Source organism: Meles meles, chromosome 3 (genome assembly GCF_922984935.1).
Source record: "Meles meles chromosome 3, mMelMel3.1 paternal haplotype, whole genome shotgun sequence".
In the NCBI taxonomy this organism is placed as follows: domain Eukaryota; kingdom Metazoa; phylum Chordata; class Mammalia; order Carnivora; family Mustelidae; genus Meles; species Meles meles.
The window spans coordinates 84,457,841-84,602,019 of NC_060068.1; the positions used below are offsets into that span (position 1 = coordinate 84,457,841).

Genomic DNA, 144,179 nt, shown 5'->3' on the forward strand with positions numbered 1-144,179 from the left:
AGTATTTTAAATTTTATCTAATTTTTAAATTCCACAAGACACTTCTATTGTTTTTTTTTTTCCTCTTCATTTTTTCTTGCATCTCAGACTTGCCATCTGGATCATTTTACTTTATCCTGAAATACCTCTTTTAGAATTTCCCAAACTCTCTCATTTAAAATAAGTCTTCATTCATCTTTGAATGAAGATATACATATACATATACATACATACACACACATATACATTTACTGGGAATAGAATTCTAAGTAGACACTTAACTTTCTTTCAGCATGTTGACATACCATTTTACTGTCTTCCAACTTCCATTATTGATCTCAGAAGTCAGCTGTCAATTTAACTTTGTCTTTGAAGACAATACATCTTTTCCCTTATGGTTGCTTTATATATATGGTATATAGACAGTTCAGGGGTTATTTGGCTTCCTATGGTTTTACTATAATGTGCGTGAGAGTGCTGCGTAAAATACTAGGCAGACTCTTTTAGGCTTCTTGAATCTATGGAAAGATGTCTTTCATTAGTTCTAAATATTCTCAGCTACTATATCTTAAGATAGTACCTTTCGCTTTCCCTCTTCTTCAAACATAGGGTCTTCTAACAAGACTTTAGCTCTCTCTTCTTTAAACAAAGCAACATGGTTTTTATATTTTATGGTTAATAATTCCAACAGACATTATTGCCAATGCTTATGGGCCTATTTGAGTTGTCGTTTCTGCTGTTTCCTGCTCATTGTGTTTTATTTCCCTGTAATGACGTGATTTTTGAGAGTGTGCTGGGCCCTGTATTTTAAAAAATGATCTGCAAGAATAATCTGAGACTTAGCATGATAACATCTTCAGAAAGGATTTTCATTTGTCTTTGCCAGACACCTGGGGTGCTATCAGTCTAGCTCCAACTCAAACCAAGTTCAATGTTCAAGGTTGCCTGGACCATCCACCTAACAGAAAGGGAAAAGGAAACTGTGTGCAGGGATTGGTTTATTCATGATTCACCTTACCGGAAGGTGCAACTCTTCGGGATCTCAGTTTAAAGAGAAGGTGATTGGCTAGAATCTCCACCTCTGGTGGATTGCAGGTCTTTCCTATTATCCCCCATACCAGGAATTTATCAGAAGTACAGTTCAGTTTTACAGCTATTTCTTTAGGATTGGCAAAAGCCCACAGGGCAAAATCAGATTTGAATATCAGTCCTATTCTATGGGTTCTCCTCTTCTGGATTTTGGCTTTTAAACTCCTCACTCTCTTGTTGACATTTTGAGGCCTTTAAGATGTTTTTCATATTTCATCTAACTCTTTAGGTTTTTTTTAGTGGAGCCTTGGTCCAAATTTCCCAGTCATCAGTTACTGGGAGTAGAAGTTACAATTTAGTCATTAGAGGAGAGGAAATTTTTCACAGTCCTTTATTTCTACTTTGTGTTTATCAATTTGTTAGTCCCTATAAAGTACTTTGATTATGCCAAGAATGTAATTTATCTAACAGAACCAATATTGTTATTGAGCACTTATCAAATCCATCCTTTCAAAGAACCCTATCTGCTATGATACAAAATAGATCATAAGTCATTTTTAAGTCATGACTACTTCTGGCCTTTGGACTTTAGTATGATAAACTGATGGCCCATGAACTTATAAAAACATAATGGAAGATCCAGGGATCATATATAACATACATACATAATATATCCTACTAAGAGCACTTGCTCTTCCCACTGAATCAAAGCCTCTAACCCTTCCCTTGCCTCTTTCAGATGTTTTCTCTGTTCTCACCTTCTCACTGAGGCCTTCCCCAGACATCCTACTTGAAACTATAAACTCTACCTCATTCCCACACTTTTTAATTTCCCTTGTTCTTTTCTCCATCTTCCTCCATCATTTTATATACTATATATTATATACCTTGGCTCTATTTATGGCTGCCTCTCCAATCTTGATATATCTGTTTAACTTCTAGGTTCCTGGGTTATAAAATAGGACTAAGAAAACTATCCCACTATTCTTCGTATAGCTGTTTCACATATAAGCATAGTAATAGATCAGGAAGAGAGTCTAAAAAATGATTTTTTGAAAAAAAGAACCAAATGAAAATTCTAGAACTGAAAATGACAACATCAAAAAGAATCTACTGGGGCACCTGAGTGGCTCAGTTGATTAAGTCTCTGCCTTCAGCTCAGGTCATGATCTCAGGGTCCTGGGATCGAGCCCCGCATCGGGCTCTCTGCTCCGCGGGGAGCCTGCTTCCTCCTCTCTCTCTGCCTGCCTCTCTGCCTACTTGTTACCTCTCTCTGTCAAATAAATAAATAAAATCTTTAAAAAAAATAATCTACTGGTTGGGCTTAACAGTAAAATAGAGAGAACAGAACAAAAATCAGTATAAAATAGTTCAAACAATGGTAGAAATGAAGAACAGAGAGAAGAGAGATTTTTTTAAAAAAATGAGCAAATCCCCAGAGACCTGTGGACACTATCAAAAGGTCTAATATATGTGCAATTGGAGTCACTGAAGGAGAAAAGAGAAAAAAGGGGGCAGCAAACACTATTCGATAAAAGAATAGATGAAAAACATCACAATTCGGAGAACGATTAAATTTACAGATTTGGAAAGGAGAGCAAACCCACACAAAATAGATTTAAACACACATACAAGCATAGGCATATGAGTGTCAAACTGCCAAAAATGAAATTTGATGAGAAAAACTTGAAGAAAAAAGAACAAAAGGACTTCTACAAACTCATTCCGCATCAAGTAAAATATTGCAACCAAAGTTTAGTGAGCTTGGAGTACTGGGGAAAATTTTTCACTGGAAACACTGCTGCTTTTCACTATGTAGCACAACAGGTATGCTAGGAGTTCACTGACAAGGAGCATCAGATAAAACAGAGATGGTTGGCTGGCGAGGACATTAACAGCCCTTCATTTCCCTTTTGGTTGGGTAAGTCTCCCTTGGGAAACAGGATGATACAGGCTCACTGAAGGCAGAGAGATTTTGACACAAATAATTCTAAAATCAGGGAAAGAGGGAAGTGAGATCCTCATGGTAAGCTTGCGAATGGTCTGACCAGAAAGTCTAGTGCTTCTTGGAGCCAGGGGAATTTCTGAAGTAGAATTAGAGGAAAGAAATTTGGGGGACATGGGGAAGTCCCAGAAGATTTTGATTATTTGCCTGCATTTGTTTCCTCCGTGTGATTTTCTTCCCTCACACTGTGATCTAACCCTTCTCAGGGTAGGTAAGTCTCATGAACAAATGTTTTGAAAAATAAGAAGGCAGATCATTCTTTCCCTTCCCTTTCATGAATACATCACAGAGTCCTAGAGGTAGCTGTAGACAGATCAGTTTTCCAGGGAAGGGTTCTTAACACTTTTTGGCAGATGTGGTGTCTTTAGTTCGTGGAGGAAGATTTTAATGACTGAAAAACAAATAAATAAGACTCTCAAATGTAAACCCAAAGTTTGTTGCTTATAATTATATTTTCCATGCTAGACTAGAAATGAGGTTATGGCTTATTTGTGATATAAACCTCTTATCCTCTTTTTGTTCCCTCTTCCTCTCCACCCACCCATGATTCCCTCACCATCTTTATGCTTTAGGATCAATATGCCTGAGGGAAGGGAGGAGTATAGCAGTCCAAGCAATCGGTACAGTTTGGTTGCCTGATGTGGAGGCAAGTGCCCAGGGTCAGGTCTGACGGCTGCGCACTGATGGGAAAGGTGCAACCTCCCAGCATCGCGGCAAGTCTTCCAGGCCTGTCTGCAGCCCTTCCTGTGAGCAGAGGCCTTTTCCTGTGTTTGAACTTACCACCAATGGCTGTCCTACCAAAGGTAAACAGCAGCAGTCTAAGCAAACTACTCTTTTTGCAAAAGAAAGCTTTTAACTTTTCTTTTAGAGGAGGCAGAAGGGGGTTGTTTGAGGACTGGGTGGAGGAGGACAGGGAGGAGGTGAGACCAGAGGAAACACAAGTGACCCCAAGCCTTGCCTTGCATGTTTGTCCTCTCCTCTCCTCTCCTCTCCTCTCTTCTCTTCTCTTTCCTTTTCTTTTCACCTCCCTCATTATTTTTGGCTGGCTCCTTTGTGCAGGCTGCCTTCTATTAACTGACAGCTGCTTTGAACGTCAGTCGTATCAGGTCATTTGCTAGCTATGCGCCTCTGCTCACATCACTCTGAGGCCTCCGGTTTGTCGACTTCAAAGCGCCTCACAAGTGGTGACTTGCCTCCATTGGGGTGAGTGTTAAAAGAAGGGGAAGCCTGGAAAAACTCATGACACTTCTGGAATTAAGCCTGGAAGATTCTATCCCATTTTGCAGGAGAACAAATCAGGACCAGGGCACCTGGGTGGCTCAGTTGGTTGAGCATCGGACTCTTGGTTTCCACTCAGGTCAGGATTTTGGGTCCTGTAACAGAGCCCGTGTTGGGCTTCTCACTCAGTAGGCTCAGCACCAGGTCCAAGTGGCTTGAGAAATTCTCCCTTCCTCTTCCTCCCCCCGCTTGTGTACTCTCCCTGAAATAAATAAAATCTTCAAAAAGAGAAAGAGTGAAGAAATCAGGACCAAAGAAGAGCAGTGAAGCCTACTGCCAGGACTTGTGGTCAGTAAGTGGAGGGATGGGGAACCAGATCTCCTCATGTCTAATTCCAAAGGGGTTCTTCCTGGTTGTTTATTTATTTATTTATTTATTTATAAATAGATACATGTATTTATTTATTTATAAATACTACATTTTTTAGCATATTTTACTTATTTAAGAGAGAGAGCAAGAGAGAATGAGGGCACACAGGCGGCGGGGGGGGGGGGGCGAGGAGTAGAAAGTGAGGGAGAAGCAGACTCCCTGCTGAGCAGAGACCCTGATGCAGAACTCAATCTCAGGACCCTGGGATCATAACCTGAGCCTCAGGACACTTAACCAACTGAGCTGCGCAGGTGCCCCTGGACCTTGCATTTAAAACCATGTTTCTCAAGGAATCTTAGCTTCCTCCTGTCTTGGGGATGATGACATTCGAGAGGGGATGGGGGAAGGGAGAATGCCTAATGGCCCCTTCAATGGAGCCCTTCTCTTTGATCTCATTCATTCATTCAACAAATGTGTATGGAGTGATTTCGATGTTCCAGGTGACTTCTAGACACTTAGAGATACAACAAAGAACTCAGAAAGTTTGGGTTCCCCCCAAATTTGTAATCTGTTGTTTATATTCGTCTCTAAATACGATTGTGTTTTTGGTAAACTGGTTCTGTTAATTTTTTTTTAAATAAAATATTTCCCCCCCAAAATAAAATATTTCCTGTATCTAGCTTTCAAAGCCTCAACTGATATTCATCAAACACTCACAGTCTCAAGCGGAGATTTTGCCATTACATAACAAATTAGCTGCTGATCTTCCAACTCCTGGCAATTCGAAATCTATTTAAAAAAAGAAGAAACACACCTAAAAAGAGATTTGCCCCAGACAGCATCATCTCCGCTCACTGACAAATGTAGGAGAGAAATAAAGAAACATATCAATGGTACAGATGGCCAGCTGAACTCTTAGTCTGTTATATCCACCCCAGGGTCACTCTCCAGTATTCCAGGCAGAATGCAGAAAAGTATGAATACTTTAAAGCCGACCCCCTTTGTTTGGTGATGGGGTGTATATGGATGTGGCAGCTAATAGCCTTGTTGAGTTTCAGAGTCAAACCGTGATTGCCGTCAGCAAATATTCCCACCTGGGATTTGGGATTTGAAAATTTAAGGCCAAAAGTAAACTAACGGCCTCTTTGGTGTTAATGTATTTATTACCTTTCAGGGTGTGACAAATTTCCCCCAAACCTAGTGGCTTCAAAAGCACAAATATTAATTATTTCACAGATTCTATGTGCGGGACATCAGGAAGAACTTAGCCGGGTGATTTGGCTCAGGAGCTCTCACGAGTCCGCCGTCAGAATGGGGCATCAGAAGGCTTGACAGGGCTGGATGAGTCACTGTCAGAATGGGGCATGCACAGGACTGTTAGAGGAGGCCTCAGTTTCTCTTCGTGTGCCCCTTTCCACAGGTTACTTAAGTGTCCTTATGACACAGCAGCTAGACTGCTTTCCCCCGAGAGAGCAATCTAAGAGAGTGAATGGAGAGGAAACCTTAATGCTTTTTTTTTTTAATTAATTTATTTATTTTTATTTGCTTATTTACAGCATAACAGTGTTCATTGTTTTGGCATCACACTCAGTGCTCCATGCAGTACGTGCCCACCCTATTACCCACCACCTGGCAGGAGGGGGGGGGGGGTGGGAGGTTGAGGAACCTTAATGCTTTTTATGATGGGTCTTCTACGTCCTTCCCCAGCACATCTGCCTTATTCTGTTTTTAGAAACAAATCACTAAGTCCAAGTGATTAGATCTCCAAGGGTGGAAAATTGGGCTCCATCTTCTCTTAAAAAGAGGCGTATCATAGACGTATTTTAAGACCATCAAATTTAGGTTCCTTTCTCATATAAAATTTATTTTTTTTTTTTGTAGAATCTTAAAACAAATCAGCAGTTTCATCTAATACTTCCCTATAAGTTTTAAAATCAAAACCACCATATCATTATCATCCCTCTCAAATTAATAATTCCTTACTATCTTTTAAAAACAATGTTTTCAGTTCTAAAATCTTAAAACCAAGAGATTCCACATCAAAATTTAGATTTTTTTTTTAAAGATTTTATTTATTTATTTGACAGACAGAGATCACAAGTAGGCAGAGAGGCAGGCAGAGGGAGAAGGAGAAGCAGGCTCCCTGGTGAGCAGAGAGCCCGATGCGGGGCTCGATCCCAGGACCCTGGGATCATGACCTGAGCTGAAGGCAGGGGCTTAACCCACTGAGCCACCCAGGCGCCCCTAGATTTTTTTCTTTTTTTAAATAAGATGATCCAGTCCCATTAGGCTTACATTCTCACATGGTCACAAAACACTTTAGATGGGACGTGGACCCTTCAATTTCCCATGCTCCCTACCACACCCTCTTGTATTATTCAGGGGACACTGATCTGTGGTTCATTTAGTACTTGGGTTTATCACTGGTCTGGGTCCAAGGAGGCTGAAAAGTGCGGCAATGGCATTGAGGGAGAGAAAAGCCTGACCACCAGTACAAGCTGGGTCCCAGAAGATCAGGCAATGAGTCAGGGTGTAGGTTTTCATAGAATAGCAGCAACCCTTGGATCTTACCTATGTAGGGTGTAGAGATGACAAGGGTAACCAGAGATCTGGGCTTTAGTCAATGCGGTCTTGGAGTATTTGGTTGCTGTTCCTGCACAGAATTTGGTCCTGAGGACCTAGAGCCCCAAGCACAATCAGCCACCACTGAAGGGACCATGAATCAGCCAACATATATCAAGTTTCAGTGCTTTTCCTAGGACTGTGGAAGTTACAACCTAAAGAAGGGTCTGAGAGCCATGAAAATAGATACAGAATTGTTAAGCCAGCTTTATCATATTTAATTAAATTTATAAATATAGAGAGAGTTATTTCTTGTCCCTTGAGTTCCACAGCCATGTACAATTTTAGGATGCCTGAAGAGAACCTGTATGTGGAGAAAGGTCTCTGTGACCCCTCTGGAGGAAAGCTGAAAGGATGAACTTTACGGAATTGTGGAAATGAATACTGGAGAAGGCTTGTCTATCTCTAGCAAAATAATGAACCCACAGTTTCTTTTTAACACAACTACTGCCATTCCTTAAATTAACAATGCCTATTTTCTTGTATCAGACTTCTGGAGCTCAGAATGCACTTTCCCATAGATAGCACATATTCCTTGGTGTTAAGTCCACAGGCCAGACCATAAGACCCATTATATGCCAGAAATAAATCCTAATGCTACCAATCTGTCACCTATGACAGACTTCCTTAGAAAACTTCAGCCTGGATTCTAACATGGAATACCTAGAGCACATTTTCCCCAACCCTAGCAGTTCAAACACTGAGTTCTTCTACTCCGTCCCTCAAACTCATTCCCTCTTGGCCAGGTCTCTAGCCAATAGTTTTCAGTGACAGCACTGGGTATATGCTAGAGGAGAAGGAACTTTTTTGGGTGAATATTAAGAAATTGAGGCATGGGGATTTCTCTTAGGCCAGTGACAGCAAGACAAGCAGACCAGGAGGTTGGGCTGGAGCAAGGCAGGTAGGTACTCAGCTTTGGAGGCTCCCGGAAATTGAGGATGAGGGTGGGGACATGGTAGAAGGTGTTGCCATTCAGGAGTATGCATCTTTCATAAGTCAGCTGTCTGTGTGCCAGGTACTGTCAATATTCATTTTCCAACATCCTCTTGTCACACAACATATCATACAACATACAACATACAACATACAACAACATATCACACACCATAGCTCTCACATCTTATCATCCCATGACCGCTCCAGGCATTGCCAAGCCCACCGACATCTCTGGATAGGCTCTCAATGGCACGATCACATTTAGACAAGACTTCACAACTGTTCATCTGCTCCCACTCTTGCCCCTCTAAAATCCATCCTCTGCACAGTGACCACAATAGGCTTTCTGAACTGCAAGTCTGATGATGTCATTCCTTTCTGTAAAATCTCCAATGATTTCCCATCCATCTTAGCATCAGGTCCAGAATCCAAATGCAGACCTATTGGGTTGCCCCCCTGTGTAAGCTGCCGCCCCATCTCTGGCACACACCTGCTCAATCTTCAGGTCTTAATTTACATGTCATTTTCTTTTTTTTTTTTAAGATTTTATTTATTTGACAGACAGAGATCAAAAGTAGGTGGAGACAGGCAGAGAGGCAGGCGGAAGCAGGCTCCCCGCTGAGCAGAGAGCCGGATGCGGGGCTCGATCCCAAGACCCTGGGATCATGACCTGAGCCAAAGGCAGAGGCTTAACCCACTGAGCCACCCAGGCGCCCCTACATGTCATTTTCTTACGAGAACCTTCCCTGACCATTTGTCCAGATTCAGGACCAGACTTCAAGCTCTCTTAACTCCTCTACTTCTTCTTCAGAGAACTGACCACACTGTAATTATTTACACATTTAGGTACAACCTGTTCAGTTTGTTTGCCATGTCTCTCCTCTGCCAGGACGTGAAATCCAGAAGCACATGAACCACATCTAGCATGGGGTTTTCTGGTCTGTAAGACACGCTCACCAAATGATTGCAGAAGGAACCTCTGTGCCACGCATTTTTACCTTTTATGTCATAAAGCATGTTACTCTCCAGTCTGAAGGGCCATTCACTGAGATTTTATGATGTGATAGGAACTGTTTTGTAAGAGGGCAGGGCAATTAGATTTGGGGTTCGAGGTCCGAATTCCCTGGATTTGAAATATTACTCATCATGTGATGTTGGGGGAGTAGGAGAACTTCTCCATGCCTGTTTCCTCATCTATCAAAAAAGACAAGGGAAAAGACAGTAAGAGCACCTACTTCATAGGGCAGTGTGATGACTGAGTTATGACGTGTAGTGTGTTTATTAGAACAGGGCCTGGCCCTTGGTGAGTATGTGAAAGATGTTAACTACTCTTCTTCTTTACACCTAATACTATGAAAACTAGGTATTATGTTATTATCTCCCCTTTGTCAAGTGAGGAAACTAGAAGCATAAAAAAGACTTTAACTTCAATAACTTGTTTAAATAAATCCCTCGTATCATTTTTATATGCAGGAAATAAAAACTAAAAAGAAAGAAAGAAATGAATGTTTTTGGGTTTTGAGACTTGAGTCTTGGAGGATGTTGGGGCTTGGCAAGATGAAGAAAATGAATCAAAGATACAAAGGAAGCATGAAGGCAGTTTCAGGCCCAGGACTAAGCCCTCTCCTCTATGCACTGATATGATGAAATTAGCATGTCCATAAAAAGCCCGAGATGGGGAATGTGGAAGGGAGGGGGGAGTCAATGGAACCTGACTCAGAGCAGCATCTCCATGCTGCAGGAGGAAATCAGAGCTCTGGCTTGCAAGCCCTTCCAGAGCTGCTCAGGAACTCTGCCAGTATCTCCAAGGGCATCACCTCCCCAAACTGAATCAATTTGAATTAAAAAAACAAAACAAACAAACAAAAAAACCCACGAAAAAACTATGCCATGCATCTCATGTGAGAGCAAGCAAATGCCAAAAACCAAAACCAACCAAACAAAAGAAAACAAAACAAAAGCAAGCAAAAACGTTGTGAATCGCTTATGGACAATTGTCCTAGAGAGAGGTTATTCGTGTATCAGACATTTTAAAAGACACCTGGCAAGGAAAGGAATTCCTGGCAGTCCACTTGTAATGGTACCAACCTAGAAACAACCCAGATGTCCATCTGCGGTAGAGTGGATGTATTAATTGTGGTACTGTCACAAAATAAAATACTCTCTAAAAACATGAACGAATGAGCCATACCTGCACTCTAAAATAGGGGTGAAAGTCACAAATACTGGGGGAGGGAACCCAAAACAGAACTACAATCTGATATCATCTGTTATGTAAATTCAAAACCAGGTAATTCACATCTATACCAGGCATGAGATGTCAGGACCATGTGACCCCTGAAGGGAGATAGTGGCTGGAATGCCAAAGGGCGGGGGAGTGGGAGATTTCCTTTCGTTTCTATTACTCAGATATGTTCATTTTGTGAAAGTTTAGTGACATACACTTATTTTTTGTGCACTGTTCTGACCATATGCTATATTTCAATCCACCCTTCATTTTCTCACCTTCCATGATTGGGGTCAAGTTAGTCCTGGGGTCAATAGATAGCCTCAGAGTTCTGGATAACCAGAAGCTTGGAGGAGTACCAAAGAGGACGCTTGGCAATTGGGAAGCCATTTAGTGTAGAGCTCATGTTTCTGTTGTGCTGGTTCTGAGTCTTGGGTCACTGCCTTGACCGCACTGAATTTTACATCTTGGTTTTTCTTCTTGTCCTCTGATCTTGTCATAGGGTCTTGCAGTCCTCTTTCTACTCAAACAATCTCCACAGTAACCAGTGTCATGTGAGGCTTACCAGAGAGGTGAGTAGCCAAGCCATATTCCATTTCTACACATGTGTTCCCTCAGTTGTCTGGGTGCGCGCATCCATTCCCTTCACTTTCAGTCAAAACCCGAAGAAGCCATGAGACAGCAGGGCAGGAAGCTTCACCAGCCTGAGCTACCTGGTTAGAAATCTCTCCTGTGAGACCTGATGGGAGGGACTCAGGAGTTTCAGCTTCTAGACACATGGTGGGAGATGTTCCAAGTACCACAGGAGGACTCTTGATGTGCCTGGCAGGGAAGGAGGGAGAAGCATTTCTTTGAGCCTCCCAGGCTGGGTTACAACGAGGCCTGTGCGGGATGGGCTCGGCACAGGCAAGATTGAGAATTCTTTTTCAGAAACTGTGGCTGGCATATTCAGACATTTTGAAAACACAAGACATGGGCTTCCAGGTTTTCCAGAGGTGACGTGGCAGGTCTGGACTGGACGCCGCTCCGTTACAGCAAGGCCGCGCGGCTGGGATGGCACATGGCCCCGGCCAGGCCAGCCTGTCTCTGGGCGGGTCAGCTGGCCTGCAGAAAACAACAGGCCTCAACGTGACAGTTCCCACGTTCTGCAGACTTGAAAGGGAAATCCTCTGGCCTCTGACTGGGCTCCTGGGGCTCAGCCCTGGCCTTGCCTGAGGCCACAGGAGGAAGAACAATAAGGAAAGGGGGCCTGTTGCTGTCCCTGGCTCTTCAGGTGATCAGATACATCTTCACTCCTGCCAGGGCTCTGTAGCCCGAGCTTCCTCGTTCCTCCAAGTGCCCTCACTGCCTCTGCTGACCGATGCCACAGAAACCCAGCCCAGCCTCTGCCTACTTCTCCCCACTCACCCTCACCTCACCCCACCTATTTCCACTTTCTAGTGCACATCCCGGCACGGGGCTTCCTGACGCTCACAAGCGCTCCAGCGTCTGCCCCCAAGGCTGCCAGTCCTGTAAAAAATCTCCGTACCTATCCTTCTCCGATCCATGCTCATGCTCCTCTTTTGCTTTCTCAGACTCTCACTGAGATTTTTTCCCCTTTCTGCAAAGGCAGGGTGCAGAGGAAGGCCAGCAGGGGGCCCAGGGCCCTAGAGCTGACTCAGGAGACAGAGGAGCGTTTTGGGTTTTGCCCCTGATGTGCGTGACCTCAGGCAAGTGGGACAGACTCTTCTCTGGGTGTGAGTTTTCTCATGTGCGGATGGGGCTGGGGGACCCAGGCCAGAAATCCCTATGCTGTGCCAGGAGGGGTGCCATCGACGTTATAAGAAAGAAGACTGTTCTGACTCGAATAAACCTACTGAGTAACACACATATTCAGATAGATGGAAGGATGGATGGATAGACAGATAAATTAATGGGGGAAGAAAACTGTAAAAGAGTAACCTTATTCACCACTGAACCCAGTAAGTCTTTCGGAGACACTGAATCAGAATCCCCCTTTCCCTAAATTCACCTCAATTGGTCCTTGTGATCAGGTATGACTCTCCACCCTATTTTTTTCACAACTGAGTGAAATAAGGAAGTTCCTTGAAGCTGGTTTTTCTTCTGCTGCCACGAAGGTCCACATAACTGCCGGTTCCCGTTTGTGGTGAAAATGGTCTTAACCAGATGAATGAAAGGTACAAGATACACGACACAATCAGAGCACCACTCCTCTAACCGGAGCTCACGCTGACCCACTGAACTACCACGCACCTCTCGCTTGTTAAAGGATATTCCCTCCATGTCCTCACTCCTTCTAGTCAGCCTCCCCTTCCCTTTTTAACAACTGGCCAGCTTATCCAAGACCTAGGCTGCTTCACTGTCTTTTGAACACAAATGAGAAAATCGCCTTTCAGTTTTTCCAGAGGTGACAAAATCCAACACGAGCTAACTATGTCTAGTGGCAGTATGGGTGGGGTGGCTTTTTGGTTTTGTTTAGTTTTCTTTTTGAACATATCAACAAAGATGGAAGCTTGACTTGGTGTTGGCTGCAGAGAGCTCAGGGATTAGTGCATGAATCTGCTCTGTTCCTGGACGAAGTCTAAGAATCTACAGTTGGGCTACAAAATGGCAGCAGTGCCGGTGTTTTAAAAAGCCCCAGAAGAGCCAGATGTCCTGACTGACCGGCACCCTGCCCAGCCTCACCGGCTGTAGGTTTGCGTTGGGTAACACAACCGACCAACAGTGCCTTTGCTCAGAGGCAACGTGAAATGATTTGTTCCCTTTTGGCTGTGTCAGTTCTGCAAACCAGATAGCAGAGGCTACAAGCTCAGGAGAGCCTGCCTTTCTGGAACACCATTTGTTTGGACAGGACAGGCCAGTAAGGCTTTTCATCTCTTTAAACCTCTTGGGGTTGAGGGGGCGGGGTGAGGTAGAGGGGAACATATTTGAGGAATTCCTTTTTTCAAAGATTTTTTTTTTTTGCCCCTTCCAACATTTTGTTTAAGAGAAAATGAGATGTCTATCTTCTGTTTCCTTATTTTTTTTCAGGAAAGCAAAGGGTTGTTGACTTCCTCCCTCTCCCCTCCCTTCCTTCCTTCTTCCCGAAGGTACTCATCTGAGAAAAAGAGAACGAAGTATTGTTCCTGTTCTCTTTCTTAAGTCATTTGAAACATTGTCCCTGCGAGTTCTTTAAGTTCCCTGAAATCTGTACACAAGAGAAAGAGGGAGAGAGAGAGGGAGAGAGACAGAGAGAGCAAGGGATCAGGTAAAGCACTGGGGCTGCTGCAGCCATTCAGACTCAGGAGCTGGTAAGTTACCCATGCAATCATTTCTACTTCCATTTCAATGTCCTTGGGATGGATACTGCTGTGGGCACCTCCAACAGAAAATACCTTGCTGGGTATAATCCTTAATCAAAAGGTATGACTGATGGGTGGCCCCGGATTTAAGCTTATACTTTTTTTTTTTTTTTTTTTAAGAGGATACTGATGTTCTGCAGAGCTGAGGCCGGCAGAACTAGAAATAAAATTGCACTGGGGCTGAGGAGGACAGTGTGTTAAATCTGATTTGGGGTACAGATAGCATGGCTGGGTTAGCCTGGAGCCACTGGAGTGTGTGATCTGTCTTACTGGAGGGTTCAGTGTTCCTCGGTGCTATGTCCTGGGAAACTTCGGAGGGTGTCTGCTAAGGACTGTGGTTTGCGCTAGGGCTTTTGTTACTTTTTGTCTGGATTGAGGGTGGCCTTCTCTTGTTCTTTTCTTTCCATTCAAGACCACCCTTCCCCACAAAAGAATGTTAAGTTGTAAGTGTTATTCTGCATCACTGAGGCTGGAGGAAAAAGAAACGAATGTCACTTTGAATTTTACTGCATGCTTATGTGTTCAGTTCCCACATGTGGACTGAGTGTAAATTTATTACCCCTGTCAATGGAAGATGTCACCCGCCACATGAAAGAAGGCAAAGATTTTGGGGCATATAGCTTTAGTTTTGGAAAACAACATGTGGCTAGAATAGGATAAAGACTGATCTCTTCTGACAGGAGGAGCGAAAAACTAAGCTACAGACGCGATCGAAAAATACTCACCCAGCTCCTGGTTTTCCAAGCACCAGATAGAACAGAGCAAACTGGTCAAGCTTAGGCAGACAACTAGTTTTTAAAAGTCTAACTTGCTTCACTTAAACTTGTCAGAAAGGATAATGTTACCAAGAACTCATCATGGCAAGCCATGAGGGAGTCAAGAGCACACTGTCAAAAATAGGCCAGCAAGGTCACTCGGAAAGACTATATATAATTACTAATATTAGCCATTTAATTCAGAGAGGTGTTGAGTGGGTGAAATGCAAAGATCATGCAGTTTTTTAAATATTCATTTCTATAAAACTTAGGGAAAGAAGTAACCTAGAAAGTGAAGAGTATGCTAAAAACAACCAATCTCTCATTTATAGATTAATTTGGTCAGACTGCATATGAACCACAACCCAGTAATTAATCTTTACTCAAAACTGAGCCATCATCTTAATGAGACTGAGAAAATGTGCTGCCACCAGGCTGTAATGGACATTTTGTTCCATTAGTCAGATTTCTTTTTTCTTCTCCTTTTTTCAAGAGGCTTTCCTTATGAGTACTGTAAAATGAGCAATGTAAGACAAGCATGATTAGCATTTGTGTGCTTCAGGATGCAAAATTATTCTAATAACACTTGAAAGGGGCTTCCAGCCACCCCATTTCATAGATCTTTGGGTCAAAGGCTAGCTAGGATTGACTGACTTGGGCATTTTGCACCTTTTGTCAGCAACTGTGACCCCAGGAGAAAACTCTGGGTTGTGATCTCGACTCGCTTCTTTCGGTTTCATTTTTTCTTGATAACATACTCAATTTTGTGCTTAATTAGAACAACATAGAATGTTCTACAGTTTGGTTATTGAATAAAAGCCTCAGATGCAATACAGTATGACAAAAAATGATGGCAGGGTCACCCTGTCTGAAGACAAGTAAGGTAAAATGTGGGTATGATGCCAATGGCGCAGAAAACATGCTAGAAAATTACTTCTAGCATGCGTCTTCACTGTGGCCCGAGGTTAAGGAGCTCGGGATATGTTCTCTTCTTTAGAAGAAAAAATACGGATTATTTCCATTTAAGTTGTTAAGCCAGTGCAATGAGAATATTAGTTTGATGCTGGGACAAAATATTCATCTACCTAAAGAGAAAAGCCATTTAGTCTAGTTGCTACCAATCTGTCTCCTCTCAACTCCAAGGAGTTGGCACTTATGGAAACTTCCACTATGTGATTCTTCTTTGGGGTCATCAGAGGCTCTTTCGTGATATCATCAGGGGAACTCCTGCTCGGAATGATTCAGAATTTGATGCAAAGAAGATTTTGTTAATTTATTTGGGTCAAAACTATGCATCTAATTACAAATTTGTCAAATAAGTGTTAAATTATGTTAGGATGTGTCCTGTAGGTTTTCGTGCTGCAATGTGAATCAAATTAGAGCATCAAAAGCACGGACTTTGTTGTCCTACAAATTTGGGTTTGAATTCCAGCTTTGTCACTTGCTGACTATGGGCCGGACTTAGGACAGGTTGTTCACCCCCCTAAGCCTCAGTTTCCTTAAGTATAAACCTGCATCCATGTAATAGACTTGTGAGGATAAAATAAGATTATGTATATAATGCAATCAACCTTGGCAATTATGGACAATTCATGGCAAGTAGCGGGAGTCAATCAATACCAGCTGTAATTTTTTAAATTTTCATATGTTACTTAAGGATACTGTATTTTTTTAATGTGGTGAATAGAACACTTATTCTGTAATTTGTCATCATTATCTTTGGTCAATACGTGACAGGGGTCTATCAGAACAAAATTCCTCTTCGTAGCTTTAGAGTTGGGCCCACATTTAGTGAAGGTATCCTGAACCCCAAATTCTTGTAAGATAAAGGAAGACAGAGCTGAATGTTTTGATGTTCATTTCCACTCATGGCAGAAACACCAGATTTAACCTCATTAAAATGCCGGCTGTGTTCAACAGAGCTCGATGCAGGGGAAAGGTTGCCCTAGAATAAAAGTTTTCAGCTTAGATGAGTGTTTGAAGAGACTGCAATTATACTGTAGATGTTCCATTCTCCCTTTCACCTACTTCCCCAAACCGCTGAGCTCTGTGTCGTTGGTGACCTTTTCCCTGGCCATGGAGGGCTGGAGACACGTTTTTTTGGAGACCATCGTGGCAGTACCATGACTCAGCCACAGAGAAAGGACTTGAAATGACATGTTGTCTCCCTAGTGAGGGCGGCACCCTTGGTGATCTCTCTCCCTAAACATTTTCGTAAAAAGCTACTTAACTTCACGTGGATAATAAGAACACCATTATCACCATAGTGTGTGTAGGTGGCTGGAGGTGGGTGGGGGGTGTGGTTCATCCAACTGCTGTTTTTCTCTCACTTTAAACTTTAAAACATACATGCTGATTAATTTGTCAAGTAATAACGATACTTTAGCTTAGGTCTTGGTTAAACTTCCCTCTCTACTTTCCCGAAGAAAACGTACAACCACAACAACAACCAGAAATCTGTCACTTACAACGTGAAACTCTGAGATTCTTTTGTTGGATTTCTGATACAGTAAAGACTTGTTTGAACAACTTAATCTTTGGAGAGCCACCTGAGGTTGGGTTGTTGCGCAGTTCATACTGCGCAAAAGGTACCTTCAAATGTGACTTCAGCATAATAGAACAAGGAGCAGACTGGAGTCACAGCACTTGGGTTCTGTTCTCGTCTGACCTCCACCATTCCCTGAATGTGTCACCTGGAAGGTTTCTTTACTTGCTTGGACCTCAGTTTTCTTGTCTCCAATATGATGAATCAAACAAAATTGGTGATTCTCAGGGTGGTCTGTGTGGGTTCAGTGTGCATCAGAATTTACCTGGGTGCTTGTTTACATACACTCTTCTCCCCTGCCCACTGCAGTGGGTGATCTGTGAGATATGATACTGACATCCTATGATTTTCTAAACAAATGGTTTCTTGTTCTGTTTTCTTCAGGATTGCACTGACATTAAATAAAAATGTATGTTTTAAGTGGAATTCCTATTTGGCATCACATATTTTCTCCAGAAATTAGTTTTCAATTGATCAATTGTAATTCTAGAAGCTGTTAGTCTTATAAAGTAAGAAATATGCTAGCCAAACAATTTGTTGAGACTAATCAGAATTCTATAACCATATATAAATCACAAAAAGAGCAATTGCTTAGGTGTATAAATATTGTAATATTGCCTGCATAGCATTTTTTGATTTATGCATTTCTATAATATTTTCCTCTTACAGTGAGCATGCATTGTTTATTTAGTCAAGAAAAACAGACACTAAATTTTTCTATTCAAGTTTTAAAAATTATTTCTAGTTTCAATCTCATAGACTTTTTGATTTGTTTTTACATTTTGACAGTGTGTGTTGCCAAGCTTATTTCAGACATCAGATTCTCGTCCCTAAGTTAGTGGTGACACGGAGAGGCAAAAGAATGATACTGGTGTTTGAAAAACCAGCGCACGCAAGCCATGTTAAATCTGCTTTAATTATAAGGAAAACCTGCAACTTAAAGAAGAAATCGTTCTGATTTTCTTGATTTTGTTTCTACCTAAATCACTCAGTTTTTTTTCTCAAAGTTTATACCTAATTAAGTGGAGTAGCAAGGGACGCAGCTCTCCATCTGATTGGAACAGAGAGACAAGAGAGACGCAACAGCGCTCTTAAAAGCAGCTAGCCTAATAATGGCTGTTCGCTTTTGACCATTCAAATAACAAACATTTGGGGGGAGAAACAAAGACATTCAGATAAAGGAATAAGAACATGTCATCATCAGGAGATACGTGTCAGATAGGAGTTCACCAGAAAATAGGCATGATGAGGATAGGGACCTCATCTGTTCACTGCAATGCGCTCAGGGCCTAGAAAAGCACATGGCATCTAACAGCTGCACAATAAATATCTGTTGAACAGATAACTTCATACTTAAATGGGCTGTAGAGTGAAATATGCTATGTTTATGTAAAGCCAAATGCAGTAGCTAGTAAGTAAAAAAAGTTCATCAAACTTTTTTAGGGTCTAGGCGATGGCAAACTGCCAGCCTGACATATTTCTTCCCCGCCTCAATTGACTGCAATTGTGGCTTGTTCCACCATTATGTGCGTGGCGCTGCTATACTTATGTGTATTAATGTGTCATCTCGGCAAGGGCCCCACCTGCTCGCTCGTGGGAGATCAACATTTCTCAGATCCACAAAGAAGACTGTTGGCCGCATTTTATTTTCCATTTGTTTTCTGGGCAGATGATGGGTTAGCAAATTGTTTTTGGAGAAAGAAAGAGAGAGAGAGAGAGATGGTTTGTTTTTCCTTGGCTGGAAGAGCCGGGGGCCAGAATTCAGCCTTGTAGGAAATGCTCAGGGCTCTCTGTTTTTTTATAGGCAGGGTTGTAAATTCAAGTAAAGGGATGTCACTTGGGCTGAGTTTACACAAACATGAAGGGGTGAATTCAGGGAGGGAAATGTGATCTCCTTGTGGTACACAACACCCTTTCCTTTATATAAGCAGGCAGTAGAGATGATCAAATGGACAAACACAGGACAGAGGCAGATCTGTACTTCTTTGGCCAATTTAAAGTATAAATATAAATATAACAACAAGGCGCTCATGGGGTCCAAGGTTTCTGTCATTGGCAGAAGAAACTGAAAAAGCTCTTTCTGTTCACACTGATAAAGCCAAGGACCAGAGCACACAAAGGCAATTTTGATCCATGCTATTTTCCTGTAATATGTTACAGCCTCACTTAGACCTCATTCTATGATGGCCACAGATCTAAAATGGCAGAATGAGCACCACCACCACCACCACCACCACCGGCAACATTTAGAGAGGAGTCATTCCCAAGTTTGGAGCCTGCTAAGAACTGTATATACATCATTTCACCTTGCCTTCCCATTCTAAGAAGTTAGTGCTTTCTTGCTCTCAATTCGGAAATGACGAAGGACAATCACCTTGTTTAAGAGATAAACTAGAGAAAGTAAGTGATTTACTCAAGGTCACTAAATTGACGTTGCTTGTGTCAGGTTTCTCATTAAGGAGAAAAAGTTATCTGCAGCTAATAATATTTTTAAAAAATTACGTATCCCTGAAGGTAGTGCTCCTCAGATGTAGTCCAAGGGTCAATAGCGTGGCATCGCCCAGGAGTCTGTTAGAAAAGCACAACCCCCAGTTCCGTCGCAGACCTCCTGAATCAGAATCAGTATCTCAACATGACCTCCATGGGATTAAGATACACATTCAAGTTTGAGCAGCACTATATTAGGGGTTTGGCCTGTTGTATACGGAGTGATTTCAGAATGTAGGTCCCTGTTCAAAAAAGTTACAAAGCCATTTGTTAACCTTGACTTTATCTGAGACAACAGAACTCCTTCCTGGAGAGTGATTACAGTAGTTATTGGACAAGTCTTGAGTCTATGCAGCTCTCAGCTACATTAGGCATGATTTTTATGGTCTCACCAAGCAGGTCAACTCCACACCAAGGGACCCTGATAATCTCAGAGAGATAGGTCTGGGGTATTGTTTTTCAAGTGGGTTCTGAGCACCAAACATCAGAATCACCTGGCACAGATTTCTAGGCCTTCCCCAGATCTAATGAACCTGGGGAGGGGGCCAAGTGTCTGCCCACTCCATAAGCTACTAGCTCAGGATAAGGAAGTCCCATGAGAGGTAGTAACAAGCATTTGGGGTGACATCAGCCCCCGAAGACATACAGCTTTTGAAAAAAAATTGAAAAAAACTTTTAAAGAAACCATACCAGAGAGAGTAAGCTTAGAGTCCTTCCAGGAAGAAGAGGTGTTCTACCAGCTTCTTCCATTAACTGCTAGGGAATGGGGACAAGAAACCCTGCTACCTGCCTTGAGTCTGCCTCAGGGAAAAGGATGGGAGCCTCTGGGGTCTCCAGCATCACTGCCAAGGAGCAGATGCCAACACACACACCTCACTCTGCCCAGTTAGAAAACTTCATGGAAAGAATCCTTAAAGTTTCCTTTTCATTGGGACTCACCGTTCTGTCTTGGAACAGAAATCAAGAGGAGGTATTGTTGGAGGGGTGGGGAAAGGAAGCAGGGCCGGAAGAGAGTGAGGGAGAGGACCGGAATAGCCTCTGGTTTGCTTCGTCCAGGCCTCTGCCTGGATGGAGATGGTGGCTTCTCCCCCTTAATCAAGGCCCTCTGGCCTTCTTCCACAGGAAGTGCAGGGAGACGGAGAACTTCACGTTTTCAGCTCTGTTTTATGGAACACCCACCGCAGTACACCACCACTTTGTTTCTGGCTGTTTTTCTAGTTCAGGCAGTTTTCTTCCCCACAGCACAGTGGATCCTCCCACCCCCAGCAAACCCTCCCTCCACTGGAGGATTTTTTCAGTCAAGAAAGAAAGATAAAGATCTTCCAGCATTATCATATATATATACACACACATATATATGTATATATATCTTTTACTAAATATATATTTTACTAAATATATACATATAGGGAAAATATAGAAATACATATAATATACTAAATATATATATCCAGGTGCTAATGAGAACAATTTTAAGGTGCTAATGAGAACAATACTTAATCCATCAAGATGGACCTCCTGAAATACTAGACCTTGAACTTTTAGGGTGAGGAACATTCAAAAAGTTCCACACAGTTACTCCTAGGTATGTGCAGAATCTCTCCTTCTGCCAGGTTTTTTTCAGAGAGGTTAGTAAGGAGGGACTATTCCAAGCACCATCTTTTCTGATGCTCAGGAGACATCTAGCAATGCAGCAAGCAAGTCAGTGGTTCCTCCAACTTCGTCCACAGTGTTCCTGTCACCCAGTCCCAACTCGGCACAATGACCCATCTCTGGCTCTATTTAGGTCCCCAGGGAGAGTTCTTATCTCCTGACAGCAGCCCAGGCCCCAGGTTTAAGCAGCCATGCTGGAGAGGAGTGGAAAGCCCTGTTTGGAGACAAGACGGTACAGCCTAGTACTATGTCATTTTGAAGAAGGAAATCCTATCTAGTGCATCTTTACAACCTCTAAGGGCTCAGACCCCCCCACTCTTTACAATGGCTTACACTGGCTCCTTTGTGTTCCTTCTGACCCTTCTAGGAGAGCAATTTTGGCATCACATATTAATCCATGAAGCTGGGAAGGACCTTAAACCATGAGCATATCCCACCACAGAATGATTAGGACATAAAGTGACAGACTTGTTTTCTCGACCACTATGGATTTTGGAGTGGGCGGATGGGGGGTTTGGTTTACTTAATAAAGAGCGACTTCTTCTGTTTATGGCACAGAGGATTACACACATGTATATAAACATACACACAGAGAGACGCAGCCTATCCCAAATCATTGGTTGTTCTAGAAAGAAACCATAGATTAGTACCAATTTATTTATTTGACTCAAAAATGTAGTTATCTGATTATTAATCACCTAGACTTCCAAACAGACCTTCCATCCCAATTATATTTTCCTTATAGGGATATTAAAAAGAGTTTGAATTTTGTTAGCTAGTAACAGCAGGAGAGAAGGTGAGAAAGGACGTTAAGTGTTATTGCAAGCAATTCTTAAAGGCTTTCATTCACTAATTGTCATTTTGAAGACACAAGGAACACAGGACAGAAGTAGTCAGAGAATAGAGGACTGAGTGTGCTTATTAACACATGAATAGATGACAGATCAGTATGCCCAAATGCATATGGGAATTTAGTATATGACAAAAACAGCATTGCATATCAGAGGGGAATGCTGAATTAAAAATTAGAACATTAAAAATAAGAAAAAATGAGAGATTCATTTTTTGAATCTCAGAGTAGGGAAAATCTGGTTTTACCAAGAAGCCTTAACATTTATTTTATCACTTAAAACATTTTATCACTTTAAATAAAGGGCTTCTATAGGGCTAAAACTCAGTTAATAAGGTCAAAAGACAAATACAAAACTGGGGGAAACTTATAATGTGTATCACAAGGAACATAATATCACAAGAAATGGGCAAATGACATGAACTACATTTCACATAAAATGAAATATAGTTGTCTCTAAAATTTATGAACAAAAGATACTTATCCTTCTTCCTAATAAGAAAATACAAATTAAAACTATGAGATACTATTTTCTACCTGCTTGATGAAACATTTGTTAGCATATTTGTTTCTGGGGATTTGGCAAGTATTGTCATGCATCTGATGCAATAGTGAGCTAGCAAAACTTAACTGTAGGGAGCAATTTGGTAATGTCTACCAAAATGTAAAACCGACTTCTCTTGGAATTAACCCTACAATATATGTATAAGATGCAAAAAGACATTCCTACAATGGAACATATTTGCCAGGGTAATATTTGAAATAGGGAGAAAGGAGTTTAAGAAGCATAACTGTCCATTAATAAGGCACTGATTAAATTAAGCACAGTATGGCTACAGAATGGAGTATTATGCAGTCCTAAAAAAGAATGAATAGAATAAAGTCCAGGAATGGATTCTGGGTATATACTCAACTGTGACAAATGTGTAAAGGTAATGCAATGAGGGAAAGACAATCTTTGAAACAAATGGCACTGGAAAAACTGCATATCTGTATGCAAAAGTAAGCCTGATCTTAGGCTCTTACTTCAAACCATACACATACATTAACTAAGAGTAGATCATAGACTTAAATGTAAGAGTTAAAATTATAAAAAATTTTAAAAGAAAATGTAGGAGAAAATCTTTGTAACCATGGTTAGTCAATGATTTCTTAGTTATGACATAAAATGCACAAACAATACATGAAAAAAGTAATAAATTGGACTTTGTCAAAATCAAAAACTTTTGCTGTTTAAAAAAAAAAGGACACCATTAGAAAAATAAAACAAGTGAGGAGAAAATAAACAGAGCTGATAAAGCCCTTGTTTCCAGAATATATAAAGAACTCTTAACAACTCAAGAATAGGACAAACAACCCAATTAAAAGCTGGGCAAATATTTTGAATAGATACTTAAACCCAGAAGATATATAAACAGCAAATAAGCACATGAAAAGATATGTAATAGCAATAAAGAAAATACAAATTAAAACCATGATGAGCTATAACTACACATCCAGTAAAATGTCCCAAACCAAAACGACCGAAAATACCAAATGTTCTTGAGGATGTGCAGAAACTAGGCTCTTATCCACTGTGGGATAAGACAGGTGGGAATGTGACAGGGTACTGCCAGTTTGGGAAACAGTTTGGCAGTTTCTCAAATAGTTAAATCTATACTTACCATGCAACCCAGCAATTCTACTTCTGGGCAACTACCCACTAATAATGAAATCACATGTCCATATAAAAGACTCGCACACAAATGTTCACAGCATCCTTATTCATTTACCCCAAACTGGAAACAATTCAAAGGTCAATCAGTGGGTGAGTAGAGAAACAAAAGGTGGTAGATCTGTGCAGTGGGTACCTCCCAGCCATGAAAAGGGACTACTGCTTTGTGCAATGACGTGGTGAATGTCAAAAAACTGCTTGCTAAGGAAAAGAAGCCAGACACAACAGTATTCAAGGAGCCAGATGTAGAACAAACATGGAATGATTTCATTTATTTGAAATTTTGAAAAACAAAAGAATCTAGAGAGAGGAGAAAGTAGCTGAGTATCTGACAGGGGCTAGAAGTGGAAGCTGGAAGTGACTGCAAATGAACATCATGGAACTTTCTGGAAGTAATGAAATTATTCCAAAAGTGGGGTTTGGTAATGATTGTACAACTACATAAATCTTCTAAAACTCATCACATTGACACTTAGAAATGTATGTATTTTAGATTATGTAAATTACATCTCAATAAAGCTGTCAAATTTGTGAAAGAAAAAAAGTGAGGAAGTTCTGTACATTGTAATAACGGAGCAACCTCCAACCTGTACACCTGCCAGTGTACATAATGCTACCACTTTTATTTAAAAAAAAAAACAACAAAAAAACAAAAGTATATTTTTGGTATGCAGAGAATATCTCTAAAAGGATACAGTACTCCAGCTAATAGAATTTGCCTTTGGGAACAAAACAGATGAACATAGGGGAAGGGAGGGAAAACTAAAGTAAGAGGAAAACAGAGAGGGAGGCAAACCATAAGAGGCTCTGAACTCTAGGAAACAAACTGAGGGTTGCTGGAGGGGATGGGGGCAGGGTAGAAGGATGGGATAGCAGGGGGATGGGCATGAAGGAGGGCACTTGAAGTAATGAGCACTGGGTGTTATAGGCAACTGATGAATCACTGACCTTTACCACTGAAACTAATGATACAGTATATATTAATTAAATTTAAATAAATCAGTTAACTAATTAATTATAATTTTTTAAAAAGAATTTACCTTTGGGCAGGTGAGTGTGATGGCTGGGGTAGGGGAAGGAATGTAAAGGAAACATTTTCACTGAATATCCTTTTGTACTCAATCAAAACAAATGAGAAGAGAGAGGAAGAGGGAGAGAGAGGGGAGCTGTGAGTCCCACACCAGCTCCATGACTGTGGGCAACTGTCTGAACCTCTGTTTCCTTATCTGTAAGATGAAGGGGTTGGACCAGTTGGCTCTTCTGAGGATGCTTCTGACTTTTCAAGTTCTGTATTTGGAGAATTTCTTTAGGGATGATCATCTCACATCTGTCTACATTCTTGCTGCCAGCTTGTCACGGACTATCACACAAAGAGCCACGACCCAAGGCTTTGTTCTTTCTTGCTCAGGTGCATCTCAGTGTATCAGGTCCCCATAGTCTTGGCAACATGGAAAATATGGTTGTTAACCAGGGTGACAAGGCATCCCACCAAGCACATACGTGGGGAAGGAGTGACAAGACAAAACAGAGGAGTGCTCACAACTCATGTTGTAGGGTGACTGCTTGAAGTCAAGTCCCAGCCCTCTTGCCTGCCAGCGGTGTGGTAATAAACACATTGATAGTTCTAATTTCTTCATCTGCATGGCAGATATAAAACAGCTCCCCCCCTTAAGGTTTACTGTGGAGAGTAAGAGTGATAATTCATGTAATTGCTTAGTATAGTGCCTGCCTAATGGTAATATTTAATAAATATTAGCCCTTCTAATTATTAATCTGAATTCCCCTACTCATGGGACCCACTTTCCTGGCAGTGGAGGGAGGATTATCAAGCTGCATACTCACTAATATCATGAGCTGGGAGTTTGGGGGTGATGGAATGGCTTGTTTTTTTTTTAAATCCAAGAACCCAAATGGAGATACAAGAGCCATTTCTGCTGCCCCCAAGCCAGTATCACTGGGGGAAACTTCTAAGGTTACATCCCTGGAGTCGATTATATCCATGTGATGAAGGCAAGCTGCAAAGAGACTGACATCGGGCTGGGGGGTCGAGCCTCATAAGTTAGAGAGCAAGTTTCCATATGCATGATAAAAGTGCCTTAATTACACTTGGACCAGAAGATCATCAAATATTAATATCTGGGCCATCACATAACCTCCTTGCCATGGTAGCCATTCAATAAATGTGAGTTGCGGCTTCCAAGCAAATCAAACCAAACATCTTCCGTCACCGTGATGTGCACAGGCTCATGGTCCCCAACTTCAGTCTCAGTGCCACACAGCAAGGGCGGTATCTAAACCCGGACAACTTGGGGTCCCTGTAACTTTGTCTCAGCCACAGATAGTGGCTTGAACCTCACAACAACAAACTGATAGCTTTCAAGTGAACTAAATGTCTCCTGTTTATAATCATGTGATCGTGAATTGTGATCGTGAACCCCTTTTGTGTACACTCCCTGCCTCATACATTACCATGTCACATTCTAGAACTAGGTTCCAGAAGGCATACTTTACTTTAGGGGGTTGCCCAGCTCATATGTATCTGTTCTGCTTAACTACATCGGAACCATATTGGTTAGGGACTGTGGTTTTAAGCATTTTGGTCCCCTCCAGAACAAGGGCCCTCCAAATTTCTGCTGGCCTCACATTAGTTCTCTCTGAGATCCCCCAGGAAAGCTCTTATTATTCCCACTTTAGAGATCGGAAAACTGAGGCTCAGGGAAGAGGAACAACTGGCTGGAGTGCTACAGCTCTGTGGACTCCAGGGGGTCTGGGGACTGAAGGAGGCAAGGAATCTGTATTTAGATGTCAAGGCTTAATGTTTGCATGCAGACTAAACAATGTTGCGAGTGTGTATGTAACTCTGCTTTTCCAATCTAATTGTATTAGGGTAATTAATAAAATATAAATTAATTTGAAGAGGTTACTGAACTCTTTGGGTTATTTCATATTTTTTTCTAACTTATTGGGGATATGAGTTTATTTTTATGATTTGCAATGAGAATCCTCATGCTGAGATGCCTAGGAATCACTGCAGGAGACCAAAACCAGGATTCACTAATAAAATGAAGGGAGGTACTTGGAATAATTTAGGTCTCTGGTGGCAATGAGTTTTCATTCTTAAACTACTACCTAGAACCAGTTTGTGTATTTGAAATAAGTCTAGAAAGTGTTTGGAAGTATGTGTCATTACTGTTTAATTTCTTCATCTAACAGCTGTCTTAAAAACAAAACAAATCAAAACCCTGGGATGCCTGGTGGCTCAGTCAGTTAAGCAGCTGCCTTTAGCTCAGGTCATGATCCCAGGGTCCTGGGATCAAGTCCAGCATTGGGCTCCCTGCTCTGTGGGGAGCCTGCATCTCCCTCTGCCTGCCATTTCCCCTGCTTGTGCTCGCTCACACTCTCTCTCTGACAAATAAATAAATAATATTAAAAAAGAAAAAAAAAGTCCTGGTTCCTTTCCTTTCTATCTGTGTGACCTTGGGCAATTTGCTTAACCTGTTTGTGTCCTAGTTTCCTCATTGGTAAAATGGAGAATTTTACCAATTTTACCTCACACAATGCTGGGAGAGTCACATGAGCTAATGCATGTGACATCTTTCACGCATTCTTGACACACAGCAAACACTCGACAAATATTATGGTTGTGTTAGGCACCACTTGCCACTGTTTTGGACACATAGTTGGGACTTGGACATTTTTGGAATGAACAATGAGTAACTGAAAATGTGAAATTGGAAGAGAGGGCAATTCTAGATATGTGATTCCTCATCTACATTTCCTTCATCCCAGGACAGCTGCTTTTGTGCAGATGACCTGTTGAGGGGTTTTTGCTTCAGGGAGCTCCAGCCAGCCCACCTGGTTCCTCAGACTTCACAAGTCTCTTGAATTTAGATGCCCCAAGACATGTGTGGAAGGGATCGGGCAGAGAGAGCCGGCCTTAGAACCCAAGTGCAGGCTATATTCCTCTTGAAAGACTGTAAGAGGAAACAAGACCAGTAGACCTTCTAGATAGGAGAGAAGCAATGCTTTCTTACCACAAACCAAAATGCTGAGGACCACAGTTAGAAGAGGGTCAAAGGAAGTTAAAATGAACTTTCATAGCAGGCTCAGTGTTTATCTAGCTTAAAATTTCACTTCCAGATTGTCCCATGGACAGTTATTTGGCTTCTTTACATAAATAATCTTGGAGCCTAACAGAAAGAGGGTTTTTGGTTTTGTTTTGGTGTTTGCAAAGGGAAGTGTTGAACGAAGGTAGAGGTAAAACACCTGTTGCTAGACTTTAAAAGATGGGCTGCTCTGAGTTTCAGTGCTGGCTGACATGGCTTTCTCTCTCTCTCTCTCTTTTTTTTTCTTTTCTTTTTTTAGAGCGGGTGGGGAAGGGCAGAGGGAGAGAGAGAATCTTAGCCAGTAAGCCCAGTAAGCCCAGTGTGGAGCCCACAGTGGGACTCAATCTCACAACCCTGAGATCACGTCCTGAGCTGAAATCAAGAGTTGGACGCTTAACTGACTGAGCCACCCAAGGCCCCTGACATAGTGCTTTTTACCATAAGTCTCAGGCAGATGGGCCAATGAAGAGACTACCAGCTTTTCAAAATTGGCTGCTTTTTTTTTTTTTTTAAGACCAGCCAGTAATAATCCTAGCAGTTACCGCTCCGTGGCTGTCCCATGTGGGCGAGGATCTGTGCTGGTGCTGTGGACACTAAGGTGAATGAAAGCCAGCTGGATTCTTTCAGAAGTTGCCAGGAAACTAACGGCTCTATGAAATGGAGATGAAGTCTTCCCCATCACCTCCATCCACTGGCCCTGTTTCTGCTCACATAGCAGACCACATAGGGACCACACAGAACAATCATTCTTCCACGTATCAGCTGTTTGAAATATGTAAACCTACGTTACCCAGCCCCAGGCCTCCAGCGTACCTCCTTCATAACCCACAGGTCTCTTCAGCCACCTCAATAAGGTGTGGCTCCAGGACTCCCCAGCAGCAGGCTGCACACTTCAGCAATCTCTAGTTTGTCCCCATCTCTCGTGTTTGACCCAGAATGTTCCCTTCCCCCATCCCAGGGGTCTGGCCAATGACCATAGACTGGGCTCCAGGAGACCCATTTTTAGGCCAAAGCAACTGCTGGGATTCTCTCTCAGAGGGTCCAGATGAAGGATCCTGGAGTAAAAATCAAGGAACTTGAACTGAGAATTACTTGTCTTATTATTTTTCTAGCTCCCAGCCCTTATCTTGTCTTAGGTCTTTTTCCTTCCTCTTTATAACTATGAGAATATCTTCTTACCAGCATTGTTAAGAAGCCCAAATACCGGTAAAGGGTAATTACTATTTATTTAGTGCCTTTTTCTATGTCAAGTGGGTTTATTTCATATTTTATGAAATCTCTTAATAACCCTGTGAGGTGGGTTATGTATTTTTCTTAATTGCCATTTTTCCCACTGAGGAAAACTGGGACTCAATGATGAAGTACCTTGTCACAGACGGTTAAGTGGAAGACCTAGAATTCAAGCCCTGGGCTTCCTGACTTCCAAGTGTATGCTGCTTGTCACATATCGCTCAGCCTTTCTGTGATATAACACACTCGAACATTTGTAGTTCATTACCTGGCCACATTGGGTGCTTGGTAAGTCAGTTTCCCTTTCTCCTACCATCCTTTGTCTTCCTTGGGGAAATACGTAGACAGCAAGTGCCATCTCAGGGAGAGGAAAGGGGGTCTCAGGGTGGACTTCTCTCTCACTCCTACGCTCACTGGGATCCCTTATGCACCTCTGAGTGCTTGGTTCTGTCCGCTGGAGCAACAACCATTACTCAAGTTCAGGAGTTCTCAGCTGGAGGCAGTCCAGTCCCCCCACTGAGACATTTGAAAATAGGGAGGACACCTTTTGGTTATCAGAACGAGTAGGGACCACCTATGACCTCTAGTGTTTGGGATGGGCTGGGATGGTAAAGTTCTGCAATGAACCCACCCAAAGTAGCAATAATATCTATTCCCTTAGAAAAGGTCAGGGCCTTGACTGTCTTCTTGCCACCGTCCCTCCATACCCACCCAGCTCAGTACCTGTCCCTCGGTAGATGCTTAATACAAATCTTTGTTTTCCTTTGTCACCTGTCCTATTTTCTGCATCTCTCTTCTCCCATGGAGGTTCTGAAAGAGAGTTGTCCAGCTTGCCTCTAATTCTAATTTCTGGAGGCCTTTTATAGCTCTGTCTCATCTATATTCCAATCCTCTCTCCTTCCCTTACTTTCCAAATTTTCAACTATTTGGAGGCACACAGCCCTTATGAATTCCTTCTATCTTTATCAGTTATGATTTACCCTTTTAGTAAAGGTCAAAGACATGGTTTTCTAGAGCAATTTTAGGTAGAAACCTTTTTTTCTTTTCAAGTGGATTTAAACACCCTAAAGAGGTATTAGGTCGATGGCCTCAATGAATGGATTGTGATGTGATTAATTCTAAGTGATCTGGCTTTGGCCCAGCCAGCAGCAGTGGCCCTGGCTGGCATGCCCCCTCAGACCCATGAAGTTACCGTCTCGATGGGGTACAGGGAGGGAGAGGCCCCTTAAGAAACCAATGAGGAAAACGCAAAAACTTGAGGTCTGACCAGTTTCATCATTCTTGCTGACATGCCCGGAAAGCTGGTACCATGTAGCTCAAGGACTCTTACCTCACTCCGGGACAGATAACCTGGTAAAGGGGAATCAAAACTGGAATCCCAGACCATGTGTGTGTCCTGATTCTGGCTCCAGAATCACAGCACGGTGCTGCAGGGGCAAAGCATATCTGTGGTTGGATATTTCCAGAGTTCACTGCTTCTACTTTCTGGCTGATTTCTTTGGTAAGACCCTTAGCTCCTTTCTCCTTTATACATTTCAGACAGGAGGTTCTCTTCCCATGCTGGGAATTCTCCACTCTAATCCACTTGGGCTCTCTTGCTTTAGGGAATTGTTTAGTCTTAAATTCATTTTCATTCTTTTTTTTTTTTTAAAGATTTTATTTATTTATTTGACAGAGAGAGATCACAAGGAGGCAGAGAGGCAGGCAGAGAGAGAGGAGGAAGCAGGCTCCCCACGGAGCAGAGAGCCTGATGTGGGGCTCGATCCCAGGACCCTGAGATCATGACCTGAGCCGAAGGCAGCGGCTTAATCCACTGAGCCACCCAGGCGCCCCTCATTTTCATTCTTTCTTAATGGAAAATCACTCTACAGAGTAGCAAAGCTCAGGACTGATAAGGAAGGGCTGAGAAGGATCACAAAGCAGAGAAATGTGGTGAAGGCGGAAAGAACTAGCATTTACTTAGCACCAGTTCTGTGCCAAGTGCACTACCTATCACGTATCACGTTTGAATCTTTTTCGAGATCCACGAAGGAGTATATTAGTCAGGGTATACTCGCTTAGACTTTAAAGACAAATAACTTTCAAATTGCCATGGATATTAAAAAAAAAAAGAAAGAAAAAGGAAAAAAGGAAGAAAAAGGATTTTTATCTTGCTTCCGCTACATGGCTCCAACTTTAGCTTTGTTCCAGGTCATCCTTACTTTAGGCTTAAGGCTAACAGAATAGCTATTATTGGAAATATTTCAGGTTGCTATGGCAGGGGGATAGAAGATTATGCAAAATCATGAACTACTTTGCAAAGATTCCACAAGGAAATGACACATGTCACATATGCTCACATTTTGTTGGCCAAAGCAAGTCTCAAGGCCATGCCTACCTATAAAGGGAATAGAGGAATGCAATCCAACTCTATGTGCAGAAGGAGAGCTAGAAACATTTGGTGGATAAAGTGTTATTATAGCTGAGAAAACGGATGCTTACAAAAGTGAGTGGGTAGTAGAGTTGGAACTCCAAGCCAGGTCTTGTGACTTGCTCTCCTGGGTTCTCTACTCTCCTATGGCAGGTATGTTCTATGAGCATGTTGTCACATACGTGGCATCATATCTTCTCTCCAAATAAAGTGTCCTTGGGGCTTAAGAAGGAGGTGTGCACAGGCACCTGGGTATGAATAGGTTAGAGTCAAATCAAAGTTAATGTGGCTCAGCCTTTCCTTTATTGTACCAATTTCTACTCTCTATAAAGGTCTTTAACACGCTTGGTGTGATATCATTATGTAATAGAAGTTTCATCTTTGAACACAAGCCAGATTTTTGTTTTTAATCATAGTTTCAAGTACAACAGGTTTCCTTGCTTATTGCTTTTATTTGTTGTATAATGAGAAAAGGATCACTGTGCCATTAGTCTGGTAAGGATGTTGCCTGGTGGATGTTCAAGGTACAGGGGAAAGGATGTCCCAGATTCCCTCTATTATTTTCAAGATAATCTCTAGAAAAAAAAAATCTTATTCAAAGAAACAAAATAATAAGACTAATTCTACCAGCCCTTAGAAAGTCATTCCTAATGACTTTCATTTCATTCCAGAGGAAAGGCTATGCTATGTTAGTTCTTCTCAGACTTTTCTAATCTAAGTACCCTTAACGGAAGAGAAAAGAAATCCTAAGTGGTCTGCCACAGGTGCAGTTTCAGATTTTAACCAGTCCTAGGTACATGCGTGTATGTTTGCATTCTGCTCCATAACATATCCACATTTGTCTGCATGTAAAATATTTTAAATCACTGACCACTACATAAAATTGATACTCCAGAAAAATACACTTATTCTTGACTTTCTTTTTTTTTTTTTTTTAACAATGCGAACAAGAGAATTTGAAATGGCTGAATTATTCGTAAGGGCTAGATAAGTCAGTAGAGGGCTAACATCGCTTAGTTTCATTAACTCTATGCCGTTGCCATGCGTGACTTCCCAAGTAACAGCCATGTTTGCTTGCCTGCATTTCTTTTTTTTTTTTTTAAAGATCCTATTTATTTATTTGACAGAGAGAGATCGCAAGTAGGCAGAGAGGCAGGCAGAGAGAGGAGGAAGCAGGCTCCCTGCGGAGCAGAGAGCCCGATGCGGGGGCTCGATCCCAGGACCCTGAGACCATGACCTGAGCCGAACAGTGGCCTAATCCACTGAGCCACCCAGGTGCCCCTATTCTTGACTTTCACCACTCCCTAGGAACCTGACCTCAAGCCTTCCCTATCCACGAATAACAATATGCCTATCACCTGAAAATGCCACTCCCCCCCCCCATAGGGATAAGGATTACTCTTAGGTTGGGGATATGCGGGGTTTCCCTTGGCAACTAGAGTACCCCCCCCCAAAACCAGGAGAGGATAAAGGTGAAAACAAAGGGGAAGTGGAGGGGGTTGCCTGGGTGGCTCAGTCTTATTAAGTATTTGCCTTTGGTTCAGGTCAGGATCCCAGAGTCCTGGGATTGAGTCCCGCATAGGGCTCCCTGCTCAGTGGAAAATCTGCTTCTCCTTCTCCCTCCCCTCTGGGTTCTCTCTCTCTCTCTTTCAAATAAATAAATAAATTTTTAAAAAGAAGAAGAGCAAAAACCAGGGGCTTCCAAGGCTATCCATGATGCAGTTATCCCCCTCCCCACATACCCTACCACAACCTCCATTGCTTACTCTACTCCAACCCCACTGGCGTCTGGTTGTTTCCCACACACAGAAAGCAGTCTCCCACCTCCAGACCTCAGCACTTGCTTCTCTTTCTGCCTGGAGAGCTCTACCCCAGATATCTACATGGATCTCTCTTTTGCTTCCTTCAAGTTTTTGTGCAGAACCACCTTTTCATTGAGGCTACCCTAACCCTGTTCCCCCACCCCCCAGCCCTCGTACTCCCTGTTCACTCTCTTTTCCTGCTTTGTAATTCTCCAAACCTTTTAACACAACTTAGAGATTTTATTCAGTGTCCATTTCCACCCGCTAGAACACAAGCTCCATAAGCACAGAGATGTTTGTCTTTTGTTTCCTGAAATATCCCCAGTGCCTAAAACTGTCTGCTGGAATCGGTTGATACATATTTGCTGAATGAAAAACCAAGAACCCGCCCATGCTGACAAACAGGCAGGCCTGAAATCAGCCATCTAGTGTGAACGTGCAGCAGTGGCCTTTGTTGTCAGCAGGCTGACCTGGCCCTACCTTGGGGGCTGGTTCAGGAATCTTGGAGGTTCCCTAAGGCAGGATCATCTGCCCAGTTTCCCAGCATCGTTCTGGTAACTGTCTATGAGGCCCAAGGAAAAGGTCTGGTTCCAGAGAGCATCTAAATGTCTCCTCCCAACATCCTCTGCTCCTCCCCCTCCTTCATCACACACAAATACACCACACAACCCTCTCATTTTCCAAGGACACAACTCAGGCTATTTCCAAAACTGAGATTCTGATCCAAAACAGTAGCACGGTGCGTCTCCATGTGCACAGGAAGAGACAGAAGACCTCTGAGCAATTTCCTGGCCCTATATTTTTCCATTCCAGTAAATGAGGCCTTCTTTAGCTCAGGAATCTCTCTCTGAACCAAGCCAATGCCTTATTGCTGCCTGCCATTTGTCACCGCCTGGGCGTGCTTCTTTGTTCTTTTATTTTCTATTTTAAGTGATCAGCGCCAGGGTCCCTTATGTCAAAAAATTTTGACTTCCCACTCTACCAGGTGTTGACTACTAGTTAAGGCACACACAATGCTAATGGAGAGTTCCCTTCCTAAATAGGCATTTTATTTTAATAATACGTAATACTTCAACTGCACTCTGTCTTCAAAGAGTTCTGCAAACTGCATATGCCGTTAGGCTGAACAGCACTTGAGTTCATGTTTTATGGCTCAGAAACCAGCCAGGTTAAATAATTGCTTAGACTCTTGCTAGCTGTGCTTCAGACAAGGCACTTTGCTTTTTTTAATGGATAAGGAAATATAATCCATAAAAATGTTATTCTTTAGCCACTGACTTAATAAACTAGTTTTCAGTTCTCCACATGTGCTTTTTTAAAAGCCATATTTGTAACCTGCTGCCTTGGCTGTGCTGGTTTCTCTTTGTTTCCAGAGACTGTTTCATGGTCCTCTTCTCTCTTATCCCCATCCCTCCTCTTCTTCTTCCTTTTTTTTTTTTTTTTAAGATTTTATTTACTTATTTGAGAGAGAGAGGGAGAGCAGTAGCAAGGGGGAGAGGCTGAGGGGAGGGAGAGAAGCAGATTCCCTGCTGAGCAGGGAGCTGGATGTGGGACTCAATCCCAGGTCCCTGGGATTTCTCTCTCCTTCTGCCCCTTCCCCTGCCCTCACTCTCTAAAAATAAATAAATAAATCTTTACCCAAAAAATAAGCCAGTGTTCCTGGAAGAAGGCCGTTGTGGCATGGGCCATGGTAGGGGCAGGCCAGGTGGTGAGAAATGGCTGGAATCTGCATGGACATTGAAAACAGAACCCACAGAATTTGGTAATCCATATACCTGGGCACTCAGGAGGTCTGTCCAGGACTATGTCAGTGAGCTGTGAAGAAATGGTTATGAATGATGTGCCCTCTTCCCTTCCAGTAAAGGAAGAAGAGGCAGGATTGTTGTTGGTTCAACCACCTTGCCTTTTGTCCTTTTTCCTTCACGTTAATTGAGGGCCTATTTATGTGCTAAGCATTGTGTTGGGATATAGCAGTAAATGTGAACAGGGTGACTGCCCTACAGAGCAAACAGTTTACAAAGGGAGTCAGATGTTAAGTGAATAATCACACACACACACACACACACACACACACACGTAAATGTAAAATGAACACTCTAATATACACTAGGTGTCAAAATTAGTTTATCTGGGGGCATCTGGGTGGTTCAGTTGTTAGGCATCTGCCTTCTGCTCAGATCGCTCAGATCGTGATCATGGGGTCCTCAGATCAAGCCCTGCATTGGGCTGTCTGCTCCATGGGGAGCCTGCTTCGCCCTCTCACACTCCCCCTGCTTGTGTTCCCTCTCCCGCTGTCTCTCTGTGTTAAAGGAATAAATAACATCTTAAAAAAAAATTGGTTTATCTGCCCTGGTCAGGAAGTGCTAAAGAAAGAACACTTTCCTGGGATCTGAATAGACAAGTGCCAACCAGACAAAGATGGCAGAGGGAGGGGAAGAGTGTCCCAGGCCACGGGAATGGCATGCACAGTGGTTCTGGAGGGAGGGGGAGCACAGTATGGATGAGGAACTGAGAGAAGGTCAAAGTGAGTAAAATGCAGAGAGCTTGGGGAACGTGAGCAAAATGCAGCTGGAGAAATGGACAGGGTCAGACTGTTGGGCTTGTGGGCCATGTTCAGATTTTGATCCTCATCCTGAAATCAATGGGAAATAGCTGGAAGCCTTCAAGTAGGGTAATGATGGTCCTACGTGCTTGCTGAGTGGAGTGAGAGTGATGCGGAAGGCCAAGTACGAGACAAATGCAGCAGCTCAGGTGAGTCTGTGCTTGGTGCTCCTGTGGATCTGGGAGAGAGCTGGGAGGTCCTGTTGAGAAGAAAGATCAAGATCCGAGAGCTACTTAGAAAGCAGACCGGGGTTTGGTTGGGACAAGAGACATGTTCCCAGTTCTTTGTTTTAAATACTTGTACCAGTGGGGGTAAGACTCTCCTATTTGTAGAAGTCACCTACTTATATTAGACCAAGTCCCAAGGCAAGCTGAAAAATCTATTTTTCTTTAAATACTACAAAAAAAGGGCTTACTGCAGGATGGTTTAGTGTCTAGGCTTACCAGAAAGAGAGGATGAGACAGATGATTGTCCCTAGCCCTGTCCTGGCCTGCTTGTATAATGAATTAATATAGTCCTACACCAACAACAAGGTCTCTAAGCCAGCATTGTCCAAAAGAAACATAATATGATACAAGCCCTAAATGTGATCTTATATTTGTGAGTAGCTATATTTAAGGAGGAAAAACTCAGATGAAATTAATTCAAATAACCTATTTTATTTAACCCAGTAAATAAATAAAAAAAAATACTGAGACAGGTAACCAACAGAATAATCATTAGTGAGGTACTTTTTTTTTTTTAACTAAATTTTTAAAATCCCGTGTGCTTCTACACATATAGCATGTCTGCACTTGGATTAGCCATATTTCATGTGCTCAAAAGCCACATCACACATGGCTGGTGAGCACTGAACTGGACCACATAGCTCTAAACCACTGAAAAGGCCACACAGATCTTAAAACCACATACAAAACACTGAAAATATAAGTCCTTCTATAGTAATTTTTAAAGGCAAGTAGGGGCACCTGGGTGGCTCAGTCGGTTAAGCATCTGCCTTTGGCTCAGGTCAGAATCCCAGGGTCCTGGGATCGAGCCCCACGTTGGGCTTCCCGCTCAGTGAGGGGCCTGACTCTTCCTCTGCCTTCTGCTTGCCTCTCACTCTGTTTGGTTGCTGTGTGTGTGCACACGTGTGTGTGTGTCATATAAATAAGTGAAATCTTTAAAAAAAAAAGGCAAGTAATATTTTAAGTAGAGCTTCTTCAATTTCAAAATCAAATAATTTGCGATTAACTAACTATATGAATTCAAGGAAGCTGGTTTTCTTTTCCATGCCTCAGTGTACAGAAAGGACTGGATAGTATGTATCAGCCTTTCCGGTCTTACTTAACAATCACTGATCCCTGTGAAGGAAGTCCAAATAGTTTTTCCTCCTCTTTATTTTAATTCTCATTTCCCACAGAAATCTTTCCTTCCAAACTTCTAAATTCTTCTACGATAGCTGAAGGTGGGAAATTAGCTAGTTCAATAGTAAGCAGACAAAACTCCAATAATAGTTTTCATTCTAAGGCAAAAAAAAGTTGGATTTTCTTGGGAAATTTGAATACTAACTGGATATTTAATGATTAAGGAAACTTATGATGTTTTAGATGTTATATCTAGCACTGTGGCTGTATTTTAAGAAAAAAATCCTTACGTTTAAGAGATACATCCTAAAATACATTTATAGAGGAAATAATATGTTGTCGTGGATCTACTTCAAAATCATCCTAATTAGGAGGCAGGGGAGAAGGTGGGGTTTAGATGAAATAAGATTTGTCGTAACTGAAATTTGGTGTGAGATTCACATGGGATTCATTGTACTATTCTCTCTACTTTTATAGCGTGCTTTTTCTTTTCCTAAAGATTTCCAGACTTTCTGAGGTCCTACTTGAGGTAGGATTTTCAAACATCCCCCTTAAATACTGTGTATGCCTCATGGTATGGATGCAAAAGCTTACCTAAGCACTGAGAATACACGATTCTTATTTAATACTGCAATGGAATAAAGCCATATGTTTAAGGGCCCCAAATTCCCATCGTAGTTTAAATCTCTGATATTTTCAGTGGTAACAAGACTTCACCATTTCATCCTACCCTTTGGTACAGATTTAGGATCAACATTGATAAGCAAAGCCTTATCTGTGTCAAGGAGAGCTCCAGACTCTGCCTGAGCCACACAGGGGCTCAGGGAGCATAGTGATAAATCATATAGACAAAGGACACTGCAAACCCAGAATGGTACAGACGCTTGGCCCATAGGCATAAAGACTATCACCTGTTCCTGGCATCATGGAAGCTGCATGTGACAGGGATAGGTAGGATCAGAGTAAGGAACTCAGAGTACATGGAGCCTCAGAGGCCAGAAGACATATAACACCTAAGACCCACAAAGGGGGATGTATGAGTATAGGTCACTTGTCACAAAAATGTCTGGGCATTTTGTAAAGTTCTGGTGTAACATTCTCTCTAAATTCCATGCAAGATTTCTGGCTACCTCCTGTCCACTCAGCCCTCTTGAACATCGTGATGGGAGATGAGGAGGCTGGAATCTACTTCCAAGTTCTTGCCCAAGACAGTGTGAGAAGCTGAATAATAAACTGAGAACATAGGACTACCTTGCAGATATGCTGCCTTCAGGCACCCTTGCTTGCTATGCTCGGGTCTTCCTGCCTCCAAGCCTTTGGGTGCTTGACCTCTCACCAAGAACTACAGAGCAGGTGCTCATTTTCACGCCCAAAGGAATATCACTGCTAGTGTCTACGTAAAAGGATATACAAAGGAAGAGAACAGGACTCAATCTGAGAATGTTTTCCTTTCGCATTTTCGTCAGCCAAAGGAGTATTGAGTTTAGGGTACCAACATATGGCACAAATGTTAATTTTAAGGAAAATTTGGCACCCATAATACGCTCAGCCATGCTACTCTCCACACATGTGATACTTGGCTTCAGTGGGGCAGTACTGTGCCAGATTTTCTTAAATGTCAAGCATTTTAAGAAATGGTTTCGTTGAATTAAAATTACACACCCCCCAAAATGGAAATACTACTGAGATGTTTCTAAATAAAATAAGGCAACAGCCGACCAGAGGCCATGGTAGACTGCTGGAGAGCCAAACATCATTAGAATGGTGTTTTAACTTCTAAGCAATTTATTACAGTCTGTAGTGTATTAACCAGATGATAATCTGCAAAGAGTATCCAAGTCTTTGGGGTAAAAGAAGGCCTGACAGGTTTCACTGAAGATTTGTCCTGTATGTTGACAGAATTCACCTGTGCTGCCTAAGTCACATGAGCAGGTAGGACTTATCCATGGACATGATTCCCCCTGGGTGAGCACACTCTGACATTCCACAGTCCTCTCGGTCAGAACAGTCTGGTGGTGAAATATGTCAAGCCTGGAGCCCTAGACTTGTTTTTAATGAAGCTTCCCTTGACCACTTTGGTTTATCAAGTTCACTGACTACCTCAACTCCACTGGCTCATTTTCATCCATATGCTTCTTTTCTAAGTCATCATACACATCACAGATAAAATGCTCATTTTCAGATTGCTCTCTCTCTCTCTGCTTAGGAGTCTGAGTCTAGATTTCCAGTTATTCCCAAATCCCTAATACAGGGAGAGACTGAGTGGTATACTTCCCAACGGATTGACAAAAAAGTAGAGGAGGGGAGGAAGTTGGGAATGACAAAGGCTTACAGGAGCCAGTAGAGAGTCAAGGTCATCCAGTAGGAAGTCATATATGAACTGAGATTTATAGACACTTGGGCTCTAGAGCTTTAAGACTCATATTCTCCCTTTTCCTCTATCACATGAGAACATTAATATAATCTGAACAAGATGATGCCTGAAATCCTCTCCTATGCTTAAAACATTCTACAATGAATTCTCTTCATCTCATGGGGTTTTTGTGGGAACTAAATGTAATAATGGGTATGAAAGGTTGTTTTTGTTTGTTTTTTGTTTTTGTTTTTTTGCAACTTGAGAACCATCTTGGTGTAAGTTACCACAATATCACAAAAATAATTCTCTCAATAAACCTGGAATTATTTTTCATTTCTATTACAAAAATGTTGGGTCAAGTTTAGCATCTTATTTAATTTCAGGTGGAAAATGAAAGGATCCATAGCAGGTAAAAAGATGCATTGAAGGAAATGAATAGTTTTTGTATAAATTTGAGTGACCTTTCTGGAAATCAATTTAGCAATATGTACTAAGACCTGAAAATTCATATCCTTTGACCAGTAATTCTATTTATAGAGATGCTAATCTAAGGAAATGGTAGTCAAATAAGATTTATGTATAAAGTTATCTACTGCAGTGTTATTTGTATACTGCATAGAGACGTACAGTAAATAGTGTTGGAAAAGAAAACATTCATTCATATAAAAGACTTTCAAGAAACAAATCAGAATAGTAATAGTTATTCTTGGTGGTGGTATCATTATTTTCCTGTTCTTCTTTATGCATGTCAGTATTAAATTTTATGATGTTAATGAATTCATATTATATAAAGGTCATTAAAAATATATTGTGTAGAGTTACTCACCATCTAATTGTGGTGTTAACACATTTTGTCTCTTAATTCATCTTGATCAATAGCGAGCTTAACTCAACTGTTCCCATGACTTTCTTCTTATTCTTCTGCTAACAACAACGTTCTTTGGGCCTTATATTATGCCTGTCGTTTGCCTGCAGGTGAGACAGCACCCAGAGAGCTGACTCACCCATCAGATTGAGACTATCCACATATAGTGTATATCCCATATATTCTTTCTTCTCATGAAGTTCACAAGATGTGAATTGGCCCAGGATTCATTTCTTCTAGAATAGGACCTACCAAATAACACTCTTGAAGTGTGGCTTGCTTGATTCTCCCTAAAAAGCCCCCAGGCAGAGGGGTACGTGGGTGGCTCAGTTGTTTGAGTGTCTGGCTCTTGATCTCAGCTTGTCATGATCTCAGGGTAGTGACATGGACCGCCCCTGTCAGGCTCTGTGCTGGGCATGGACCCCAGCTTGAGATTTTCTTTCTCTTCCTCCCTCTCTTAAAAAAAAAAAAAAGAAAAGAAAAAGAAAGTTCTCAGGCAGAGGCATTCTCCACTCATGTTGAATTTCCCATCAATCCCTACAAAAATAGTCTTTTATTCTAAAAAACCAAAGGTTTCAGAAATTATAGGCAATTCCCTAAACTCTAGATCGAATTTACTCCTATTGTGTTATTAAATGGAGTTCACATGAGTTATCTCTTACCAGATGGTAAGCAGAAAGTTGTTTTGTTATTTACTCACTACATTATTCACTCAACCAAAGAGTTCCATGTTAAGTTAGCTCCAGCATTTCTTCAGTCAGCATGAATGGAGATGAAGGAGATGAAGGAATTATTTCCCAAATACTCCATTAAATGATGCTATCTATCAAATGTACCCTTTTCATTAGAAAGCCAGAGAAGGTTAATAATCTAACAGAATCAGCCTGCCTGTTGCTGGTAATGGAGAGTGAGGGAGAGGGGGAGAGAGACAGAGACAGACTGATTAACTAAAACCAAAGTTATTCCTAACCACTCAAAGTCAGAAAGCTCCAAAAAAAACAGACAACAATCTATGGCAAAGCCCATCAAAGGATTCTTTCTTTGGCTAAGCCTTCCAAGGAAACAGTCTTTAGCCAGAATCTTCCTGATTCAGTCTTGTAGCATTCAGACTCTCAGAGTAAGCCTGTCAGTTTCTTAACTGGCTTTTCTTCACCACCTCATCAATTCGTTGCACAATTCTTGCTCAGTTTAGATTCAGCTATTTCTTCACAATTTTACGCTGATTTGGAAAATGTCCTTCATACTTTGATTGTTGTCTCTCCTCATGAAATGCCATTTACATTAGGATGATTCAGTTTCATGAATGGATTTTCTTCCTGTGTGACTGCAGCCTTAGATGAGCCTAGGGCCTTGTACACTTCATTCCAGATATCGTTGCAAAACAAGAGTTGTGAGGCTGCTTCCATCTTCCTCCCTAAATAGACACCTATTTCTTTCTCCTTTTGTCCAAATTCTCAGTCTTGAAATCTTAGTTGTATTTGTATATGGTGTTTTCATAAATTTTAAATCTGAAACTCAGTCTAATCCTTGTTTCTGGTACTATTCTCTTCTGTCATCTAAACTGCCTCAGGCTGGTGTGGCTTACACAGAGATTACACACTTGTGCACACACACACAACTTACGAATGGCAGATATGATCCTGTATGTTTTGTCAAAACAATTCCATTACTGGCGATTCCATGAGAATTGGAGGTCTAGTGTTACTTGAAACTAGCAAAAAAAAAAAAATTTTTTTTTTTTTTTAGATCTGTCTTTTGAACTGTTCATGTGCATTCCCTTTGAATGGCTTTTCCCTATTTTCTACTTTAACTAGTCACATTTCTGACTCATCTGTGGAGGCTCTTAGATATCAAATGATACTGTTTCTCTATCATATGCTGCAATTATTTTTCTAGTCTGCCATTGTCTTTTTAATTTTTTTAAATAAGATTTTATTTATTTGAGAGAGAGTATGGGTGGTGGGGTGGGGAGAGGGAGAAGCAGGCTCCCCGCTGAGCAGGGAGCCTGATGCAAGGCTTGATCCCAGGATTCTGGGATCATGACATGAGTTATCCAGGTGCGCCCATTTTATGTGATTTTTGACATACTGGATTTTTTTTCCTTATATAATCAAACTATTCAAAAAAAATTTTTTTTTAAACCAAGAGCTCTAAAAGGTTACAGGTTTAAGGCAAGGACACATGAAAGCCCTCTTTCCCATAAGTTGGAGCTTCAGGATTTGAATGAAACTGGTACAATCCTTCCCTACTATGTTCTTGAAACAACTGGGCAGGGGATCAGTCTGGAAGATATGGCTGGATTTACCCCCATCCTGAGGAGAAAAAAGCCATTGTGAAAATAAAGGAGTAGAAGTAGGGTGAATGCAGGGTGAGGAGGGACAGCAATGACACTCATGTGTCATGTATGCTCAAAAGAATCACTTATGTGACCAGAAACTGGATGACTACTTCTGTAACCTTTTCCTGGTTCCTGAGCTTTGGGTTGATTTCAGGGGACTTTTTTAGGGGCCAATTCCTTCCCAGACTTGAGCAATCTGAATGATTCTGTGGCCAGGGTCCCCTGGGTGCAGGGGAATACTTTCAGTGGCCAGCAATGCGGTGAGGAGGTGAAGGGACCCGCCTCACCACAGCTGTGACCAGGTCCCTGACAGATGCCACTGCTGCACATCCAATGGGCGTTCCACCCTTTGCAAGTATCCTTCAGATGCTCTACCTTATTTGGTTATGGCAACGAGTATGTGAAGCAGGTAGGGCACACTGAGGTTTCCTCTTCCTCTTCTACAGACTAGAAGTAAACAGACTACCAAATATAACTGACTTTCCAAACTTACGTGAGTGTAAGTTTGAGAGTAGGAGTAGGAGTGAGAGTAGGAGTTGAGTTCTGAAACAAGGTGAGGTGTGTGGTCCGCTATAAACGGGCAGCGCGGCCAACAGGTATACAGGCAAAGAGAGGGGGTACATCTAGGAGGAAATGCCAACTCGGCCAGTTATTTGCTCTTTAGCCTCAGGCAAGTGGCTTCCCTCCAAGCTTCTAGTTCTCATCTCTGGAACGGAATGGTCTGGCAGGATGGATGTGAGGATGAAGTTACATAATGCTCCATCTCCTTCAGTCTCCTGTCTTGTTGGGGCTGTGTGGTTTTGAGGGCCACCTTGAAACTTACATGGAAGGAGTAGTATATAAAGACCCTCTCAGGAAAGGCAGAGCATGAAGGACCCCTGCACCGTGCCTGGCAGAGAGTGGGTGCCGCAAGAACCTAATGTCTCCTCTACCATACCAGCTTCCAGTCTCCTGAGAGCTAAGATGCACTTGGAGGCTTTCCTCTGAAGAGTCCGTGTGTGGTTTATAACCCTGCTCATCTAAAAGCCCTCCTGTATCTTAACACTTACAGTGCTGCTGGCATTGAGGACTATGATTCATCAAAAAGCTCAATTATTCGCCCACTGGCCATTATATAAGTAGGCTTGATTAGCGTTTGCAATAGCCCATATGTAAATGTAAAGGATCTTGAAAGAGGTTTGTTAGAAAGAGAATTCAGCAACAGCTCTCAAGAGAGAGCGCAGTGTCATGGTTAAGAGTAGGAGTTGGCAGGGGCACCTGGGTGGCTCAGTGGATTAAGCCGCTGCCTTCGGCTCAGGTCATGATCTCAGGGTCCTGGGGCTCAGGTCATGATCTCAGGGTCCTGGGATCGAGCCCCGTGTCGGGCTCTCTGCTCTGCAGGGAGCCTGCTTCCTCCTCTCTCTCTGCCTGCCTCTCTGCCTATTTGTGATCTCTCTCTCTGTCAAATAAATAAAATAAAGTCTTTAAAAAAAAAAAAAAAAGAGTAGGAGTTGGCAAACTACAGCCCCCAGGCCAAGTCTAGCCCATCACCTGTTTTTGTATACAAAGTCTTACTGGAACACAGCCCCGCTCCTGTTTTGTTGACGCGGCTATGATGGCTGCTTTCATTAGAAGGACAGGGCTAAATAGTTGCAACAGAGACTGTAGGCTTCACAAAGCCAATGATATTTGCTCTTTGACCCTCGAAGTAAAAGATTACCAATACCTGGCTAAGAGCTGCTACTTTCAGGCTATGTGACCTTAACAAATAATTTACCCTTATCGTGCCTTAAATTCCTCTTCTGTAAAATAAGGATAGTAATAATAGTGATTGAACGAGATAATCCATGTCAAAACCTTGCATGTGCTGAGTCCTTGGTTAATGACAGCTATTATTTTACTAATAACACCATTGATTTATAGCAAAGTCCCTTGAGTAAAGCATCCTGACCACGGACAAAAAACCTGTTTGTTCAACCTCAGTTGCGAAGCCCCCAGGCCCACTGCAGATATCAACAGCACCTAAAATAGTCACCTCTTTGTGCCACAATGGCTTTCTTAAGAGCAGCCATTTCAATGCCAATAGCTCAGCTTCTGGGATATTAAATGCATACTCTACCTTTCCTTCACGCTTAATACAGACATTTGGATTAGTGTCATTGAATATTTTCCGATAGATAGTCTGCATATCCTACCTGGGAGGGGGGGAACTGGATGAGGCCTTTTGATGGAATTAAATGTCAGTAGTATCAGCTGTTTTTTTTCTACAAACATGAGCAAGATATTCTAAAAGATGTGAACAATCAACCAATGTACAGGGAAGAACTTGCCTTTAGTCACTCAATGTTTGAAAATGAAAAGATTTTTTTTTCTTCCAAAGACAATCAAGCTTGACAAATGGCATAAAAGCAACTAAGGAAGCTGAAAAAACAGCAACTCACTTTGCTTCCTAAATATAATGGGAAATGCTTTCTCAATGTAAAGAAGAAGTCTTATCCTACAGTCCAATGAGCATATGGAGGTGATTTCCAAGAGAGAAGTGAGAAAGAAAAAAATCCCACAGCTCAACCTTTCACAATTATCAGTCATGCAGGGAGAAAACCTTCTTGTACTCTCTTCCGCATTGTCAAGTTTTGCAGGTTAGAAGAGCCAAGATGAGCCATCCCTATAAGGGACCAAATCTGCAGCCCAGCTTCCCAGCAGGTGGCTAGGCAGAGCCTTGGGGTAGGTTGGGGTTTGGGAGGAGAAAAAAAGGTGGGGAAGGTTCTCAAGTTTGAGACTCATATGCCCTCAAATGATGCATGGGTGGTACCCCACCAGCACCAGGTACAGCATGACCTGCCCAGATGCTTCCCTTTGTGGATTACCTGGACCCCACAATGGCCATTGCCTGAGATGTGCCTCATCAATTCAGCCTTGTCATAGAGAAGAATCTCATCACACCTGTATCCCACCCCTAGTAGCCTGATTGTGTGGAAGAAAGGGAAGGATGACTGCATGTCACAGGGCTTCTTCCATCAGAATCCTTCTTCTACCACCCTTGGCCCCATCACCTTTCCTTTATCATAGAGTTTCTGCCATTGATAGATAACACTGTTTTATGGCACGCTTCCCTGCAGTAGTTTTTCATCTTGGATAGCTGTGAGAATCCCCTATAGAGCTCTTAAAATACACCAGTGCCTGGTTCCCACCCCCAGATCCTGATATAATTTAGATCTGGAGAGGGGTCTAGGCATGACATTGTGTTCAGGCATGGGGGTGGGTGGGTTCTGTGCATTTAAAAGTTCTCAAGTGATTCCCATGTACTAACCAACTATGTGCAGGGTACTCTTCTTGGTGGGTACGACTGTGAATAGAACAGGCAAAGACCTGGTCTTATGGAACCTATGATCTAGCAGAGTAAGACAGAGAACAAATAAATGAATGGCAAAGATTTCTTCTGACTGCCACTGGGAAAATAAAGCATGGCGCCGTGCAAGAGTTGGAGGATGGGAGATGATGCAACTTTAAAATGATCAGGGCATCATCCCTGTGGGGTTCTACTCTGCTGTTTTCCTTGTGGTAAGCTCTGCTAGCACTCGGGGCTAGTGACAGGGTTGTGGTTAGATGCCTGCTTCTTGTTCAGGAAGTGACAGTTAGTGTCCCTGTGTCTCCTGAGCCCAGTTTCCATAGACTGATGCACCATGCGAGACCCTCACTGGACAGCCCAGATCAATCACTGTAACCAGAAGCAGCCCCACAGGGCGTGCTGTCTCCTCAGTATGCCAGCATGCCCCCTCCCTCTTTCCCTTTCACCCACTATTAATTGGGTGATATCTTATCACCAGCATCATTACTGAACATAATTTGCTGACTTGTAATAATGGTAATACTAAAAACAGACTGAATGACATTTACTATGTGCTGGCACTCTACAGATATATTATCTTATTCAATTCATTACTAAGGTAGGCAGTATCAGCTCTGGTTCATAAAGGTGGAAAACAAGACCCTGAACGGTTAAGAAACTTATAACGTGGCTGACATTGTAGACCTTTTAGGTCCCCCCCAACTCAGACAGTCTGTGATCCTACAATCTCTAGCTCGTTTCCTCAGCTAGGTGGCAAGCTTCCGGAGGAAAGGCACTGTGTCATATACATCTTTGCAGGAGAATCCCTTCTCTCCTCACCCCCATGTGGCCTAGCCTGAAGTGGGCAACAAATACATCAGAGGTCAATTTGTGGAGGTAACCTGGCAAACACTCCTGAGCCTCTGAGGCCCCCAAAGTATCCTTTGAGTCCTGCAAGCCTGAGTGTCCCTGCTCATAAGCTTGGACTCTCTCTTTTTCCATCAAGACTGCCCAGTGGAGTTTCTACCAAGCAACACTGAGACTCCTCAGAGTGTCCCAAAGCAACTCACAGACACTTATAAATGAGTCCTGTGGGCATTTTCCCCAAGGTCTTTCCCAAAAGAGATGATTATTTCATGTTCCCCATCATTTTTGTTTGTTTTGCTAATTAATATTTAAAAAAAAAAGAGATTAATATACGAAATAACAAAGTCATTGCAACTTAGGCTAGAGATTGCTATTCAACAAGACACACTTCTGCTGATGTTTTAAGGTATTTGGAGGATGTATCTTTAAAGAGACTTCCTCATTTTCCCCCAGCTTTTCTGAGGTATAATTGGCAAATAAAATTGTAAGATCTTTAAACAACGTGATGACTTGATACGCCTATACACTGTGAAAGGATCCCCTCCAACTAGTTAAGTAACACATGCATCACCCCATTATTTACCACTTTTTTGGGGGAGGAGGACTTTTAACTTCTACCCTTTTAACAAATTTCAAGTATATAGTATGGTGTTATCAACTAGAGTCACCATGTTTTACATTTGATCCTCGGATTTTTCATCATATAACTGAAATTATATACCGTTTTACCAGCCTCCATTTCCCTCACACCTAAGCCTCTGGCACCTACTTCTCAACATCCTGTTTCTAGGGGTTCGACTTTTTTTTTTTTTTTTTTTTTTGGATTCCACATATAAGGGATGCCAGGCAGTATTTATCTTTCTCTGTCTAGTTTATTGCACTTAGTAGAATGCCCTCCAGCTCCATTCATACTGTCACAAATGCCAGGATTCCTTCCTTTTTAAGGCTGAATAATATTCCAGTACACACACTTTCCTTGATTTATTCATCCATTGACAGACACTTGGGTTGTTTCCACCTCTTGGCTATTGTGAATATTGTGAATAATGCTGCAGTAAACATGGGAATGCAGGTATCTCTTCCAAGATGGAAATACAACCTAAATTCACATGTCCTTGTAAAGCCACAAACAAATGTATTTCAAAAAGCAGCTATAGCAGTGCATAGTAAGAGAATCCTACCCGGGCAACAGTTCTCTACCAAGTAACTACATGGCAATTAGTACCATGCAAGGCACAACGGGAGACAGAAGGGTATGAATCCCAGGCTGAAAGGAGCTTATGGGAAAACAAAAACTAAGTGTGAAGGAACCAGAGTGAAGTAAAAAAAAAAAGAAACAAACAAACAAACAAAAAAACAAAAAACGCCTAAACAAACACTGTATTTAACCCAGGGTTCAGTGGGGTGATATAGTAAGATTTGAAAGAACGGAGGGCCACCTGGGTGGCTCAGACGGCTAAGCATCTGATTCTTGTTTTCGGCTCAGGTTATGATCTCAGGGTCCTGAGATAGAGTCTGAGTGGGCTCCATGCCCACTGGAGTCTGCTTGAGATTCTCCCTCTCTCCTTCTCCCCTTGCCCCATACCCCTCCACTCACAGGCACTCTCTCTCAAATTAATTTTAAAAACTAAAAAAAAAGAGAGAGAGAGAGAGAGAAAGGAGGAAAAGATAACTGGGCATAAGGGTTAGGGTGGAAAAGTTTCCGGGAGGAAGCCTGGAACAATGGGATGGATCAATGGAAAGAATATTCCTGGATGGCTGACCAGTCTAAACAAAGGCCAGGAGGTAGAAATCAGTTTGCTCCATGTAGAAAGAGGAGTGAAAGCCTGGTCTCATTGGTGCTGAGAGGATTTTAGTGAGAAGGAGAACTCAGTTGGATCTGTTTTAAAGGACCTGAAAGTCAGGGAGAGGAGTTCACATTTGCTTTGAATGTCAGGGAGCAAAGTTTACATTGCCCTGTGTATCAGGTAGGGATTTTGTTTAGTTGTAGCCACAGAACTCTGCATACATTGTCTTAATGAAGTAAAGGATTTGTTTTGTTAAATAACCAGAAGACCAGCACCAAGAGGGTCACTGCAGTTTCATACTGATAAGTGCTCTCTTCCCCTCTACTATACTTTGTGGGAAGCATTGTCATTAACTTTGTTTCATGGTTGTGATTTGACTGCTGCACTTCCAACCTCATATCCACATTCCAGAAAGAAGGAATTAAAATAGGAAAAGATAAAGCAGGTGGTTTCTGTGTTAGGAACGCAAGAGCTTTCTCAGAAATCCCTAGCCCCCGCTGCTTACATCTCATTGGCCAGAACTGCGGCACCAGACAACCCCTACCTGAAGGGATGTTGAAAAGGCTAGCACTTCGGAGGGGCACATAGTCACCACAAGCAAAATCCGGGTTCAGATCCTAAAGGTAGAAGGAGGAATGGATATAGGAGCAGAAATTAGCAAGCTCTACAAACTATGTGTAGCAATATCTATACACTATTGTTGTTGTTCCTTATTAGAGAGCTGTCTTAAGAAAAAGAGACGAATTTTCCTGATGTCCTCCGTGCTATTCCTTATGTTCCACAAATAAGTAAAACCATATGATAACTGACTTTCTCTGCTTGACTTAATTCACTCAGCATAATTTCGTCCAGTTCCATCCATGCTGATGCAAAAGTTGGGTATTCAGCAGCATGGAGGACATTAGGAGAAGGAAGGGAAAAACAAAGGGAAGGAAGTCAGATGGGGAGACGAACCACAAGAGATTACAGACTCCAGGAAACAAACTGAGGGTTTTAGAGGGGAAGGGGATAGAGGATGGGTTGGCCCATTGATGGGTATTAAGGAGGGCACATATTGCATGGAGCACTGGCTGTTATACGCAAACAATGAATCATGGAACACTGCATCAAAAACTAATGATGTACTGTATGGTGACTAACATAATAAAAAAAAATACAAATTGTATTTAAGAGTTTTAAAAAAAAGAAAAAGGGCCAAATTTTTAGGAGATTAATTTGACTCTGGTATTTAAGAAATCTTTAAAAAAGGAGAAAAATGGTCTGGAAGAGTGGATTGAAACTGTTGAAAGAAACCTAGGAGTGAAGTGGGCAACCAGACTACAGTCCTTGCTCTGGGAATGGAAACAAAGAGAGAGGCTAACAGCCATTTCTAAGAAACAGTGAACAAGATTTTCTAGCAACCACCCAACAATGCATGGCCAATGTAAAAGGTGTTGGCAAGTTGACTTCTTGGTTCCCTCCCTCCTTCCCTTTCTTCCTTATCTTTTACATAAAATTAGTATTGGGGATTTGTGGGAGAGAACATATTAAAGGGAGAAACTGTCAAAGAAGAATGCTAGAATGAGACACGTTGAGGTAATTACAAATCTTGGAGTATTATTACATTTTAATGTCATAAGTACTTGAGGTATGGAAAAGAGATGAGTTAGATTCAAAGTTATGGATTCTGATATGAATGTGCTCCTTTTTGGGAATGTGAGCATTGCTTTTTAGGGCCATTCTCTAAACACAACACTTAATAAGCAAGATGAACCACATCTGAAAATAAATTATGTTCCTTTTGATGACTAATCCTAAACAACAACAGAAAAGCATTGTCTATTTGTTAGGTGGGAAGTAGAAAGAAAAGAATACAAGGAAAGAACTCCACAGATTTTTTTTGTAGTTTTATCTACTAGTGCTAATGAACAGAATAAGACCATTTTATGACTAGAAAGTTATTGCAATTTGAAAATGTCTCACTTAAAACTGTTCATAAGTACCAGTCATTTTACAAGGCCGTGAAGACTCAGAGAGTTTAGGCATCAGTCCAGCCCTCAAGGGGATCCCAGTGACGTGGGCAAGCAGGTTGTTGCAGTGCTTGGGGAGGAATCAGTGTGACGGGTGTGGGCACAGACTGTGGGAGCTGAGACGAAGGAGGGACTAATTCTGTCTGAGGGCTGGAGTAGGCTTGTGCAGTGTCATAAATAGGATTGGACTTTTGCCCTGGAAGAAGCTTTTAAGCACCCTAATTACTTTAGTGCCCTGGGAGAGGACCTAATAATCCAAGGGCCTCATCCTTAGCATCCCAAATTTCCTTCTCAGCACTGGGGAGGAGCCCAGGAAAAACTCAGGGATGGGTAGCTTGAAGAAACTGGATTAGTCATATTTGCCTTTACAAATTAATTAATTAATTAATTAATTCTTTACAGAATTAATTCTATAATTACTATGAATATTTACATCAAACTCATTTAATCTGAACTTCCAAGGTTGAATGTATTTTTGTCTTATATACTCCTGGTTTTCTTAATGCAGCTCATCAAAGGTCAGCCCAATTTTCAAGTCACCGATATCTTCCTCTGGTCTGCAGGATACATGGCTAGTGGAAACTGGAGCACTAGTTGGGGAAAAGGGTAGTTTCATCTCTCTCACATTCACAGATACTCTTCCATCTGTTTTTTGTTATTCTAATGGAAGTTTTAATAATAAAAAAAAGGAAATAAAGGAATATCTTGAAAGAAATTATTTTATGTCAAAGAAATGCCATTCTGCTTCTTGTTCCCTCATATCCAGCAAATCAACCTGCCAGTTCAAGAATTCTCTATTGTAGCTCCTAGAATTTTTTTTCTCCACATCTGTTTGTCAGTTTCTTCTCCCAGACCATGAATTCCTTGAAGTTAGCTTTTGGCAAATTAGACATTATCCTCTGGCTCCCACACAGCGCAGGCACAGCGAAAGCACTTGAAGGAATTTCCTGAGTGAATGCCTTTGGGGAGGTTTCTCCATGTCTGACTCTTTGCGGTTGCTTACAGTTAACTTCCCTGGGTCCCAAAGCTGCAAACCCAAAGTCTAAACCAGGATTAACGTTGCCAGGGGCATCAAAAGACCTTGGGCAGAAAACTTGAGAAGTCCAAAGAAATGCTTCCAGAGAATTCTTAACCACTCAAAAGGAAGGGGATCCCAAGTCTAATTTTGTCTGAATGCTTGCTGTTTGAAAGCCAATATGAATTTTTCTTTTTTAGTGCAGTATTTGAGCAGCTAAGTCAGTCACGTCTGCTAAAGTATAAGTTGAAAGGGTACACAATTAAAAGTTTCTTTCCACCCAGGGAACTCCACACCCACAGGGCACTTTCCCATCTCTGTAGACTATGATGGCAACAGTCCATCCTGAATGGGTAACTTGAGTGCTGGACTCCCAAGCCTTCCTCCACCAGCCATATAGTCTACCTCCTCAGACGTAACCAGTCTTACTAGATTCTTGTATTTCCTTCCAGAGACAGGCTAAGGGTATGAGTACATGAGGAAATAAATACATTTATATATTTTCCAAGAAGGCTTTTAGTGAGTAAATCAGTAGAAAAATCAACACGAAACAGAAGACCTTAAACTTAAAAGTGTGAGGTGAAAACTGGTATCCAGGATAAAAAGTGATCATGTGTCAGAAGATAGAAATAAAGCAGGAATCTTCTCTACATAAAAATAAAAAGAAAGGGTGAGGTCACAGATCCCTTTGCCCATTAGGGTGGGCAGGCAGCTGAGATAGTGGAGCAGAGAGAGTGTTAGACTGAAGATCCTTTAGGGTGGGCATTTCCACAAAACTAATGGACATTCGCCAAGCAGATCATGGGGGAACTTGCAATTATGGGGTGACTGAGAGAAATTGTGGTGGCCTGCCTTATTGGGATATTGTTTGCTAGAACGTGGGCATGTTCTACTTCCCTTAGAGGCTCGGTGGCATTTTGATCACTGGGCATTTCCAGAGCCTTCCCATATTCACTCAAATTATTTCAGTGTAACAGAACTGGAATTCCACCTTTCAGGTCAAAGGAATAAGGCCTACACTGGCTAAGGATTCTGCATCCACAGGAAGCAAAGAGGGCCGTGCTTTCTGAAAAGCAAAACCCTAGCCATTGCTATACCTTAGCTAAACCACCTTCCTCACCAGAGTTGTTCCTGGCAGTGTATTGATGTGAAGTTGGCCTGGGATGAACTGGGACAGGGCAGGACAACCAGTTATTCCTTCTTTCAGGTAAGAACAGGGACCAGGGAACAAGAACAAGCTAAAACATGGGACTTATTAAATCAATTTCTACACAATTACTGGATCCCAACAACAGTTAATGCAGTAGGCAAGTTTCTGACTTTCTAACCAGATTGTTAGAAATATAAGATACCTACCCACAGGGAAGGTGACTAGCAACACAGGAACTAGTCAATGAGTCAGACAGACAAATGTGATAAATGTCAGAGAAGTGATGCATTTTATTCCAGCTTTGATAGAAAGGAGAGTTTCACCTGTCCATCTCCAAAAAGCCTCCAGTAAGAGAGGTTCTCTCTACCTCCTGTCCTGTACAATCTTGGGACAGTCTGGCTCATATCCAGTGTAAGGTATAAAAGACAGATGGCAGAGACTGCTCAGGTAGACCTCATGGGATAGTAGCATCTGATGGGGCTGCCATGACTCAGGATTGGGTCTGTGGGTTTGGACATTCATGTGTTCCATTTCATAAAATCACTCCATTAATCACTCTTAGAGGAAATGATTCATTCACAAGAGTTATCTGTGGACCTACATGTCAATACCAATCTATTGACTTACAAGGGGGAGAAATATCTTTCCTGATGACCAGAATTATCTATCCACTGATGGTAGACAAACATTTCAAAAATGTTGGAGGAGTAATGGAAGATTATTTACTGAATATGCAATTGGGGCCAAAAATTAGACCTTGAGGGGCGCCTGGGTGGCTCAGTGGGTTAAAGCCTCTGCCTTTCGCTCAGGTCATGATCCCAGGGTCCTGAGATCGGGCCCCGCATTGGGCTCTCTGCTTGGCAGGGAGCCTGCTTCCTCCTCTCTCTCTCTCTCTCTCTGCCTGCCTCTCTGCCTACTTGTGATCTCTGTCTGTCAAATGTATAAATAAAAAAAATCTAAAAAAAAAAAATTAGACCTTGAAGTGTAATTTAAAGCACCATCCCTGCCCCCATAATATTCACACGGAATAGAAAACATACAAAGCAAAACAAACAAACAAAAAAGCTGGTATATCTGCCACATTCAAAGTCTTCCCTTTGGAAAGATCAATATTAAGATCATCAAATACTTGTAACTGAGTTCCCCTCTTCATATATCATATGCATATTATTGGATGCATTCCAAAGATAAGACTTGATTAGAGGGTGGAGTCTGCTAGCCCTGACTAGTATTTTCCAAATATCCTCAGTTACTTTTTTTATACTAATGTGCAGAGTAGCATTTTGGGGGTATGTTTCTTTTATATTTTTAAACTTATTTTTAATTTACATACTGTAAAATTCATTTGAGTTCTAGGAGCTTTGACAAATAGAGTTGTGTAACCACCACTAGAATTAAGATACAAAACAGTTCTTCACACCCCTCTCCCAAAAATACAGCCTTGAGTTATGCTGTTAAGATAGGTTTCTTCCATAGATGGCTATCCTCATTTATTATGTGTTAATTCTTACCACCCTTGCTTGCCAGAGGGTCATATTTTCTGGCATTAGCTATCTATTCTAAGGCCTACCTAACAGAATATGCTGTCATTCCCAGAGATAGACAAAACTAAGCTTTATAAAATGCATGTGTATATTTGCTTAGCTAGAAGGGGTTATATCAAATGTACTTCATCTATGAAAATAAAACCAAAAAACAAACAAAAAACCCTGACATATATTCTAAGGATAATTCCCCCAAAAGAAAGTAGGAAAAAATTTTAACATTCCAGTTACAGCTCCATCCACAAGAAATATGTTAGCTCTGAGGGTTGGGAAGGAAAACTGCTAAGTCACATCTCCAATTCATTTCCTTCCTTTAAATGGGTCACGAGGGCAGAGATAACCCCAACACCCTAGCAGCTGTTCCAGGGCTCAAGTAATTCTATTCACTCCTGCTTTCCAGAAACTTGATCTAGGCATTAACACTTTCCTAAATGAAACCCACATCTCTTTATTTTTTCCCACATCTACTTAATTTATGCACGTTAATAGCTGAATTTGTCACTGTTTTAATAAGACCTTTTTAGTGTACATGTCAATATATATGGTATATATGCATACTCAGCATGGACAATCTAAACAATGAAAAACTAAACGACTTTAACTATGTAATGTCCTGGTGATTTCTAGAAACTTAAGAAAATAAATTATGTGAGTTCAATTAACTGTTTTACATGTAAATAGGTCTTGTCACCAATTAATATCTTCTGACCACCATGCTGTAGGCTGACAGATTACTTTATAACAAAATGGGAGGAATTTGGGTTTATAAATTAAATAAGGGCCAGAAGGCCATCCAGAAGGGCCCTACCTGGGATCTTGCTAGCAGGTAGCTGGTTATCTCTTCTTAGGTATACCACTAATCCAGGGTGTGACAAGGCAGACAATTCCTTTCTTTAGAACATATTGCCTTATTTGCCAGCTGCATACAGAGACCCTTCTATTCCTGCCAATCACAGGAATACAAGACTGAATCCTTATTTGCCAAATATACACAGATGAGGAACTCAGCAATACAACTACATATATATAAAGACAATATTGTTCCATCATTACAATGTTTAATTCTAAGATTCAAAGTTCTTTTATTATCAAAATCACAAAGAACCAGGTGATCCAATAACACCTTGCTTTGGAGGAATGTTACAAAACCTTCTTGCATGAACAGAATCCATGTATCTCCCATCCTGCCTTCCTGATTCCTTCCCCCTCAACTCCCTACCCTTTGCTTCTCTTAGCACTGTTGCTTTTTCTTAAATGTCTCCTCAATGCCCACCTCCTCCCTGCTTCCATCTTTGTTGAGAGCAGTGCTCCAGGTAGACCACATAAGAAAGTGCCACTCTCTCAAATCAAAAAGGAAGCCAATGTCTCCAATAGCAAGATGTAACATTTTCCAATGAAATGTGGAAAGCTTCAAGGAATAAAGAATGTGAGAGAATATTTTTCCATGAATTTCAAGATGAACAAAAATCAGTGTTATGGAGTTAAGGTAAGCATATCTGCCTCCGGCATGCTGACTCACCATGACTCTTCTGATACCATTTACTGGAATGACCTTAGATTCGAGTGAGAACCACAAAATACCAGTAATTTTATCTGGGGAATATTTATATTTTAGTGCAGTAGGTGAATTCCTGATTAAAGGGCATTATTAGAAGAATTTTTTTTTTCCCAAACTAAATGTGGTTTCATCTTAGGCCTTGCGTTTCTAATTGGTCCTTATGGCTCAGAAGGAGATTTTATTTTTGTTTTTAAAATCCTTTCATTCCCCATTTCCTCATCCCTAACTCTTGTGGATAATACCCATGAAAGAAGACATCTTAAGTCCCAGATTCTTCTAACACAGATCAACCCAGTATTTTCCTCCTGAAATTATTTGCTTCCTGATTTACAGCCCATTTGCCTTGGTGATTGAGTATACAAAGAAGAAAGTCAGGGACATTCTCGGATAGTAGCAATGAAAATCTGTGATTGTTTTTAAACCTCCACACTCACCTCACAGTGCAAAATGTGGACTGCTACTACCGTTTCAAATATCTCCTTTGGGTGGAAGAGCACAGGATGACTACTTAGTCTTGGTCTAGGTTTCACATTCTTGATCCACGCCCCCCCCCCTTTCTAAAGTAGGCTCCATACAGGGCTTGACTCACACCCCTGAGATCAAGGCCTGAGCTGAGATTAAGAGGCAGATGCTTGACTGACTGAGTCACCCAGGCGCCCGTGCCCCCAAAGGTTTGTCTTTCTAGTCACTCTTGCCTGTTGGCCTTTTGGGACATCTGTTTTCCGACTGGGTTGCAGACCCTTATAAAGCACTTTGAGGATGGCTCCCCAGCATTAGCTTCCATATACTTTGTATCCTGGAAATAGCCAGGATGTAGGGCTTATCCTGATTTGAGGATCAGGTCAGGGAAGGCAGCCTTGGAAACTGAGGAGGGTAAGCAATAGCACACACAAGGTATATATTTCAAGTTCCTCCCACAATAACTACCTGAGGGTTTATGAGTGTGCTCATGCTCTGATTAGGGATGTCTCAAAAAGTCATCTGAATGCTAAATAAAGATAAAATTATACATCGAAAAGTTCCATATGGAGACTAAAAACAAGAGCTTTCCGCCCTTCTCGCAACCCACAGCAATTTTTTGAGCATTTCCTTGGCATTCGGCACTGTGCTGGGTGAACAAAACAGACCCAGTTCCTGCCCTCACAGTCTAGCAGGAATTGTGAGAGCCACTGTTGGCTCAGCACTGTCCTAAATACCTGAGACTTGGGGTTTGACAAACAGATCCTCCTGTCTCTGGGAAGGTGACCTCTGATATTAGACTGGGGGCAATCCTTCAGCTTCCCACAGACTGGCTGAAGACCTTACAAGCCCACCACATCCCTTTGGTCCCCACTCACCAAACCCATCTGTTCTTTTTTTTTTTTTCCTCTTAAGAGATGTACAATGTATAATTTCACTTTTTATTTTGAAAAAAAGTTCAATTTACAGAAAACTGTAAGATTACATCTGCAAATGAAAGAGACTTTCATTTCTCTTAAGAGATGTACAATGTATGCATGTATAAGTATTTATTGAACAAATCATTTGACAGTAAGTTGCCATCTGTTCTTAATGTAGGCCCAGAGCCATCACCATAAAAGGAAAGACAGCCAGAGAGAAGGGCTGGGGGAGTAGTCTCAAACCAGAAGTTTGATCCCCACACTGAATGAATACCCATGTCCTGACCTCACCCACTGGCCTGTTGTAGTGTGGTTCACATCCACTGCTGTGACAAGATCAACTCAGGGCTAATGAGTCCAGTCTATGTTCTGACCTGCAAAGCAGAGACCCAGAGGCTGACCAAGAGCTTCAGCATGGAAGAGAGATGCTGTCAGCCAGCATCTGTCTACTGATCACAACAGCAATCATTCCCTCCTGTCCACTCTTTCTTACCCCTCGAGAGTACCATGCTGTCTAGTGTTTAACACACTTTCACATACATGCTCTATTTTAAGTTTCTAACAACCTAGTGGGGATATCCCAACTCCCAAGGAAACCAAGCCCCAAAGTTAACTTGCTCAGTTCCTCACAGCTGCTAACACAAAGAATTCAAATCTAGATCCTCAGCCTCCAAAGCAAAGCTCCAAACTATCCCACAGGTGGCTATTCTACAATTTCAGTTCTTCTTTTTTGCATATGGTCTTGCTCATCCTAGTTGGGAACGGTCTTACGATATGCCAGTTTTCTGGGGGAAGCCACGGGTTACTGGCCAGAGGAGGACCTGCCATTCCCCAGTCCTCTGCCTTTGACCAAGAAGATGACTGTGTCACTCAGATCTCTGTTGCTGCCTGAATGGGAATCCATTCTTGCCGCCTGAATGGGAATCCCTATCTGCCATGGATGCCTGTGGACATATTTTTAGAAATAGAGAGGAGTCTGTGGGTGGCCCACATTGAGGATTTCTAGGAGTTTGTTAATATTTTTGTAGAGGCCAGAGTTGTAAGTTGACTGATTTCAAGATAAATTACCTCCTGGGGAAAACATCCTTTCCCTGTTCTTCCCTTCAACATTCCCCACCCCCAGTGAGTTTGCTTTTTGTGGTTTTCTTTCACCCCTTAGGGCTTCTCCTTAGCACCCTGTGCTCAGAAGACAGGGATATTAATAACTAGCAGCAGCTACGGCTGATTTCTCTCTCAAGAGGGCTGAGAGGAAGCAGATCCAGTTCTCCTTGACCTCTGTAGGGACTGGTAGTATCCCTTAAGATCTTTATGCAGAGGGGATTACTGTTTTAAAGTTCTGGGAAAATGCCCGTGGATGGATCTCAATGCCTTTTTAAAGCTCCTGAATTAATTATCTTATTCTAGAATAGGCACACTACTGTTTCAGGGGGAGGGTATGTATACACACAAGTCAGAAACTGGGGAAAATTTTAATCATATTAAAATAGGGAGGAAATTAAAATGCATATACAGAAAATCTCTGCATTTGGGGGCCACAACTCTGCTGTTGATGTTTAAAAACACAATATCTCTGTTCAACAATGTTTCTTTGCCATACTAGGTTGATGGTGATAAAATGCAAATGCTGAAAATAAGTATGCTTTTGAAATTAGTATTGTATTAAAAATGCCACCTCTAATACAGTAAAGTGACTCAATTAGTAGACTACACCACAACTAAAAACAAAGATACTAAACAAAGATACTAAAAAAAGGCAATAATAATGTGTATATACCAAAACACCTTCTGTTTCAAAATTAGTGGTAACATCCATTTTCATGTAAGTAGCTTTCTAGTAGAAGATATAACACATGGTATAGAGATACCAGACATCATTAGCCATGCATTATTTAATACCTTCTTAACAAGAAAATACACGCACAAAAAATTAAAATCAGTGCTAAATAAGCAAGCTCTTGCTCTTAATTACTAAGTTCCAAACCCATGGAAAGAAGACAAAGCACCACATAAATACAAAGCAAAGATTAATGCCATTATTTTTTCATTTTCTGATGATTTTATGTAGCAGTTTTAAGTAATGCCCAAATATTCATATAATAAAAACATATTTTTTCTCTCAGTTGGCTCATCTGTATATGGAATTGGTAATCCAATGTAAAAAGACCCATTCTGTTTTAATTGTGCTTCAGTTTTCAAACCTCCCATGAAGACACATGTGCAATTTTGGGAATATCTAGGTCCTTGTGAATCTACATTTGGTCCATCAAGGACTGAAGAAAATCAGTAGAAGCTGTTGGTTCCCTCACCCTGGGACCCTCACCCTACATTGCTCAGCATGTAGCCATTCTCACAGGGCCAGGGCCCTAGGTATCCTATTCAAGTTCAGAGGACTTCTGTACAAAGGGCCTCCCTGGAAACATGGAGTCAGAACCACTTGGTTCTTTCTACCACTTATCCACATGAGGAGTGTAGAAAAATGGCAAGGAGACACGTGAAAGGAAGCAGAGTCCTTGGTTTACACTCCAGCTCACAGGCTCTCCCCCACATACCTGATGTAGTCACCAGGATGCAGTCAGTAACCGGCTCAGCAAGGAAATGTCACACACCTCAGGAATCACTGAAAGTCAGGCTTTACCCGGACACCTGTGTGAAGGAGGAGAGGCAAGCACAGTTTTAGAGATCCATAATCTTGGAAATTTGCACCTGAGGTTGCTCCAGGTGGAAGCTAAAAATGCAAAAGTTGCCAAGATGACTCTGTGACATTGGCTTATAGGCTTTTCTGGATCCCATTGACCTCGTCCACTTGATGTACCCCGGCAGCATATCTTGCTTGGAATGGGTAACTCAGAGAATCTGAGATCCCAGTTAAGCAGGCAAATCTCTTCACCTGTGTGGACCTGCATACTCCCCACCCTCCAGTAGCCAAGGCCCCCAAGACAGAGAGGGGCAGGGGAAAATTGGTTCCTTCAGAACACAAACAACCCCAAAGACAAATATAAGTCAATACTAACAGATGACAGTTCCATCTCAGGCTATCAGAATGGGTCCCAGTTCTGACTCCTGCCCAGACCAGCTGGGGCTTCAGCATGTCCCTTCATCTGTCTGGGTCTTGCTTTCTTCTTCTTCTTTTTTTTTTTTTTTTTGGTAATTTCATCTTAAGGCACAATGGCTGGTTGAACTCTCAGGTTTCTTCCCAGTTCAGTGTACTCTCATGCCCTCCCCGCCAAACCCGAGCTAGGATTCTGTGGCTATGGATTTAGACTGAACCTCTAGGGTCCCAATCCAGGAGGCCAGGGCTCTCCAGGAAATGGGTCTGTAAGGGGTAAAAAAAAAAATACTTCAAACAGCCCTAGGACAAGTGAGGGTGAGTAGTAAAGAAGCATCACTCTTCATAAATTAGTACTGATACATAGCCAGAACCCTTCAGGGGAAAAAAGGGACTCTTTTTTGGGACTCTTTTTTTAAACAGCAAGTTTCTTTCTCTTTAAAGGAAAATTGCCAAGGATGCAGAAGGAAATGAAGATGATCAAAGATGAGGATGTGCATTTCAGTTTGGGTGTGAAGAGAGCCCCCTCCTTTCCCCACTGCCTGCAGCCAGTGGTTTCCCGAGGGAAAGCTCCCCAAAGGCACCCCTTCCCAGAAGCTCTCCGGGGACCTTTTTCCCAATTTCGGTATGAGCCTCCTCCGGGACACCTAGATGGATTCCCGGGCGTCTTTGAAGGAGGAGGGTCCCGGAAACGGAAGAGCATGCCCACTAAGATGCCGTACAACCACCCCGCGGAAGAGGCCCCGCTCTCCCTCCACGCTGAGGAGAGCAAAAACCAAGGCCCTCCCAGCCTCCCTCTGCTCTTTCCGCAGCCCCCGCGCCCCAAGTATGACTCGCAAATGATCGACCTGTGCAACGTGGGCTTCCAATTCTACCGCACCCTGGAACACTTGGGAGGCAAGCCCGTCAAGCAGGAGCCCGTGAAGCCCAGCGCCCTGTGGCCCCAGCCGGCCCCCGCCCCGTTCCTGCCCACGCCCTACCCCTACTACCCCAAAGTGCCCCCTGGGCTCATGTTCCCCTTCTTCATGCCCTCGGCCTCCCCCTTCCCCTTCGGCCGCCACACCTTCCTGCCCAAGCAGCCCCCGGAAGTGCTGCTGCCGCGCAAAGCCGAACCTCCGGAGAGCGAGGAGACCAAGCAGAAGGTGGAGCGGGTGGACGTGAACGTGCGCATCGACGACAGCTACTACGTGGACGTGGGCGGGGCGCAGAAGCGCTGGCAGTGCCCCACCTGCGAGAAGTCCTACACCTCCAAGTACAACCTGGTCACCCACATCCTGGGCCACAGCGGGATTAAGCCGCACGCGTGCACGCGCTGCGGGAAGCTCTTCAAGCAGCTCAGTCACCTGCACACCCACATGCTGACCCACCAGGGCACGCGGCCCCACAAATGCCAGGTGTGCCACAAGGCCTTCACGCAGACCAGCCACCTGAAGCGCCACATGATGCAGCACAGCGAGGTGAAGCCGCACAACTGCCGCGTGTGCGGCCGCGGCTTCGCCTACCCCAGCGAGCTCAAGGCCCACGAGGCCAAGCACGCCAGCGGGCGCGATAATATCTGCGTCGAGTGCGGCCTCGACTTCCCCACATTGGCCCAGCTCAAGAGGCACCTCACCACGCACCGCGGCCCCATCCAGTACAGCTGCTCCGAGTGCGACAAGACCTTCCAGTACCCGAGCCAGCTGCAGAACCACATGATGAAGCACAAGGACATCCGGCCCTACATCTGCTCCGAGTGCGGCATGGAGTTCGTGCAGCCCCACCACCTCAAGCAGCACTCCCTCACCCACAAGGTACCGTGGGTTCTGCCGGCCCCAGGGGCGGGCACTTGGGGAGCAGGCGCAGAGCCCTGGTTAGGGGCGGGGTGGAGGGGGCCAGGGCCCCTTCGCTGCCCCCGCTTAGGACTGGAGGGGCAAGGGGCTGCTTCCCTGAGTCCTCACCTCCTTCCTCCCCTTGGTCGAGACACCAGAAGTAAGTCGTTTCCCATCCAGCCTTCTAGAGTCTAAGATGGGCCTCGAAATAAATAATGTGGCCAGTTTGGAAAGGAGAGTGAGGAAGGCCAAAGGAAACAACAGGTCCTTGTTCTGTTGCTTCTTAGCCTCCTACAAACCCTAAAATTCGGTGTCTGGAAACCTCATCCAGGGCACTAGCCTGGGTTCTTAGGCCTCATTTACCCAAGACCAGCTCTGTGCCTGGGATATACTCATCAGAGCCTTCTTCTAGATATTTCTCTTGGTGCCTTTGCTGCTGGAGCAGTGGCTACATTTTGGGTTGTTTTCTCCCTTCACTGTGAGAACTGCTTCATATGTACATGGCTCTGGGTCCAGCAAGGCCTGTGCTTCCCGTAGCAGAGCCCCCGGCTGGTTGCCTGCAGTGCCCTGTGGTGTCTTTTGTGGGAGGCATGAGATAGCATCCTTCTGTTTGCTTTGGTTTTATCTTCCCTGGGCTCAGGTCTTTAAGGGGGAAATACAGGCCCAGGATCTAAGCTCAACCTAGTCTGCAAGCAGAGCTCTGGAGTGAGGCAGGATGAACTAATGCCAGGTCCCAGTCGTATCCCAGAAATCTTACCCTGCTAAGCTGACTTGGGTTGGCTTCGAGCTTCCAGAGAGGAACTTTGCCCCACTGACCTCTACCCTCACGCTTTTGACCTCAAGTGGTTTTCTTGGCAGAAGAGACTTCTAGTAAGCCAGCATTTCTAAAGCACTCTTTAATTCAGAAAGGTCATTGGAGGACTTTGCCCAGCCAAGATAGTATCTCTACTCTGCCATAATGAGTTTCATTTGCTAGGCTAGGACACAACATGGGCATGTTTTGGCTCTGCAGCAGAGATGAAATGGGTGGCTGCCTTGTGGGTAATGTACCACCAGCTCCTGCCCTATTAAAGGCACCATCCGGACAGGAGGCACCTGCCTAATGCAGGAGCCATCAACAAAGAACCTGTGCTGAGATTCAGCCACAAAGGGGGACCATATGCTGCTTTCAGGGGCTCCTACATGCATGGAAAAGGAGCCAAAGATGCATTTTGGAACACAAAAAAATTCTGTAAGATAGTAGAAAATGAAGTAAAAATGGATGAAACAGCCTGGTATCTGAAATGTCTCATTTGAATTAGGAAGCTAAACACATTTTAATCCACAGTGTCAGCAAACAATGAGAGGTAGTATTTACTGAACACTTCCTGTGTCACAGGCGCTTTACTTCTCATTTGATCCTCGTCAACAACTCTAAGAGCTACCTGTGGGTATCTTTTTGTTTTTTTAAGATTTTATTTTATTTATTTGACAGACAGAGATCACAAGTAGGCAGAGAGGCAGGCAGAGGCGGGGGGGGGGGGGCGGGGAGAAGGCTCCCTGCTGAGCAGAGACCCTGATGCGGGAGCTCGATCCCAGGACCCTGAGATCATGACCTGAGCCAAAGGCAGAGGCTTTAACCCACTGAGCCACCCTGGCGCCCCTACCTGTGGTTATCTTTGCTCCAGATTTGCAGATGAAGACATTGAGGCATGGGACAGTCACCCAGAATTCGGGACTCCAGCTCTTGAATGCTACTGTCAAGTGTCCCCCTTCTCCTCATTTCCCTCCTTCACTTCTGACAACTCCCATGGGCTCTCTTTCTGTGCTATCATCACTGATCCTCTTAGTGACACAGTCACTTCCTTTGTTCCCCAAGTTGTGTCCAGCCTTCTATTCACTGGAGTTGTAGGCCAGACTACATGTGAATTTTACTTGGGACACCGAATTCTCTTTAGAGAATTCCAAAAACAGTGATAAGTAGATTCTTCTCCTTGGTTGCAGGATAACAGAATCACAGACAAGAGTAGAGACAATCTTGAGAAGAAAGATGCTGAAGTAATGTTTAAAACCCATCAAGAACATAATTTTTATTAATTTTAAAATTTTAAACTCATGGCTTGAATATGCAACACATTGTTAAAATTCATCTTCTTAGGAGGCCATTAAAATTTAGGTCTCTTCCTTACCATAGATTCATACTCACCTACAGTCATCTAGACTCAAGAGTATTCCAGCTGGAAAGAGTTCCTGATTCTCATGACCCACCACCACATCTTGAGATGAGGGAGAGCTATCACCAGGAAAGGCCATGAAACTTGTCTGAAGTTACACAGCCAATACATGACTGGGCAGAGACCTGGACTCACCCTTGCGTGCCATAGGCTCACCAGAACTGAGGATTGATATTTTCTTATCATGGCCCACATTAAAGAAATGGACATATAGGCAAAGAGACTCAGAACTAAACTTGGAACGCCTCTCTCCCCAGGTCACTAAGGATACCAGATAATATGTGTTTTATAAGGTACAGTTATTAGCTAAGTAATTTGTTATAATCCTGTAACAACCTTAGTTTTAATGCCATCATTCTCTAAGTTTTCCTTCTGAAAAGTCCTTTTGTGTTAAGATGGCTTGCAAATGTCTTCTCAGGAAAGCACTGGTGAGTCAGGAATAGACAATATAATGCTATGAGTCCCTGGGAGTGCTTTCAGTTGAGGGCGTTGATGCTTAAGTATTCGAACACTTCTCCATAAACAGCAAGGAAAGTAGAAAATCTTCTTCTGTCCTGTTTCTAATTCAGAAAGCTGTCCTCTGCCAAATTTCCCTATAGGACAGAAGCTAGCTGAGCTGAGGCTCCATAGCCAAATCACGCAGAGGTCACCGTGACCTGTAGGAGCCCAGGAGACTATTTCAAGAGATGATTATCAAATTGTAATTTATTCCAGTGTGCACATGAATTGTTCTTCTGGGATTTTCAAGTCCATTAATGAGAAGGCAAGGAAACATTGGTTTTCATATGAGAAATGACGTTATCACTTGAGGAGGTTTTATTTTTCCATTATCAGGAAAGGTGGATTATAGACTCATTTCACATATCATTCCATAGCGCTCTCACCAAAATCCTATTAATCCCCAGAACTGTTACTGTAGAATTAACCCCTGTAGCAGCAGGAACAAGAGTTGTAGCTTTCTTTTCCTCTAAAGTTCTGGCTTAGTTCCTGGTTTTCAGAAAACAAAAAAAGAGTATGTAAGCAACACTTTTCAAGAAAACAGCCATTCACAAGGCTAATGCCCCACCATTTGGGACTCATCATCTGTCAGCAAGCTTTTCATGGACTTGTGTGGCAAAGAGAAAAATGAAGACAATAATTCTGACGAAAGAAAGCATGTTACCTGCTAACCACAGCATGTTTGGCATCTTGCTTCCCTCCAGGGCGTGAAGGAGCACAAATGTGGGATTTGCGGGCGGGAGTTCACTCTGTTGGCCAACATGAAGAGACACGTGCTGATCCACACCAACATTCGCGCCTACCAGTGTCACCTCTGCTACAAGAGTTTTGTGCAGAAACAGACCCTCAAGGCACACATGATCGTCCACTCTGATGTAAAGCCTTTCAAATGCAAGGTGGGCAGTGGGCCCCAGGAGGGATATGGGTGGGGAGGACTCAGAAGGTTGTGCTAATGCCCTGTGGGGGAGAATCTCTGGGAAACTTTCTACTTGCTCCATCCGTGGGATCACCCAGGCTCAGAGTAGGTCTGTGGCCAGCCCCAGGCCCATCTGCCGCTTTGTTCCTCCTGGCACCACCTATGCTCACACCAGGCCTTAGCTGGTCCCTGAGAAGCCTGCCCTGTTTGTCTCACTGTGGAAGTAGACTGTGCAGGGGAGGAGGGAGCTAGTAGGGGAGGTCTGAGGATGGAAGGCCCATTTGGGGAATGAGGTTGTTAGAGGACGAAGGTGATGCAGAGAGTTCCCATTCCAGAAAGGAACCGTTGGGTATAGTCCTCTTCTCCTTACAAGCCAATGAGTAGAATAGAGAAAGGAGTCAGAGAGGCTTCTAGGACTGCCCCTCCCTTCTCATAGCTCCCCTCTTGCCCTCCTGACGCTTGGACTGAGCCATGTAATTTGAGGGCAGGTCTCCCAGGCAAGATGAATGAGATTCTGAGGTTAGCCCCTCTGATGACCTTAGAAATACTTGTTTGGGTCATGGTGAGCACAGTCATCTGAAGTGTTTCCCATTTGTTCCTAAGTGCCATGGAGTGTAAGGACTGAGCATCTTCATTAAAATGTCTGTATCACGTTAACTTGTTGGATTTTTATTTTATCAGCAGAAATAACATGGGAGCTGGAGATTTGTAAAACTCAAGACAATGACTGATATTACTTAGAAATGCTTGGGTTTTCCAGACTCTTCACCACTCTTCCCATCCCCTCCTCACATTGTTCCCCTTCTCCACCTCCAGAGTGAGAAGGAATCTTGCTGAGGATTGGGTAGTTTAATTCAAGGAATGCACAGACACGTGTCATCCCCATGGTGAAGAGAGAGCTGAGGGGGAAGGAGGGGGAATCACAACTTCAGTTAGAGCCTCTCTGTTTGAAATGGAAGTTTTCGTTCTTGGTTATGTAGGTCTGATGGGGTCCCCATGATATGCTCCATCCACCCAAGGGGCTGTTCCTGCTTTAATCCCTCTATAGCATGTCCCCTGCCCCCCCCCCCCCACTTGAAGGAACCCCCTGTGAAGCTAACCGCTTTCCTGTGTTGGCGGCTTCTGGACAGGGTGAGAAGGGTCAGGAACCAGAGCTTCCCTAGACCTGTATGAGCATTCTCTGGAGGTGGGGGAGGGAGGTTTCTCCCTCCAGCCCTTTCCTGCCACCCACTTGTGTTTCCCCTCTTTTCCTTCAAGTTCCCAGTGGTTTGAAAGTCAATTTATGTCCATCTTGAGTCATCTGAGCTCAAGGGGGAGGAAGCTGCCTGCAGACGGGGCTACATGATTCATAGTGCCTGGGGCAAAAATGAAAATGTGAGGCCCCTTGTTCAAACATTATGGAGAATTTCAAGGTGGTAAACTCAGGACTCTTCTGAGTTGGGGCCTGTGTGATTGCATTGGTCACATGTCCATGGAGCCAGCCCTGGCAGCACGAGCCTGGGGATTCCACCCACCTCTTTGCTCTCTTATTAGGCACCTTGATTTCCCTCCCACTTCCCACTTGAGCCCTTTGCTTTTAACAGAGCTGTTCCTGCCTGCTAGGGGTTTGCTATCTCCTATAGTGGGGGTGCAAACAGGCACTGTCTGTCACTCCTCATGCGTTACGCTGAGTTTACTCTTGGGTTTTAAGCACGAACTGGGTTTTCTATCTTACCAACCGGTGGCTGAACGTGTACCTTGTTAAAACATGAAGAGAGTCATGCTTGCTCTCCCTTGCATACGTGTTCAGTCCAACCAGCTCCCACTTCTACCTCATCAATTCAGGTCCAGCAGTAGTGGTTAAACCAGGTGGAAAATATCTCTGAGACAAGGGATATGTCAGGGAGCACAGTAGCAACAGGAAAAGGGCTTGCAGGCTGGGTTCGACCTGGGGACACAGAGGCAGTTCTGTGTGCCTACCTCAAGGGCCTCAGAGGGGCCTGGAGGATTTCTTGAACCAGGTGGTATCTGAGGGTTTAGAAGGTTCTCCTGGTACCAGTGTACAGAAGATTGCACATGGTAGTGCAAACTGGGCCCAATGATCAATGAGCCAGTCCTACTCAATGCTTTATGCCTCCCCTCATCCTCCAACCACCCCAGTGATGGTGCACTATACAGGGCTCAACGGGCACCTGAAGTTCTATTCCATGGTTTAGAAACTCAGTGTGACCTCTCCTTGAGCGTGCATTGGGCTCTGGATGTATGCTCACGCCACCAGCTTCCACAAAAGAGTCCTGCGGGATGAAATGCCAGCTCTGAGATGATGTACAGTTTATATTCTTCAGTGGAAGATGGGCCTGTTGTGGGAATTAGATGAGTCGTCTGCAGAAGCCATCCTGGTTTTCTCAGGAGACAAAACTATGTGTCAGGAGGCTGCCTAGGAGAGTGTATCTATCTGTAGAAAAAAATAAGTTGCTGTTGTAGGGTATTTTGTCAAACAGGTGGCCCTTCTCCATTCTTAGATGTCTCTGAAACAAGAACAGGTGTCAGTCACCTCACTGAAGAGCCTTCTACCTCCGGGAAGGTGTCAGAAGCATCTCCCTGTCCCCATCTCCCTGCCCCCATGTTCCTGCCAAGTGCTCCACTGGTTGGTATCCTCTTTGTGTCATCATCTTTCTTCATTTCAAAGGAATTTCAGCACATGTCTCAGTTTCCAGAGTATGTGACAGGGCTCTGTGTGTTTGTAAACTAGCTCCAGATCCCACCGTAGGACTGGGCCATCTCGAGATCGTGTCCTGCCATGTGCTGGAGGGCCATGTGCTCATCGCTACAAAATTCACAGCCAGTCAGAGATGAGTGGCTGGCTGTCTGAAGAGTGATGTTGGAGAAGAGGCCCAGAAAACGAAACCCAAGGTTTCTCATGGGTAACAAGGAGGAGATAGTCCCTTTTCATGATTGGCATGGCTGGAAAAAGAGGCAGACCTTGCTCCAATCATGCTCCAAGAGTTAGCTTTGTCTCTTTGACAAACTAACTGTAAAAAGGGGAGATAGTTTAAGTCACAGATTCTACTCTCTCGGGTTTCTCACCACTAAAAATCCTGGCTAACCTAGAAGTCCGGCCCCTGTTGTGACCTGGCCTGGCTCTCTCTGGTCCCATGCTCAGTGGACACAGCTGTCCATGGCAAGCAGAACATTTGCTCACTGTGAGATTAAGCATTAACAATGGGATGGAAAATCAGAGGAGAGGAAAGATTTTCCATTCTATATTTCTTTTTTTTTTTTCCTTAAAAAAAAATTACTGCCCTTCTGAGCTCTTTTGCTATTGGCTTCACTTTTGGACTCCCTGCTTTTTGGCGCCAGCTGGAGTAGCTCCAAAGACCTGCGCCTGTAGACGTGAGCCATGTTTCACAAATATGCTTCCCAGATTCTGCGTAAGCACGCAGGGGTTGATCGGGATGCTATCCTTGTAGCAGCCACACTCCATAATAGCAAAGAACCAGCTGCCGTCTTTGGGAAACCTGTCCAGGAAAAGCAGCCATCCAGAGTTTCCGGGACAAATTCTCCTCTGAGATGGGTGAAGCCGGGAGCTGCCTAAGTTATGAGTCACCAGGTCATCTGCAGCCTCGTCTGAGGCAGAGGCCTGAAGGCGGAGGGCAGAGTTGATAGAAGAGGAGGAGGTCTCCTTGGAAAGGGTCCCCACCGCCTTTGCCACCATGGCTCTGCTTCCCGTTCCAGCTCTTGGAGGCCCCGTGGGGGACAAACCAGCAGGGGACTTTTAGGGGCCCAGAACTTTGGGTCAGGGCTCTCAGACTGGCATGGAGAGGGTTAAGGCAGTGACCAGATAGCAGCCTTTTGGCAGCACAGCCCTCCTCAGCAGAAGGAAGGATATAGCTGTATGAACTGCCTGCTTCACAATGCCTCACATGTCCCCAGGGGCCCGCCTGCAAATAGATTTCATCTTGCTTTCTCTTGTACTTTTCAAAGCTTCCTGTTTTCTCACGGTCCTTTTGGACAGTTTACAGTCTCTCTCTCCCTCCCTCCCTCTCTCTCCCTTTGAGGAAAGGAACACCCTTCTTATTAAAAGAGAGAGAGAGAGAAGAATGTAAGGGAAGGGCAGCTGAGCAGAGGCCATTCTCCTTGGCTGCAGGCTTCGGCTCTTTGACCTTTTCTCTTAGAATAGGGAAACACAGGCTTCCTGGTGCATCTCAGTCCTCAGGCTCAGAGTAGCTGGTTGGCACGAAGTGGCGTGCCTCTTCTCGGCTCTGTGGGCCTCTGGCCCAGGGCGGCCTGCTGCCATCACCTTGTCTCCACACACAGCCGGCTTCTTGGTGTCGCTGGCTGTCCACATTGTCACTGTAGCTCACGGGAAGTGGCCTGAGGTGCCTCCAGGCCCTGGACAGGGAGGGAAGGGGCATGAGGAGGCCAGAATCTGGATGAATGAACTTGGGCATTGGCCAGTTATTAAAAGGGCTGAGGATTGGGGAGCCACGGAAAGGGCTCCCCAAAGGCTGCAATTCAGGATGAATCTTCTCTTTCCAACCACATTTCTCAGTGCTGGGTCAGACACAGCTCCTTCCATTTCTGTATGCCTCAAGTGACCTGGAGATTATTTACTCAAAGGACTCCTTACTTGGTCTTCCTATTAATATTTCTTCCAAATAATTGGTTTAAAAAACCCTCTTCTCTCTACAGATCTATTTCTAGAATGTGAGAGACTACTATGTACATGATAATGATGCTAATATTTACTCTTTAGCAAGCCTTTACATGAATTATCTCATTTGATCATTACAACAACCTTCATAAGAAACTATTATGGTCATTGACACTTTACAGAAGAGAAAATGGTCCATCTCTTTCTGTGGTCTCACCATCACCTCTCTGCTCTGCTATCTCCAAACCTAATGATTCATGCAACCCACTTTTAAAGGATGGTTCAAAACATTTGTTCCAATTTTCTATTAAATGTTGAGGTCCCCCTCCATTTAAAAAGTAAACATAAAAGTGGGTCTTTGATGAAAAAGCTGAGATTTGAGGTAAGAGGCACATGGATACCCCTCATTAGAGCAACCGAGAGTTCAAGAGGGGCAGACCCATTGAGATGACCACCTGCACCATGAAATCTGCAACTTCACCATTCCAGGAGCTTCCTGTATTGACAGCCGCCCTAATTTAATCCCCCACAGACCTTGGCAGGAGATGATTCAGCAAGTCTTGACGTGGGTAAGCTCTTAGCCGCATATCTCATGATTATAAGGGGCCTAGACATAGACTGACTGCATTTCCCAGGAGAAGAAACTAGCATTTTGGTGATCCTCCTCGACTCTTCTTCTTTCTTCCCGTCTACTTCCCGTTCTCTACTGTAATGACTCTTCTTGGAGCTCACATCTCAAACCCCACCCCAGGGTGCCATCTTTAATTCATCCAGTTCATTTTCTCTGGCCTCTTTTCACTAATAGGGAATGAGGGGACTCTGAATTTCACAGACATAAAGTACCTTCTACAATCACCTATTGTCATGTGAGGATGGTCTTCTGAGAAAGAAAAAGAGGCCAGATATTCTGGACAAGGACCAAAGGGTTTTGTGGAAAGGTCAGAAGTTGAAAGGAAGAAGCTAAGGGTTTCTACCACAGAGATGTGAATAGTGTCTAGTATCTCAGGTCCTGAGTAATCATCCCTATCTATCCTTCTGCCACTAGGGATTCTGGTTTACGAACTAGTGTATATAGGGCTTATATGCATTATAGTGGGAGGAAGGAAGAGATTTGGTGATGGCTGCTTTTTGGAATTTTTGTATGGGGTAGTGATATTTTCCTGACTTGTTTGCTTCTTCCTGCAACTAAATACTTAGGTATTTATTAAGTGTTACTGTGTGGATAACTCTGTGCTTGATCCTGAGGCTGACCACAAAGAAAAGGAAGGTGCCCCTTGCATTTCAGAAAATAACCTAGGGCTCCTTTAGTGCCCCAAGACATCTTTCTGAGTTGACACACCTTCCTTCAACCCTGCAAAAGCTTTCCATTGGTGGGCCCGATAGGCTACCATAAACCATGAAGGGTAACTCTGATATGTCAACAATTAATTTTACCAACAGCGCAGAGATAAGTCTCCCCTACCAGTCACTCTCAGATAATATAGCTGACCAGTCATCCCATCCCCCACTGTGGACCTTCCCCAATGCCATATGCTTTGAGTTCAGGGGACAATATCACTTTAATGTCCTGATATACTCTTGTACCACTACAAATGTCCCACGATGTTTAGGAGTGAATGAATTGAGTCAGAAAAACATTATGGTAGAAAAACACACCGGGCTATGTTAAAGGATCATGAAATGTGGCTTGTCTAAAGCTAAGAAAGAATGTGGAAATTTCTTATTGGTAATTAGTAATTAGTAGCCATTCTGGTGTGTGCACACCTCTCTGTGTGTTGGGGAGGGAGTGGGTTGGGTTGGGGAATGGGAAAGGGAAGTGGGACCTCAGAGCAGGTGAACTGCATTATTCCTCTGACCTTCAAGTCACAGTAGCTGTGGCAACAACAAATAGTTGGTCATTATCACAGCGGTGATCACTATGTTGCCTGTAGTTTAAGGTTGAATAAAGTCTCTGAAAATAATGAAGAGATTTTATTCTGTATGAACACAAAAACAAACAGCACCCTATACATTCTTCAAGGTTAGGCTAAAATTCCATCTCCTTTATAAATACCCTTTCAGACAAGTCCAGCTTCTAATACCTTAGCAACTAGAGATAATAACTAAAAGCAGAATCTCCCCTTTATAGGAACCAAGTCCAGAAGCACCCATCTCTTCAATTTTGTCTGGATTAAACTACCATGAGACCCATTCAAGCTTGGACTAGTGTAGTAGTCTAATCTTGTAGCCTCCTGCTCCTTTCCTCCTAGGTGTCTTATGCTTAACCACTCAGGACTTGTGCCGTTTTCAGATCTTTTGCTGCAACCTCACTCCAAATAATCAGGAACCATCCCACAAACCAAAGGAGATAAACTTTTTCTAAAAAGACTCATGAGTGGAAATACCTAATATAGAATCTCTAGACTTAAAGCTTGCTTTCCTCCCTAGCCAGGAGGGAGAACTGGATAAACTAAGCTAAGCTAATAAATAGTACTGTACCAGAACTTCCACACACGTGCAAAGCTGAGTCACAGATTGATTCATCTTACCAAATCGTCTCTATTGAGAATAAAAGAAAGCAAGTGTCCATCCCAGATGTAGGGCTTCTCCTCAGGACATTAAAATTAGACCAACACTCCCAGCCTTTTCCTTCTTGGGTCACCTTTTCCCTGTGAATGTGGTGTGCAGATGCTCTGAATACCGAGCGTGGGACGCCAGTATGCCAAATTCATTCTTGCCAGTAAGGAAGTTAAAAGGGAAAAAAGTACTTAAAACCCCGAAATATGAATCATTTACAAATACAGAACCAATTATTCATTATCCATGCGAGGGTTGCCTGTGACAAAGTTGTAACCCCAGCTGGCTGTCTCTTACCACCCAGCATTCTTTTCAGCTGGCCTCCCAAGGTCACTGTTAGGTCTACCCATTCTTCCAGGGCCAGCTTCACTCTCACTTCCAAGGCCGCCTGAACGAAACAGTGCCTTCATTAATAAACATTCCATCCAGAATCCACAACACTGTCCCTGAAAATATCTCTCCGTGAGAAAGGAAAACTGGCGTCAGCCTCAGGGGACACTGTCCCCCAAGACCTCTCTCCAAGCCATCTCTCCCCTCATCTCAGTGCCCTCACAGCATGGGCCACCGAGGTTGGAGAGGGAAGGAAATTGTTCCTCCCTTAACTCTGGCCTTAGCACAGACAGAAAACCTTCTTTCTCTTTTTCCCAGCACAGCCAAGGAAGGGCTGGCTTCTCCAAACCCTTCTTACAAAAGAAGTTGGAGAACCACTGTTCTAGTCCATCACACATCTGCACTTTGTTGGAAAAAGAAATGACAAAAGGACAAAAAGAAAGAAACAAAACACATTTACTTTTTGTATAGCTGAGATAATATTTTCAGTACTTCAAATCTCTGCCCACAGACAAGACACATTCTTTCCTTTAGGTCTCTCTTTATTTCTTCTAATTTTGACATCCATCTCCACAAGAAGCCAATTAAAAAATTAGAAAGACATTGCACGATACAGTCTAACAAAAAAGTTACGTTGAGGGGACACAGGATGGTGTGGTGTTTGACCATATGGCCTCTGGTGGCTAGTGGCCTTAGTTCATTTTCCCAGCTCCAGCAGGGAATTAGATGTGATACCCCACAGCAGACTTAGGACAGTATCTTCCATGCTATAATGCTCCATAAGCATTAAACGAGTGATCATATACTTACTCTGAAAGTGAAGCATACTTGGAGCCCTTGCTTTTCAGATCAGCCTTTCTCCTTTTCTACAGCTTACATTAAAATGAAGTTGTAATAGGTTTGCGAGTTTTGCCTTATGTTTAATGTAATAGGGACACAATCTCAGGAGTCCATCCCTACTGGCTTCCCCTCTGAGCCTAGGCACCATCCAGGCCCTCCCTAATGTCACTGGGGACCTTTCACTTGGAGGTCACTTCAAATGCCAGGATCCCCACAAAGTCAAAGCGCATCCGTTCTTACTCAGGCCCGGGTGTGGGATCATCTGGCAGGGTCCACCGCCGCAACTGACCTGTCTTCCCCTCATCATTGTTTCTGACAGCTGTGTGGAAAGGAATTCAACCGGATGCACAACCTCATGGGTCACATGCACCTGCACTCCGACAGCAAACCCTTCAAGTGTCTTTACTGTCCGAGCAAATTCACCCTAAAGGGGAACCTGACACGCCACATGAAAGTCAAGCATGGGGTCATGGAGCGGGGCCTCCATTCTCAAGGTAATCGCTCCTCCGGGAAGCACCCAAGGCTGCTGAGACCAGTGGATAACAAAAGGGAGCTGAATTTGTTTTTAGGGGGCTTTACTTTGGGGGGGCTATTCCTATCGTTGAAAAGGGATCATAATTGTCAAGACCACAGCAGAGAAGGAAGAGGCTTACAACATTACTATAACAAATACAATGCCACTATCTGAAGGTAGTATGTAGAAGTGAATTATAGAGGAGAAACTGGGATATCAGAATGATGCCAGTCAGTACCATTATTAGTTTTGGCTCCTGACACCACATCAGGTGTCTGGGCTTCTCCCATCTTTCAACAGCTCAGGGCGAGAGGAACTTCTATTACCCCCATTTTACAGATGGGAGTAACTGAGGCTTCAAGATACTGATTTTCTCAAAGCTGCTCAACTCAAAAGGGGCAGAGTCAACATTTGAACACAGACCTTTCCAACCCTAAAGCCTTTAGTGGGTCCTTTTCATCACTGTGCAGTTAAAGAACATGTGATTTTCCTTTCTAAGAAACAGGTCTGTAAGCTCCTCATGGGCAGAAGTGTGTGTGTAGCAGGCCAGGTCTCCTGTGTTCACAACCAGAGGAACCCAGGGACAGTTTTCCTGCTTGGTGGGGCTAACTGGCCCGTATGCAGAGCAAGGGCCGCCACCTCCCACACTGAGGCCTCACTGAACTGATAAAACGTTCTTGCCTCTTTCATTTTCTCACTCCCAGGCCCTTAGCCGCCAAGAGTCTATGTTCCTGATCCGCTAAATTCAGCAGGTTGCTCTCTAGTTCCTTAATCAACTGGTCCTTCAACAGACAGGCAAGAAATGCACCTCTATCCCAAACAGCACACTACGTGCTGACGAAGAGACTGGGGAAGTGAGACCATCTTTGCTCCGTGGAAGGTCCATGTGCGGGAGAGCAGACACACAGTGATGTAACCTACAAAATCCTATGACCTGCTGTTTTCTGATACAGCTGTGATTACAGCACAGACTGTGCCCACAATTTCACAGACTAGCCCATGTTAGTCCCGTTTTATATGAGGAGACCAAGACCAAGAGGCACTATAAAGCGTTGGATGTCCAACACCAAGTCTGAAGTAGAACTGGGATTCCAACTGCCAAATTTCTGAATGAAGCCGGTGCTCACTACACTAGGTGAACACGCGGGGTGATCCGTTCATGTTAGCTGCTTCTCCTACCCCTTCTCAGAGGTGGTCAAATAGGCACACGTATTCATAAATATGATACTCACATATACCCACAGCATGAAACAGAATGATTATAGTTTTTCTGTTTTTCATGGCACCCACTGAGCTTACACTGCTCCTGACTGACAGGGAGCTGTGGCCACAGCAAAACAAAGCCTAGAGTTTATGCAAAAGCCCTGAAAAAATTCTGGTTAAAAAACAAAAGCCATTTTCTTTCTCCGAATTGGTTTTCTTCTGAATTATTCTTTGCATCTCTAGTTGTCTGAGCCAATTTCCAACATAGGCCTGGATTTTTCCAGAAGGTAAAGTTTGTTCAATCACCGGGGCTGGGGACAGAAGGCAATGAGGAGACAGACCTCCATCTGAGAGCCTAACCTGGTCACTATATCTTACCCCAATTGGGGGCTTAAATCCTAAAAGGCACCTAATGACTCTGTCATTCTTCTGTAAAAATAAAGAGCATCACTATATATCAGAGAGATGCTTTGAAAGTTAACAGACTTTCAACAATTTTAATGTTTTCATCTACAAAAGGTGTTAGCACTTTTTCACTCTAGTGTTTGAAATGGCTCAAAAATCATGAATCAGATTAAAAAGATCCTCCCTGTGCCTCTTATATGATCAAAGCTATAGACATCTCCATTGCCTGACAATATCATAAGGCAGGCTGAGTTGGACATCTGTCTCCTTTCTGTGCCCCCACCCTGGAAGCCTGATTGTCCCCACCTCCTCCTCAGGGCCTGGCTGCTGGCTTATCAGGAGCAGAGACCTTCAAGATCAAATCAGGCGGAGCCTTACCATGTGTTTGTTGGCTCCTGAAAAATCCCTCCCTGCAGGGCCCTCAAAATGAAACTCAAAGTGAGAGCCTTTCACATGGCTGTGCCCAACAGCAGGGATACTCGTGGTTGGACACGGGGGCTTTGGATTGCTCTGTGCCCTCTCTATCCTATTTCTGCTCAGGGGCCTGGTTATCGAGTGGCCTCCTTGGCCCCAAATGGTATATATATATTTTTCAAGATGAAAATATCTTTCTTATGGTTTTATTTTTTTCTCATGGCAAAATATATGCTCATGGAAAATAATGAAAAATGTGTTAGAAGTGAAAAGAAAAAAATGTCAGAATCACCTAATGTTTGAGATTTTGACATAAATCCTTCCACTATTTTATGATGAAGATAGATAAAATTGGGACTACACTATAAATATATATGTATATGATAAATATGTTTTTTACTTAAAATACATAGAATACCTTTTCATCACTACTAGTAGGGCTCTACATCTTCTACACATGGTTCATGTTATTGTTTATCTAAATAAACCTCTATCATTTCAGTTTCACTGTAAAAAAAAAATGTGATGAACATCCTTATGCATTTTGTGCACCTGTCTGACTATTTTCATAGTTTAAATCCTCAATGGTATAATTGCTAAGTCAAGCTATGCTTATTTTAAGCTTTGGCACGTGTCGCCCAATTTACCTTAAAGGAGTTATACTAATGTAAACTACATCTATAACAAGGCCCATCTGTCCACAGTCTTACTGGGAATTTACTTTTATTTATTTTTATTTTATTTTAATCTAGTTTAATTTTTTTTTTAAGATTTTATTTATTTATTTGACAGACAGAGATCACAAGTAGGTAGGGAGACAGGCAGAGAGAGAGGAGGAAGCCGGCTCTCCGCAGAGCAGAGAGCCCAATGCGGGGCCCGATCCTAGGAACCTGGGATCATGACCTGAGCCGAAGGCAGAGGCTTTAGCCCACTGTGCCACCCAGGTGCCCCTAGTTTAATTTTTTTAAGTAGGCTCCACACCCAGTATGGAGCCCAGTGTGCGGCTTGAACTCATGACCCTGAGATTATGACCTGAGCTGAAATCAAGAGTGGGACGTTTAACCGGCTGAGCCTCCCAGGCACCCCTGGGAATTTGTTTTTAAAATGTAAAATCAAACTATACTAAATGGCCCTGGGTACCACCCAATGACCCATTTTCACAGCTTTACCTGGGGCCTGAATATTACTTTGCTCTCACAGGTTTTGGAAGGGGGAGAATTGCCCTGGCCCAGACGGCAGGAGTGCTCAGGAGTCTGGAGCAGGAGGAGCCCTTTGACCTTTCCCAGAAGCGTGGGCCCAAGGGGCCAATGTTCCAGTCAGATGGGGAGAGCGCCCGGGGCAGCTCCTGCCATGAGGAAGAGGAGGAGGACACCGGCTGTGAGGTGGGGGGAGACAGCCCGGGCCTGGCCCCCCAGAGCAGGCAGCCCTGCACACCCCACAATCTACCCACGCAGCCCGAGCAGGCTCCCAGGGCACTGGAGGACACCTGCGAGGAGGAGGAGGACGAGGACGAGGCAGAGGCGGAGGAGGACAAGCCAAAAGGAGAGCACCAGGAGAGGAGCAAGGACAGCCTCGGGGCAGAGGGCAGCCAGGAGAGAGAATTGGCCCGCCGAGAAGAGTGTCTCCGCCTCAGAGCTCTGCAGAGTGCCCGGCGGGGGCCCTCCTTTTCTGATTACTTGTACTTCAAGCACCGAGATGAGAGTTTAAAGGAATTACTGGAGAGGAAAATGGAAAAACAAGCAGTGCTTTTAGGTATCTAAGTGGACAGTTTTAAAATTGCATTTGGAAAATGAGAACTAGGCAGTTCAAATATAACTTTCTGCATGAGCTGTCATTTGCTGGAGACCGGTGAACGGTGCAAATCTTTACAAATGGCTCAAGATTACATGACTGGGGGTTTATCCTCAGTCATGTAAATGCTTCTCAGGTCTTTCCCTGGGCCCTTGGTTTCTAACACCCATACAGGGTCCTCTTCAGTGCTATTTTACACAACTCCACTATAATAGACTGTCCATATTCTAGATACCTAATTGCAAGCTGACGCTGAGGTGCTTTTCAGAAATTCTGTTTTCCTTTGACTAATATGCAATACATGGTAAATTTCCTTTTAGTTGCAAAAATATGGTGCTTGACATGTTACCTTATTAATGATGATTTAGTTGAATGTGTGGAAGTAATAATCTTTTTCTAGATAGATGAAAATGTTAGTAGTTGTATATATGAAAATCACCTTTATTAAATAAGCCAACATACCAGAGACGACAAGGAGAGTGAGGTATTGAAGAGGATATTCTCAAGTAGTTGGTACAAATATGAGAGAAAGTTCAAGAAAATACGAATTTTAGCTAATGAAAAACCAGCAGTACTTAGATTCCTGTGTGGGTCTGCCTCGTTTGGCATCAGCTCACTTCATTAGATGTGGCATTTGGAGCATATTTTCAGAGGCCCCCAAAGTGGTCAGCACCTGCAGGCTAATCCCTTGTGTCCTGAGTAGAGCTCCCTCCTGGAAATCTTGCTCTGAGGCCCTAGGCCCCATAAAGTAACTGGCGAAGTTGTCGCCTTAGGAGCAGTGGATTTCTCCTCAGCACTGGAACTAGGGGCCTGGGGAGGAAGCCTGGCCATCTACGTGCTGCTTATTTAGAATAGCCGTCAGCTAATTACTGCTAAGGGAGATGCTGGATTGTGTTCTCAATGCTGCCAGCACGTTAGAATCATCTAGGGGAACTTAAAAAATATATATCAATGCTGAGGCCTCAACCTCTGAGATTCTGATTTAGTTTGGTCTAGAGTGGATCCCCAGCTATAGTCTTTTCTAAAAGGCTTCCCCAGATGATTCTTCTGTGCAGGAAGATCAAGAAAGACCAACTGGGCTAATAGTGTGGGTCCCAAGACCCCTCCTTTGGACTCCATAAATATGTGTTTCTGGCTTCAGACTCATTAAAATATAGAGCAGGAGACCTTGAAATCATACTGCTCACTTAGGGCTTCTTACCTGATCTGAAAGAGCCTCACAAGGACACAGACACACATATGTGTGCATGCACGTACGTGCGCGTACACACACACACACACACACACACACACACACACTGTATAAACACACACTCTTTGTATTAGAAGATGATGCCTGTGATGTTTATGGTCACTTAATATGTTTAAAAATACATAGCCAGCCTACAGTGACTCATTATCTCTCCCTAGATGCTTGAATCATGATTCTAGTGGGTGGCGATGACTGTCATGGGTGGGTCGAACCCCGCTGTAGGCTTTCCTTAGGCACAGGTGCCAAGTAAAGCAGGGCTCAAGGGACATCGCAGACTGACCATAAGCAGTAACCCTCTGGTACTGTGTCTGTGTTTATGTAAAAACTGCCTCTTGGTTAGTAGTTTCAACTCTTACTGGTAGAGCTAGGTACTGTTTCTTGTGTTGCTTTCTCTCCTCCTAAAGTTCCAGTACATTTCTTGAGAAGACCCGACCCATCTCTGATGGCTGGTTGCCAGGTTTTCTTTTGGCCAAGGCTTCCACCTTAGCCTCATTCACTTCTAATCATCCCCACCCCCGACCCCCACCCTCACTGTGCGCTGTCAATCCCTGACACATTTCTCCTGCCCCCTTGCCTAAAGCTCTTTCTTTCAACCTCACCACTACCACAAAGTGCCAAAGCTGTTTGGGTTTCCTACCCACTCATCTCCTGAGGTCAGGCTCCCACAAAGGGGATGCTAAAGGAAATGATGTGGGTTTCTGTGGGTACAAACCCAATTCTGTGCCGGGAAAATGTCCCAAGTCCTCAGAGGCATGGCTTGCCTTCTGTTCATTATTAATATAGCTCATTAGTGCCTCTGGTAAAATCACGCAGGAGGCTGGCAACATGGTTTGTGAGGCCTCCAACTCTCAGGGTTCTGTCACAAGTTCATTCTCTCAGTAGGCTATAGTAATTGAAGACAGACTTCCATTGTGTTCTGGGTATGCCTTGCCAGAACCGGGAAATCTAGATTACCAAACTCTACTCTTTTCCAACCAAATGAATCATGTGAGAATGTTTGAGGATCAAGTTTATGTTGAGATGGAGAGAGTATGGTCTAGAATGGTGGTTTCCAAATTGTGGATTGAGGAGCCAGAGGTCCCTCTTAGGCCCCTCTGAAGCTGGTAGGGGAGAAGGAGAAACTCTCAGCCCTCACACCCACTGTACTCAAAGCGGCTCACATTTCATCTGTTTCTCATGTTAGCCTTCCAAATAAAATTTCATTTTGAGGGAGAAAAAAGATGTCTAAGAAAAGTAATTTAAAAAGTGTGAGGAAGTATATTATAAAGCCTGTTTTTAGTTCTTCACTCTGGGTATGAGAGACTTAATTAGATCTAGCCCGATGGTAAATATACACTGACTTTGTAAGAATTAAGGCTAAATCTTGGTTTTGTATGCTATTGAGTGATGACAACATCCTGATTTGCCTGGACCGACCCTGGTTTATAACTCTGCACCAGGATAATTACTAAGAGCATCACCTCGACTCTCAAAAGTATCCCAGTTGGGGTGCTGACTTCTGTGAACACCCATGCACAAGTGCAGAGCGAAGGGAAGGGCTGGCCAACCTTGCCTACTGGGCTAATGAATAAGAATGCAAACCTGAAGGACAGCACCTGGGGATCGCCCCGAGAGAATTCAGTAAAACCATCCAAGGTTATCAGCTCTCTAAGGGCTAAGTCAGCATAACATTCGCCTTCTTGTGACACTCTGAAAATAGGTCACTATGGAACGCTCTCCAGGATTTTGACCGCTGTCACTCTGAAACAGCCAAGTGGCATATTTTTCTTTTATCCTTTTTTTGGGGCCTATGATTACCTCCCTGTTTTGGCCTTCTAATTCCTCTTTCATTCTTTCTTTAAAAAAAAAAAATTTGACTCCCCATTGGCCATTAGACTGAGGCTGATCTTTCATAACCCTGCAAGGGTAACTGGAATATTTGTATATGAGTAGCTGCATGAGAAAGTCCAATGTGCATATTGTATTTATTAAGCCCGAAAGGCATTTAATAAAATATTAACATTGCATTTTGAATCTTGATCTTTGCTTTGCTAGAACAAAATGTAACAGAGCTAACATTTAAAAATCCTTCGCATGTTTGGACAACATTACACCAAATGTTGATTTTGTACAGAACTCTGGCTTGCTATTTAAATACTAAAACTCCAAGTATGTAGTACCCCAAGTTGTGAATATCGCTTTCTGCTTCAGTGAAAAGGCAGTTTACCTGAAAATAGCATGTAACCTATATTTTGTTAATTTAAGCAAATAAAGACATGTTGAAAAGGCCGAGTCAATTATTTGCACATACCTGAAATTTTGCAAGGAAGCTACGATTATCAGTGTCTCACTCCTGCCCTTATCCCTTTTGCCAGGGTGGTTCCCTTTGGAGCTTCAACCCCAGGGATATACAGATGTTGGATTCTCCCTGTCTCAAGGCTTCAGAAAGGATTCATGAACCCCAGACAATCCTCAGCAGGGATGACACCTTCCTCATCCTCTTTTTCTTTCTCATTTAGAAAAACTAGTTCTGGAAGGGTGTTATGAGGAAGTAGGAAGTGAGCAGCAAGATGGCCTTCCTCTGTGTCACGCTCTTTGTAGGATAAAATTGAACCTAGAGGCCATGTACCATACCGGACATGAGCACCAATTCTGGTGTCAGCTTCCTGTGTTCAAAGCCCAGCTCTTTTACTTGCAATCTTTGGGACCTATGACCAGTTTGTGAACCTCTCTGTGCCTCCGTTTCCTCACCTGTAAAATGGGATTAGGAACCTTCCTCACCAAGTTGTTTGTAGGTTAACTGAGTCAATTGTGCAAGACACCTGAAAAGTGCCTGGCTCATAGTGCATGCTGTGTAAGAATTCGCCGTCATCAGCGAAGTGGCCAGAAGACAGAACACTCAGCTGTTCTTCTCAGCCCACAAAGCTGTGTTGGCTAAGAAAGTCCCCAATTCTAAGAGGGCTTCACTTTTAAACATCATACACTGTTCTATGCCACGCATGGTGCCAGGTGACCACACACTTGATTTTATTCAAACCTCACACAACCCTGAGAGGCAAATGTTGTTATTTCCATTTTACTGATGAAGAAATGGAGGTTCAACAGAGTGAAATAAGTTGCTCCAAACAACCTCGATAGCAAGTTCTTCGTTTGCCGCCAAAGCATGTACCAGGTTGGTTTCTTTGGAAGTAGATGATGAGACAAATCTGGGTGCAAGATGTTTACCAGGGATTAGCCCCAGTGAAAAGAAAGGGGAGGAGAGAAGGCTGAGTAAAGAGAGAGGACGAACTGTGATACAGGCCTGACAAAGGCTCACTCAACACAGCAGATGGCTCACGGCCATGATTGCCCATCAGAGTTGTGCCATGTTGGGTGGAGATGCTCAGGGCTTTGCACAGCCTCCTTGCTCAGTTACCAGGTATGGGCTGCCCTGGAAAGGGCACGACCTCAGACGGTGTGACTTCAGGGACAGACCCTGAAGGAGCCAGCGGCTGGAGGCTGTCTACTGACTGACAGCTCCATACAAGCCCTTCCTTGGAGACACACTGCTTGCCTCATCCCTGTGTCTACTACAGTCTACCCCTTGCATTACTCCAGTAAACTTGTCCATGCGCATTCATGGAACATCTCCTCAAGGATACCAGTGAGCCTCTCTTTCTGAAGGAAAACTTAGAAGAGGAAGATGAGTGAGATAAACTTTAGCCCTCACTGTTGTCATTACTCTAGGAAACACAGCTGATCCTCCTTCTTCCTTCATTACCTGTCTGGATCATTGTCACCATCAGATACCACCTCTGCTAGTTTCAGTGGCTTTTTAATTACTGTGGCCCAGAGTCTCATTCCCAAGGGGTCTGAGCCTTGACCACCAGGTTGCTATAGACTACAAGTTTGTGTCCTCCCTCCCCAAATTTATATGTTGAAGCCCTGATCGCTAGTGTGATGGTATCTGGAGGTAAGCCTTTGGGAGGTAATTAGATTTAGAAGAAGTCATAAACTTGGAAGCTGCTCCTGATGGGATTAGTGCCTTTACAAGGAGAGGAGGAAACCAGAGTTCTTTCTCAACCACGTGAGGACATGGCAAGAAGGCAAACCAGAAAGCTGGCCCTTAACCAGATACAGAACCTGCCAACACCTTACAATTCCCAACCTCCAGAACTCTGAGAAATAAGTGTTTATTGCTTAAACTACCTAGTCTGTGATATTGTGTTATAGCAGTCCAATTGGATGAAGACACATGGCCTTTTCAGAATGAGGCTGCTCTTCTTGTTCATCTGTAGTCACAAGGAGGAAAGGAAGTACCAAAAGAAACCCGAATGGGTGACCTGGGTTCCACATGTATTCCTCCATGACCCATTTTGTAATCACAGCCTTCTCCCTCCTGATGATTGGGTTGATTACCTCTGCCAGAATGGTGACTCCATTCCTTGTTTGCTGGTCCCTGGAAACAAGGAACAAAAAATGCCTAGACAGCAGCTGTAGCTTCTAATGCAAAGGTACCCTTGCTAAATCCACAGGTGAAAGCGTATTCCTTTTTGAGGATGAGAATTTATAACCCTGCAGAACCCAGAGTTACAGGAATGAGAAGTCTAATGGTGTTACTATCAGTATTGACCGGGGATGGGGGGTTGGGGGGGCGTGGGTTCCTGTCTCTACCCTTGGAAGTATGGGTCTGTTCCTATGATGAAGAAACCACTGACTCTTCAAGATGGAAAGGCCTCAATACAGTCAATGTCTCACTAATTGATTAATTGATCTTCCTGAGCAATGCGCCATATTGGAAGATCAGCATCAGTCTTTGTGGCTGGCGTGTTGGATATTCAGTAGTGATAAGGGTTAGATCAGACTTGGTAAATGTACTTTATGTTGTTAGGTGCATGTGTAGCCTCCATATCTATCACCGTGGCTACTTCATTCGTATGTGGGGGTTTTTTTGTTTATTTTAGCACTGGAGTGGTTATTGAGAAGAGCTGAATTCAACTGGCAACATCATTGTCTGTCTGGCTTTTTAATGTCTCCTCCATAGTGCATGCTACCTGGTGAATGTTACCATGTGATACAAAGATTTTCATTCTTCTGTTTACTCTCCTATGTCCATCCACCCTAAATAATAGTGAATACCTACTTTAATTAAAATGGTCAGGAATTATCTCTCTGAAAAAGTGATATTTAATTTGGGAACTTTAGAATATAAGGAGGCTGGAGCACCTGGGTGGCTCAGTGGGTTAAGCCCCTGCCTTCGGCTCAGGTCATGATCTCAGGGTCCTGGGATGGAGCCCCACATGGGGCTCTCTGCTCAGCAGGGAGCCTGCTTCCCCCACCCCCCACCCGCCTTCCTCTCTGTCTACTTGTGATCTCTGTCTCTCTGTCAAATAAATAAAATCTTTGAAAAAAAAAAAAAAAAGAATATAAGGAGCCAGCCGTGGGGAAAGCCAGGGGAAGGGCATTTCAAACAGAGCAGACAGCATGTGCAAAGGGCTGTGGTATAGGGAACATGGCCAAGGAGAGAAGACAGTGTGGTCGCACATAGCAGGAGCAAGAGAGTGATGTAAGGAGAGACTGGCATGGAAAGGCACTGAGCAAGGGGGCTGAAATGATGAGATTCACGTGTTCTAAAGCTCATTCTGGCTGTAGTGTGGAGGATGGATTGGAAGGAAGCCAGGATGATGTTGGGAGACGACTAAGAAGCAGTTTTAATAGCCTGTTAGAGATAACATCGGCCTTGATTAAGGAGGTAGCAAGGAAGAGTTACAAGTGAATGGTTCAAAAGCTCTTTTGGGAGTCCAATTGATTTGTTCTATTGAAGACCAATTGTCATAATAACAAAAATGTATATTTTTCTAAATACAAAATAAAATGCCACTTAATACAAAGTCCATCTCCTCACATAATGATAGAAAGGATGAATCAGAGTCTCAGAGCTATCCTAAAACCCATGCTCTTTACTCAGTTGGCAAGAGAGCATACTTACCAAGTAATGTAGGTAGAATTAAGCCCATCTGGTTTCTTGGGGTTTGTTCTGGGTTACAGTTCTGATGAAATAAATAGTCAGGACCAAAGAAATCAATGAAGCTTTTCAGACGCAGAGCCTGGGAAGGAATGGTGGAAGTGAGGACAAATGAGCACACGGTCAGAAATCCGAAAACCAAGGAAAGACCCTAGAACTCCAAGACCGTAAGTGAGGCTGCAAAGAGTCCTTTTGGTCTCTGTAGGCCCTGAAGACATCTCTGATGCAGCCAGTAAAATAATGCATGTTAATAACAATGAACTTGCCTGTTTATTAACTAGATGCCCTCCAAATAACATTTTCCTTTGAAGCTCTTCAAAGGGCAACAGTACCGTCATCCGGAAATTTTTACCCAGTGTACATATTCTTCGGCAACAATGCAGAACAAATGAGATGTTGTCATATTTTAAGTCCCCAACTGAATTGGCCCACAGCACCACAGTCAACACCTGAAGAAAAAGTAAAACACAAAAACGTGTGAAGGGATTGGTTCCTATCCTTAAGGAATGCACAGTTCTTAGCAAGGCCTATGGAGGCTGGCAGGAGCATGGCTAATGGTTTTTTCAAATCCCCGCAAAGCCTTCAAACTGAAAACCGTCTTCCCTGTGAAAACCCAGGTGTGAACACAGCCTGAATCGTGAAACGCTGCGGCATTTCATAGTTTTGCACAGCAGAGCTGAGCCAAAAGTAACTTCCAAGCCCGTTACAAACTTGCTGTGCAAGCGGAGGAAGACACGTTCATTTGAGAGCTGGGGAGTGACCCTTATAGGGTCCCAGGGGACCCAGTATCAGTGGCGCTCACTGCTTCCTCTTCCCTGGATGCAACAATATATTAAGAGAGAAAAAAAAAGAGGAGGCTGGTTCTTTTCATGATTTTCCTTTTTAATTTTTGTTGAAAATGGAACTGTGTTCTCTTGATCCTTCAAACAAATGGAAGGGAAGTGGAAGCCCAAAAGTTTCTCTTAGGCTCCCCAGAGAGGGGGGCTATGTTTGTAGTGCGATGTGGGAAAAGTCCTTGTGTATCTGCCACATTGTCACGTCGTACCAGAGTGATTTGCAGTAGGAAGTGTGGGATGAATACAATTTTTATGTAAGAGAAAGTGAAGGAGCCCCAGTCTTTGAATCCAAAGATCTGTTTGCCCTTCCTCCCTAAGACGTGCTTCTCCTGACCACAGCACACCCTGCCCCCCATCCTCATTAGATGATGAAAGAAACACAAGAACACTCTCTGAACTTGACCCAAACATTGTCCAGCCAGAAATCTTTGTTATTCAGAATGCCCTTGGGCAGGGAACGGGGGACAGGAGGGAGCTTGGAAGGGCAAGCCTGAGAATACAGAAGCATTGCGAAGGGGGTCATTAAAGTTTCTGGCATCCCACCTGAAGAATCATTTTAAACTGATGTTTGCAATAAGCATTGCAAGCCTTCACTGGGTACATCTTAATAAACACATGGTCTTTGGAAGGAAAATGAAGAGATGCATTAAGAGAAATCTAAAAGGATTATAAAGATACTCTTCTAATTTCAGCAATTCATCATTTCAAGCAAACTGGCAAATGATTTTGTTTCTTCTTCCAGAAAGTAGTAATAATGAACTGTTCTCCAACCTGTGTCAGAAGAGGGGATGGATGAGGTAAAATCTATTAATCATTCTGGACTTGCAATGATAGCTGTGTCATTTGCCTTTGTTGAAGGACAGCTTCCCTTCCAACCTGTCGCAAGCCTAGCGAAGAAAATAGCTTTGCTTCTCCAATCAGGCTAATGTTTAAAATCCTCAGCCATGGTTTTTTTTTCAAGACTGTAGACCCAGAGCATTGATAGTCAACTGCCTCTTCTCCTGAAAAACCAGCTGAAAATAAAAGGAATATGAAATCCCCAGTGATAGTGGAGTCTTTCAAGGAAGAAAAAGCAAAAATCAAAGCAAGGTTAGGCAGAGACTTAGAAAGAGATAATTACAATGCCAGCCTCTCAGGGACCTTTCATAAACATCATTGAGAATAATGCTGCACCTCTAGGAAGTAGGCACCACCGACAGGGTCTAATCCCCTCAGAAGTCACTCTAAGCCCCGATTTGAGACACAGATGATTTTGTGGATTTCAAAGCACTTGTCTTTCCGAAAGCTCTGCATGCCTCCACGCTGTTAATCCCCTTACCTTCCTACAGGACACTTTACTTTTGATCTCAGGTTTATCTAATCAAATCCTTTGCCTTATTTGGACTGGGCTTTCCAGCCACCACATCATCTCCTAGTTTTTAGGCCAACCAGAGACTGGATGTGACTGCTATCTCTGCTTCTCCTTGGGGTACTGTAAGAAGGGTATGAGATCGATACATGAGCTTACAAGAAAGATCCTGCAAAGGGACCTGCACAAAATGATGCTGTTCAGAAATATACATCTTTCCATGAAGGTTAAACTCTACAGAGAAGGAGGAGCTTCCAGAATGGTCCTGTGAGGATCCCACTGAAACCTCAAGCCCAGAGAGACATCTATTAAACTATTAAAAATAGCAGAGACAATCATACAAAAATCTCCGGAGATGGACCTGAAAGGGCTTACAATAATTTAAGTAGTATTTATTCAACCACACCCAAAGAAACTCAGTAGGGAGAGTGAAAGACGTGGCTGCACCCATCGCATCTACCTAGTATCCGTGTGGTGGAAGATCAGCTCAGTGAGGTTGACAGCCAAATGGCAAGTCCCATGTCCTTAGCTCTGTGCAGACCTCTGGGTGGGGGGCCAGGCTGGGGTGCCAGTTTCCCCACCCCAGACCCCTGCTCCGTAAGGAGGAGCTGAATGGGGCAGCTGGTGAGTGCAGAAACTCCTTCCCCCACCTCCCTGTGTTGTGGAAGAGCTACTGAGGCAACTCGGAAACGCAGTGGCCGCTCCCATCTCCTCCCATTCCTGTGGAGGAAGGCTACTCAAGACCACCCTGCCCCTGGGCTATGTAAACCCTCTTCTGAGGGAGGTGGTGGCAGCTGGTGGTATGTTTTTACAACACCAAGAATGTAATTAATATATTCACAGGTTTTATAGTATATTCTTTTCTATGGTGATAAAATATACAACATACACATGACCATTTAAACCATTTTCAGGTGTGCCCTGCAGTGACCTTAGATACATTTATAATGTCATATAACTGTCACTACTCTCCATTCCCAGAGCTGTTGCATTGTCCCAAACAGAAACTCTGGACCTACTAAACACCAACTCTCCGCTCTCCCACCCCCTAGCCCCTGGTAACCTGTATTTTCCTTTCTGGCCCTATGAATGTGACTACTCTAGATTCCTTCATCTGCTCAGCTGTTAATGCTGAGATCCATATTTTTGTTTTATAATCTTGTGTTTTTTCATGAATATAAAAAGAAAATAAAGGATGAAACTGGAGTTTTTTCCTTGTAAATAATCTAAATGGAATTATACAATAGCTCTCCTTTGTGTCTGGCTTAGTTTACTCGGTGTCAATATTTTCAAGGTCCATCCATGTTGTAGCATATGTCAAAATCACATTCTTTTTTAAGTCTGAATAATATTTCATGGAATGCATAGAGCACATTTCCATTTATCCATTCACCTGTTCTATCATGAACAGTCAGTTGTATTGTTTCTACATTTTGGCTATTGTGAACAAGGTTGCTGGGAATAGTAGTGGAGAAAGATCTGTTTGAGTCCCTATTTTTAGTTCTTTGCAGTATATACCTAAAAGTGGAATTGCTGGGTCGTGCGGTAACTCTATGTGTAACTTTTTGAGGAACCACCAGGCAGTCTTCCCAAGCAGCTGTACCATTTTACATTCCCACCAGCAATGCACAAAGGTTCCAATTTCTCTGCATCCTCTTCAAAACTTGAAATTTTCCATTTTTTGCATAACTGCCATTCTAATGGGTCTGAAATGGCATCTCATTGTGATCTTAATTTTTAGATTAACACATTTAAATTCCTTCATCTGTTCAGCTGTTAGTGCTGAGATCCGTAGTTAGTTTTATCATCTCCTTGTGTTTTTCTCATGAATATAAACAGAAAAGAAAGGATGAACTGCAGTTTTTTCCTTGTAAATAGAAACAGAATAGCCCAGTAATTTATGTGGCTTTTATTCCTGTTGTTTTGCCATTGTTTTGTACCTCCTATTCTTCAAAGGGCAAGGACTCTGCTTGAATTTTGAAAAGAAGTCTTCAGTTGTTTTACTAGTCTATTTACTTTTTGGGCCTCTGATGCTATTTTCCCTTGACCCTGAATAGTCAGGTGCCCCTCACAGCTAAAGCAAGCTGACTGTACCCTTGGGTGGCCCTTGTAACACTTGTACTGAAAAGATTGAGGGCCGTCTTCCCTGGGACTTTTCGCTAAACAGTCTGGAGAAACGCATTTTCCACGTGAGTGGGGTGGGGGCGGGAGGGTGGAGAAACGCCAGCAGGGAGACGCCGGGTAGGGGATGGAGTGGGCAGGAGTAGAAGAGAACATGCATTCACCAGGACTCAAGTCACCAGGAACAGTATCTTCTTGACCAAAGTCACCAATTTTAAACTGTACAAGCTTCCCAAAATGAAAAAAAACCTCTATGTAACATTTGTGTGTCTGAAGAGAATGAACCAATGTGGCTAATTTTGTACTATTATGAGTTGTTTAGGGTAGAAAGCCTCTATTTAGCCTCTAAAACTATGGAACAGAATTCATTCTCCAAAACCTTGACACTTACTCTTAAGCTAAAAACATGTCTGCAGTATTTGCCAACCATTATTTTCCCATTTGAACTAAAAAAGGGGGAGGATATTAACAGCTCCACTCATCCAATGAATGTTTATTGAGCACCTGCTATGTGACAGGCAGTGGGCTGAGCGGCCCTGGAGAGACCAGAATGAGCATTACAGACACAGTCACTGTCCTAAAGAAACTTGTGAGGGGGGCCCCTTGGTGACTCAGTCGGTTAAGGGTCTGCCTTCCGCTCAGGTCATGAGCCTAGGTCCTCAGATGGAGCCCAGGATTGGGCTCCCTGCTCATTGGGGAGTCTGCTTCTCCCTCTCCCTCTGCCTCTAGCCTGGCTTGTACTCTCTCTCAAATAAATAAATAAAATCTTAAAAAAAAAAAAAACCAACTTGTGAGGCCATTATATATAATGGCCATTGATATGAGTACCTTAATAAACAAAAATATATCAGTTGTAGAAAAAAATGTCCAAATTATAAGCAGAATAATTGCATTCTTATTGAGAGAATGATTCTAGAATTCTACTTATGTTAATTAACTGTAACACTAACACCTATTACAACTATTGGTTAAATGTCTACAGTGGTATTAGCAGGGGTTGCCCCTCCCCCTTCCTCCAACTTGTAAATATCTTCCCTGGCACTGAAAATTCCTTTTCTGGGACTTTAGTAGGTAACAGGGGAGAAGGTCTTGAGGGCTAAGTATTCTAAGTGCCATGAAGCATGGTTCCTGCCCTCCAGGAATTTGTTTCTATTTTTCTAAGCAATGAAGTATATAACATTTCTCTTGGCCTCTCATAAGATGCACGTTTAAGAAGGAATTTTAAGAGTCTAGTCTTTCTACTGAGCTAAACAATTTTCAAAGCCCTCAGACCTTTAGGTCTGATCCTTAGGGAGCTCAGAAATGTCCATGAGCTTGCAGTGTTACTGTTTTTGTTTGAAGATATAGGATGATTTATCTGAGACATCCCTCTCCTTACCCTCCACTCCTAGCAAGTTTGTGGGGAATCACACCAGAGTCCCTGTTTCTCAGTAGCAGCCGTGGGATTGTTTCTTCCTAGCCTATTCAAGCTGACATTCCTGGAAGAACCACATTTCCCCTTAAATTATTCCAGGTCGCCATGGTCTTGGGATACAGCAGTGTTGAGAGGTTCCAGGAAAAGGACATGATGTCTGTACGGACTCTCCGTGAATCCCAGCTCTGCTACCTGTTAGCTGTGTGACCTTGGACACAACATTTCTGAGCCAGTTTCCTATCTGCCAAAGAGAGATGATGCAGGGCGGTGTTGACACACGCAAGCTCTGGGCTCAGGCAGATCTGGGCTCAGGTCCTGGCTCCCTCTTATACTGGCAATGTAACCTAGAGGAAATTATTCTTCCCCCCAAGCTTCAGTTTTCTCTGCAAAATTGAGAGCCATATAGCATCCACCTCAGAGAACTGTGAGATTTAAATGGGATAATGCATATAAATGCCTCAAGTAAAATAAGCCCTAAGTACATGTTAACTCCTTCTTACAGTGACCACATGAAAATGTGCTTAGAGAAGGGCTTGATGCACAGGTGACTTACCGACCCTTTTGGTCTCTCTCCCATCCTCCTAGACTGACTTGAACACAAATGTGGCATCATTAATACCACTTTGGGCAGAATGGCATAAGGTCAGGGAGACTTCTCCCATACCTGTACTCCTTTCCTTGCCTCCTCATTGCACTCGATCCCCTTGGTTTCCCCGTACAACACATCGCTCTTCCCAGTGACAGACACACATGCCTCTCTGCCATGTAATCCAATCAGCAACAGGGAGATGGATTCTTGGCCAGAGCCTACTAGCATTTGCATTCTCTTCCTGCTAGCTCCATCAAAGGGCATCTGGAGGGAAAGTACCTCCCCAACTGTGACAGACAATCAAGCAGAATGACAGAGCCAGGTGCACTTACTGATATTCCCAGCGCTGGCACCAAATTATAGCACATTAGTGCCAACTTCTGAGAAAGTCTCAGATTTATGCAGCTTCCAGTACATTTAGTGAGGATAACATTTAACTTTTAAAGGAAGAACAATTTAGCAAGTGGACAGCACTGGCTTTTAAGGTTTTTATTATACAAGGCAAACACCTGAAATTTACCCCAGGCCTGTGGTGTGGCACACAGACAGCTGTGGTTTTCAAACTACAGGTCACGACCCATTAATTGTTCATGAAATCGAGTGGGTTAAGACCAGCATTTTTACAAAAAAATAGACTAGAATAGGAAATACCTATTCTAGAGTACTATGCATATAAGGCTACGTGCTTTGGGTGATACTATCTTTAAAAGACATATACAGGGGCGCCTGGGTGGCTCAGTGGGTTAAAGCCTCTGTCTTCGGCTGAGGTCATGATCCCAGGGTCCTGGGATCGAGCCCCGCATCAGGCTCTCTGCTCAGAGGGGCGGGGAGCTTGCTTCCTCCTCTCTCTTTGCCTGCCTCTCTGCCTGCTTGTAATCTCTGTCTGTCAAATAAATAAATAAAATCTTTTTTTTAAGATTTTATTTATTTATTTCACAGACAGATATAGGCAGAGAGGCAGGCAGAGAGAGAGAGAGGGAAACAGGCTCCGTGCTGAGCAGAGAGCCTGATGCGCGGCTCAATACCAGGACCCTGGGATCAGGACCCTGGGATCATGACCCAAGCTGAAGGCAGAGGCTTTAACCCACTAAGCTACCCAGGTGCCCCAATAAATAAAATCTTTAAAAAAAAAAAAAAGACATATACAGAGAGGTGGATAATTGGATAAATTGCAAGGTAAATGGTTTTGTTACTGTTGGCTATGGTCAAAATAGTTTGAAAGTCCTTGAAATACTAGATGTGCAGAAATACACGTGCATTTTCATAAAATAAATGAAAACACCCACTCTGGATTAAAGAATTATATGAAGATAATGGGAAACCCAAGTCATTCAGCCAGTACCTTCTGTTCGTAATGGTACAATTTTATCATGAAAAGTGGGGCAGGAGGGAAGGGGAGAAAGGGAAGGAAAGAGGAAGGGCAGTGGTGGGAGGGAGGGAAGGACTAGTACCGAGTGCCTTCACACCTTCAGTGACCTCAGGGCAGTTCCTACCCCTGGTAACTGGACCTGTATCAGTGAGGAAGAATGACTGGCTGATTGGATTCAGCTCCTCTGGGTCCCAGCTAAAGGGGTAGACTTAATTTTCAGTTTCTGAAGAGTAAAGACCAAGTCTTTAACTTCTTTTGACTCTCTTACAGGGTCTTATCACAATAAGGGCTTAAGAACTTAGCGTTAACCTAAAATTCTGTGCGAGACACAGTGGTGGACTTGTTGAGATAGTTCTCTGTTAATGTCTTGATAGAACTCACCCACAAGGTTTTCAGGAATTTTGTCTGTGTTCACATAAAGTGCCCTTTGTGTGATGAGTGCAGTAGGATCTCCAGGCAATTCACAGAAAAGAAAGGTTCCAGCACTTAGGCAAGAACCAGGGGTAGGTAGATGAAGCATGAAGCGCCCAGCAACTCCTACAAATCAGTGCTGAACAATGAGTGAAAAGCCCGAGTATCAGCGGTCCCACCTCCAGGGGTTCGTTCTGTGCTTTCCTCTGTGAGTGTGTACAAAAAGGATGGATACATTTTGATACAAAAATGTATCCTTTTGATACAAAAAGGATGGATACGTAGGTATCTTTAAGCATGTTTTGAAATAGCAAGGCTATCTAAATGTCCACCAAGAAGAGATTGTCTCAATAAATTATATCTATCTCCACACAGTGGATACTAGGTACTTGTGGAAAAGAATAAGGAAGTTATATATGAAATGATAGGGAATGATCTCCAATAGGCAGAAAAAATAAAATTGCTATAGTTTTTTTTTTTTTAAAGGATCATGAGAACTTCAGAAACTGTCATAGGGTCGGCTGAGATGATCACACCTCTAACTGCTCCCTCTGCCCAAATCTAGCTCTGTCCCTTCTGTTCCACAGGGGGTTAAATTGGTTATTTACTGTAATGAATCACCAAAAAACTTAGCAGCTTAAAACAACAGTAAGCATGATTATCCCGTAGGTCAAGAATTCAGGAGAAGCTGATCTGGTGGTCCTGGCTGATGGTCTGTCATGGGTTTGTGGTCCTCATGTCAGTTGCGGTCAACATGTCAGGCAGAGTCTGGGGCAGGGTGCTTCTGGTTAAGTAGACTGGCTGCGCTTACCATGACTGAGGTAGGGAGAACAGTGCTGAGGGTTGGGGGTGACCACTAAACCCTACCAGAACAAGGGCATCTCTTCTGTTCCAGAGAACTCCTGAGGAGGAAATTCTCTTAGCCAGATCAATGTCCCCTCTTGCTGCAGTCTATTTTCTTTTATTATGTCTACCCTGGGCATGGAATATATGATCATTGTTACCCGAGTATCCCTTTTACACTTAGTGATGAATTTCTTTTGCTCCCTTTTTCTTGATAGGATTAAATAATCTTATTCTTATTTTATCTTTTTCTTTCACCTTCTTTTCATTATTTCCCTGTTTGCAATGATGAAAATGTGAATACAGCCTGGAAATATGAACTGTATTCCTTTGCATCACTGGTTATAACTTGGTGGCATCAGGCAGTATCTTTGTGTGTCTTGTCCCCCACGCCATTACAGCCTCCTCAAAACATCTTTTTCACAGTTCTCTGCATCTTTCACAATATCAGTGAACTAAACTAATTTGATTGTGAAAGGAAGTGGTGCCAAGAAGTGGTTTGAGGACTCTGGGCTTTCTGTAGCCACCAGCTCCCATCCCCATCAACCTTAGAGGTGCCCCAAAATAAATGCACAATCTAACTGAATCTAGCTTCCTCCTAGCCCCTTCTACCAACAACGTTTTCATCCCCAAGATCATCCTCATCCTACAAAGACATTCAGGAGTGGCTCCTTGTTTAGGTACACTGTAAGACAAACCATCCCTTTCACGTTTCAGCTTCTACTCACTGAGGGGAACATTCTAGAAGGAGATCTCTAGATTTTTCCTTTGCTGTTAGGTTAAGAGAATGAAGGATGTGTCTTTAAAACCAGTGGCTCTTATTCAGCATGTCCAGTGCCTTCAGCCCAGGCTGCCCTACCCCCACCCCGGAGAGTCAGTCATATGAAAGAGAGTGCTCCATTCTCCCAGCCCTACTCAGGGCAAAATGGTCTTTCCTTCTTCTGGCCACTTCTCCTCTTTTCTTGTGTTGTTCTTGAATCCGTGGGCCATGAACTTGGCTTCCCTGTTTGACTCTTAGCATTCTCTCAGATGTTATTTTACCCTCAGCTTCCCTCACATGTAAATACCCCAGGAAACTACTTTGTCTAGTAAGTGCCAGAACCAGAGCACTCTCCATGGCTGCTTGCTTGGCCATTGTCAAATCTCATGAATTCATTAAAGACAGTTGAAATGCAAGGAAACAGAGTCATGGGCAAGTTTCAAATTTCCAGATTAGTATGTCTCTGAAACTAAGAAAGCACCCCAATGACAGGTTCCAATATAAACAACTACTACTTCTCCTCCTCCTCCTCTTCCTCTTCTTCCTCCTCCTCCTTCTCCTCCTTCTCCTCCTCCTCCTCCTCCTCCTCCTTCTTCTTCTTCTTTTTAGAGAAAGAGAAAGAGAACACACACATGAGTTGGAGGGGAGGGGCCGAGGAAGAAGGAGAGAGAGAATCTTAAGCAGGCTTCACACTCAGCATGGAGCCTGATGTGGAGCTTAGTCTCAAGACCCTGAGATCATGACCTGAGCCAAAATCAATGGGGGAGCAAATGGTAAAATTGGAAGAAATGTTCAATTATCTGATTCTAGATAGGAAGTTAAAGAACTAGACATCACAATAATTTTTTATCCCTTCTTGTTGCAGATTCTGTCTTTAAAGGAAGATGGTCATGAGAAATGATCAGCTAGCTACATGGCTGGCATAAGTTCCTGGCAAAAATTGAGGACCACTTATGGAGGCTTGAAGGAATGCATTTAATAGGATAGCAATAAATGACATTCCTGAAATGGTGAGGTGGGAGAAAAAGTCCAAGAAAAACTATAATATAAAAGATTATAAATGGTACTAAGCACGAATAAGAAAGATGAAATGGAGTATCAGGAAGTCCAGAGTCAACACTGTCACCGAGTGGTTATTAATGTTATTGAGGGGATGGCTCATAATTTTCAGGAAGAAATAATGGGAAATATTCAGGAACGGTATTTATGATTCCCAATGTCTGATAAGCTCAAAACAGATTGTTAGAGTCATTCAATATCTTAATAGAAGATAAACGGATTTTTTGGTGAATATTTCTCTCTAAAAGATTTGGGAGCACAAGGGAAATAGAATCTTAAAGGTATTGTCAAATTGGCACGGACATTACTGGTATTCCTGGGACTTCCACTATTCAGATAGCAGTGGGAAGTCTCCTGGTAAAAGCAGAACATCTCATAAATTCCTACTACCCCTTGCTAACAACACCTTTTTTCAGAAGTAGATGAATCAATAAAGCAATACTGACCAATGCTTAGTTCCAAGAAAAAAAATGTAGAACTTACTGGTAAAGTAGAAGTGAGGTCAACCTTTGGCGACAGTAGCTAGTGGACATTTGTTGTTCTTCAGAGTTCCATTCATCTCACTACAGGCGATTGCACCCCAGTTCCTTGTGGAGTGATTATATCCCCACATTGAGGGCAGTCTTATTGGGTCTGTTAAGCAGTGTTCCCTGCCTCCCCTAGCCAAGAGATAGGGGACCTACACGTCAGTCAGATGCACTACCTCTCTTAGAAATTTTGATCTTAAGTAGCTTGACACAAGGAGAGAATAATTCCTGCTAAATGAACCCTTGGAGCTGCCTTTGTTGTATCTACTTCAAAGCCTGGTCCCAAAACTACTCATCAGTCTTGAGCTTCGACTCTCCCAACAAATGCCATTTCTGTATAACTTAGCCATTGTCTGTTTTGACTGCTGCTAACCTAATAACTGTGCTGAACATGACATCCATATACTCCTTATTGAATACGACACTCCATATCATCTTTTTGAAAACCCAGAGTAGAACAGGGAGAATAGTGAGGTATCTATCTGATATCTCAAAAACTCAAAGGAAAGGTGGGTATGTTGATACAGCTCAGAGCCTATCTAAGGGTAAGTGGCTTATGACTCTACACAAAAAATAAATCTGAAAATAGGATTTTCAAAAATGATCTTTGTGTAAAAGAAAAGAGAAAGGAATGTAAGGAAGCAAATGAGTGCATAATGGGCCACTTCAATGAAATCAGATTGTGAGAGATCATACACACACAGGGTCAGAGAACAGTATATTGCTAAGAGGCAAAAGAACGGTTGGTATAAAAGAACTAAAATTAATAGCTTGAAGGCTTGAGCCTAGAAAAAAATGAATCAAAGCACATGGAAAAAAATCGAGAGCCATCAAAATGGTTTTTTGTTGGATATGACCAGAGCAAAGCGGCCAGAACAATGTACTGAGTCTGATGTTCTAAGGCTAAGAGATGACAGTGTCCGGGGGGTGGGGGGAGTGGAGAAGTTCCTCACAACTCTTGCTTCCATCTTCTCTATGAAAGTGAAAGACTTCAAAGCTGAAAGTGTGGAACAAACATGGTTAAGAGATAATTGAAGTCCAAGATAGGACCCAAGATAGTAATGGAACAGGAAGCCTCTGTTAAAGACTTCATTCTTCAGACCTGGCTGAATTCTATCCCAAGGTGTTGAGAGACCCAACCAAGAAATTATAGAATTGCTGCCAGTAATTTTTGGAAAATTGAAAAGAATGGAAAAGATGCCTGAAAATTGGAAGTGTTCAAATGACTGTATTTCTGAAAGGAGGTAAAGTAGTATAATCTGGGTTTTGGAAACTACAAATAGTCAACCTAATGTGAAGCCTGGTTACTTCAGAATTACAAGACTGGGATCACACTTGCAGGCGGCAGAGTGATCATCACAACTTAAACAGGTGAAGCCTCTTGTGTAAACTATCAGAATAAGATGGAAAACTGGACTAAAGTACTACTGTGTGGATTTCTAACTGGTTGAAAGCTGCTAGCCAGTGAATGTTGAATGATGAATCAGTCAGTAGTCTTCTGGAGGGCACGATCTTGGGCGATGCTTCAGGATGCTGTCCTTGCCCATCCCATACAATATTTTATTAACAAAACACAGAAACCACTTTGTGGCTGGCAGAGCTAGAAGGAATATAAAATATGTTGGATTTATAATGAGCCTAAGAATAATCCCTGGATCATTTATGTACAGAAATGTGTGGTCATTTTAGAAGGATGTTTATCAAAGTTGTAGGAAGACATGCACTAAGGTATTCATAATGATTAACTTTGGGTGGGTGGCATAATAAAATTTTTAATGTTCTTCTTTTTGTTTATCTATATTTTATGACTTTGTGGTAATGAAGAAGCATTCCCATCATAATAAGAAAAAAATAATAGAGACTTATTTCAAAAAGAAAAAAATCCGTTGGCTGGAAAAATATAAAAACATACGAGGTGCAGGTTAACATGAGTAACTGTAGAGTCCTCTGTCAAGATGAAAACGATTTTACAGAAGCATAAAATGGAGGAAAGATAGGGGTGAGAATGGTTTATTTGAAAAATATTTGGAAGCCTTGGGTCAAAATTCAATATGTGCTAAAAGGGTAAACGGATGCAACCATGGGCAATGTTAACAGGATATAAAAGTCTGGAAGAAAGGAAGTGATGGTTGCAGTGAATTGGGGTCAGATCCCATACGGAGTGCTGTGTCTAGTTCTGAGCTCCATACACCAAGTGAGTATAGACGGCCTAGAGAGAGGTCGGAAGAGGTTCAGCTGAACAGTGACAGGTTTGAAGATCTGGAACCTGTGAACTTGAGACCTCCATTAATTGTTTTAGGTCAGAGACGATTTAAGGGATGATAGCTCTCACAGCTACAGCCCAGCCAGTACTCAGACAGGACAGAGCAGAGTAAACAGATGAGATAAACCCATTGTGAAATGGCTGTGATTGGGGAGATTTCTAGCATCTGAAAGTGCAAGAAGAAAGAGCACAGGAACACCTTGCAGATGACAATAGGCAGAGATTCAGGAAAACAAGTAATATCAAGGTTATCTCAGAGCAGAGTGGGAGCCTAGTCATACTCTGGGACTGAGAAAGAGTTGTCCAGTTCCTGAGGAGTTGGGGTGCCAGGCAGGCAACAAAAGAGAGAACTCAAAAAGGATTTAATTAGCACCAACTAGTGGTTCTCAAAATGTGGTTCATACTACCAGCCCCAACATAATCTAGGAACCAGTTACAAATGCAATTCTTGGGATGAGTCCAGGCTTACTGAATCAATTGGAAACATCTAGCAATCTGTGTTTGAACAGAGCCTCTGTGATTCTAAAGCATGCTCGAGTTTGGGAACCACTTGGCTTAGTGATGAAGTATGTGAACTCTAGAGCCAGAATGCTTCGATTTAAATCTCAGCTCTGCCAGTAGCTAGCGATGTGATCTCGATTCCCTCATCTATAAAATGGGGATAAAAATAGTACCTACCCCATAGAGTAGTTCCCAGTATTAAATGGAATACATGCTTGTGTAGTGTGTGTATGTGTGTGTATCACCCTAACTGACCTGCAAAGAGGGACAAGAAGCTCCAACTGTGGACACTGGGGGAGCTCAGAGAACCAGATGGGAGAGTATGATAACTGACTTGAAATTGTATTTAAATATTTAATATTTAATATTACCCCTCAAAAAACAAAAACAAACAAACAAAAAAACCGCAAAGAAACAAAAAGACCTATGGTTAAAGGACGAAATATAGAGTGGATTTTTTTTTTAAAGATTTTATTTATTTATTTGACAGAGAGAGAGTGCAAACAGAGGGAGCAGCAGAGGGAAAAGGAGAAGCAGGCTCCCTACTGAGCAGGGAGCCTGATGCGGGACTAGATCACTGGACTCTGGGATGATGACCTGAGCTGAAGGCAGACACTTAATCAACTGAGCCACCAAGATGTCCCAGAACAGTTTTTATTTAAGATAAGGAAGAAGTTTAAAAACTGTTAGAATTGTCCAGGGATAGAAGGAGCCATCTCCAAAAGAAGCAGGCTCTTTCCCACCATACATAGGTAGTCTGAGGCAAAGTCATTATCTGCAAGAGAAATCCTGAAACAGATGTCTTAATTTGAAAGGAAGTTAGCGTCTCAATGATTCCTTCCACTCTTTAGTATCTAGGAGTCTAGACCATTGAGCATTTAGACATGCAATAAGCCCCTGCTTCCCCCCTCCCATGAATGTAGTTGTTATTAGCATGCATGCTCCCACCCCTACCCCCAACTGTTTTCTTTTGGTTCATATTTATTTCAGCTTTGGAATCCAGATGTGACCTAATTTTGAATCTGGAATGATTTAATATGTAACAAGAGAAGTTATTGTTATATTCATTGCTGCCTTTTTGTTTGTTTTTTCCTCCTTACTTTAGACTTTTGGAAAGAAACAAAAGGGGATTTTTATCCCCTTCTCCCCACAAATAAAGGCTAGGCATTTATGTCTTTATTCATACTTTCAAAGAGGACTTAACATGGGTCTTATATGTCTCAGTGATGCGACACACACACACACACACACACACACACACACACACGCACGCACACAGAGAGAGAGAGAAGGAAATCTTTAGATACTAGGAAGACAGCCCCAAAGAGGCCTTATTGTCAAAGGCCTGAGTATCATCCAGCATGGAGAAAGCCTTTTGTGTTACACAGATAGAAGAGAAGAGTATTTCTTATTGAGTTCCTTAGTTTCCAGAATACTGGGAGAGAAGTAGGGCTGTGGGTTATCATGGGGCAGAGTTCGACCTGTAGGACCTATGTGATGCCTGCAGAGGCCAGATGCCAAATGACTCTGCGGGTTTTCAGAACAGAGCTGGGACCTTTTGTCCAGATCTCTAGTGAGGACCAAGATCTGCTGCAACCTCTAAAGTGGCCTCCCCAGCAAACAGGGAGCCAGTCCATGAGCGAGGTATGCAGGAAAAGCCACAGTGACATTGAAGGTAACCAGAGGAAAATGATAACCAGATGATTTTCTTGTCTCCCCCACCCCACCATTCACACACACCTTTGGAGACACATCTGTAAGAAGCCACGGTCCAGGTCCAAGCCAAAAGAAATGACAGACATTAGAATCTTCTACGTGATACAAAAGGGGGAAGGATTTCTTATTTCTAGGAGAATCAGAAAAAGTTCTATTCTGACTGGGTTTATTAAAACAAGGTCCATCATCTGAAGTCATACTCAGTGGCTTAAAAGTTACAAGGTAGCTGAAAAAACTAAAAACTAATTTCTTTTAATAAAAGCACAAGTCAATAAAATTTCCTGCAAAAATAAACAAATAAGAAATAAGGTTATATAACCAGAAGCAACAGCCGTTAGCAGCTCAGAGAAGTTTCCTATAAATTCAGGACTGAATTTTATGATGACAAGACACAGAATAAGAGTTTATTTGATAATTTTTAATAAAACTTTGCTCAAAGTTTTATTTTCTCAGAATCTTCAAATATCTGAACTGAATATATTCTTTTTTTTTTAATGGAAATTTTTTTTTTATTTGTTTATTTACAGCATAACAGTGTTCATTGTTTTGGCATCACACCCAGTGCCCTCCCTATTACCCATTCTTTTATCTTCATTTGTCTAAAAGTTTTATTCTCAAAGCCTTATGCCAATACATCAAAGTTCCTCCTTTCCTCAAGGTTCCTACTATTAAAACTTTGTGACTTTTAGTTTCACTTTAGTTTCTGAATTTAAAAACTTGGGGAGTTTTGAATTTTCAATTCTACAGTGGCCTTGGAGAACACGTTATCACACTACTGTTGATACTGTTGGAAAATATAGGACATTACAGTTAGGATATTAGAATTATCTACCATATATTAAATATCTTTTAAAGATGCTTGTAGACCTACCAGTTCTCAGGAAATTATTGGACAGGAACATAAAGATGTAGGTACAAATTATTTTCAGTAGTTAAAGGAAGAAAACAATTTAGATACTTAATAAGAGATTGGCTAAGAAAATCTAGGTATATTCAATTAAACGTAATGTTATGCAGACAATAAAGTTGATATTAATGTACACTGACATAAAAAGGTATTCAGATTATATTATGAAGTTTAAAAAATAGGTTACTAAATAGTTTGCAGAGCATGGAAAAAAGTCCAGAAGGTTACACACCAAAATGTTTACAGGAGTCGCAGGTCTTCATGGTAGGATACATTCATTCTTCCTGTTTTCCTTTCTATATTTTCTAACGGGGCTACAGTAAACACATCTTCCTTGTGTAATTAAGAATTAAAGGAACACTACATGAAAGAAAAAGAAATACTTCTACTTCTCGTTATGAAGAAACACTCCTTTAGCCCTATATTGCTTCCAGCTTCTGTCCCATCTCCTGTTTCCATTGATAGTGAGTCTTTGCCCATTTTTTCTGCATCACTCTCTCTCTTTTCTCTTGAGTTCCCTCCCTACACTCCACCAAGGCCACCTGTCACATCCATGCTGCTCCTTCCTCTGGCCTCCTCCAACTCCTTCTTGCTTGGCTCCAGCAGACCCTTCCCTCTCCTCTCTTGTCCCCTTCACTGACGGCTCCTCCTCCCTGTCCCCTGATGAGGCCTCCTCATCTCCCTGACCTCAGATAACCACATTAGTATCTCCCCTAAATCCCCGACCTTTAGAGTCAGCTGCTTTTTCTACTTGAATATCTAAAAGGTATCTCAAACGAAAACATCTAAAACAAACTCTGGATTTCCTTCCACTGCTTCCAAGCTATTCATCCTCTACCCTCATATCTAGTAGCACATATTGAAAGCTCTGCTTTCACAATATCTCACGGATCTGACCATGTCACAACCATGTCTACCCCCACTGCCTCAATCCAAGCCGCAACGTCGGTCTCTGGATAGATGTCTGGCAAAAGCCTCCAGTGTTCAGCGTGTCCCAGGCACCCTGACCTTCTTGTTGCTTCTTGAATAAGCCACCTTCACTCTGGACTCCCACCTTTGGATTGCTAGTTCCTCTGCCTAGAATGTTCTTTCTCCATACCTCTCCTGGCTCCTTTTTCCCACTATCTTTTGCTCAAATATCCTTTATCGGAGAGGTCTTTCCTGGCCACCCTATTTAAAATAGCACAGCTCTATCCCACCTCCATCTCCTTGTGTCTTGCCTCATTCTGCCCTGCTTGGTCCACAGTTCTTACTGGCCATCGAACATCCTTGACGTGTATCTGTCGGTCTCTCCTCACAGATCATAAGCCCCATGAGTGCAGGGATTTGTCTGGTTTGCTGCTGTAGTACCAGCACCAAGATGAACAAAACCCAAGCCAGGATAAGTACTCAATAAATATTTGTAGAAAGAATGACATGCCTGAGCTAAGACTATTTTTTTTCCTTTGTAAAAGGGAACACGTCTACATTCTCAGAAATCTTCAATGTCTTTGGGGTGGAGGGATGAAGCAGTGAGCGAGCAAGACAGATCAAGGGGAAGGAGTTGTAGGCCCTTCTTCTGGGAGTCTCAGCCACCTGCAGAGAGCCTAGAGTGACAGGAGGAGGAGCACAAAGCAATGGAAACTGCTAGAAATGTTCCAGAACTTCTAGTCTGTATGGGGACCTTTTGGCCTTGGCCTTGATCCCCGATGTTTCCCATTGAACCCCTCAGCTTAAAAATGGAAGGAAGGAAAAATTACTTTTGAGCAGCAGCTAGATCATAAAGGAAAATGAGCTCACTGCCATGAAAACTCCAGACAAGAAGAGCCAAGGATGTCTCGTCCTCCTTCCTCTCCTCCTCTTTGGGGGCACCTACACTTCCGCAACCACTGTGTTCTGATTCTAGGTTGTTCACCTGAATCCCCTACTCAATACTTGGTTTAACCCTAACAAAAGAAAGCACACTTCTGCCTCCTTCCTTGGTAGCTCACAACCTTGTCTGACACGACACAAAGACTTTGGCAGACTTTGTCTGTCTCTTTTGGAAAACAAATGTCTGGAAATTATTTCAAGGGCTCAACAAAGTTGCAAAATGCCTCATATCCCTTACAGGGCCCATGGGGGCTCTCTGTCATCACTTCAGTAATGTGGGGAAATAAAATACAAAGCAGAGTCCAGTGACGGGGACTTAAAGGCAGGCTCTGCCTTTGATTTGCCTGAGTCTCTAATATTGTGAGTGGAGGGCCAAGGGCCAGGAACATGGTGCTGTCTCTGCCTCAGTTATCTGTAAATGAACATGAACGAATGGCTTCCTCTCTTTCCGCAGATCCTGCAGGCTTTTATTTACTCAAGGCAGCATTGTCTTTTAGTCTGAGTCTTGGATGTGTTCATATAATGCTTCCTTTGATAATCTGTTTGGGCACAGACCTAGGGAAGAAGCTGCTCTACCTGAGGAATAGTAAACTCTAGCACTTCAGGCATATTCCAGAGCCTGAGAGGAGCCTCCTCCATTTCCAAAGATACTGCCAGGGGTGGTGACTGTATTATGCTCTTCTGTGAGAAAATGACTCCCTGTCTTACTTTGAGTTTATGTAACGCTGAGGGTGCTGATGTGGTTAATTTCCAAGAGAGTACTCACGTACTCGTTCTGTTATTGGTAAATACACACACACACACACACACACACACACTTACATACAGAACACCTACTATAAGCCTTGCACTGGGCTGGATTTGGGGATAGAAAGCTGAGAAGAAAAGGCCTTGTGAATGATTGCCATCCAGTGAGAGATCAACTATTAAACTGGGGGACCAGAAGGCAGAATCGGTGGGATTTCTGGCTGGATTTTTTTAGTTGCATAATGCTGGTCTACAAGTTCAAGAATTCAGGAGAGCAAATATTCAGAAAAATGCTTCCCACAGCAGCAAGCCAAGGAACGCCAAGGATTACTGGCCACCACTGGAAGCTACAGGAGGTGAAGAAGGATTCTTTCCCAGAGCCTTCAGAGGACATATGTGCCTGCCAACACAAGCATTTGGGACCTGGGGCTTCAGAACAGTGAGAGAATACATTTCTGCCATTTTAAGCTACCCAGTTTGTGGTAATTTGTTTAGTATTCCAAGAATAAATGTTTAAAAAGACCTAAGTGCCATAAATATATAACATAAAACAATATACATACATATATGTACACACACACACACACACAAATACTATAAATAACAAAAAAAAAATCACAAAAAATTTGATGAGGGAACTTATTTAAAATGCATGTTTCTGGGTCCTAGATAGTCTGATGCAGTAAGTCTGGCTTAGCAGCCAGTAATATGTTCTAGAAACCTTAGCCATCGTCAGCTGATGGGCTGCTCAGCAACTCCTGACTGGAGTCAATTGTAGTTGGTCCTTAATCTTGTTCCCTGAGATTTAATTCAAATTTTTGAGAGACAGAGAGAGGCCACTTTTCTTGGTTTCCACTCTGAAGTCGTCTCAAACTTCAATGGAGCCTTAATTTCCAACTAATTAACCTGTCAGTCTTACTTAGAAGAAGTTAGTTTCCTTCTATCAGAATTGGGAAGATGGCATTGAAGCCTAGAGAGGTGTTTGCCAGCTTTCTGGAAGTCTTAGATTAGCCCCTTCTGATTCCAAATTATAGAAATGAAGCCTAGCTAACCTAAACATCAGTAAGTAACAAATAAATAAGGAAATCCCAGGGAGAGCTGAACAACCAGCCTGCAGGACCCAAGGCAGATCCAGTCATTAGCATTAGCAGCAGTTCCAAACCATTCCCCTCACTCAACACCAGGAACTCCTGATACTTCTCAGTTCAAACTTCCAAATCCTTCAGAGAGAAATCTTTTTGGCTCCATTTTGCTTAGAGGTGCCCTGTACCAATCAACTTTGCCTAACAAAGGAAAGATCATGCAGTTCAAACACAGGGGTTGGGAGCCCAACCACGTGATAGAGGCCAGTTCCCTGAGAAGGGAGACAAGAGAGTAAAAACTGCCCCCCAAGAAGCTGATACTCTCCTGATTCCCTTTTCCAGCTCCTGCCCTGAGTTCCTCTGTGAGAACAGAACTCAAACCTTCTCCTAGGATAGACCATTCCTATCTTCCTTCCTTAATCACACTCCATTCCAAACCAACCTATTTCTGAAATGTCTCTCAGGTCCTCTTCCTCACAGTCCTCATCCATGTTAAATTTGGATTCTTGTTCATCTAGCACACTTAGGCCCCTCTCTGGAGGAGATTCCTATAGGATCAATGAGATGATACCGCTCTTCAGATAAATGACACCAGGAAATCAGAGCCCATAAATCTTGGTTTGGGATATTTTTCTAGTGGCAGTGATGGGTCGTGTTGAGTCATCTACACTTATCTCCCATGTGACCACTCTCACACACTGGAAAGCAAACCAACTAACTAACGGCAAAATGGGGCTTCTCCCAGTGGAAACGCTGGGTGGCAGGGAGTGAAAAGTTAATCTAAGCACAACAGCACTAAATGAAATGAGTTATCAGTTTTGAAAATGACATGTCTAAACTAAATTAACTCTCTTCTGCCCAGTATTGCGTTCAAGGATGAGCCAACCACACTGTTAAAGATGAAAGCAGCTTCCTCAGGCACTTCATACTTTGTTCTTTCCCCGTAGACAATACCCTAGCTATCATATACTTTCGAAACAGTAGCTGTAACAAACAGCTTCTCAGACTCATGTAAAGTTGGCGTGCCGGGATGGCTCAATTGGTAAAGCATCTGACTCTTGATTTCAGCTCTGGTCATGAGGTTGGGGTCATGGGATCGAGCCCTGCATAGCATCAGACTCCATGCTCCATGGGGAGTCGGCTTGGGATTCTCTCTCCTGCTCCCTCTGCTCCTCCCCCCACTCATGTTCTCTCTCTCTCTCTCTCTAAAATAAATAAATTAGGGGTGCCTAAGTGGTTCAGTTGATTAAGTGTCAGCCTTCTGCTCAGGTCATGATCCCAGGGTCCTGGGATCAAGCCCCACGTCAGGCTATTTGCTCAGCAGGGAGCCGCCTTCTCCCTTTCCCTCTGCCCATGCCTGGTTGTGCTTGCTCTCTCACTCTTGCTCTCTCTGTCTCTCTTAAATAAATAAATAAAATCTTTTTAGAAATTTAATTAACTAATTTTTTTTAAAGCATGTCAAGGTGCCACAAAACTGAATTTTTAGAAAAAACATAATGGAAATGCTTAGCTTACATTGACTGTGGGCCTTGGGGGGGGCAGTTATATAACCTCTCTGTGACTGTTTTCTCATCAGTGAGATGGTATAATAATAGTCCCTCCCTCAGGGGATTGTTGAGATGATTAAATAAGTATAAAAAAAAAATTAGAGCAGTTCCTGGCGTGTAGTAAGTGCTCAATAAATGTTAGCCATTATAACCATTTCCTGACATCCTCAGGTAAAGTTTGATATGCCTAGACTCTCTGAAAGCATCCTGCACAGTAAATATTAGCTTGTATCTTTTTTCACCCATCGATGAGGACATCAGGTGGGAGCCCCTTCATGCTCGCATGTCTAGCATCCAAGGAACCAATGATGTTGGGTGGATGTGTGAATGGCTGCTGGAGAATCAGGGTGAGATCATCAGAACTGGGATGCAATAAGAAGAATTGTGACCCCCAAGTTTCTTCAGCCTATGAGAAGAGTGAATGTGTTCATTGGAGGGTTTATCTAAAGGTCATAAAAAGAGAGTAGAGAGGACTAGTTGGAGTTTTGTGTGACCTTGGGCATGTTGTGTAACCATGCTCAGGCTCAGTTTCTGATCCAGAAGTGTGGAATGGGGCCCAAGCATTCACATTTCTAACAAGTTCACAGGATGATGCTAAAGATATTGTTCTGGAAGTCACACTTTGAGGACCTTTTATTTGTACCTTTCCTCTTCTAAAATCCTAGTCTTCACTTACGGTCACTTAGAAAAGGATCCATATCTATTAGTGAATTAATTTTGCTATAGTGGGATGAGCCTGGACTTTGGAGGCAGACCCACAGACCCTGCCCCTTGATGCTGAACCAGAATCTTCCCTTCTCTCAGCTTCCATTCCTCATCTGTAAAAGGGGAATCATAATCCCTATCTCATATAATTAAATACTGTGGGTAATAGGCCTAGACCATATTGGATATTCAATGGATATCAATTTCTTTTACTCCATTCCCTTTCCTGATGCGTAATAGGCTGATTACCATTCAAAGTGTTAACCCTTCCAGGAATGCCCAGGATGACAAGAACAATTGCTAACTTTTATACACGTCTTTACATTTATAAAAATAAGTAAATGAACATTATCTTCTGAAGGAAGACCAAAATCTACATTTTTAACCAAAACACAAGATAATTTCCTTATGCACCAATGTGACAACAGCTAATATCTCACTTAATCTTCACAGCCTAAAAGACAGCATTATTGATCCAACTGTATAGATGAGAAATGGGATCCAAGAGGTTAAGTGACTTGCCACAATAACCCAATGACACAATCCCAAACTTCTGGCTTATAAACCCAGTTCTTTAATACAGCAATAAAAATCTTTACTGGTGGTATTTTAGGCATCAGGGACTGGAAAGTGGGGCAGATGTTTTTGCCTAGAAAAAGTATTTTTGGCCTCACCTGATGCCTGATGTATGATTTGCAGGGAGATTTGGGAGGCCGCTTGGTCATTTCATGTTTGATATTGTCCAAGTATGTGGCAACTGTACCCTTAAGATAAGGAAGGAAACACCTGACCCAGGTGTTCTGTGGCCTTTCAACTCTGAATGGCTGAGCAAGTGCCAGTTGGCTTTCTGGAATGAACTATTTAGTGACCTTGTTAACAGAGAAGCTTCCTCCTTTTCCATTCCTCCTTTGATTGCTCAAGCCTTCATAAGGGAAGAATGCAATTGCTCCTAAATGTGGAAAAATCTTTAAAAATCTGGGAAAATCTCAACCCAGGAAAGAACAAATCTTGGCTTGGAGCTTCATGAACGGGTATGGCCATCAGCCAACATATCACCAGTTGGGTTATTTATACAGCAGAAGGAAATCATTTACTTGTAAGCTACCTCCTTTCAGCTTCTCCTAATCCAAAATGTCCCAGAACCAAAAAGTGGAGTTGAAATTAATGAAACAAAATATTTAGTAGACATCTACATGGCTTCATAAAAGCAAAATTCCTTGCACTTGCCCCTATTAGAGTCTTACTGTTTAAGTGCCTATTTTTAACTGAGACTGACCTGCTTCTCTCTTGACCTTCCCATCCCAGAACATCACTTGCTGCTTGGAAACTCCTCTTATGCTTATCTGTAAGGAATGTCCCTCAGGCTACTATGGAGATTTTTTTGGGTACTTATTTATATTGAGTAAAGGATGCTTGAGAGTGAAACCTAACTATGGACAAGGGCACTGAAACTAGCTGTGACAGAAATTAATACTCAAGCACAGAGTTCGAAACAGTTTCTTATTCTTAAGGACATTCTGACCTCTGTGGTTGTGGCAGCAAAATCAAGTAAGCCAAAAATTTCCCCATGAGCTTTGGGAGGGAAATCCCACTTTCTCATTTAAAAAAAATGCAGTTTATCTCTTTTTGCTTCTAATTAGAAACAGAACATGATTTTTCTTGATGTTGAAATCCCAAGAATTCACAATGAGCCCTACTGGGACTATGACACCTGTAAGTCAGCAGTACAATCTGCTGCTTACGGAAAAGAGCTTGAATAATGTTATTTATACTAGGCTGTGAAATACTTTAGGGTTCAAATCAACTTTATACCCTCTTTTCACAGGTGAGTATGAACCTTGATTATGGGCAGTAACGACTCCCAGGGCAGCCAGGAACTGTAAAAGAGACCTTTTTTTGCATTAAAGACCAGGCTAATGTGTAGTGTTCACAGACTATGCTGCAGTCAAATCAGAAGTATTAAAACCAATTTCTGCAATCTAGCGAAAGAACCAAAACAAGAGTTTTTATAAGCCTGGTGAGAAAATGAACACAGAGGTGCCTCCAGGGAATAATCTTAAAATCACAAAAATACAAATCACAAGCCATTATTTTCTTTACACACCATGAATTTCTCTGGTTGGGAATGGAAGTTTCGAGAGGACTACCAACCAGTTCAGTCATTTGATATCCAAAGTAAACCTTGGCTCCTGGATGTGGACAAAGCCACTGGTCTTGAGCCATCTCCCTACACGTGTGCTCTTTCTTTGACAGCTGGAATTCTGAGTCAGGGAATCCAAGAGGTGAGTCAGTGTCTTTCTCTATTTATTTCTCTATTCTCAATTTCACGTAGTGCTAGACCTGTCCTGAATTGCACTATAAAATTACACAAGTGGATCTTACGCATGCCATGATGAGGAAGACAATGGTGGGACAATTGATGTATAATCCTGAAGTGGGAGCAACAGATTGACTTATCCACCCATTCATCTATTCAAGGAGTACTTACTGAGCTTCTGGTTAGAGGGGCACTGTATAACCCCAGGGCATGCCATTCACAGAGGTTTCCAGAGGGTAAAGCTCTAGGGGAACAAGGGACAGTCTCTGCCTTCAAGGAGCTCTCAGTGCAGTGGAAGAAAGGCAAAGTGGTCAGAGAAATACAATACAGAGTAGAAAGTGTAAAACAGAACAGTTAGCATGGGTGGATCCCCTGAGGCTGGGTAAATGCCCAGCCTAGGGCGGGGGGGGGGGGGGGGGGGGGGATCAAAGGCAGCTGCTTGGAGAAGGCTGCACCTGAGAACACTCTGAGGAGGCAGACAGGATCCAACCAGGCTACGAAGAGAAGGGACAACTGTCCAGGGTGAAGACGCAGCACATGCAAAAAGTGAAGGGATGAGTGAAAGAAGGTGGGCTATCCAGACAAAGTAATTTTGGGTCAGCTGAGTAGATAGAGGAAAGAATAAAGTTGCCAAGAAAAGAAGAGGAGAGAAGGGGAAAGGAAAGGGGGAAAGAAGGAGGAGGGAAAGGATGAGGAGAACAGGAGAGGAGAGGGGACAACATAGCCAGTGTCCAAAGCTGCCTTGGTTCTCACCTTTCCTATGGCTGGCTGATCAGCTTCCCTGGATCTTGGCATGTGGAATTTTTTTTTTCATTAGCACATGACCACATTGTGCCTTACAATTAAAGGAATTCTAACCATATCGGGGGTTCTTGATATTCAACTTACTTAAATGCAATTAGGGTCTTCTTTCTTTTTTAAAATCATGTGGCTAAGTATGTGATTTCTAAGGGGTAAATCAGTGACTGCCATTTTGCGGCTCTGGGTTTGGACAGCTACTCAGGACTGGAGTTAGAAACAGTTAGTGTTACTCCTTTATTCACTGCCACGCTATTAAACAGTCCCTCTGCTACTCACTGGCTGGGGGTCTGCTCCCTTGAAGAAATGCTTGCTCTACAGTCCTCCGTTCTGGTCTTGAGGCTCAACAGTTAGGCATCCATCTACTCGATAATTAGGAGAAATTATCAATATCAACCTAATGATCAACATACTCTACTGGGAAAAGTGCTACAAAGGAGGTTTTAAAAAATAAGTAATGAGGCAAACCTAATGCCTTCCTGGACAACAACTCTCTTATCTTCCTAACTCCTATACCTAAAAAATCTAGCTCAATGAATAATAAGTGTTTAATAATAATAATAATAATAATAACAAACATAGTTTAACCCTACATTGGAGAATTCATTCATTTCCCTCCACTTTATAACTTCCTGTTCAATCATTGTCTATTAATTTTTTTCATACCACACTCAGAAACCGATAACACAAAGTTACCAAGCATAAACATCTTTAGCCTACCTCTTTCTTGCAGTTTTGTTCCTCATTTTTCTTCCCACTTCCCCTTAGGGAGGATTTTTCTCTCTTTCCTAAATGGGCTCAAGCCCACAATTAGCCCTCTGAAAGCTTGTGCGGGATCTTATTTTCTAACGTTTTCTCACGCAAAAATGCCTTTAGGGGTCTAATCTCAATACAGTGATCTCCAAAAATATGGTGGCTATTTTTGGGAGAAAAAAGAAATTCTAAGAAGTCTGGTTACAAATCAGCAGTGGGCTCTATAAACAGTCATAGCCATAAACTAAAAACAGAAAGATTTTCACTTGTACCCTACTTGGTACTAAATATCACTCTTTAGTTTCTTAGCCACACTTCTTAATTATAAATCTTCTGTTAAAAATTTCAATATACCACTGGGGTCATTAATGTCAGACTGTTGTCTGCTTAATATTTTCTTATTACCAGTCCTTTTTTGTCCATTCCATCATCCCTTTGCCTCTATGCCAAATGGGTTGTGCCCAAGGCCTTAAAACTGAGTATCTAGCAATCAGATGTTGTCTCCTCTGTTCATCTACTGACAGCCCTGAGGGACCCTGTCATGCTTCTGCCAGAGCCCTCCACATTCCCTTGAGTGAGCTGTTTCCCATGCTCTGTGAACCACACTCTCTCTCTACTTCTCCCTGGAAGTTTCAATTCTTAAAACTTGGTAAAACTGAATCTCTTCTTCATTTCCCTCCAACAAACTGAATTCCTCTCTAGAGGTACATTTTTCTCCCAGAATGTTGTGGGGTTTTGTTTTAGCCTTGTCTCTTAGTCTTTTTGCTTCCCCCTTTGTAGGCTTCATTCTCACCTTGAGCCCATTTTGTGTATGGACAAGATACAGGCTAATTCTCTTTCTCTGACTTTTTTTTTTCCATATCTTAAAAACATTTAAGATAATGTGTTCTGCTTATTCAGGTATTTTCAAAATATGTTTAAGCAATGGTCATCCCTGAGTATGGAATGGAGGTGGTTTGGGGGTAAGGATTAGGAGGGGGAATGCAGCACATTTACGTTTTTACTTGTTTTTGCTTAAGGTGTTCATAGTGATGTACTACTTTTTTTAAGATTTTATTTGTTTATTTGACACACACAGAGCGAGAGAGCACAAAGAGGGGGAGGGGCAGAGGGAGAGCAAGAAGCAGGTTCCCCTCTGAGCAGGAAGCCTGATGCATGTGGGGCTTGATCCCAGAAGGCAGATGATTAACTGACTGAGCCACCCAGGCGTCCCAGTGATGTACTATTTTTGAAATTAAAAAATATTTCTTTTACTCAAAAATACCTTTACATTGTTCAAAAGGAAAAAATACCATAAGATTATGGTTAGCAAGGTTGTCATAATTAAATGGTTATTCATTGAAAAGAGGAGAATAGAGATAATGAGAGAGGGCGTACCTCAGGGACAATATTGTTCAAAGTCAGCATTCCCTTCGCTTGTGTTTCAGCTGTGAGCATAAGACCAAGTTCTGTGAGTACCACAGTATAAAGGCTGAGCATAGAGACAGTGCAGAAAATTATGAAATAAAACTACATAGGTTATTTGGATGTACTTTTAGGAACTTCTGATTTAAAAGGAAAAATGCCTCTCAATTTTTCCTCTACGTAGTTTGATATATACAGAAATTTTTCAAAATCAGCATATGTTGCTATTGTAGTTAAACACATACACACACGCGCACACACACACTCACTCACACAAAATCCCCATTTTTCTGAGGTTGATAAACTTAATCGGGTTTCTTCCCCAATACCTGTAGGTATTTGCCAGGGTCCCTAGACCTAGGGGGCAAAGGGCCCTGTGAGGCAGTCCAAACAGGGCAGACTCCTGGGGTAGAGAGCAGAGCAGTAAAGAGTGAAGAAAAGACACAGAGGAAAGACTAAGAACTCTTCAGCACAGGTGTGAGGACTAGGTTATTTTAGTAGTTATATTTTTACAGAACATCATATTTAAGTGTTGAAGCATATATTTTAAAACCCTGTCACAGCCATTATATATGACACAAATAAATCTGCCTGGTGGGTCTAAGTGGCTGGGTGCTGGCAACCAGATTTGCCCACCTAGAGAATTAGGGGCAAATTGCCAGTCTCTGGAAATGCTCTTTTCAGTGTTGATCTATTTAATTGTGACATATGTGGGCCACGGTATTCCTTCAAGCCCAGGTGCAGGTCTAGGCCCTTTAAATGAGCTGTCTCTCAATTGTCTTCCTGATTCACATAACCCATTTGCAAATCTCCAGGCCTTTCCAAATTTAATTGCTATGTCTAACATTGCAATCTGGAAGTTACCCCTCCCCAGAGTCACATTCCAAAATACCAACTTTTCCTAAATTTTTATACAAAAAAGATTCTACATATGGAATTAAGTTTGGCCTCAGTGTTTTCTATATAGTAATTTTTAAATGTTGGCATGTGTCTTAAGGTAGATATTCTTTATTTCTACTTTCTTGTTTTACTCAGAATCCATTCCCTCTTTAGGGAATTTTTTGAGCAACTCTATCTTATCACCACCTTAAAATCTCTCTGGAAACTTTCCTTCGGTAAGTACAGTCTTGCTTCTTTGCAAAGCTTTTCCTCATGATAGAATCATAAACAAAAAATGGTTTCAGAGGTTAGCTACACCAACCCCTTCATTTAACTGATGAGAAAATTTCTTCCTGCTTTTTTTCTTTTTCAATGACAGTGCTTAGATTTCAACTAATCTCTTCCCCTCCCATTTGTTCTCCAGTATCATTTATCTTTCAATTAGAGTCTAAGATCTGCTATACCTCTAATAACTTGAGATAAAAGCAACAAAAACTACAGGGTTTCTTTCTCCCAGCGAACCTTTTCTATATTCCACTCCTCGAATCAGATTACTGAAGACACCGGAATTCTTGTTCTTAGTGTCTCGGTAGGTTGATAGCAGGAATGTAGACTTTTGCTTCGAATGGTTGTTTTCTTCTCTGACCTTCCAGGACCTAATGCCAGCACACTTCCCACACCTAAGTATGCTTTGTCCCAGAACTTCTCTGGGCCCTTGTGGTAGAGTCTACTGGGGTTCTACTGTGCTGCACGCACATTCAGAAGCATCCCCCCAACCCCCCAACACATACCCTTGATCCTCACACCCCGCTGTGATGTGGAATTATTGTTCCCATTTTACAGGGGAAGAAACTAACACTCTGAGATCAATGGCCTGATGTGACTTAGATAGCTGAGGGCAAAGCCAGGATATAAGCCCGAGTTTTCCAACTCCAACATTTCCACATCATTATTTTCTATGTATGTTACTGGTTGAGTGCACTGTTCTCTCTCCTCTCTGACACTCCCTAATTCACTCAGTCTACATCACCAGAAGAAAGATAAGAGAATGATGGAGAGGAAGCCATCACCAGCCCCTCCCATGGTCTACCTTGAGTCAAGGTCCCCCCAGAGGCCTCTGCTTTTCCTTTTATAATCGCAATAGTGTTAAATGGTAGCCACTTCTTCCCTCCTGTTTTCCACCCTATTGTGAATATTAATTTAATGTTGGGTTTACTGCACCATTTGTCTAATTGTAACTCCCATGCTGTGTTTTAGGTTCTGTTCCCACTTCATCTCATGCAGGCTCATTTTTCTCCATTCTTTATACAATCTTTTAGAGATTATAACAATCTGAAAACTTTTCCCTATCGTTATTTTCCTACAGTAGACTACTCCTGCACAACTTTAGAGATATAGCAAAGGGAAGAGAGGAGAATATATGTTCCCATGAAGCTGTTTATAGTAGAATGCTGCCCCCCAAAGAAAGAAAGAAAAGGAAGAAAAAGCCAATCACACCAAAAGATGATCCATAAAATAAAACTACAGGTACATTGGACTTTATCAAAATTAAAAACTTTTGTTCTTCAAAAGACCCTACCAAGGAAACAAAAAACAAGTCACAGGCTAGGAGAAAATAATTGCAAATCATATCTCTAATAAAAGACTTATATCCAAAATATATAAAGAACTCTCACAACTCAATAATAAGACAAATAACCCAATAAAATATAAGCAAAATATTTAAATGAATATTTCACCAAAGAAAATATAGCAATATTTAAAAGCATATGAAAATGTGTTCATGTCATTACTCATTAGAGAAATGCAAATTAAAAGAACAATGACTTACCTCTTCACGCTCACCAGAATGGCTAGAATCAAGACAGACAATAAGAAGTGTTGGAGGGGACATGGAGAAATAACCTTCATACTTCGCTCATGGGCATGTAAAGAGGCAAAGCCACTTTGGAAAATGGTTTGGTAGCTTCTTAAAAAGTTAAACATAACCTTACCACATAATTAGCAATCCTACTCTGAAGCATCTACCCAAGAGAGAGAAAAATCAAATATCTATGGAGATTTGTATGGAATGTTCATCACAGTGTTGCTCCTAACAGCCAAACATCAGGCCGACTGAAAGAAGGCAAATGTACAAGAGAGTACATATTGTATTCCATTTATAAAAAATCTATAAAGACAGAAATTAGGTTAGTGTCTTTGCCTGAGGCTAGAGTGAAGATTTACTGCAAATGGGCCTAAGAGAACTTTCTGAGGCAATAGAAAAGTTCTAAAACTGGGTATGATAATGCTTGTACAACTGCCATTTGGTGAAAAATAATTGAACACTCCCAATGGGTAAATTTTATGGTATGTAAATTAGAGAATTGTTTTTTATTTCCACTTTGCTAAGTTTCTATCTTTAGGTTTATTGACTTTTAAACGTATAAACCCACCCTACTTTGCTATGCATTTGTTCATTTCTGGTAAAATTCTAGAATCACATAGGAGAGGGGGTCCAAACACATTACATTGTCACTTGCTCGGCAACTGAGCAGTCTAAACCACAATTAGACTTTAAAAAGTGGGTTGATTTCCTTTAGGGGGTATACCAAATTTTGATAAAGTAGTCAACATCTTCAAAAATCTAACATTAAACAAACAGACTTCTCTGAAACACTGACTCTTATGCCTGAAAGAATGGTTTCATTTTGTTTAGTCAATTAAACGATTTACAGACAAGTGGTGAAAAGAGGCCACATTTTTTGCTTTTATCAGGGTCAACTTTTCTCATCAAAATCTGGATTCTCTGTGACCCATCAGATTTGGTTTCTTCCTGCAAAGAGAGCATTAACCTACTCTGGTTTCACATTGGTAGAAGGTCAGGAATGTTTGCCACGGGTCCTCACCCCATCTAAACATCATGTGGCCTGCTTGCTTTAGAGTGGTGCTATTTTAGTAATGAGAATTATCCTGCTTGGGAAAAGGGCCAGAGTGGCTGAAGAAGCCAGACAAGGGGTGGCTAATGGATATACTCTCCTTGATGTGGCTTTCAGTACCTGGTAAGAAAGTACATTTCCTTGTCAGACTATTTACACAATTGTTATTTCCACCTCGATTATAGCTGGTCTCTGTGCTGAACACTTGAGGCAGTTTACCTATCATATGCCAAATGCTTGAATACATTAAAGTAAGAAGTTGTAAGACTTTGCTTGGCAAACATTTTCAGCAACAAAACAGTCATGAACAGTAGAGGAAATTAGATTGTGATTCATTAAACAACTCCAGCTTAAATGCCATGATCTTTATGGATTCCTGGAGGGCTCACAAGCTTGAGTTCTTCCTCTGTTTATGTAGACCTTTGGTACATTTGAAAATGGAAAAGCAGTTGACAATGCATGTTTCCAGAAGTACAGCAGGCTAGCTGCCAAGAGATGCACAATAAAGTATTTACCTTGATAATTTACTAGTATGTGGGTATCAGATTTAAAACTAGAAAGTTTATTAATCTATTGCTTGACCAGTTGATTGATATTTGGCAGACACTGAGAAAAAACTCCTCCTGCAGGGACAGACTCACATTAACCAAACTCACTGGAACTGATATACACAAACCAGAATGACAGTCCATGAATTTACCATGAATTATCAAGTCATCCAGAAGACTCAAAAACTTGTGTTAGCAAGTCGCTACATCCTGCTCTTGCACCCAGCCATGGGAAGCCAAGCATAATCAGAATTACCAATGTGTCTACTGTGTACATTTTTAATGAGAAATACAACTGTGAGGCTGAAATAATCTTAGGTTTCCCCCACTGTACCATCTCACTTCCTCCTTACTGCAACACTTCCCTCAACCCCTAGCATTTTCTCTCTCTCTCAACTTGTTACATGGTGAGCTGATTTACGCAAAGGTGATGACTGAATCACACAACAATGGTAATTAATCAACCCTAAGGAACATCTCTCTACTTAGAAAGATGGATGCCCTCTCACCCACTAGAGGGACTGTTTGCTATGGAAAAGGAAACATTTCAGGCAGTTGGGCCAACAGTCCCATCCCTTGTGCTGGACTTGGATAGGTTTCAACAACCTCAGCCTGCTCTCCCACTCTCTTTGTCTTTGTTTCCGTGGTGAGCTGATCCAGCTCTGACTGGTACACTCAGCCAGTTACAATCCTTTCTAAGAGGCCTATAGTCATTCTGTCTCCTTAGGGATATGTAGTTACCTTGACTATGAACCATGATGTATTGGTTTCTGAGGCTAATTTATAATCAATATGTTGAACAAGAACAATTCTTAGGATGGACTCATCAAACAGCTTTCTTTTCTGTCCCCACTGTCTCCTTAAATTTGGTCTTCAGGCTATTTCTTCTCTAGTCCCTCGAAAAAAATCTGAAACAACCCCATAATGTTTCTGTTCACTCTGGGAATATGTAACAAGTTGTGGTTTCAGTTAAACAAGCAAAAAGCCCAGCTCTATATAATTACTGAAACTCCAAACTCATTTTAAAGTTGAGAGTCTTCCTCTAGCTTGTAGGTTACAATTAGATGGAGAAAGGGCTTGGTTGGCTGCTCACTGTGTTAGTGTGTTCAGGCTACCCCCAACAAAACACGGTTGACTAGATAGTTTCTACAACAGAAATCTATTTCTCACAGTTCTGGAGGCTGAGAAGTCCAAGATCAAAGAGCTGGCCATTTCAGTTCCTTGTGAGGACTGACTTCTGGCTTGCAGACAATTGCCTTCTAGCTGTGTCCTAACGAGGTGGACAGAGAGATCTCTCTGGTGTCTCTTCTGATAAGGGCACTAATCCTATTGGATCAGGCTCTATCCTTATGCTTCATTTAACCTTAGTTACTTCTTTAATGGCCCTGTCATCAGCTACATTGGGGATTGGGGCTTCGGCCTTCAACATTGGAATTGAAGATGAGGAGACGCAATTCAGTCCATTTCTCCACTTTCACCACCTTGCAGCTCCTCCTCCTCCTCCCCTTCCTGTACTTAGTTTCTGACCCATGAGTATAGGGAGAGAGGAGATTCAAGGCAGCAGGACAATTTGTACTTGTCTGAAGCTGATTTGAGCCTTCAGCACACCCAGCAGGGCTGGCAGAGTATAAAACCCGATTCCTTTCCTTAGGGCGAAAGTCTGTCAATTCTTGGGAGTCCTTCTTAATAAGGTTGTTCCAATCTCCTCCTGCTCCATGCTTACAGCTCTTTGCTTAACTCCTAAGAATTCAGAGCCCATCTCCACTCTCTTCCTGCTACAGCCTCTCGTCCACTTCAGACAACGACTTGCACAGACTGGAGTCACTCCACACCACTTCTCTCTTGAGTGGAGGCCATTATATGTCCATTGGAAACCTTCATGCTTCCTTTTACTTTCTTCCTTTCGAATCCCCAGCTCTGAGAGAAGAGGCCAGTCACAATGTACTCCAAATTACCTCAGCCCCTGCAGTCTGAACACCTGTCAATCTTAGGTTCCCCAGGCGGGGATCAGAATTCCCTTCCCCTCCCTGCTCCTAAACTGCAAAGTGTTGAGGACACATTGCTAGCTCTCCAAGTGGTGTCTCTGAAGCTCATCTCCCTGGACCTGAAGGAAATGGGTGTCACGCCCCTGATGCCACTCCCACCCTAGTCCTCCCTTCTATAGCAGATATGGTGAACTGGTCCCTAGCACCGACTCCAATTTCTTGTCTTCTCTACTTTCCTACACTGCAAAATTGAAAATCATCACGTTCGGATTCTCCTGCAGTTAGGGTTCTGGATACAAATCGGGTTCTGTCAACTGAAGGCACTTGAACAAGACTTCGAAGGCAGAATGGAGCAGGCTGGAGGGGCAAGGGAACTTCTCCCTGCCAACAAGGCCACGGAGATAGACATAGTACTTTTTGGCATCCATGATCCAATGGCCACTCAGTAGCTTCACGGACACTAAGAAGCAGCTGCATCAGTCCATGGCAGATGTTTTCTTCTCTCTGGATCACAGCTCCAGTGGTATGAGCCTGACGTCATGGTTCCAAGTTCTAGTGTTAGCTTCCTGACTCCTCATCTCTGGAGAGTGGCCAGAGTGACAGCTTGCCTGGGGCACATTCAGTGGGTCTGCCCCAAATGTCAGCCTCTGTAGGCCAAGCCCAAAGTCTGCTCCTCCAGCCCTTCTAAAACTTTCAAACCACCAAATCCCTTGAAATAAACCTCATTTTGATTAAAATATCTAGAGTAGGTTCTGTTTCCTACAAACAGTCTCTGGTTAATCTACCTCCTCCCCTTAAGAAAGGCAGTAAGGAATGAAATTCCCTGGAACATCAACCACTAGCTTAAAACTTCACTTTAACATCCTCTAATGAACTCCCTGAAGACAACTGCAGAGCCATGTCCTTATCAGGCTTGAGCCTAGGAAAAGGGCCCAGTGTATTTAAAATAGCACATTTCACTCACAATGAAAATATCTTCATTCATATATCTTAACATACTCAAGAATCTACCCAATATTTTATTTATTTGACCAATGACAGCGTAGTTTCTCCTTATCCTAAAAACATCAGCTGAATCCCTGGACTGTCATTTGGCCTTGTCTCGGGAGCAGACGGAGAGGTAGACAAACATCAGGAGGCCGTGAGGACCAACTTCTCTTCCAGAATACTCCACCAACTAACATGCACCCCAAATAGATGGACTCTTTGGGTTAAGTCTTCTTCCCTGACTCATGCGAATAGGCCCAGTCATTGCAGCAGCTGAGCTTACAATCCAGAAGTGCCTTATCTGAGCTCGTCCTCACCACTCCTCAGAGCAGGGTTTGAAAAGGAGGAAGCAGAGAGAACCTGAGGACCATGGCCAGCAGTACAAAGGATTAAGTGTGTGGCCTGGGCAGGATTTCACTTTCTCCAATCCCCCAAAACACCTCCTACAGAGTAAGAGAAATATTGTTTGAGATGACCAATTAACCTGCTCTTCATATAATGTAAACGGTGGATAAACACATCTTTTGGAAACTTTGCTATTTGTCTTGCTTTATAGCATTCTTAAATAGCTACCCCTAAGCTCGCCCCCACACTATAGAAATTGGGGAGCTGCCATGGTGACTCAGGGCACCAGAAGGGGGAGGATGCCATCCAAGGTGGAAGAAAGTTGAGGATGACGGAGTGGGGACCCAGACAGGGTTGGCAGCTCCTCTGCAATTTTGCCTAGAAGCAACATACGTCGTTTTTATAACCTTCATCAGTGGTATGCATGAGCCCCAGAATAACTGCATGAAAACCATTCCCCTCCTCAAGCTTGCATCATGCTTTTTTATTCCAGTCTGAGTCACGGCAATGTTCTTTGAGTCATCTGCCAGGACTTAATCAAAATTTCACAATGTCCTTCCTATGTGAATGCTTTCTGGCTTCTCCCTTAAATTTTATTTTGGCAACAGAATATCCTTTGAAAAAAAATGCATCCAAGGATCTCCACACAGTTCCTTAGTCCCTCCTGTGGTCTCTCTTTTCTCTTCGAGGGCGGCTGGCAAGGTCCCCGACTCCCTTTGTCCTTCCTCCTTCCCTTGCCCGTTGTGTCACTTTCCTGCCTCCTTTCCTTGTATTATTTTCTCTGCTGAAAGCTTCTTCCCCCTCTCGGTGCTCTTCCAGTCCCCCAGGGGACAGTGGCTTCGCTGGCTCAAAAAGAAAGACCCCAGGCTGAGAAGAAGGCAGACTGCTCAGTGCCCTCCAACCTTGGATGAGTTCCGTAAAGCCTCAGGGCCTGTTTTCCGTAAATTCAAATGGTTCTCAGTTCATATCCATAGGTGGTTTATAAGCATTTAGATAAAAATCATCCCACAGCATAGGTACATTCCACCCTCACACAGAAAGAATCCTACCATTACACAGAAAACTTCTTAACTGAAAGTAACTTTCTAAATGTTTACCAATCGGAGACTGGCAAAATAATAAGCATCCGTTAAAAAGCATGAGGCAGCTCTTTAAGTACAGTGTCTAGCAAGTAAAAAGGCAGTTTACAGAATAGTATGTGTAGTAGAATCCCTGTTTGAAAAAAAAATCTGTGCTTTCTGCTTTGTGTTAGTTCTATGTTACCTATTACACATAAATTTGTGTGTGCTTGGAAATAATCTGAAAGGACATGGACCCCACGTAACAGTGGTTGCTTTGAGAGGTGGGGCTGTAAGAAGGGAGAAAAGAAATTTTGATTTTTTTCCATGCTTCTGAAATTGTGAAACTTTTACCAGCATTTCCTCAACAATTAACACCAATTTTGAATAATTTTGGGGGGGGGAGCGTCTTCTATATCCTGGACTAGAGCATTATTGATATGGTTAAAATCTCATGAAACAAATTACCTTACAGTTCAGTCATTAATATATAAGTATATATAAACTATAGTTTATGTATTGCTTTTTAATCTTATCGTTTTCCTTTTATTCCCCTCTCACAAAACTTCATGTGTTTGTTAGTAAGTAAGTAAACAAACACATTGACTGCTTTGCCCTCTGGAAAAATGAGAGCTGAGCTGAGCTGACCCCAGATTTTTGTTTTGGTCTCAGGTAACACTCCCCCTTCACCCCTTCCGCCAACATTTCAACCAGCTAAGCAAGCCCCAGTGTGTAGCCTCTGGAGAGGAAATGGGGTTAAAGCCTGGGTAAAGCACAGTACTGGGTCTCCCTTTCCCTTATGAGGTTCATATCAAAGAATGCTGTTTTATGTGATAAATTCATCACCCAGAGTAGAGGTCCAGATTCTGCCTTACAGACTATAGCTTCTGTAGAGTGAGTTTACCAAGTTACTTATGTCAAACCTGTCTTATTGGCTGCCAGGCAATGTAGATGCATATAAAGTTTGCTATGACAGAGGGAGGTACTTATGTCACCAAATGAAACCATTTCACTCAAAACTTTTTCACTGATGGAATTTCTGTGGGCTCGTTTTGTTTGTAGTTAGCTATGGTGATGTATGGGTTATTAAAGTAGTGAGATACACACATGTACACACAGAATCCATTCACTACAGCCTCCCAGGATAAGCTGACACATCTTTGATAATAGATCCCCGTGCACCCAATGTCCCCAAAAGGAAATTAGTAAGAACAGCTTGGGAATATGATTTCCACCTTTCCCCTCCTTCTACCATCCAACCTATTTTAAGACAACTGTATATAAACAGGCTTGTTGCCTGCGTGACTCAGCCTCTGCTAATCACAGAGAACAGGAGTTTGCTTGGCAGAAGAATCAGGCACTGTTTCAAAGCTCCTACAGTTATGGCTAGTGTAGGTGTTCTCTTCTGCTTAGGCATGAGAATTCAATAAAAAAATACATAAAAATTATGTGTCAGTTCTATGCATTTATGTGGAAATTGGGCATTATTTTTTCCATAACATTAGTGCCTTTCTTAGGGGCAACATCAACATTAAAGTACTCAATTCTTGGGGCAGCTGGGTGGCTCAGTTTCTTAGGGAACTGCCTTCAGCTCAGGTCATGATCCTGGAGTCCCAGGATAGAGCCCCGCGTCAGGATCCCTGCTCAGTAAGGAATCTGCTTCTCCCTGGGCCGCTCAACCAGCTCATGGTCTCTCTCTCTTGCTCTCTCTTTCTCAAATAAATTTAAAAAATCTTAAAAAAAATAAAGAAAATCCTCAATTCTCCTTGTTTTTTAAAAAGCATGTATTTAACTCTGAGATATATTAATTTGTCCATTTTCAGGGCCCAATGGCCAATCAGTCTTACAGAAGCCTTATCATCTCTCACTCACTGTTAACAACGCCTCCAACTGGTCTCGTTCCTTCTGTTCTGGACCCCCGACAACTGGTTCTCTTCACATGATGCAATGCAATCTCTTTAAAATGCAATGAAATGAGTCAGTCAGTGAAGGACACATACCATATGATTTCACTCATATGTGGCATTTAAGAAACAAAACAAAGGAGCAAAGGGGGAAAAAAACTAGAGAAAGAGAAGCAAACCAAGAAACAGACGCTTAACTCTAGAGAATGCTCTGATGGTTACCGGAGGGGAGGTGAGCGGGGGGGCGGGGGGGGAATAGGTGATGGAGGTGGCATGCCCTTGTCATGATGAGCACTGGGTGATGTACAGACAGGATTGTCGAATCGCTATATTGCACACCCGAAACTCATATTACATTGTATGTTAACTAACTGGAAATTGAATAAAAACATTTCTTTAAAGATTTTATTTATTTATTTGACAGACAGAGAACACAAGTAGGCAGAGAGGCAGGCAGAGAGAGAGGAGGAAGCAGGCTCCCTGCGAGCAGGGAGCCTGATGCAGGGATCGATCCCAGGACCCCGAGATCATGACTTGAGCCGAAGGCAGAGGTTTTAACCCACTGAGCCACCCAGGTGCCCCTGAATAAAAACGTTAAAAAAATTAAAAAATTAAAACCAAGAATGAAAAAAAAAAAAAAAAGAATGATAGAATCTGCCTGTTAAACCATCTGATCCTAGTGGTTTGTTTTTTTAGTTTTTGTTTTTTTGATGATGGACATCTTATAACCTCTATTTATATGGGGAAATAAATAAATAAAATGCAAATCAGCTCCAATCCCAACCTGGTCCAATTCCCACAAGCCCTTCACAGGTTTACCAGTGTATGTCGAACAAAACCTGTTTGGGTCTGGCTCCCTCTCCACCTTAGCATTCAGCATTGTCTCTCCTGCACACCAGGCACGTAGGCCCTCTGCTGCTCCAGGAAAAACACCAGGCTCATCCTGCCTCAATGCCAAAGCAGGGCCTGGGGGCTCATCCCTCTGCTTGTTCCCTGGATCAGCACCTTCTCTTTCTTCTACTCAAAGCCTCCTCAAAATGCCTCCCCTGATGGATTTACCGAAGGGGTCCTGTCTTATTTTCCTTCACAGCTTCCTATTTGTGCCCTTTTAAACTTATTATATTCTTTAATTCCTTGTTTACTGTCTCCCTGCCCAGGTGACTGAAAACCCCATGTGGGGATGGGCCATTAGAGCTTGCAATGTGAATGCTTCATTTAGGGAGCCATCAGAGCCCCTAGAGGCTGGGGAAATGACAAAGATTCTTTCTTGACCAAACTTGGGTCAGGTTGCTTATCCTTATTCTAGAACCATCTGAGCACTTCCTTGCAAAATCCAGCCTTAACAAGAACCCTGCCTAGTCAGTTTAATCAGAACCTCCCACCTTCAATATCTGATGATCCTTGGCCATCCCCCAGGCAATGTCCCATCACCCTGGCCTATCTTCAGTAAGAATGCTGTTAGGTTGATCTAACCAAACACCCCAATTCCAGATGTTTCCTCTAAGTAATCTTCCCTGCACTGATTCCCATCTTATTCTTTAGCTATAAATTCCCATGTGCTCATGCTGCATTCAAAGTTGAATCCAATCTCTCTCCCCGCCCACATCAGAATTCCACCAAAGTGGTCCCCACATCTAACATGGTGGTCCTAATTAAAATCTGCCTTACCATATTTAACAACTGTCATTGGATTTTTTTTAATGGGTCCAATTTATGAATTCCTACCATAACATCAGTGTGAGTCATCATTAGCAAAAATTGCATTAACTTCTTGTTAACATTGTCAACTTTATTTCGTTGGACAACTTGTCAATAACAGTCTAAATCTATTAACTCTTTTCCTGTCAAAATCTGTAAACAAAGATTTTAGGTCAACATCAAGGGAGTAGAATATAGGAAATGGTCAGCTTTGAGACAGAGGTGTTGTTTAGGTTCCCTTTCCAACAGTTTGAGGGGTGCAATTGCCAATTTTTCTAATGGGTAAAGACCAGGGAGCAGTTTGATAGGACAGGATACAGAAGTATGACTCAGCTCTCCCAAACCAAATCTTTTCACAATGACCTCACTTTATTTGAAACAATGAGAATTCCAGGATCATTGGCACATCTGTACTTAAAAATAATAAGGAAAATATTTTAACCTTCTTTTAAAAGTTTCTGTATCACTGTCTGCTTCCATTCATGTTTATAACCAGTATGATTTTTGTATGTATTCATACGAACTAAAGTATAAAACAATTTCTTTAGTTTTCAACAATAAAATTATTTGCATATTTGTAAAGATTTAATCATAGTCACACATAGGAATCACTGTTATTTTATGAGAACCTAGATTCAAAATATAGAAAATTAAGCATAAAGCTTTGCAAGGCATACTTTATATTAGCTACATAATTCCATAGTTTTGACACAAAATAGCCACGATTGTTGCTACTGGCAAAAGGTTAATTATGATGAGGATCTATTGTGAGCATCATGTAACTAATCAGTTGAAATGACAGACATTTAGTGAGCTTCTACTATGCCCTTAGGAAGAAGAATCATGGTCCCTCCCTTCAAGAAGGTTAAGTTTAAGGGGGAAAAGGTAGCACATACATTATTATATTTTACATATCTTACATTATTGATTACCTATTTACATGTATTAAGTGCTCACTACTTCTAAGCTCTCTATTTACTTATTTTGTTCATATTTATATTTATATTCATATTTTATTTAACCCTCTCCACAATGCTTCAGGTACTTTAACTACATAACAATTTAACATTTAAGACCACTGAGGCTCAGAGCAGTTAATCAGTTTGTCTACTAACACACAAAGCTAGGGTTCCAGATCTTTCTGATTCAAAGGCTCAGAGCTTTTCCATCATAAAAAAATGGGCTGTGGTCAGATACTATTCAGATCTTCCCAGGAATGCAAAATAAGACCTGATAATAAGATTAGAATGCAAATTTCATGAAGGATGGACTATGTTCACCCTGTTCCCCATTTTACCCTCAAAACTCAGGATAGTGACTGGCACATAGTCTTGATAATTTTTTAAGTTAATTAATTAAGCTTTGAAAGCAACAGATTCTAGCTCAGAGTAGGACATACAGAGGGAGATTGAGAAGATGACTCTTGGGTGGCTATAGGAGCCTCCTGATAGCTTACAAAGATCTGAGGTACATGTAGTTTTCTGGACAGGGGAAACACAGCCTTCATCAGACTTTCAAGGGATGATGGCCTAACGATATTTATAAACCACTGATAAAATCTCTCCCCTCAATTTAAATTATGGGAAGATTATCATATTGTTTCACTTACTTGTGGAACATAAGGAATAACATGGAGGACATTAGGGGAAGGAAAGGAAAAGTGAGGTAAATTGGAGGGGGAGACAACCATGAGAGCCTATGGACTCTGAGAAACAAACTGAGGGTTTTGGAGGGGAGGAGGGTAGAGTGTTGGGTGAGCCTAGTGGTGGGTATTAAGGAGGGCACGTATTGCGTGGAGCACTGGGTGTGGTGCATAAACAATGAATCTTGGAACACTGAAAAGAAATAAAATTAAATTAAATTAAGATGTTATAAAAAGCCATAAACAAAAAAATAATAAAATAATATAAAATAAAATATGGGAAGAAGAGGCTCAGGAAGCCAAGTGATTGGTCCAGGTTTATGCAGCTACACAAGGACTGGGTCTGAATGTAGAACACAGAGACACATATTATGCAATCTTTGAATTTCCAAAATGCCACCCATGAAAAGACAGTGTGGTGATGTAGGAGTCAGCTACACGCAAATCTGGCTTTCCTCTGAAATGGACAGTCAGCTTTCCAATGGATGATAGAGGACTATTTAATTAGTAGAGACTCACTGCTGAAACAAACAATCCCCAAATCTCAGCCACTTAACACAACTAAAGATTTATTTATTGTTCCCATCACATCTGATATGGATTGTGAGGCTTTCCTTCAAGCGACAATTCAGGCACCCTGGTTTCTTTCATGGAATGGTCCTATCTTGGAGTCTTTTACTTTCAGGCACGTGGGTAAGAAGGAAAGAGAGCATGGAGGGTCATGGAAACTATGACAGGGCCTTGCTAACACCCACATTCCATGGTTTCAACCAACTTTAGAAGAGACTGAGAAATCCAATCTTCCTGAGCGCCCAGTAGGGTAAGCCATCATGCCGGTTTGCCTGGGACTGTCCCAGTTTTAGTACCTGATGTTCCATATCCCAGGTCAACTAGGAGAGTTGATCAAGCTAGTGCCACAAGAAGTGGTAGAGGCTTTAGTGAACATCTAACAGCCACAGGATGTTTGATGTGGCCTAATAAACAGCATTAAGTATTCTGAAACAACTGAGAAAATAAAAAAGAAAGCTAGATGGGATCAATATAGCCACATTTTTTCGATGAGAAACCTAGATCAAGGAATAAGGTTTTTATCTATGGGAGAGGTTACCTAATTCTAAGCCTCAGAATGAGGTAGATTTCCCACCTCGGGTAATGCTAGACCTCTTATATAAGAAGCATGACGGGTGGAGAACAGGAGAAGTCCCATTCTCTGTGAGCCAGTCAACTGCCAAAAAGAAAGGAGTGGACCTTGTACACTCATTTTTTCCCCAAATTTACCAACTAGAGAAGCCACTCCATCTTTCTGAGGGATGAGGAGGGGGAGGGTATAAGTGAAGGGGTGGGGGTATTAAAAGGAAGTCCAGGCCATTACAATAAACTATCTTCCCTCAGAAAGAAGGAAACATGAGCCAGGGGGAAAAAGACATTCCCATGTAGTGAGGAGTAGACCCTGGACTCTAACTGTGTGACTTGAGTACTGAGGGCACCCAGGACTTCCGCCTAGGAGAACTCAAGGTGACAGGACTGGAATGTTACTGCACTTTAGTTGGAGAAAGATGCATGGAGAGCATAGACTAGAAAATAGAAAGTGGAATCCAGGGGTGCCTGGGTGGCTCAGTTGATTGGGGATCTGCGTTCAGCTCAGGTCATGATCTCAAGGTCCTGGGGTGGAGCCCCACCTTGGGCTCTCTGCTCGGCGGAGAACCTGCTTCTCCCTCTCCCTCTGTGTTCTCTCTCTTGCTCTCTCTGAACTAACTAAAATCAATAAATCTAGAAAGAAAGAAAGAGAGAGAGGGAGAGATAAAGAAAGAAAGATAGAAAGAAAGAAAGGAATCTAGAACATGAAAAACTGGATGTGGCCACCTTAGCACACTCTAGCTGTGAGATAGGGTGGGAGGAAGCTTTTAGGGCCTCCGAAAAATTGACACTGTGGAGCCAATCTCTCTTGTTTTGTACTTCTAATAAATGGTTCCTCCTCTTCCTCCTCCACTAGCACCCCCACTACCACCACCACCACTGGAATATTTTTACTGTAAGTTCAAGAATCAGCATTCTGGTTTGTATGTTTCTATCTCTGTGACTTCAGTTAACACAGAGTCCCAGAGAAGGAGACCCTCCATCAGTATAGGACAAATCAGGTTCTGTATCTGGAAGGCTGAAGATGAGGCCTTGGGTCTTCATGAATTCCCATGGGATAAATGCCACTTTGAAAGTCCCCTTGAGGTGCCTCGGTGGCTCAGTCACTTAAGTGTCCAACTCTTGATTCTGGCTCATGTCATGATCTCAGGGTCATGAGATTGAGCCCATTCCAGGCTTCACGCTGGGTATGGACCCTGCTTTAGGCTCTCTCTCTCTCCCTCTCCTTCTGCCACTCTCCACCTCCCAGCCCCACTTGGGCATGCTCTCACTAAAAAAAAGAAAGAAAGAAAGAAGAAAGAAAGAAAGAAAAGAAAAGAAAAGAAGAGAAAAGGAAAAAAAAAAAAAAAAGAAAAGCCCCTTGACAGTCACCCAGCAGCTCTCTGAGAAGATACCCCTCTGGACCATGCAGGGACCAAGTGTTTCCTTTGAACTGACATTATCACAGAGTGTATAACTGTAAGAAAATGAATTCCAGTTCTAGACCAAAACTAACTCAACCAAATAACATTCACTGGGCACCTGCCTTGTTTTGCCAAGTCCTACATACTTATTTTAAATGAAAAAGAATAACCAGAGATCCGGTGTGGGAATGTTAAGTAAATTGACCAGACTCATATAACTAGTAGCCCTGAAAGATGGTATTCAACCCCAGGCCCATTTAGTTTGAAGAGTAATAATAACAATAAAAGGAGATACTCAGCATAAGTGTAGGCACTAAGTGCCCTTGTAATAAGACTTAGAAATTAGAATGCATAGTTACCTAAGAAAGACTCTCTCTTCAAGTTCTTTTTCAAACATTCAGTAGATACACGCTGTTTGGAATCATTTTTCAATCCTGCATGTAGGCAAAGAGATAATGAGCTCTGTGAGAAACTCTGGGATAAAGGGAGTCTATGGAGCATACTTCCTTATCCTGTTGGTGACCCACCGTGCGTGGAACAAGTGCTGTGAGAAGTGATAGAGATTCAGTATTTACATGACTTCGTCTTGCCTTTGCTTGCTCTTGGATTTTGAAAACAGATTAAATTCTACATTAAAATGGCCACACTTCTGCTTAATATTCACTTTTTATAAATTGACAACAGGAAAGATTCTATATTTGCATTGCTTTTTTGAAAGAGCCCCTCGCTGGAGCCTGTGACCAGAACCTTTCTCCGGGGCCAGAGGATGAGATGAAATGAGTCTTTGTGGGTGTGTGTGTGAGTGTGTGTGTGTGTGTGTGTGTGTGTGTGTGTGTGTGTGCAGATACTGAGAGCAGTGGCTTAACTGGGCTAGGGAGCCACCTTGGTTAATGCCAAACTCCAGGCTGCACCCACACATGGACCTCTGACTTTCTGTCACCCATATTTCCATAAATACAGGCATCTAGCCAGTAGAGTGGAATCTCCTGGGATGAATTTTTAAAATACCCCAGCATTAAAATTTGGGGGGTAAACCTTAGGGTTGAGAATCACTGTTTTACCAAAACGTCTTAGTAGAAAAGCTGCCTTAAGCCTCACTTTGGCTCAGAGTTTGGACTTTGTCTTATGAGCACTGGGGAAGCACTAAAGGGATTAAAGCAGAGAAAAGACAGGGTCACATTTTGCACTATAAAAGATGAGGGCAGATGTAGTATGGAGAATATACTGGTTGGACAGAGAAGACCAGACATGAGGCTGTGGTCCGGGTGAGAGAGAGTGCTGACCCGACGTGAAGCAGTAGCAGTGGATGGATTTGCAAGGCATCTAGGGACAAGAACCAACAGAGCCTGGGGACTCATTGGGGAAAGGGTAGGGAGGTCTACATGGGCTGGAGAGAAAGAAATTCAAGATGAACTTCCTATGTTTGGAGTGGGATGCACTAATATGAGCACCACACATAACTGTAGAAATTAGATAATACCCCACTCGCTCTGATATTTGGTGTTTCGCAAATACCCTATACTTCTTCCATCTTTGTGAAACCGATTAAGGGATGGAGCTTTGTTTCTTTTATTTTACGATTAACAAAAGGGTATTCTTTGAAAAAAAAATTGGCTTGAGGGCTTGATTATATAAACTCAATTAAAACAATGCATTGAGGTTCCTACTGAAATTATTTCTCTATTTAATTTCTCTGAAAGGCTGAAAAAGGAACCAGAGCTTCAACTTTCATGCCATACGGCCAAAAATACTCTCATCTCCTAACTTGAAATTTGGAAGTAAGCACCACCTTTTTAAATCATTGGCAAATCATCTCTTCCTTTTCCTCTCTCACTCCCTCTGTCCTAGATTCTCCTGGAAAGCTTTATTTGGAGATTTTTAGTCCACAGATGGGTGATACCTGACTAGACGGGGAGGAATTTACAAGAGATTGAGAGTAGCAATAATCATAAGGAAGAGGTAAAATCTGATGACTTTGTTTTTCAGTTTTGTTCTTTACATTTACAGTGGCTTCTTCTTGATTACAAAATAATAAGGAATTATTATCATTACTAGAAATTCAAACATGACACAGAAAGGGAAAAAAATACCCTGTCATCTCAGCCTCAGAGATAACCATGTTAACAGTTTGGTATATACTCTTCCAGATTCCTGCGCTAACATAGGATGGAGGTTAGGAATAAACCAAGCACTGAGAGGAGCCTAGGGCTGAGAGAGCATGTGTTCTTAAGAGAATGCTGGACCTGGTGGAGACGCTGGAGACTCCGTATGTGCTAGAAGAAGGCATGTGAGGTGAACATGGCAGGTGGTAAAGGGATATTTCAGAGTCCTGTGTGCATGTACACACTTGTGCACCTTTTAAAGATATTGGATCATACTATGGATTCTCTTCCCAAACTTGTCTTTTTTACATCGAGATCTTCCTACATCAGTACATTTAGAAATAGTTTGCTTTAAAAAGGCTACATAGCACTTTTGATTGCACAAAGTCTGTTGAACCAATCCACTATGGATATGAGTAGTTTCCAATTTTTGCTATAAAGAGCAAATGGACATTCTAAATAAATACCCATAGAAGTAAATACCCATAGAAGAATTTCTGATGGCTTAATTTCTAGGGTTGATGTTGCTAGGTCAAAGGCTATGCATATTTAAAATTTTGCTTTACCAACTATGTACAAGATTGACTTATTTCTTTAAATCCTTACATTTTTTGCCAATCTGATGGGCAAAAAAAAAAAAAAAAACCTCTTTTAAAATTTCATTTTAATTATTATTGGGAATGAACACATTTTCATATCTTTTTTGCCTATAGATATTTATTCCATGAATTATCAGTTCACACCTTTTGTAACTGAATGCTTTAGGTCAACTGCATCTCCAGGACAATAAAAATGTTACTATAGAGTTTGTGCTGTCATTTCAGTAGATGTTTGCTGTGTTGGTGAAACAATGAAAGTCAGCAACCTTCAGTTTCTTGGAGTCAATTGGGCGCCTTTCAATTTTTATTAAAATTGCAGGGCGTATAATTTCTTTTATAACTAGCTATATTTGTTTCTGATCTTTTTCTTTTGACCTGTGCCTTCTTGATCCCAAAATTCTTAATCTCTACCAATTTAATCTTTGAAAGAAGAAATTTTAAAAGGCCTCATGGAATGCTTTGGGCTCAACACTTTCATTTGCTATTTATGGATTTATGATTTTCTGGAAAGGAGACACATCTCTCCTTTTAAAGATGGTCTGTCTTCCTATTTAGATTTCACAGTTCTCCATCAGCAACCAGGAGAATTTGTGCCACTAGAAATCCAGATTAGTTCATATGTCTGTTCCAAAGAGCTTTGGACTGAAAAACACCAGATTTCCCCCCAACCTTCTTTATACTTAGTCTGTAGCTGGACAAACTGAAATAGTAAGTGTTCCTAAGAATTTTATCCCAGGCTGCTTTCTGGATCATCAGGGATAAGGAAGAAAAACAAGGTAAGGAATTTTAAATACAAATGTAAGGAGGCATTGGAGTCACAGATTTGAGATGTTTAGAGATCACAGACTCATGGGATTTGGAGTGAAAATGCCCTTTTGATAATGCACAGACCAGCTCCTTTGATGGAAGGGTCATGTGTGCTGCCTGCGCTTGCCCAGCAAAGGAGTAGCAGATCAGAGCTGCAGGTTTCCTGACTCCTGGTCCAGAATCTTTCTTTTTCTTCTAGGCTGTCTCTTTTTCTTATCTAACTGGAGGAAGAATTTTACTTAGAAGATTCATATACTGGGGTGCCTGGATGGTTCAGTCGGTTAAGCGTCTGCCTTCAGCTCAGGTCATGATCTTGGAGTCCCAGGATCGAGCCCCACATCGGGATCCCTGCTCAATGGGGAGTCTGCTTCTCTCTCTCCCCCTAACCCTCCTCCTGCTCCTTCTCTCTCTGTTTCTTTCTCACTTTCTCAAATAAATAATCTTTTTTAAAAAAGATTTTATTTATTTATTTGACAGACAGAGATCACAAGTAGGCAGAGAGGCAGGCAGAGAGAGGGGGAAGCAGGCTCCCCACTGAGCAGAGAGCCTGATGCAGGGCTCAATCCCAGGATCCCGAGATCATGACCTGAGCCGAAGGCAGAGGCTTAGCCCACTGAGCCACCCAGGCGTCCCAATAAATAAAATCTTAAAAGAAAAAAGATTCATATATTATTAATTCCAGAAGTCACTTTAGTGATCATATGTCACAAGGGAAGGAAACTGAGACTCACAGAGATGAAGTGACTTGCTCAGGGTCACTAATCACATGGCACAGATGATGCTTTGTCATTGCCAAAGACAGCTCTCTCTTCCAAATCACCCTGGCATCCTGCATCAGGGATGGTCCTAGTCTTCAGAGCGGGGGGGGGGGGGGCATTTTTCAGTGTCAGATTGTGGTGGTTTCTCTCAGAAGTGAAGTGATAAGAGACTGCTTGCTGCCAGCTCTCTGAGAAGATGTTATTCTCTGCCCCTTAAGATAGTCTAACCCTCCACCTTGCCTTATTGAAAATAAATCATCCTCACTGGTCCTACTGGTCCTTTTTCCTTATGGAATAGTGTGAATATTCAGAGTAGGTGTATTTATTTTCTTCAAATAGTAAAATATTTCACTGCTTTCCTACTGTTTAAGCTATGTTCTTTTGTTTGTAAGGAATATTGATGTAAGCTGGCTTGAGATGGGGGTTTTATTGCAGGAACTGAGACAACCCCAAAAACTGCAACAGCCTGAGGAACTGGTCAGCTCCAGGGACACATGGCTCTCTCCAACCCTTTCTTATGGCTTCTTGCTTCTTCTTGTGCTTGTGCTCAGTTCTCCTCTCTCTCTGCTAAATTGGCTGATTCTGCTTATCAGAGTTTCTGAACTTTCTTAACTCTGGCTCGCTCGTGGCTTTTGCTTACCATGTCCCTGACTCGCTCCCAGGACATCCTCACCATTTCTTCTCTTGTTGACATAGCCCCATTCCTCCTGTGTTTCCTAGTTCCAGTTCCTGAAAGATACGGGATCTGAGTGGCTTAGCTCATCTTGTTGCACTAGAACGTAAGTTGTATACGCTTCATATTATGGGATTGGCTGCCCATTGGTCAGGTTGCCTATCCCAGTGCCAATGAGTTGTGGATAAAGAAAGGTTCCATCACATGGCATTGCCAACCAAATTTCGGGTCTGTTAGAGGGTCAATTTCTTTCAAAGGGGCTGAGGAATCTAATGCCTCTGCTTTTTTCTTCTTTTTAGTGAAGATTCACGTATCATGGAAGTGAATGTTAATTGATGTCTTTTGTCAGTTTGGGGGGAATTATGAAAATGTGTTATTCAGAAATTCTTTCAGCTACCTAACAGTGAGTTCGTCAATACTTATAATTCCCCAAATATGGGCTGGTTGGCTCTTTTCCAAGTACTTGTATTGGGTTCCACTCCCTTGGAACTGAAATTTCCATGTGTCTTTGCCAGAAAATGAACCCATGCACCTTGGCCTCTGAGCTTTGTCCCGAGAGTGTCTTGGGATTTTTACATTCCTGATCTGGTCCATTCTTTGATAAATTAACTGTACCCAAACCTTATTCTCATATATCAACCATATTTTATGGTCCACTTGGTAGGAATTAAGACCTTGGAAGGGTGCCTGGAGGTGGGTAGATATGCAGAAAAAAGGAATTAGTCTTCACTGAATTTCTACCATGAACCTGGTAGGAACATTGTCATTTTTTTTTAGTTGAAGAAGCAGAGATTCAGAGAAGATCAGACACTTGCCCAATGACACACAGCAAGCAGGTAACAGGGCTAGAATTTAATCCAAATCTACTTAATTCTAAATCTTTGGAGTCTCTTTGTTCAAGATTTTATTTATTTATTTCACAGAGAGAGAGAGAGAGAGAGAGATCACAAACAGGCAGAGAGGCAGGCAGATAGAGAGGGGGGAAGCAGGCTCCCCGCTGAGCATAAAGCCCGATGCGGGGCTCAATCCCAGGACCCTGAGAACATGACCTGAGCCGAAGGCAGAGGCTTTAACCCACTGAGCCACCCAGGCACCCCTGGAATCTCTTTGTAACAGACCATGAAGCTGGGTGTTTAGAAGGGGTGGGAAAAGGAGGCTATTCTAAGTGAAAAGAATAGAGACCATCACAAGTTAAGGTATAGAGGCAGGCAAATAGGAAGTGATGCAGAGACTCTCGCCAGGAGTGGCAGATTGCTGTAGGAGAGAGATGGAGATTAAATGTCAGAGGCAGCCAGATTCTTGCACAATATAAAGGCCAGCCTAGGGTGTAACTGACATTTTTGGAGGCCTTGGGGAGTCACTAATGGTGAAGCATGACGTGACCAAGACAGCTGTTTAGATTAGAAGGATTAGTCTGGAGACAGGTGTCAGAAGGATTGGAATAGGAAAAGTCTCGAGGTGATTTAGGCATGCATAGCTACAGTGGGCCCCTGTAATCTTAGGCCATGACTCACAGCTGGCCTCAGCGTCTCAAGCAAGAACCCCTTTCAAGTCCTCTACCTCCTCCTCTTCTCTGTGACAATCACAAGCTTGCAAATGTTAGTCCTCTGGGAACTGAGCTCTCCTACAAAGCATCACCTTTGATGGGCAGAAATGCTGTTCATCTCTCATAATGTATCTAATCAGAAGCTTCCAAGTGTTGCATTTTTTAAATTATTATTTTTAAAAACAGAACTACTCCAAAGGGTAGTGAGCACTGGGAAGCTGAGGCTGTGGTCTAAATTTCCCCTGAAAGTCTTAACCACTGGTGAGATTTTGTATATGTATCAATCATACCATTTCCATCCTTGTTCTCTGTTCCTGTCACTCCAAGTGTGAGAAGAGATGGACGACTAAGACAAAGGAGAAGTTCCTAGGACTTTACCTTTTATTTCTCCTTTTTCTTTTCTATAGTAAAATCACCATGAAATTATTTACAAGAAGTTGCAGGCAATCTGGCTAAGCTACTCGTGGATTTGTCTGGGGAAGAGTGAAAATCGGTACATTTTATTTTCTTCCCCGCCTTTTACAGCTATCAAGCCCATTTATAAAGTTGGGGCATGCCAACAACACAATGTTGGCAATGAAACAAGTCTTTCTGTCCTTAGAGATTAAGCAATAAGTTTGGAGGTGAGTTTATTTGTCAGTTTTACCGCTGAGAAGACTGAAGGAGAGGGAGTTTAACCCCTAGACCCCAGGGGTCCTGTAATAATATAGGTGGAAACCCAGTGGATAAAAATGGTGACAGGTTGACCTGCCTTTTCCTTTTGCCCCAGGCTAAACTTGGAGCCTCTCTTCCCTGAAATAGCTCAAGTCATAAAACAAACTTACAACCTTGACAAAACAGAGGAAGAAGTCCTCTGCAAAAGTTAAACTGGTGATTCCTCCCACTCAATGAAATATTAATGAAACCAAATCAAAAACCTTAACTGGCCACCCTCGATGTGTAAAGTACTATGCTAGGAGCCAACACTGAATGCTTTTTCCTAAAGTTTAGGGACAGAGAACTTTTGTCCTGTCGTAGTAGCAGTCAGTATTGAAGCAGAGGTGAGTTGTTAAAATTTTAAGTTCTATTTAACAGCTCCAAGGACACACTCTTCACCCAGTGGTTTTTCTGCCAAGTGCTGAAGTCAACTCATGCCTTCTCTGGTACTTAAAGCATAGGCCATTTGATGTTTCAGACAATACAAGACCCGTGGATTACTTGAAAATCTGCATATTCAGGAGACTCTCTGGATGTGAAAGTGGGCGCTGGCCACCAGTCACAGGGCTTTGCTGTCAGACACGGAAGAAGGCCAGATGCTGGGTGATCCTTAAACCAACTCCTTAGGGTGGTCTGGAGGCTAGGATCACCATTTTCTCCTCTTGATCCCATCACAGATAGATTGGGTAGATGGAAGGGTTAAAAGAGTTTTAGGTAGGATCTGTAAAAAATAGGATCTATTCAACATAATGGAGTTAGTCCAGATAAACTTTGTGCACAGTTCTGTTGGTATCCGGTTCTAATCCAGGGGAGATGTGATGGTCATATCTATGATTCGTATCTTTAGGAATTCCAGGATCCAGGGCAGACTGGCCACAGTAGGTCGGTTGATGATAGGTGTTTAAGCTCCCTGGGAAACAGTGGGAATTTGGGGATTCTTGAACAAAGAGAGATTGTGTCTGTGCCAAACTCTTGGCAAGAAGAGGGACTCCAAGAAGGCAAAGAACTCTCTGAGGTGAAGGAGGGCCATAGCTCATATTCCCCATCTTGAGACATGCATTCTTCATACTCAAGGAATGCTTTTGAGTACAACAGAGAGCTGTGTCTTCCTGTCCAGGAACCTAGTAAATTCCTGCATAGTGATGGCCTCAAGGGGCCTTCAAAGTCTATGGTCACTCAAGGGTCACACAATTCAAAATTATCTGGAAAAGTTTTGTTTATTGTTTTTTGTTTTTGCTTGGTGTAGGGATTAGGGTACAAACCTCTAGTTTGAGGAGTAACTGAGTGGTCAGGGACTACAGGAGAATTGGGGACAGCAGTAAAGAATGAAAGCATTTACTGAGAAATGGAGCAGTCTAATAGCACTGGCAAATACTCAAGGAAGATACTGGGGATAACTAGGGAAGGGGGGACTTGGAAGTTTAGAGTTATGGTAACTCAACCATGTGAAAGCTCAGAGCCAAATATCTTTATGACCATCAACCAAGCTTTAAGTATCGACAAGGCCTGTGTAGACTGAAAAAATGAGTGTTTCTCAATATTCAGTGAAATGTTGATCCTTTAAAGTCATCGCCACTTTCATCAAAGTTTTGTGGTATAAAAGACTGGGGAAGGAAAACACAAGTAAGGGACAAGTCTGGTGGTATGCTACAGGGTTGGGGAGCGGGAGAGAAAACAGAATCTAAGATTAGCTCTTGGGGTCAGCATTGTCCCACTATTAGAGAGATGATCTACATGCCTGCCACAATTAAATAACATTAGAATATCTGATTTAGTGTCTGGTGATATTCTCCAGATGTTTGTTTAATGTGGCAAATAGCACCAAGGGCACCTTCATACTTGCCTCAGGTGAGTTGCTGAGAATGTCTATCCTGGTTATCTCTTGAGTATGGGGGAAGGACAAGTCCTAATTTGGTTAAAACCAGCCTTCCTTACCCATTAGCTCTTGTGACCTGAGGTTGATCAAGAACCAGAATTGACTGTGTGGCACTTATCTCTTTATTGATACTCATACAACAATTTACAATGATAGTATATTATTTACTTGTTGCTCTGTAACAAACTAGCCCAAAACTTACCACCTTAAAAAAACAATGAGCATTTATTTCACACAATTTCTGTAAGTCAGGGATCCAGGAGCTGCTTAATCAGGGGGTTCTGGCTCAAGGTCTCTCTTGAGGTTGCAGCCAAAATGTTGGCCAGGGCTACATCATCCGAAGGCTTGACTGGAGCTAAAGTATCAGTGTCCAAGATGGCATGTTCGTATGGATGGTGACTTGATGCTGGCTGTTGGTAGGAAGCCTAATTCTTCACCACATGTATTTCTCCATAGGGCTGCTTGAAGTGTCCTCATAATATGATGTCTTGCTCCCCCCAGGGCAGGTGATCCAAGAGAGAACAAGGTGAAAGTCTCAATAATTTTTGTGATCCAGTCTCATAAGCCACACTGTCAATCCTCCATTGTCCTACTGGTCGCATAGTCATCCCTATTCACTATGAGAAGGAACTAGGACACTAGGATACAGTGGATACTAGGAGGTGAAAGTCACTGGGGGCCATCTTGGAGGCCGGCTACCACAAAGAGCTACAGTGTACCGAGAGCTTGCTGTGAAACAGGCTCCTTGCCAAGTGTTTTATAAACAGCAATTCTTGAGGGTTATTGTTTTCTTATTATCCTCATTTTACAGATGAAGAAACCGAGACTTTGAGAGGGTAAATGACTTTTCCAAGGTTTTTTCAGGCGCAGCTTGCCCTTTATTTGCACTCTAAAGATTAAGTTCATGCCATGCCTTTCTTTTAGCATATAAGCATTGTGTGCCTACTATGAAACGGGTCCTGTAGGCTCTAGGAATCCAAGAACAGCAAGACCCAGGCCCCAAGGCACATGAAAGTTACATGCACAAAGACAGCACTGTATTTAAGGTATGGCAGGGCTCAACCAAGGAAGGAATAGGTAGGGTGGGAATACCCTACTGTGGGTAGGAATGCCCTTCATCAAGCTTGATGCTTGAGATGCATCTTCAAAGCAATCAGGCACTTTCTCAACTGTGAATGCATTAGTACCTTCAGGTGGGTGGGGGAGGATGGAGATGAGGACTTCCACTGATTCCTACAGAGGGTAACCATCTTTAACTCCTGCTTTTGGTCTATGTTTGGTAAAGCTGGATGACATTTTACAATATGGTCTACCAAATGGAGCGCTGGGGTCCAGAATCAGGAGACAGGTTTTACACCTTATTTTTCCACTAATCCCCTATGCAACCTTGGGGAAATTTTTTTTTTTTTTAAGATTTTATTTATTTATTTGACTGAGAGAGACACAGTGAGAAAGGGAACACAGGCAGGGAAGTGGGAGAGGGAGAAGCAGGGTTCCTGTGAGCAGGGAGCCCCATGTGGGGCTCCATCCCAGGACCCAGGAATCATGACCTGAGCCGAAGGCAGATGCCCAACTACTGAGCTATCCAGGCGCCCCCCTCTGGGGAATTCTTAATAGACATATGCCTTGGTTCTAGTTTCTGTTAAATGGGCGTAAAGTAATACTTCCTTACATCATGAGGGAGGGAGTGTAATGGTGATGATCAAATAAGTTAAAAGATATACAATGAAAACAGTTCAAAGCTCTGCTTTTAAGAAGACTGGAGTCATGAGCCAGTTCTTCTGCAATGTATTTCTTACCTGTGTCACCCTGTCCTATCCTCACCCTACACACACAGAACGGCTGTCATTTTTTACTTCATTTTCACAGTTGTATTTAGCCAAGGGGAAAAAGAATCAATAGCTCCTGAGGATGTTTGTTGTACAAGGCTACCTCTGAAACCATTTAGAGACACTGCAATTGTCCCTCTGAAGTCATGTTGCTGCAAATGGATGAGGATGGGCAAAGAGAAAGAAGTTTAATATTTGTGACTGTGACATCATCTGTGCTTCGTGTCACTTCCAGGATGAATATCAAGCGGATGACCCTCTCCGATTCTCACTGTTGCCATACATTTCATTCTCTGAGAAGTCAAGCACATTCATTTCTGATGTGATAGTCCTGTGGTCTACTATTATGACTATGTAAGCACACGTGCAATATTTTCTTGTGAACCACAGCCTGCAGTCCCCCTGAAAGAGAGGAATGTTGAATATCCTTACCCCAAACTGGATGCTCATGGGGCAAGATTCTAGATTAGGGTCACTACTATCTTCCCATATATACCCTGTGCCCCATCATCATAGATGAACAGACTCCATATTTCGAGTGAGTACAGAATTCTTCAGAAATGATGATTATTTCATGTACACATGAATCTCGTGTCATTATTCATATGAATAATAAAACAGGATATTGATCTCTTCGAGAATCAAGTCACTTTCATTTCATTATGTTCTCTGTTCCTTCTCTTGCCTGGAGCCTTGGAAAGCGAGCCCCATACTCTCTTGGGCTCTCTTTTATCACTACACGATACTGTCATGTTGCTACAATGTTATACATCTCAAAGGACGCTGGTAAGCCTATTCTCATATACATCACGTTTTGAAATATTTTCTCTCTTCTGCCCAGGGAGGCTCAAGCAATTCTAGGGTGAAATTTGGCAACCCTGGATTGGGAAGTGAAGATCACCTTGTTCTATGGAAAGTGAAAGAGGAATTGAAGCAAGGAAGCTAAAGCTCTTCGTTTGGTTCCAGATTATCTGCTTGCCCCTCTCCCCTGGAACGCTCCCATTACTGGTGGTCAAGGCCTTGTTTCCCGGTATTTAAATGGTTTATGGCTTTAAAATATGGCTTTGAAGGCTTCATTGTGGTTAGAAGACATGTAGTAAGTATTAAAAGCCTGTCATTCTTCAGCCACTACTCATTCATTTTTTTTCATTAACATACACTAAAAAAACTCTCATGTTGTCCCTTTGTGGTCACACACTCTCCCCACACCAACCTCTGGTAACCACTAATCTGTGCTCCCTATAGTTTTGTCTTTTCCAGAAAGTCATGTCTATGAAATCAGAAAGTACGTAAGCTTTGCAGGCTGTCTCCTTTCCCTCAGCACCAGGCCTTTGAGGCTCATCCGTGTTATTGCATTTACCAATAGCTCATTCCTTTTTACTGCTGAGTAGGGTTCTATTGTTCTCCCACCCAAGTACTAACCGGGCCTGACCCCGCTCAGTTTCCGAAGTCAGACAAATCGGGTGCGTTCAGAGTGGCATGGGCGTAGGTGGGTTCTATTGTCTGACTGCATATTTAACTTGGCCTGTTTCAGCATAGCCCAGACCCCATGACTCCGTAGTCAATATGGCACGAGGGTAACCAAGTGAAGAAGTAGCTAATGTTTATCTTTCTAATTCTATAGTTACTTGTCACAACCACGTTGGGTGATCATCTGGAGACAAAAATGAACAGGCAGTTTTTATTCCAGAGGCTCGAGTGCCTTGGGCTTTCAAAATCCCCCTGCATCCAGTATTTGTAATTTACACAAATTTACAAAAATTAACACTTTTTATCTTCAGGTTGTCCAGTGTGTATGATTGGCACTATCTAATGCAGTGGTTACCAAGAAGGTGATATTGCACCCCTCTCCCCTCAGGGGACATTTAGTGATCTCTGGGGACAGTTTTGATTGTCACACTGTGAGAGTACTACTGACATCTAGTGTGTAGAGGTCAGGGATGACATGAAATGTCCTACATGCACAGGACACCTCCACAACAACACAATTATTGTTGGTCCAAATGTCAATAGTGCCAAGGTGAGCTATCTTGATATAATGTATCTGAGACATCTCTTCAAAAAACACATTTAACGTGTTTTGGGTTGGGCCAAAATCATCTGCAGGAAATGGTAGCCTTTTTGAAGAGAATCATCATTTTCCTCTAAATTTTAAATGGCAACCAAGGGAATAAGAGTCAGAAAGAGGAAGAGAGTGATTATTCACACCCATAAAGAAATTGTTCAAACCCCCTTTAAACAACTGTCATATACTCCACAAACTATTGATCACTCAGACTACTGTGGTTGCCTGTCTCTGGACCATTACATTTCTACCCTTTGTATGCAATGCCTTTCACACTTCTCTTAGCTTGGAGAACTCATTTTTGGGGATCACTGTCTTTAGATGCCTTGACCAGGTATCTTTATTTATGGCTCTTGTAATAACTGTCGTGAAGAACATGCTATTCCTCCTAGCATCATTTAATTTACTGGTCTCTCATCTGGTATCCTCTGCATGGAATCCAATGCCTGGCACAAGTTGGTGCTCAATATTTGCTGAATTAAGTACATCATTTTCCAGATATATTTGGATACTCATTCATCCATATGCCCAATCATTTAATAAAATTTATCAGGTACCCACTGAGTGCCAAGCAATATAAATGTTGGAGACACAGGAGTGAACAAAAGACATCAATCCCCTGTCCTCATAGGGTTTACATTCTAGAGTGAGGGTTGGCAAGATAGTAAATATTTTTGGCTTTGTGGACTATGCAGTCTCCATTGTAACTATGCAACTCTACAGCTGTAGTGTGAAAACAGTCAAAGACAATATGTAAATGAGTGAGAGTAGCTATATACCAATAAAACTTTACTTAAAAAAATAGGTAGCAAGTATGATTTGGCCCTTGGACTAGTTTTTCAACCTCTGTTTTAGAGAGAAGTCAAATAATAAACAAATAAATATATAATTCAAATGGTAAGTGCTTAAAAAAAAAAAAAGGAAAAGGAATAGAGAGGAAAGAAGGTGGAAAGTTAGTCAGAGAAGGCCTGTCTGAGGAGATGACACTTGATAGACATCTGAATGAAGTGAGGGAGCAAGGCAGAGGACCAGCCAGTGCAAAGACTGTGAGGT

The 144,179-nt window shown here is 42.6% G+C and overlaps 1 protein-coding gene across 2 annotated transcripts; it reads left to right on the forward strand.

Moving 5' to 3' along the window:
* The first annotated feature begins 13,551 nt into the window (after positions 1-13,551).
* Positions 13,552-82,072, forward strand: ZNF366 (zinc finger protein 366). 2 transcript variants are annotated; one of them, XM_046000818.1, is made up of 5 exons: positions 13,552-13,675; positions 60,892-62,237; positions 65,671-65,862; positions 74,561-74,735; positions 77,978-82,072. In XM_046000818.1, the coding sequence occupies exons 2-5, from the start codon at positions 60,906-60,908 to the stop codon at positions 78,535-78,537; spliced, it is 2,259 nt and encodes a 752-aa protein (XP_045856774.1). In that variant the 5' UTR covers positions 13,552-13,675; positions 60,892-60,905; the 3' UTR covers positions 78,538-82,072. The 2 variants fall into 2 exon arrangements, with proteins under 2 accessions (XP_045856774.1, XP_045856775.1); XM_046000819.1 differs by lacking the exon at positions 13,552-13,675 and adding an exon at positions 35,904-36,029.
* Positions 82,073-144,179: the final 62,107 nt, after the last annotated feature.

What these genes read in the sequence shown, in the direction of transcription:
- ZNF366 (XM_046000818.1), top strand. Translation starts at nt 60,906, where the DNA reads ATGCAGAAGGAAATGAAGATGATCAAAGATGAGGATGTGCATTTCAGT. An exon ending in TAAAGCCTTTCAAATGCAAG is followed by an intron (nt 65,863 to 74,560) that starts GTGGGCAGTGGG and finishes TGTTTCTGACAG; the next exon opens with CTGTGTGGAAAGGAATTCAA. An exon ending in GCGGGGCCTCCATTCTCAAG is followed by an intron (nt 74,736 to 77,977) that starts GTAATCGCTCCT and finishes TTGCTCTCACAG; the next exon opens with GTTTTGGAAGGGGGAGAATT.